At 39.3% G+C, this 138,087-nt stretch overlaps 3 protein-coding genes, 1 non-coding gene and 2 pseudogenes across 23 annotated transcripts; 3 read left to right on the top strand and 3 right to left on the bottom strand.

Moving 5' to 3' along the window:
* Positions 1-5,769: 5,769 nt before the first annotated feature.
* CCDC25 (coiled-coil domain containing 25) lies at positions 5,770-43,481 on the bottom strand. 4 transcript variants are annotated; one of them, XM_054497357.2, is made up of 9 exons: positions 43,325-43,481; positions 36,019-36,066; positions 33,229-33,268; positions 27,436-27,487; positions 23,234-23,309; positions 19,182-19,285; positions 18,765-18,967; positions 11,158-11,203; positions 5,770-6,970 (listed from the first exon to the last, which is right to left on the bottom strand). In XM_054497357.2, exons 1-9 carry the CDS (start codon positions 43,350-43,352, stop codon positions 6,941-6,943), a joined length of 627 nt encoding a protein of 208 aa, XP_054353332.1. In that variant the 5' UTR covers positions 43,353-43,481; the 3' UTR covers positions 5,770-6,940. The 4 variants fall into 4 exon arrangements, with proteins under 4 accessions (XP_054353332.1, XP_054353333.1, XP_054353334.1 ...); XM_054497358.2 differs by lacking the exon at positions 11,158-11,203 and having other exon boundaries at positions 43,325-43,450; XM_054497359.2 differs by lacking the exons at positions 27,436-27,487; positions 43,325-43,481 and having other exon boundaries at positions 36,019-36,067.
* LOC129043342 (small nucleolar RNA U13) lies at positions 25,751-25,841 on the bottom strand (annotated as a pseudogene).
* Positions 43,482-44,448: 967 nt separating the features above from the next.
* Positions 44,449-44,550, top strand: LOC129043257 (U6 spliceosomal RNA). The gene has a single exon (XR_008504362.1). It is a non-coding gene; the product is annotated as a U6 spliceosomal RNA (small nuclear RNA).
* A 581-nt stretch (positions 44,551-45,131) lies between these two features.
* ESCO2 (establishment of sister chromatid cohesion N-acetyltransferase 2) lies at positions 45,132-107,524 on the top strand. 16 transcript variants are annotated; one of them, XR_008504022.2, is made up of 13 exons: positions 45,295-45,415; positions 46,305-46,373; positions 47,176-47,983; positions 51,005-51,083; positions 54,821-54,878; positions 58,720-58,837; positions 59,690-59,821; positions 62,815-62,904; positions 63,520-63,663; positions 70,339-70,514; positions 74,138-74,224; positions 78,655-78,799; positions 107,226-107,524. XR_008504022.2 is itself a non-coding variant. In XM_054497354.2 (12 exons), the coding sequence occupies exons 2-12, from the start codon at positions 46,321-46,323 to the stop codon at positions 78,659-78,661; spliced, it is 1,752 nt and encodes a 583-aa protein (XP_054353329.2). In that variant the 5' UTR covers positions 45,295-45,415; positions 46,305-46,320; the 3' UTR covers positions 78,662-80,125. The 16 variants fall into 16 exon arrangements, 13 of the variants coding, with proteins under 13 accessions (XP_054353327.2, XP_054353329.2, XP_054353328.2 ...); XR_008504021.2 differs by lacking the exon at positions 107,226-107,524 and adding an exon at positions 79,921-80,125; XR_010127326.1 differs by lacking the exon at positions 107,226-107,524 and adding an exon at positions 78,083-78,151 and having other exon boundaries at positions 45,395-45,529; positions 51,005-51,098; positions 78,655-80,125.
* On the bottom strand, positions 80,111-108,263 carry PBK (PDZ binding kinase). Of its 2 annotated transcripts, none has more exons than XM_054497356.2 (8): positions 107,889-108,263; positions 103,272-103,349; positions 98,266-98,359; positions 93,531-93,673; positions 92,787-92,956; positions 91,037-91,166; positions 81,454-81,630; positions 80,111-80,997 (listed from the first exon to the last, which is right to left on the bottom strand). In XM_054497356.2, the coding sequence occupies exons 2-8, from the start codon at positions 103,327-103,329 to the stop codon at positions 80,801-80,803; spliced, it is 969 nt and encodes a 322-aa protein (XP_054353331.1). In that variant the 5' UTR covers positions 103,330-103,349; positions 107,889-108,263; the 3' UTR covers positions 80,111-80,800. The 2 variants fall into 2 exon arrangements, with proteins under 2 accessions (XP_054353331.1, XP_054353330.1); XM_054497355.2 differs by having other exon boundaries at positions 107,831-108,211.
* Positions 108,264-108,856: 593 nt separating this feature from the next.
* On the top strand, positions 108,857-110,754 carry LOC134740060 (transcription initiation factor TFIID subunit 9-like; annotated as a pseudogene).
* Positions 110,755-138,087: the final 27,333 nt, after the last annotated feature.

Below are 138,087 nucleotides of genomic sequence, written 5' to 3' on the forward strand. Positions count from 1 at the left end.
CTTTACTCATTGACTTCCCTTATAAAACTCCATTTCCCCGCAACTGAAGCAGCTGCCCTAAAGGAAGAGCTATGTGCTCTCTGGCTCATCGCAGCCCCCACAGCTTACAGGATGTGAGCCACTTTCCTCACCTTCCCACAGGTGTTACCTGCCCCTGCAGCACCAGAATGTACAGTCCTGCTCTAGCTCTATTCCTCATCTCCCAGTGGGCAAATGGAGGCCCAGGGAGGACAAGTCATGCATCTAAAGTCACGTAGAAAAGGAGCAGAGGCCAGGCACGGTGCACTTTGGGAGGCCGAGGCGGGCGGATTGCCTGAGCTCAGGAGTTCGAGACCAGCCTGGCCAACGTGGTGAAACCCCGTCTCTACTAAAAACACAAAAATTAGCCAGACGCGGTGGTGGGCGCCTGTAGTCCCAACTACTTGGGAGCCTGAGGCAGGAGAATCGTGTGAACCCGGGAGGCGGAGGTTACAGTGAGCTGAGATCATGCCACTGCTCTCCAGCCCATGACAGAGCAAGACTCCATCTCCAATTTAAAAAAATTTAAAAATTAAAAATATAAACAATAAATAAAAGGAGCAGAGCTGTATCCTAAATGCACACCGCGGAAGGTAAAGTCTAGGAGTGGAGATGGTGTGTGCTCCCTTTCCTTCAGTAGACAGTGCGTTAAATATCATCACCCACACAAGAGCTCTTCTCCCATCCTTTCTGATGGGGTAAGAAGAGATGCCAGGGCCCTGGGAAGCTCTGGCAGGCTGGGCGTGGGGAGAGGATCAAAGGGGCATTGGAGGTGCCTGGGGCCAGTCCTGTTCCCACCCCCTCGCACCTGCAGACACTCCCACTTCTGCCCCATCGTCAAGCAAGGGATGAAAGCAAACAGCTTTCTTCTTTGGGTCATTCTACATGGAGCTCAGATTTTAATTGGATCAGAGGAGCTTATTAAGAAACCATTCATCCTGTAACTCTGTGTCCAAATAGAGGCCCGCTCAAGGGTAGGGACACCAAGTGGCTCCTAATCTTCTTGTTCTTCTTCATTTCTGAACTCATTATCTTCCCCTCAGCTCCATGGTGTGGGAATGCAGTATTCTCTCTTGGATTACAAGCCTCAGGATGCAAAGGCAGAGAGAAGCCCCTTCCCCTTCCCTGTAGCTGAGCCACTGCTTCCGCCAGGCCTAGAAGCAGGCAGAATCCCCAAGCTCAGCTGAGTCCAGAACAAGAGCTTCTGCCTTTAATTTTTTTTTTTTAATCGGGTCTCACTCAGGCTCAGGCTGGAGTGCAGTGGTGAGATAACGGCTCACTGCAGCCTTGACCTCCCAGGCTCAAGCAATCCTCCCACCTCAGCCTCCTGCGTAGGTGGGACTATAAGGCGACTGCCAACAACCTGGCCTTTTTTTATTGTTGTATTTTTTGTAGAGATGGGGTTTTGCCAAGTTGCCCAGGCTGGTCTTGAATTCCTGGACTTAAGCAATCCGTCCCTCTTGGCCTCCCAAAGTGCTGGGATTACAGATGTGAGTCCACTGCCCCTGGCTGCCTTTGGTTTTTAAAAAGGTAACGCTGATTGGCCCCAAGCAGGGGAACTGGAAACGCTTTCACCCTATACCCGTTTATACCTTTTGATTCTGCACCTTGAGTACCTATGCCTGTAAATTTTTAAAAAATTAATTATTTTTCGGAAAAGAAAAATTCTTCCTGATCCCAAAGCCCAGGAGATCCTGGGGGGCCACTCCTCCAGGACCTCCTGGGCTTTGGGGGCATTAACAGAGGGCCTGCAGGGAGGAGGCAGCAGCTAAAATGAGGGGAGATTTGTGTGTTTTGTTTACCCACTTTTATCTTTTTTTTCTTTTTTTTTTTTAAATAGAGACAGGGTCTCCCTGTCCCCCAGGCTGGAGTGCAGTGGTGCTATCACAGCTCACTGCAGAATCAAACTCCTGGGCTCAAGCAATCCTCCCGACTTAGCCTCCTGAGTAGCTAGGACTATAGGAATGCCTAGCTAATTTTTATATTATTATTATTATTATTTTGTAGAGAGAGGGTCTCAGTATCTTGCCCAAGCTGGTCTTGAACTCCTGCGTTCAAGTAATCCTCCCGCCTCGGCCTCCCAGTGTTGGGATTACAGGATTGAGCCACTGCACTCTTCTGCCTCAGCTGTTGATGTAGGCAGGTGGATCACCTGAGGTCAGGAGTTCGAGACCAGCCTGGCCAACATGGCAAAACCCCATCTCTACTAAAAATTAAAAAATTAGCCAGGCGTGATGGTGCGTGCCTGTAGTCCCAGCTACTCGGGAGGCTGAGGCAGAATTGTCTTGGAGGCGGAGGTTGCAGTGAGCCAAGATCTTGCCATTGCACTCCAGCCTGGGCAACAGAACGAGACTGTCTCAAAAAAAAAAAAAAAATGCTGTTTGGTAACCAAATTTAAGCTTTGTCTATTTCAGACCTTCCAACTGATTCCAAAGACTCTCCTAAAAGCAATTCCAGTTTTGAAATGTTATGTAAGCCTCACTGATGCAGAGTACATAAAATACGAACTTCAGAGTTTGGAAGGGATATTACATGAAAACCTGGGCTTCACAGTGGAAGACGATTCTGGCAAGGCTAGGCTGGTTCCAGGGCACTGCACAGTGCTCCGAATATTTTCTCTTTTTCAGTCTGTGGTTTTCATCTGCTGACCCTGCATTGTGGCTTCACCAAGGGTCAAAAAGCTTCAAGTCTGACAGATCAGCCTTTAACACCTGAAAGATCCCGGTTCCCTTCTGAAATCATAAGCAAATGTTAGCCTTGTCTATGGAAAGCAAACTGCTGATGCAGAAACCAAAACACCAGCAGGAGCCCAGGCAGCTAAGGCCTCATCCAGGCAGGATGTGAAATGTCAGGCCATTTGTCTTCTATTTTCACTGCAGTGGTTACAAGATGGGATTGATGTTGGAGCAAAACACAACACCGACTTTGGAGAATTCCTTGTGTTTTTTTTTCAGCGTTAAACATTGACACCCACTCACCAGGCTTGAGAACTAGAAAAGCTACATGGATTTCTAGAGTGAGCAATAATTTCCTCTGGCCGCCATTCCTTGCCAGGTCGGTGCCACTCAGCACATGCCAAGGGCAGAGACCGGTTTCTTGTTTCATCTGGTTATGGTGTAGACCTATAGTCACACCGCTAAGGTAGAAAGCTCACAGCCCCTCCAAAAACTGACACAATAATGAAATCAGAAAGACAAAACTAAGCAATCAATTTAAGGCAGAAAAAGAGGTATATATAATCTAATGATAAACCCAGGTTAAAAGATGGCATTGGGTAGGTATTTGTATTTTCACTGCACTGCTAAGTCACCTAGTATATACACACATCTCTAAATTTTTCTGTATAAAAATTCTGGTTTCAAACTACATTCCCTATATAGACTAATTTACTTAAACATTTAAACCCCAGAACGCTAGCAGCTAAGGGAGTTAAAACCAATGGATGCAGGTATTGCCCTGACTAGAAATGCAAACCAAATGTGCTCTGGTAAACATTTAAGAATTCAAATATGCTTTTACAGCTGGGAGAAAAACTTATATGTTTGTGTGGCTCCTCTGAGCCTAAAACCTCCCTGCAAGCATTCTCACAATAGTGTAAACTCTATCATAAAAGAGGTGAAAATCTATCAACAGAACACAATCCATAGCCCTACAGTCATCCATGAAACCGCCCAGGAAGTCTTCACATTTGCAGGCTTGCCTTGGCCAAAATTTCAGGCAGACCCCCAGGAATTTTGGGAGAGCAGAGGGTCAAGCTGTAAACTCCAAGTGCTAGTGTTCAAATATTGTGGCCTTTCAGCACTGGGTTCTTCAGTCCTCTTCCTGGAATTCTTGGGCGACCTTCCCTTTACTAGGATTTGCTCCTCTCCTCCTGCTGTGACTGTGTGAAGGGCATCATCACATGGGGAACCATCTCCCCACTTGCCTAAAATAAACAGGCACATCCCATCAGTGAGACTGGAACTTGCAGGAGAAAATAAGAAGTGAAATCTCTCACACACACACAGTTCTACTCAAACTATAAGCTTTTATTATTGTATTTTACAGATCATTCATTCAGGACATGCTGCGTCTGGGGTTGGCATCATTTCCCTTTTGAATGACAGAATGTGCATAAAAGTCTCTTGCCCACGCTGAACTCACACGTGCCTGGCAGGAAGGAGCTCTCACGAAGTGCCAGCTGGATGTGAGCTTGCTCTGGCAGCAGCAGTGCCGTCCTTGTTTCTGAGCTGCCACCTATTCACTGGAGTTAGGTGGGTCAAAGCTGAGATTCAGCTTGGAATTTAAGTTTCTAATTTTATACTTTTCATTGTGGTCTGGTCAGATTTTAGTCTGCTTTAAAATCAAAAGGTCACTCAGTCACTCTAATATGATCATTTTGAATATGGAAATTTGTTATTTACATGCTGTACCTCAAATCAAAGAAAAAGCAGGCCTCAGTATCACGGGTAGGAAAAACTAGAAAATCGTTCCTTTTCCATTTTGCCACCCTGCTCAGTTTTCCTCATAACCGGTTCCAGCTTGGAAAACAAGAGCTTCCCCTCTCAGACAGATGCAGCAGTGGGAGGAAGGGCTTTGGTCTTAAACTAGAAGCTGCAGCTGAAACTCTCCCCATCTAATCCTGCTGTGTGTATGGCTCACACCATCTTTCCTGAGTGGGGAAAACCGCTGGCACTGAATAGCTGAAAGGCTCGCTGAAATCTATGCTTCAAGAACGAGTTAAAGACAATACAACAAAATACATAGACCCTGAAGGGATTCAACTAATGTCCATCACTTATTCTGCTAATGTCAGTGCCTTTCGATACACTTCTCAACATCTGTGTTGGTAAACTTCTCAATATTTGTTCTAGCCCAACCACGGTGACAAAGCTCCCTTGCCCAAAGATCGTGAGCCTAGACAAAGGTGGATAAGAAATATGAAGTCTAAAGCTATAGAATATAGCAGTTAGTGAAGTAAATTAAACATGCCCCTCACCTGCATGCTGATCACAGTGTTGAAACTGAAGACGGCGTTGGCAAAGTGACTCAGACCCACAGCAGATTTGATCAAGGGCACAGCTCATAAAAATAGCAACAATTTCGAATTCTCCTATCCAACGTTTAGGAAACAATCCAATGGCAAGAAATGAGAGGAGTTCAATGCCAACAGTTTGACCTGTGGGCGATCAACCTATAAGTCCTCAAAATAAAATTTCCTTGCTTTCCCTGGGACCAACAGACATGGGGAAAAAAATAAAACACAGAGGCTGCAGGGTAGGGGCGTAGGAATTAACACAGAGGAGGCTGGAGAGCTATGAATTCAACAAGAGAATTCAGCAGAGAGACCTGGACATTTTAAACCAGTGTAAGCTGAGAGTTAGGAAATGTTTAAAGTTTGAGCCCCAGGACCTCTCATACTATAGTAAAAATATATGTATTCTTCAAAAGCGCTATCTACATGTGTTGCAGTGTGAGGTACAGAGGAATTCTGTAGAAGCCAGACTCCTTGGAATTATGGAAGGAGCACAGCTACGAATTCACAGTCAATCAAGAATACATCTGAGAAAGGACATCCCTTTGACCCAGTGAGCAGCTGGAAGAAAGAGGCATTTAGCAGAGGAGGAGAAAGATGATAGCCCCCTACAGAACCTGTCAGACCGAGCCTATGATGAATGAGGTTTTTTAGAGCAAGATCACCCTCAAAACCAGCTTGTGGAATGGGGGCTACCCTTTTTATAGCAAATTCTAAGAATTCATATATCAATGTCCTTCCAGATAAAAAAATGATACTTTATTATAACTTTTAAAATTGCAGAACATCAGACTGAATATCATCAGACACATATACAAAACCACTCATCTCTAAAGTCATTTTCTATACCCTCTCAAAATTTGGCCAGTGAGTTTTGCCTCAGGGAATTTTCCAGTTCAACCCCATACACCAACGTGGAATAAATGGAAACACTAGCCTTTTGGTTTTGCCCACAGTTCCAAAGTGCTATTACAGGTGGAATATCTGCTGCAGGAGGTCATTCCTGCTGCTGTGGGTGTGAGTAAAACGCTTAGTTCCTTCTAAAATCATAATTGCAATATGGACTTCTGCTTCATGCTGCATCCCAAGGCACAAATCAGGTAACCTACATCTCCCAAATGATCAACAGAGCACTCCATCCTATTTTACCCTCAATGCTGAGAAATTACTCCTGGGCCCAGAAGTTGTCGCATAGGTGGCTTGGGTTACTTGGTGCTCAGGCAACAACTGCCACAGGCCCCAGCTTGATGAACACCATCAATTTCTTTAAATATGATGATACTAAGATGGAGGCCTCTGCTCAGAGGAAGCAAGGACGTAAACGCTGGGACAGACTGCACTGAGGGTCACTACACTAACAGACCCAGATGACACGATGGAACGTGAATACTGAAGCTGACAATCTTCTGAAAAATCTCTTTTTCAAAACCCATACGCCCTTTTTTCTAATCGAGAAATCATGGACAGGGAAACATTCACATAATTACCCACCAACATGTTCTTCTTAACAGAAGTGAAGATTATTTTAAGAATATGAAAAGTGTTTCAAGACATCTGTTTTCAGGGATAGACCAGAGCAACAGAAGTACTTTTCAGAGCTGGTTCATTTCAAATTCTATCTCAAGAACAAAGGCAGCCTGCTTTCACAAGGTACCAAGACATGTTCTGGCAAAAACATTTTCACTTTAAGTTATATGCTGTCAAGTTCAACTATTTTATACATATCTGATCCTTTTCTGTCAGCAAAAAAGGTACAATTTTTTTAAAACTTGAAAATCAATCATTTCTGGGTAAGATGAAGGTAGAATTTTGGTTGTATTTTATACTTCAGAACACAGATGAAACCAAAAGGTCTGCAATTGTCTATACATTCACATCTTTCAAAGGTCCTTTTCTCCTTTTCTCCTTTTACATGAATTCATCTGAATCATTGCCATCCTGTAGGAAACAAAAAAATGAGAACATAAAAGCCTTGAAAATAATTCAATATTTAAAATTTACAATTATCTTAATTAGCGAGCTGCCTTCTCATCTGTCACTGAGTTCAGAAAGTAAAATAACTAAATTCACTCATCACTTCTCCACCTTAAGTTGTCAGTTTCCTGAGATAGCTGAATTAACAGCTATATTTTGTGAGGTGTCACTACATGGCCTGATTACACAGCAATAAGTGACCACTGATCTCTAAATAATGAAGTAAGTCCCACCTGACCTAGTATAGTGCAAAACAAATGTGACTGTAAGAAAACATGACAGATCCTTCAACAAATGTACCAAGCAAACGCTGCCTCAATGTCCTCATGCCAACAATTCTGCCAATATGCAAACTGTTTCTGGCCTAAGTTCCAGTAATTTGAGCCTCAACATTGTCACAGATTTGTGACTTCACAACATGGCTTTGATCTCTTCTTCTTTTTTAATAGGAAAGGCCATTAGGAAGTCAAACATAGGCTAGCTTACCAACTTAGTTGGTTTGCCACATTTTTTAATTTAAAAAACCTGCATAATGGTATACAGCACAAAGGGACTGATTTTATTGTGTGGCTTACGAGCAAGTCCTGAAGGCCACACACAAAGGTAGAGCCCTGACTCCTTTTTGGACAACATTCACTAAGAGTGTGCATTCTGATTTGCTTGCCAATGTCACAACCTGAACACTGCACTTGTTTTATCTTCTTTCTCTTTCCCATTGCTTGACACCAGCATTGTTAGAGAAAGGGATCAGACTAAGGCTTATCTAAATGGCCCTTATTAAAGATGGTAGAGAAATATGATATGGGTAGAAAACACTGGTTCCTGTGAAGTCTGGTTTTAGATCCGACTTCACTTAGTGGTTTTCTCTGTGCTTCTCTTCCATTAGCACGATGAACTGAAGCCACGGTAAAAATGCCTTCGATAATTGTACAAAGAGCAGACTAATGATTGTGTTATATCCAGGCACCAAGACTATGATTGCCCCAGAGTCTTAATCTGAAATAAAAGCAGTAGCAATGTTTGAAAGAGTTATTTAGTGTCTTCAAATGCCAGCTTTAGATCCCAAACACTGAAGATGAACAACTCAGTAAGACAGTCTGGGTTGTCATCAACAAAAGTAAGCCATTCCTATAAAGGCTGTGAGTTACATGTGCAGAGTCCCCACTTGTCTGGGGCTATGTTTTGGAATTACAGTAATTATTCTTCTTGATGAACCTGTATGTGCTAAATTAAAACTAAAGTCCTATACTATATAAACACTTGCCTTTAACTGAAAAATCAACTGATCACGTTCTAAATTGGATCATAAAACATCTGTATTGCTTACACTTCTTCACTGCTGGTAGGAATGTAAACTAATACGGCCACTACGGAAAACAGCATGGAGATTTCTTAAAGAACTAAAGTAGAACTACCATTTGATCTAGCAATCCCACTACTGGGCATCTACCCAGAGGAAAAGAAGTCATTATTCAAAAAAGATACTTGCACACACATGTTTACAGGGGCACAATTCACAATTGCAAAATTGTGGAACAAACACAAATGCCCATCAGTCAACGAGTTGATAAAGAAACTGGTATATATATATACAAAGGAATACTATGCAGCCATAAAAAGGAATATATTAACAGCATTTGCAGTGACCTGGATGAGACTGGAGACTATTATTCTAAGTGAAGTAACTCAGGAATGGAAAACCAAACATTGTATGTTCTCACTGATATGTGGGAGCTAAGCTATGAGGATGCAAAGGCATAAGAATGATACAATGGACTTTAGGGACTTAGGGGGAAGAGTGGGAGGGGGGTGAGGGATAAAAGACTACAAATATGGTGCAGTGTTTACTGCTTGGGTGATGGATGCACCAAAATCTCACAAATCACCTCTAAAGAACTTACTCATGTAGCCAAATACCATCTGTACCCCAATAACTTATGGAAACAAAACAAAACAAAACACAAACATCTGTATCCCTTAACAGAAAATGGTTAAAAGGAGAATTAGTCTATTCTTTTAAAGTATGGAGAAAAACTATAAAAACATTTTCACTGAAAGAGGGAATAAAAACACCCAGTGCAAACTTCCTTGGAATCTTGAACTTGATTCATACTTGGAGCTCAGGAACAGGGGTTGCAAGCAACAGAGGGAGAGTAAGGGTAGAAAGGTTAGCAATCTTTTGGGCTACAAATTCAATTTCCTAGTCTTGGGACTTTTAACAGCCGTCACTGATCAGATGGTGTTTGTATATGTATGTATGTAGGTCGGTAGGTAGGTATGTATATGTGTGTGTATGTATTTGTTTATTTCTCAACTCTAGAATGATATACAAACTTTAAAAATCCAAAATGATGAGAATAAAATGACTAAGGTCATGGAACAATATGGGGGCTAGATTTCTGGTGGAAAGTGCCTCTAAAATACAGAAAACTTCAATAAGCAAAATAACCACAACAATGGCATATGAGTTGTGGTATGTTAAAAGACTACTGTTTAGTGTTAAACTGTTCCAATAGTTTCAAGAAATCTAAAATTAGCTTCCAGAAAGGATTAAACACATCTCATCTTTTCATAATGATATTCTAGAAAAACAGCAACCAAAGACTATATGGATAAGGTATAAAAATATGACTATTTACAGAGTAGGTCAAGGAAGACTTTCACATCGATGTGTCTTTGCTTCAATTCTGAAGCAGCCCTGTGAAATAATATGTCTCCATTTTACTGATGATGAATACTCATTCAGAGAGGTTAAATGACTTTATTAGGATCTAACCCAACCACTGTGACAAAGTTCCCTTGCCCAAGGGATTTTTAATCCCCCCCGCCCGATTAGCAGATGACAGTTAAGTCTCTAAACTTCAAATTCAAAGCTCTATTTAATTTAATAATGCTATTCTGGAAATTTTCAGGAATAAATTATAAAGAAACATCTCTGATTCATAAAGGAGCCTCATAAATTTAGTTCTTCAGAGATGGGAATAGGAATGTTGTTCTTACAAATTTTTAGAAGAATATGTAGATATAAACAAGATGTAAAATCCTATTACTTCTAATTCATGCACTAAATCTGAGGTTTGACTAGATGACTTGTAAGGGATCTTAAATTCTGTTACAGTTGGCCCTTGATTTCTTTATCTGTGAATTCAACCAACCTCAGCTCAAAAATATTTAGAGGAAAAAAACAATTAAAAAAATACAATAAAAATAATATAAATTTAAAAATACAGTATAACAACTATTTACATAGCATTTACACTAATTAGGTATATACTTAATCTAGAGATAAAGTATATGGAAGGATGTGCATATGTTATATGCAAATACTACTCCATTTTACACAAGGGACTGAAGCATCCTAGGATTTTGGTAGCTTCAAGGAGTCCTGGAACCAATCCCCCACGAATACTGAGGGATGACTATATTTTTAAACTATACTATAAAACATGCAAAATCCCAAATACATCCACCCAGTTTCCATTTTCTGCAGACTGCTCAATAGCAGCTAAATTGTGCTATCTCTAGACATTTCAAGATAAATTTTGGGAAAGACAGCCCTCAAGGACAATAATTCTCTGACAGTTCCAATCAAATAATTAGATGCGATGTTAAGAAGATCCTTTCAGTACTATGTCATAGGTCACCATCTGTTTCTATCCCAGGTCCTAAGGTACATGAAAACAAACAATTTTGTCACTTAGGCTTCACTTAGTCACATAAGATCTTAGAGTAAGTACTTTTATTTTAATTGAAGGTGATAATTTTGTTCTCACTCAATTATAATATGGGCTCTACAGTCACAGTGATAAAGAACACTAATAAATAAAGGCACTTTTGCGTGCCTGCAACCAGAAAAGAGGGGAAATAAAGAATAAAGTCCTGTAAATATAAAATGAATAGACCTGTACGCCACAGTAGACAAGCTCTGACAATCTCTTTCCCTGAGATGACCTACTTAACAACACACATGAGAAAGTCCACAGGGAAGGAGGCGCAGTGCCTAATAGAATCCAGCCTGAGTGGTGTCCTGGTTGCCAAATCATGGTTAGCTATTTGCAACATGTAAGGCAATAATGGCCAGTAACACAATTATTAAAAACCCTTAGTGAATTATTTCAAGGCAAACATTCACGCAAACCACTTGAACATACCTGATTTGAAGACATATTTTCAACTTTCATTAGTGATGAATAGCTCCTAGAAGGAAAAAAAACCACACACACATTTAAAATATGGTGATCCAGTCAACAAATATTTGATGAACATTTCCTGTGTATCCAGCACTGCTCAGGGGCTTTAGAAGAAACACAAGAGCTATTAGATATAATCTCTGCGCTCAAGGAGATTGCAACATTCAAAGGATGAATATTTATAAACAATAAAAAAGATGTGCACGGCACTTTATAGTTAACAAAGTGCTTTCTCCTACTTGTTTCATGTCACCACCTCCACAAGAACTTGGCGAGACAGGTGGCATTATTCCTACTTTTCAGATGGGGAAATTCACCTACAGCCAAGATCTGATATGATTCACAGCTGAGGTATACAGCTCAGACTGTAAACGCTACAGGAATTCAAAGGAGGAAACACATCAGTGTGGGCAGGAGCTGTCAGGGCACCCTTCACAGACAAGGCGGAACCCAAACCAAGCCAATCAAGTGGGCAGGATGAGTGAGGGGGCATTTCAGATCCAGAGAATGGGATGAACAAAGAGACAGAGATGGTATCTTTAATGACTTGCTGAATATCCAGCTAACTCAGGTAGGTTCTCAAATAAAGTAGTGGGAAATCAGGCTGGATGTGGGGCCCAATTATGTTGTCTTGATTGCACGACTGAACACAATGTGTTCAGCAAGAAGCCATAATACACAACTGAGTAAAGCCACAATGAGGTTCAATGGGCATTCATTAAATATCCATGATGCGTAAGACCTTGTGCTAAGCCTGGGTGGGGGATCGGATGAGAAGAAAACAGAAAATGATGACTAACACAAAGCCTGGACCCACAGAACTTACTGGGAGGGGAAATAAGACTTATTCATCAATAACTACGGTGAAAAGCACTATTAAAAAATACACTGCTGGGGGCAGTGGCTCACGCCTGTAATCCCAGCACTTTGGGAGGCCAACGCAGGCAGATCACAAAGTCAGGGGTTCGAGAGCAGCCTGACCAATGTGGTGAAACCCCATCTCTACTAAAAATGCAAAAATTAGCCAAGCGTGGTGGCATGCACCTGTAATCCCAGCTACTCAGGAGGCTGAGGCAGGAGAATCACTTGAACCCGGGAGGTGGAAGTTGCAGTGAGCTGAGATTGCACCACTGCACTCCAACATGGGCGACAGAGCGAGACTCCATCTCAAACAACAACAACAACAAATACACCAAGAGACAAAGGAAAGTGAGACTACATAATACCAATGTTATGAAAAGAATAATCTGTAGCAAACAAGAGTAGAGAGGTGGTTAAGACAAGAAGGTCCATTCACAATAACAGTATTTACCAGAGTATTTTAAGCCCATTGTACAAAATAAGAAAGCAGAGTCAGGGTGGTTAAGTAAGTTGTTCAAGGTCTTAGAGATAAGAAGATAGGCCAGGTTTTGAACCCAGGTCAGACTCCTAAGCTTATACTCTTATCAGGCCATAGCTTACTGCGATATTCCAATTTGAGGGCATGAATCCCTGGAGTTAACAGCTGTAATGGTAAGAAGGAATACAGAGAAGAAACAACAATGACATCAAGGTTTGTAGCTTGGGCGATTTGAAAAAAATAGGAGAAATGGGAAAATGTTGCAAAGAAGATGTGCCCAGTTTGAGACATGCTGCATTTGAAGTCATAGTGAGACACCCAAGTAAATATGAACTGTAGAAACTGAAAACTGAAGACCAGTGGGAAGGAGAAATGTCACAGTCAAAGATAATGAGTTGGGAGACACCCAGAGGGAGAGACCAGTAAGTCTTTCCCTCTGGAGAGACTTGTAAGCTTGTAAGAGTAAGTGGTATCCACAAGGAATTAAAACAAAACAAAAACAAACAAACAAAAAACAGACAAGATCAACAGGTTGCATGAGCAGGGGGAGAAAGACATGTTGATGAAACAAAAGTGGTGAGAACAGAGAATGTCAGTCCTGACTGCATCTGAAAATCACTTGTGAAGATTTAACTGGATCCATATGCCCAGTTGTGGGGATCTACCTAGGCTGAAGAATCACTGGGTCAAAATTCCCATCTATGTGATAATGATGCACAAATTTACCTTTCTTGGGCCGGGCACGGTGGCTCACGCCTGAATTCCCAGCACTTTGGGAGGCCAAGGCAGGCGGATCACTTGAGGTCAGGAGTTCAAGGCCAGCCTGGCCAACATGGTGAAACCCTGTCTTTACTAAAAATATAAAAATTAGCCAGGCGTGGTGGTGCATGCCTGTAATCTCAGCTACCCGGAAAACTGAGGCAGGAGAATCGCTTGAACCCGGGAGGTGGAGGTTGCAGTGAGCCGAGATCGTGCCACTGCACTCCAGCCTGGGCAACAGAGTGAGACTCAGTCTCAAAAACAAAACAAAACAAAAAACAAAAACAAATCTACCTTTCTTTAGTTTCCTCTGAGCTCCATTTCCATTAGTCCAACTACCTCCCTGACATCTTTTTGGAGATCTCAAGGGTATTTTCAGATTCTTATGTCCCTATCCAACTCACGGTCTTCCCCCTACCAAACCAGTTTAGTTCTTTCCCAGTGTTCTCCAGCTCAAAGAATGTCATCACTATCCATTCCATTTCCAACTGGAAACCTAGGAGTCATTCTTAGCCCCCTTTTCCCTGGCCTTTGCCTCAATCCAAACTATCACCAAATCCTAATGTTTTACCTAGAAAAACAATAATCCACTTCTCTCCACCCCAAGTCACCACCATATTCTAAGCTACCATCTGTGATGTGGAATGCTGTTAACCTAGTCACACTCTGGTTCCCTTTACAATCAGGTCAGCAAAGTGACCTTCTCAAAACACAGCTTCATGGTATTAACCCTTGCTTAAAGCCTTTTGATGGCTTCACAGTGCTCTTAGGATGAAGACAAACACGGCCAGCAAGGGCCTGTATGGACTGGCCCCTTGATCCAAGTGCCCATTCACCCCTGCTGCTTCAGACATTTGGGACTTTAGTCCTGCATTTTGCCTTGCTGCTCCCATACAAGGTCTTTGCATACATAGTTCCCTCTGCTTAGAGCACTCCTTCCAACTCTTTAGCTATCAGAGTTTTGATCTTGGCTTGAAGACCACCATATCAGGGGACAAGTCTGGTGGCTTATGCCTTTAATCCCAGCACTTTGGGAGGCCAAGGCAGGAGGATCACTTGAGCTCAGGAGTTTGAGATTAGCCTGGGCAACATAGGAAGACCCCATCTCTACAAAAAATAAAGATATTAGCTGGGCATGGTGGAGTGAGTCTGTAGTCCCAGCTACTAAGGAGGCTGAGGTGGGAGGATCGCTTGAGCCCAGGAATTGGAGGGTGCAGTGGGCTATGATGGCACCCCGGCACTTCAGCCTGGGATATGTTTGGCATGTGTTTAGCAGAAAGAGACATATCAATTGTTTTTGGTTTTCTGAATCCATGGAGATTATTAAAAAATACAAGTGATTAGCGACAGCTTAGAAAGTGGGACTAATTAAACTTTTGAAGCAAAAATTGTAGTCAATGAGATTGAGAATTATTTCCCCTCAGTTAATACAAATATTTTATATGTTGAGGACACTATGGAAGAAAGCCCAGAAGATATAAAAACTGTGTTTTGGTTTTTAAGTTTTGTTTAAATGCTTGTAATTTCTGAAACTCACAAAATGATACTAATGCCCTAAATTTTACTAGTATGCAGCTTAATATGAATTATGACATATATAAGTTACTTGGTTTATATTGAATAAAAACTACTTTAAAATTGAAGCAAAAAAGGAATCACCATACCAGGGAAGCTGATCTCAGTATATTCATGATGTATGACTAGTCACTCACTGCACAGACAAAGCACTCTGTCACCTCTAAGGGGAGGCAAGGATGCACGAGTGCTTCCCTGAAGGAGCTCACAGGTAACACGAGGAGGCACAGCACACAGAGCGTTATTTACAGTAGAAGGCAGTGGCAGTGTGTATAAGACAAAAAAAGGAACAAAGAAGTAGGTTCTTCATGAGACTGTCATCCATTTAATTAGTTAATAGTCTCACCATTTCCTCTCCTACATGTTACTTCATTCATCCTGTAAGTCTACCTTTTCCCAATATTCCACAAAACCTATAAAGGCTCTTTATCACTTACAACATGAAATTCTGGACTAAACCTTTTAAGTCACTCTACAATGTACCTAATTTTTCATTCTTTCACTTGCCTATGTGTGATCTTGACTCTGGCCTTGCCAGTTTGTTCATTCCTTGCCTCAAAGGAAGCACGATACAGACTATCGGCTTCAGGATTAGACTTGAAATTGGATTCCTGCTTTGTCAGTTACAGCCTAAAATCTTTCCACATTATCCTCCATGCTGAAGTAATCTTTGCCTGAAAATCAAGTTCATGTCAATGTTTGAACTGATGATACATTTACTGACTTAACATTTCACCTGGGTCTTGTACTTCTCTCATTCCAATTACCTGAGCTTTGGGTTCCAATTCTGATCTCTCAGTCTCTATCACAACTTTTTATTTTTATTTTTTGAGACAGAATCTAGCTCTGTCACCCAGGATGGAATGCAGTGAGCTCACTGCAGCCTCAGCCAACAGGGCTCAAGCAATCCTCCCACCTCAGACTCCAGAGTAGCTGCGACTATAGGCTTGTACCACCCATGCCTGGCTACTTATTTGATTTTTTGTAGAGACAGAGTCCTAATTTTGTTGCCCAGGCTGATCTCTAACTCCTGGGCTCAAGCAATCCTTCTGCCTCAGCCTCCCAAAGTGCTGGGATTACAGGCATGAACCACTTTGCCCGGCCACATCTCAACTTTTAAATATCCCTCTCTCAGGTAGCCATAGTCCTTACCCTTTGTTTTGACTGCCTCAACCTCTCATCTGTTATTCACCCATCCTCTATTTATGACGTTTCCCTGACTATTGCTTATTTCTTCTGGTTTTGACATCTACATGGGTTGACTTAATTTTGATGTAATAAATGTTTGGTACAGTAACACAAAAAGCCAAATAAAAGAATGCAAAATTAAAACAGGTAATAGACATAGATTTCTATATCTTGGGTGGAAAATTCAGAGACAGAAATTAAAGTGAATGCTAGCACTGCAAAATGTATAAAAACACATTACAAAACAAGTCAGAGGCTTAAAGTCTATTGCTGGAATTTCACAGATGCTGCAGAACACAGCAAACAGTAGCTCCGGATGTGCCAAGCAAAGCCTTGCAATGTCACCGCGTCCCATTCCTGGCACTGCAGCCCTGTGCCACGTTCTTCTATCTTCTGCAGCATGTGACAGAAAGTTGTCTGTGTGGCATATGGTTAATGGAAATAAACATAGCAATTGTTTCTGGTTTTCTGAGATCCATGGAGATTATTAAAAAATACAAATGACCAGTGACAACTTAGAAAGTGGGACTGATTAAACTTTTGAAGCAAAAATCTTATTCAATAAGACTGAGTTTTCCCTTCAGTTAATAGGATTATTTTATATGTTGATGACACTATGGTAAAAAGCCCAGAAGATACGAAACTGTGTTTTGGTGGACAAATTTTGTTTAAATGCTTGTAATTTTTGAAACTCATAAAAATCATACTAATGTCCTTAATTTTAGTAGCATACAGTTTAATTTGAATTATGACATCTATAAATTACTTGATTGATTTATATTGAATAAAAATTACTTTAAAATGGAATAAATTGAACAAAGGGCAGAAGAGTATAGTAAGTAATATGTGTAGGTTTGAGAATCAGACTGAGACTAACTAGCCAAATGAGCTTATAACAAGTTTCTTGATTGCTTCTCAGGCTCAGTTTCCTCTTCTATAAGATGCAGATAAAAATCTACTATCGCTATTGTTGGAATTAAATGACAGAATGCAGTAAAACACTTTGCAGTGCAGTGTTTGGCAGATGGAAAATGTTCAGAAGGGTTAGCTAGTCTTCCTTATTCAATGTCATAAATAAATTAGGTGATCTTATGTTCCTAATATATGTTCCATCATGTTCCTAAACAAAATTATGTTCAATCTGTAAAGGGCACTAAAAGGCATGTTTTCAATTTCCCCCCACTCCAAACCCAAAACAAAAAAGAATTAACTGCTCTAAATCCTGCATCACTCAGAATTCCACAAATTTTACCTCACTGATGGAGTTAATACCATTTCTTTCACTTCAAACACAAAGCAGACTCACAATTCTAGGCCATATCAAATATTTAAACATATATGTTAGTTGGCCTCATATTAGCAGATTGTAACTCAGGGTAACATTTCTGAAGCTCTCCATTTGAACACTGTATTTTAAATGAAGCTACTAAGCCCGTTTTAGCAGAACCCCAACCAGAAATATGTGCATGTGAATAATAAATAACAGTACATGTTCATTATACCTACATTCTGACCCAACAATCTTTCTAAGAATCCAGGGCATTCTAAGGAAACTGGGTTAGGACATGCCTAAGCAACATGTTTCTGATTCTACACCATTTCCAAAGGCAATATATGTTATCAGTAACCCTTTTTTCTTTTTGGTATATGTATTGCAAATAAAAAATCATGGAAAAATCTAGGAGTTCTGTGATGAGAATTCACAGGATTAATTTCCTTTAATTAGAACAACTAGGGGCTCTTCGGGTACAGCACTGTATGGCAGAACATCCACATTCTAGTCTTTAGAACCTACAAATATGTTATCTTCTACGGCAAAGTAGACTTTGCAGATGTCATTAGTTAGGACCTTAAAATGGAGAGATTATCGTGAATTATCTGGATTAACTCAATCTAATCACACTGTTCCTTAAAAGCAGAGAAGGCAGTGGTCAGACAGGGGGCTGTGACCACGCAAAGCTTGGAGAAGGAGCCACAAGCCAAGAAATGTGGGTGCCTCTCAAAGCTGAAAGGGAAGATTCTCCCCTAGTGCCTTCAGACACTTTGATTTTAGCCCAGTGAGAATCTTGCTGGACTTCTAATCTACAGACAATAAATTTGTGTTGTTTTAAACTACTACAGTTGTGGCAATTTGTTTCAATGGCAATAGAAAACTAACATAATCACTATTCTCATGGCCTTCTTCACTAGAATTTCAGGAGCCAAATTGTATTTGAACTATTTAGCTGTTTAAAAATGTAGTGCTTTGAAGCAGACCTCACTACATTACTTTAAACTTTCAAAATGTAAAAAAGAGCTTTAAAAACAGCTTTGAGAGTTACTAGCATTGGTTTTTAGAGCCAACACAACTTTATTTAAATAGCACAGCTAGTCAATAGTAAATACCTCCCACAGCACCTTTTCCTTTCCAGAAGAACTTTACAAACCAAAGCAAACTAGGGTTAACCTATGAAGGTTTCTCTATGAATAAAATTATTTATTTTATTTCATCCACTTTCATATCCTGCTGCCATAAACAAGCAATTCTTTCAACCAAAACATTAATATAAATGCCTTTTTCTAAAAAACTGATTTAAAGTTGAGCTTAAACTGAGCTTGTTACATGTCCCTCCTTCCACCAATATATCCTTCTTAATGGCTAACACATGATTAAAATCATCAGGGAATAATCTTTGAGGTCAGTTTCAATGCCACAGCTCTGACATACCTAAGTTCATCCATTTCCCTCTTCTTCTTCATTTCTTCTTTTTCTCTCCTTTTCATTTCCTGAATTTGGGCTTTTTTCTCATTCCTCTCTTCACGATCTCTGCATTCTTTCTCTGCTGCTAGGTCTGGGAACCGCTCGACTTTGGTCTTTTCTAATCGGTTCAGGATCTCATTTACTTTCTTCTCCACTGTCACAATTTTTACCTTTAAGGGAGATAGGAGAAAAGATATTGCATCTTTTTGTTTTTTTCTCCCAGAAGAGGGGTGAGGCTTTCCAGGGGTTTAGCAACCCAGTTTAATTCCCTTTAGAAAACATATATCATGCTCAGCCCTCAACAACAATGGTGTCAGACAGAAAAGATAGGATACTCCATTCAGTATCAGGGCTCCGCCTCCTTCAGTGGCATAAAACACTTACATCCTTCTGCCTGTGAAAGCCTATCTGCCCCACATCCATGTCAGCTGTTTTCTTCAGGTTAGACCACGGCGTATATACCACATTAACGTTGTTCATCTTGCAGCCTGCCAAGAGAGACTGTCTTCAACATGCAGGCAGGATGAGACTGAGCAATGTGTTCCCTTACCCACTGGCAAACTGCCATAAGCCAACAAGGGAAACGGCTTAGAATGAACAGGCCACCCATTGTTTTGAACCACCAATACTCTTTCAAAAACCACCCACGAAAGGCAAATAGTAAAGCTGACAAAATTCAAACGGAAGTATTACTATGGCAAGTAGGGGTCCATGGATTAGCTTCAGGGACTCTCTAAAATTGGATGCAAAATTTATCATTGTGGTTTTTTTTTTTCAAGAGAAAAGGACTGAATATGTTTCCTCAGATTCTCAAAGAAGTCCTTGACTCTGAAGGTTAAGCAGCAATGGAAAGCCATGGCCTGGAACTCACAAGCCCTGGACTCTATCTGGGACTACCACAAGCTAGCTGAGCCTCTCTGGAGAAGTCCCCAGGCCCAATGAATCTCATGAAATGTGAGGAAATTGGACTAGTTTAATAGAGTTTTTGCTTTTCTTTCAGCAGTGGAACGCTTTTACCAAAGAAAACACAGAAGTCATCAAAGCAGAGGCGCTCTGGATGGAAGGAGTGCCAGGTACCCTGTTCACTCCTCCTCCTGCCCCTTCACTGCCTCCTCCACCACTCATGCCCTCTACCCCCAGTACCCTCCCTGGCAGCTCTGGAAATCACAGTTTAATCACTGGTCTGACACTCTCTCTGGTCCTTCCAAATTAGATGGCAAGAGATTTCAATGCTTATTAAATCCCCATGTACACTGGAAAAAGCTGGAAGACTGCTTTACCCAAGGGGTCAAGATTAACACCACCAAAAATGGCACAAAATGACATCATGTGCTGCCTGACTATAATGTGCAAAACTTCACTTACGTAATATTCCTGCCCCAAAGTGCATGATGGGATTCTAATCCAGAGGAAGCATCAGACAAACCCCAACTGTGGGTTAGTAATCCCATTACTACAACTGGTCTGTACTTTTTGACAGACAAAGCAGTATCTCTGGATTAAAGGAGATTAAAGAGAAGTAAATACAGCACAAGTAAATATAGCACATGGCCCTGGATCCAAAAAAAAAAAGCTATAAAGAAACAGTAGTGGGACAAGTGGCAAAACTTAAATATGGACTGTATATCAGAACACAGTATTCTATCCATGTTAAAATTCCTGAATTTTACCACTGTAATACAGTTATTTAAGACAATGTCCGTGTTCTTCAGAGGAACGTGTTCAAGGGTCATGATATCTACAATTTCGCTTCAGATGGTTCAGCTTAAAAGGTTAATGAGTATGCAATATATAAAGCAAATAAATATGGAAAAATTTAAAAATTGATGAATCTAAGTGAATGGTATATGGTAGCTGTACTATTCTTGCAACTTTTCTGTATATCTGAAAGTTTTTTCAAAATAAAGTTTCTTTAGAAAATCTCCATGTGCAAGGCACCGTGGGGGACACAAACATGACCAGACAATGAATCTTGCTCTCCACGACTCTAACGGAGCAGGGTAAGCACATAAATAACTTGGATTAAAAGGAGAACTGATCAAATGCTGTTGGAAAGCTACAGGAAACTGCTAAGACAGCACAGAGAAAGTGGGGCCACTCAAAGCTGAAGAAGGAAAAGGCTTCATCGAGGAGGCTCACAGAGCTCAGGGGTTACGGCAGAACACTTGAGCCAAATGGGGTGACATCAAATCCAGTCTCTACTGCGCTTTAGACCTCTAAGACCTTGAACAAGTTCCTTAATTCTCTTTAAGATCAGTTTCCTCCTCTATAAAATGAAAATAATATCTAACTCAACAGGGTGGATAATTTGTGAAGTACTTAGCACAGGGCCAGGCATGTAATTAACACTCCATCAGTGTTAGCAATTACTACCATCACTACACCTACTATGTGGACCTTGAATCTTAGCTTGAATCTGGACTCTGATGACCGACAAGGACAAACCTGAGGGCAGAGGGAACAATATAAGCCAGGTGCAAGGTCGGAAAACAGCAAATATTGGCTTTGGCTGTAGTGTGAAATACGTGAAGGGAAAGAAGTCTGCAGTCAAATCAGAGACGCTTAAATGCTGGCTTCAGAAGTCCAGACTGAACAGTTTAGGCCGAGGAGAGTCAAGACAGTTTCTAAACTTCTAAAAGTTTAATCTGGAAAGATTCACTGGGTGAACACAGAACAGGCTGACCTAAGATTCTGGACCTATGACCCAGAACAGGCTGATTCTATAGCGATAAACAAATTTACCCCCAAAGCCCTTGGTTCTGAGCACTGCAGGTGGTAAACTGGGGGAAAACTTTGTCCCTACAAAGTGCCACAAGTGGAATGTCCTCTGGAAATCTCATAGCAATGACCATTTTCTCCACTCCTTGGCACATCATCTTCTACTGACTCACAAGAGCAAGACCCTTGGGCTTAGCTCCTTATTTGCTAGCTGAGCAATCATTGCAGAAGGCTGAAGAGGAGAGAAACAGTAATTCAGTGTCATGACTCTTTGCTCCTCTTTGTTTTCTCTAGAATTAGTAAACTATGAAGAGATTAAGAAGAAAGCAGCTGGGCCAAGAATAAGGCCTCCAAAGCTCTTTTAACAAAGACATGTCTGCTAGCCAGCAGCATGGGAAGGGATAAGGACATGTGAAGGAAGTTGGAACACAGAAGGAAAGAATATAATGATTGTTTCAATTCTTCTTGTTATTTCAGTAACTGAAGATCTTAGCTGAAGATCTTAGCTGAAAGTCTTAAAAAATTCTGTTCTCCTCATAAAATGGAATGTCCCAAAATGTATTACAATTTGTTAACTTATAGAGTTGAAAATCAGTGGCTCTGTAAAGCAACAGTTCTACCTTCTTTGGCTAGGTGCTGACTCATCATTCAGGCTGCCTAAGTGAAGGTGTGGGAAGCACAGTCGGGGAAAGGGGAATGCTGCGCTGCTCTTGTCCTGTAATTGCCAAATCCTTGTCCTCTAATTGCCAACTCCTGGTACCTGTTATCAGCTGTGGGTCCGCCCCATGTTTATCTTCTTCCCAAACCACGATTGCTTTCCAACCTTCTGGAGCATCCCTCCACTCCATCTCAAGCCATAATAACCTCTACCCGATCTAGACCTGTGTTCTACATCCTAAAATCGGATCTACTGGCTCATTCTTAGCAGAGCACCACCTCCTGGTTTCGCTTCTTAAACCCCACCCCTACCCTACTAATCATCCTTCTTGACACTTCATGACTATTAGATGAAATATTGCATAGCAGAAATAAATACCAGGTAATCATCAAGCACAGTATGCCAGGCCCCACCTAAAACAGGCTAATTGTTCTCAACCCACGCTGCACAGGAGACTCACCCAGAGAGATTTTAAAAGCTGTGATATTTGGGAATCACCCCAGACCAACTAAATAAGATTCTCTTTGGTAGGGAGGGGAAGTAACAAGATCAACTGACTTGACAACTTCGCAATTTAAGAGCGAAAAAGTACGTAAGAGGAGGAGGGAAAGAAAAAGTAGAAAAGCATGATTTGGGGACTTTAATTCTAGAATCTAATGACAAATAATAGAAATAAAGATATCAAACAACATTAAAAATAAAGCCATAAAACACATTGTTCTTGCTTAGCTATCAAGATTACCAAATTTCCCGAAGTCTTTTTATAATAACACTAAGTACAGACGGATCTAGACAACCTTCTATTCAAGGTAAGGAAACAGTAAAAAGAGCCGAGATTTAGATAGGACCATCAAAATGACAGGGGTGGGGAGATCAATTTTTAGTTCTTTGACAGGTAGCAAAATTGCCATCCATCTTAAAGAACAAAACATGGCAAAGGCACAGCACATGTTATTCTTTGATGGAGGCCAAAGTCAACAGCATGCTCACTAAAATGCAATCCATTTCAGACACAGAGAAAGTCAGTGCTAATTCTAAAAACACCTCTAGGAAAACTGACCTTGAATGCTATTGGCCTTCACAAGGTGGGCACAGTCCATCAGCACTTCCTTTGGGATGTCTTCTATATTCTCTCCCTGAAACACAAAAATAAACCAATTGGTCCACTACCTCATTATCCATTGACACTGGAGCACTCAAAGGGCATTTGCTGCCTTACCTACTAGGCATGATTTTACTAAAAGCAGAGGTTCTTCAACCGTTACAGAACACTGAAAAGTAAATTTACTGTGTGCATTATGGGAATGTTTGTTTAAAATAAGAGAAGGCTGTAATATGAAAATGATTGACACTTAAGAAGTAAAAAAAAAAAACCAGGAAATAAAAAAAACTGCCAGAATATTAATTATAATTATGTCTGAGTAATTTTTATTCTCTTTCTTCTCATTCTGACTTCTAGAAACCTTGTGGGAAAATGATGCCTATTTTTGACAACTGGGGTCTTCCTGGCCGAGGTCCCTATGACCTTCCTTTCAAAAGAAAATGTGTAGTTTTAGTTCTCAGACATCTGGTAGGTCATCTATCCTCAGCTTCAATCAGGAAAAAAGTTCTGTTGTATAATCTCAACCATTCACTGTAAAGAAGAAATAACAGAAATGACACTGATCCTTTTTCTCTACAGAAATTTGTATCAAAATCAAAGATGAATAAGTGAGGTGATGCCCATTTTACAGATGCAGAAACAGGCCAGTTAAGTAACTTGCTCAGAGTCACGTGGTGAGTAAGCAGCAGAACCAGAATTCAAAGCCAGCAGTCTGGCCCCAGGGTCTGAATGAATCCCTTAGTCTTACTGCATTTTCAACTTCCTTGGTACCTACTAATTACAACGGCTATGTCATTTACTGCAGGAAATTAATCAGGTAAAAGTTTCTCAAGGAGCACACACTTTCAAACTGGGCACATTAGGCTAGGTTTAGGGGCTCGCGCCTGTAATCCCAGCACTTTGGGAAGCCAAGGCAGGAGGACAGCTTGAGCCCAGGTGTTCGAGACCAGCATGGGCAACACAGTGAGACCTCACATCTACCAAAAAAATTAAACTGAGCTCATTATGTGTTTCCAAAAGACAGTGAAATTGAACTTCTATTCAAACAAGTAATAATTGGTGGTAATGTGAACTCGGGACTACCACCAGTATTTTCCATCTTCTGACACAGCAGATCCCCCAAAGAAGACATTAATCTGACCCAAAATTAAACTTGGTAACACCATAATTTATTTTCTCTAAATCTAATAGTTCCAAAATGGCAAGAAGTTGCCTAAAAGCATTCAGAATTTTGCTCCAGCATAGAGTTCATAATCCTCTTTTCCTTCACCATATAGTCCTCAAAAACATAAATAGTATGAGATGGGGCACACTGTTTAACCTTGCTAGTAAACTAAAAAGTGAATATTATTGCCATAATGAAGTAGCATCTTATATTCATCAAAATGGTCAAAAGGTTTTTATTTTTATTTTTTAAGTTATAAAACCCAAAAAGGTTTGGGAAAACCTACAAAGAGTAGAGAGCATTTTAAACAAGCACAATACTTTCAGAGGGCAATCTGGCAAAAAAGCAGTTACCAAACTATGTACATCTTTTCACCCAGGAAATCCATTCCTAAGAATTATTCTAAGAGAATAATGAAAAACAAAAAACAAAAAATAAAACCAGAAGGTAGATTATGAAAAGTTATTTCTTGGTGATTCATAATGCTGAAAAATTATAAACAATCTATATTCTGACAAGGGAGTTTCATATTAATTGCAGCATATTATTAACTCAATGCAGCCAGTCAAAATAACAAATATGAAAATTATATAGTAACATAAAAAAGTTCATAAAATGTCACGTTAAAAAGTAATCTAATCAACCAGGGGATGTCAAGATGGAATGTGGACAAGAGAATTTAACTCTTATTACAAACATAGGATATAATGTCACTGAAAGGGGTGGGGAAAAAAAGTAGCTTACAGCTAACTTTGGAAAACGACGTGTTTTTGTTGTTGTTGTTGTTGTTCTTGAGACAGGGTCTTGCTCTGCTGCCCAGGCTGGAGTGCAGTAGTGTGATCATGGCTCACTGAAGCCTCAGCCTCCTGGGCTCAAGTGAGCCTCCTACCTCAGCCTCCCAAGTAACTGGGACCACAGGTGGGTATCCCACAACCAGCTACATTTTCTTTATTTTTTGTAGTGACAGGGTCTCCCTATGATGCCCAGGCTGGTCTTGATCTCCTGGGCTCAAGTGAGCCTCCTGGCTCAGCCTCCCCAAGTGCTACCATGGAAAACAATGTTTTGATTGGCAATGGTTTAAGGCAAAAAGACAACCTGTAGCAAAGGATGACAATCAGAGCCATCCCCATGAGCTCATGTTTAGCTTAATATAAGTACAGACGGAGAGATACAGAAACAATTACAGATATGTGCATATACATGGGTTAGTACACATACATGTATATCTCCTTCTGTCAGCTCAGAGGGCCGAAAAGCAATGACACTCCAGTGGTAACAGGCGCACCCAGAGCCCAGATCTTTTTAAATTTTTTCACATCAGACATGACAAGGTTCAAGGGTGGCACATGTCATACATGCACATGAACAGCCAATCATCACACTCATAAACTACAGAAGGATCCATCTAGATCTTGATTTCGAAACACCATTACCACTGGAAAGAACCAGGTTTCCTTGGAGAAATGCCCGATTCTAGAGCTGGGACGGGGAAAATACAAGACGAGCCTGGAGCTCTCTGCAGTGCCAAAAAGCAAGGATGTGCTCAAAGAACAAAAGGATGGGAGCATGTCAGAGGACATGGGAGCACACGGGAGCCCGCTGAAAGAGCTCCAGCTGAAGCTGCAACAATATCAGAGTAAAATAACCTGGTTCCAGAACATATCTCAAAGGATAAAATAAACACAGGAGTCTAGGCTGATGCAAATAAATGACTGAATAAATAAATAGGGGAAAAGAGACAAATGTTCCTTCCAGAATTCCAAATAATGTATATAGACACTCCCCTCTCCAGGAAGTAGTGCTTAATTCCATCCTCCACCTCCTTGAGTGTGGGCTGGACTTAGTGACTTGCTTCCAAATAAGAATACAGAAACGGGAAGAAAAGCAACCTTATAGAAGAGCAACATCCAAACACTACCCTGGCCAGGCCATCAAGGCTCATGTCATCAATGATAAGTCACGGTAATACACGCACCTGATATACTGTGACGAGACAGGCACTTCACCTCTGTGATATTCTCCCCCTAAACCCATAACCCATCTAGTCACGAGAAAAAATATCAGATAAATGCAAACTGAGCAATAGTCTACAAAACACCTGATCAGTACTTCTCAAACTGTCAAGGTCATAAAAAACAGAGAAAGAATGAGAAATTGTCATAGACTAGAGAAGACTAGGCAGACACAACTAAATGTAATATGGTACTCTAGACTGGCTACTACAACAAAAAGAGGGCATTAATAGAAAATTGGTGAAATCCAAATAAAGTCCAGAGTTTAGGTGACAGCAATGTGCCAAGGTTAGTTTCTTTGTCTTGACAAATCTACCATAGCAATGTAAGATGTTAACGATGGGGGAAACTAGGTGAAGGGTAGATGGGAACTCTGTATGACTCCTGCCACTTTTCTGTAAATCTAACATTTTTCCAAAGTTGAAAGTTTATCAAAAAGAAAGCAGTACACTCACAAGCATATATACCCTATGATTCAACTATATATAAAATATATGAATAGAGACAGATTGGAAAAATAGTGGTATTGTATTACTAGGGGCCATTAAATATTTTTTTCCTTTATTACTAGCATGTTCTTTTAAACTTCCTAAAGAAGCCTATGATAACTGGGAACACGGGCCTTTCACTGAGGCAGGAGAATCACATGAGCCACACATGATATCCACTGGAGGAGACAGAAAGTCTGGGAGTGTCCACTGAATCGAAAGAAAAGGAAAGCAGAGATGACAGCACACTGGAAGTGACAGGATAAGCAGTGCATCTAGCTGGGAAATACGTACACTGCCTCCTTCTACATCTCAAAAATCATTTAGAATGTTAGAGTGATTTTCTGGGTCAGAGGGAAGACAAGTCTTCATTTGTTAACTTTTAGATTTGCATACCAACTTATTACTTTAAGCAATTTAATTGCAAAGGATAAAGAACAAGATATGATGCATCATCAGGAGAAAAGTCAAGAATCCATGTTTAAATTCAGTTACCTTATGTAATCGAAGGTATACATGAGCCGAAGAGAGTTTGTCCACATGAAACCTACAAAGAATGAAAACCACTTTTAGCAAGAGGTACAAGACAATCAACTCCTCAGGCCACGTGCCATTTAAAGCATTCTGTTCTAAAAAGTCTTCACTCCATGCCTGCCACATGTGAAGCATCATGAGGAGTATAAAGCACAGTCACCACCTCCAAAGGGCTCCCCATCACCATGAAGAGGTACGAGAAACACTGAGTTATGGAGCTGTGAGTAAGTGCCAAGATGAGTAGAAATACTAAATATTAACTGTGCTGGGAAGGGTGATTTTTCAAGATATAAAAAGAACTATCAGTGATCAAAGGCTTCATGATAAAAAGGAGGCAGTGAGATATGGTTGGCCCCTGACTGAAGCATAGGACTTAGAGCAAAACCAAGGAAAGGAATTTCAGGTGAAAAGAGTGGGGGATGAAAGAAGTCAGCAAGTCTCCAATGCTGCCAGCCTGGGAGATTAGCAGAACCACAGTTTGGCGGAAACAGATGACAGTTTTGTTTGTGACATCCCAAATTTCAAGTGATAGCAAAACAATCCAAAGAGAATGTTGAATAGAGAGCTGGAAGAGTTAGGCGGGGCCTAAAGACGCTAAGCAGAACACCTCATTAAATGGGTTACAATTCAATAATGTAACCCAATAATTCACAAGCCCAGCAGTTCATCCGGCCCTATATTCTGACAGTGATACTAATATATGTCTCTTGGGTGAGCACTGCCCTTTACTGACATTGTCCTAAAAACATTCAGAATGTCCCCCACCCCTTAAATTTACCTTTCATGATGGCGCTATCACCTATCAATTAAACCTTTTAAAATCTATGCAACATTCAGGATACGAGATTTTCATGTTTTCAATTCACTAAATGAACTTGACTTTCTCTTTCCAATACCCGGAAATGTCCCCTCAGAATCCCAGCATCACACAACAAACAAGGTAACATGATTGCCACTTCGTGACTCTGTTAACTTTAGTTGATACGATTTGGATTTGCGTCCCCACCAAATCTCATGTCGAATTGTAATCCCCAATGTTAGAAGTGGGGCCTGGTGGGAGGTGACTGGATCATGCGGGTGGATTCTTCATGAATGGTTTAGCACCATCCCTTTAGTGCTATTCTTGTGATAGAGTTCTCATGAGATCTGTTTAAAAGTGTGTAGCCCCGGCACCCTGCTCCTGCCATGTAAGACGCCTCGCTTCCCCTTAGTGCTATTCTTGTGATAGAGTTCTCATGAGATCTGTTTAAAAGTGTGTAGCCCCGGCACCCTGCTCCTGCCATGTAAGACGCCTCGCTTCCCCTTTGCCTTCCGCCATGATTAAAAGTTCCAAGAGGCCTCCCAGAAACAGACACTGCCATGCTTCCTGTATAGCCTGCCAAACCATGAGCCAAATTAAACCTCTTTTCTTTATAAATTACCCCGTCTCAGGTATTTCTCTATAGCAATGCAAGACGGACTAATACATTAGTCATACTGCTTCCTTGGTCCTTACCTTTCCAGACTGAAGAATGTTCAGAAAATCCTAAAGAGGCATCATTACATCCCATTATGTATCTCTAGCCATTTTCTTAAGCACTAATAAATGTTTTAGAGGTGAAAATGGTCACCTTCACACCTAGTACAAGATGTAGACTGTATGATTCTATATAAAAGTGCCCTCTTTAAAGAGGTTAATCTTGCTATTCACTATGCATACAGAAAAATATTAGGCACTTTTGGCACACAGTTTATAATGACTCTAGGTTTTACTCTTAATCATTAGTGATAGCCAGAAATGGACATAACATCTTATTTGACTTATATTTCTCCAAGTGGTTCACTTACTCATTTGCATTCCCATGTGAGAGATTCATATTAATTATCACCTTCAGCTGGACATTTTCCAGCCAGAAAAACCTGTGCTTTTTGCAAATCTAAAAATTACATATCTCATTATCCCTTTTCAGAATCTTAGGAAAATATCACACTAGTAACCAAGATAACTGAAAAGTAACTTCTCCCATTCCAACTTTTATTTGCCTTAAGCCAGTTCTCTATTTACAACATCTTCTTCCCTATGTACCTATAGTAGATTGAATTCTGATTTTTCTTAAAGGTCTATGATATAGAATTTTGTCAAAAGAAATACCCAAATAATTCAATATATATTTAATGATATTCATACATAAGTAGAGAAAGAACCAAAACACACACAGGAATATCACTGCCAAAATACAGCAACTTTACCGATATACATCAATTTCAGGTTTGTATATGATAGATACACCTAGACAAAGGGCAGGGGAAAATGGATGAAAGTATAAGAGAAAAAATCCAGCTCTATAAACAAACTATCTTGAGCAAGTTTCCTTAAAACAGAAGCAAACGACTTCTCAAATCTTTCTAAACGTTTACTCAAAGTTTAAATTATAGCCATAGTTCCCTCTTATCCTTGTTATCTTCCTCTCCCTGTTACCCTTTTCTGAATGCAGAGACAAGAAACTTCCCTAAATGAGCATCAACTGCCTGAGGATACAGATTCAGGGCCCTGGAGCTGGGCTGTCCAATTACTTAAAGCTGAGTCTGTGGAAACACTAATCATTAGGAAGTCTGGACACAGTAAATACACACTATTTCTATTTTCCTACATATAAAGATGAATTTAGGGCCGGGCACAGTGGCTCACGCCTGTAGTGCCAGCACTTTGGGACACCAAGGTGGGAGGATCACTTCAGGTCAGGGGTTGGAGACCAGCCTGGCCAACATGGTGAAATCCCATCTCTACTAAAAATACAAAAAAATTAGCTGGGCACGGTGGCAGGTGCCTGTAGTCCCAGCTACTCGGGAGGCTGAAGCAGGAGAATCGCTTGAACCCGGGAGGTGGAGGTTGCATTGAGCTGAGATGGCACCACTGCACTCCAGCCTGGGAGACAGAGCGAGACTCTGTCTCAAAAAAAAAAAAAAAAAAAAATTGCCTGGTGTGGTGGTACATGCCTGTAATCCCAGCTACTTGGGAGGCTGACACAGGAGAATAGCTTGAACCCGGGAGGTGGAGGTTACACTGAGTCAAGATTGCATCACTGCACTCCAGCCTGGGTGACAGAGCAAGACTCTGTCTCAAAAAAAAAAAAAAAAGATGAATTTAGTTCCATTCTCACGGATTCCTAGGAAAACCCTTTGCTTAAAAGCCTCAGGAGGTTTTCTGGGATAAATTCAGATGCTGACATTCACAGAGGTAATGAATGATTCAAAAGCTCCACAAAGTGAAGCAGGCGAACACCCCACCCTGGAATGGTGATCAACTCAGCATCATTCTTAGCACTCCCTGGAATATGTCCAAAATTGACATCTGGAATGGGTTTTGAGGTCTACACCTACTCACATCACACCTCAAATGTAGCTTCTGAAGGTAAAAGCCAATCATATCCAACAACAGTCATTCAACTCAAGACTACTAAAGGGGGTCAAAATGGGCCTCTCGGTATCTGTAGACCAATTTGGGAAGTACTAATCACAATGAAATGAAAAACTGAGGTCATAATTTATTGGACGTGGGTTGTAAACTGGAAATTTCTCTTCCATTTATTTAATTAAACAAATGAAAGTCAGGTAGAAGGCTGTGGTACACTGATTTTCAGGCTGCATCTGATTATGTAACCTTCTCTATGCAGGTATTTATGCCTCAAACCTGATAGGTTAAAAATTTCCATCAGCTAACTGCCTAACAGGTGCAGCCATTCTTATTCCAGCCACTCTTATTCCCATGAGAGTCTGGAGATCGCTGGTCTTTAAAAACACCTGAAAATCATCCAGCTGGGTGTGGCAGGAGCTCAAAATGGAGATAACCGTGATGTGGCCATTGTAGGGAAATGTCCATGGAAACTGCTTCTACACTGGCAGAGTCAATTAGGAAATCAACAAATATTTACTGAATACCTACTATGTGCCAGGACCTATGCTAGGTACTGGGAATATAGTAGTTAATGAAATAGGTGATCATTGTCCTCATACAGCTTACTGTCTCAGGCCCTAGGAAGGCGGGCAGCCCCAGTCTGGATGTTTTCAGCATTGCACCCTGCCCACTTGAGGCAAGAGAGCACCAAGCAGGGTTTAACGTGATGACATATTTGGATTTAGAAGACAGGCTATTGTGCTGGAATAGGGACCAGATTTAAAAAGCCTTTAAAATTCCTTTGTTCCGGCTGGGCGCAGTGGCTCACGCCTGTAATCCCAGCACTTTGGGAGGCCAACGCGGGTGGATCACCTGAGGTTAGGAGTTCGAGACCAGCCTGGCCAACGTGGTGATAGCCCCAGTCTCTACTAAAAATGCAAAAAATTAGCCAGTCATGATGGTGGGCGCCTGTAGTCCCAGCTACTCGGGAGGCTGAGGCAGAAGAATCTCTTGAACTCGGGAGGCAGAGGTTAAGTGAACCGAGATCGTGCCATTGCACTCCAGCCTGGGCAACAAGGGCGAAACTCTGTCTCAAAAAAAAAAAGAAAATTAAATCAACTCTTCTAAAAAGCAGTAGCCTCAACTCTATCACTAGAGGGAATTAAGTGAAGGGTCTGTGTCCACATTTGGAGAAAAGAGGTCCAGAGAGAGCTGCAGCAACAGCCTGGGAGAAGAAAGGAGTTGAAGCCAAAAGAGCAGCAGCCTGGAGGAGACAGAAGCAGTGACTTAGAACCAGAGCCAGAGCCAGTAGCAGACAGAGCAGACCCAGTCAGTTTCTCTTAACCTTAATTTCCTCATCTGAAAAAATGGGCATAATATTAATATCTATTTCACAGGGTTGTTGTGAAGTTAAATGTATTAATGGAGGTAAACACTTAGTAGTATTTGGCATATAGAAAGTGCTTGACAGATGTTCACTATCATAATAAAGCAAACGGGACCCAGGTGCCTTTATCTTCAGGGATAGCATTTGGTAGGAGGTATGAGGAGTCAGGAAGATGATATCCCACTCCATAGGCAGGACTGTGCTCCAGAAGAGAGACAATACTAGGGTCAGAGTCAGTGGTGGAAGCTGAAGATGAAGAAAAAGAAAGTAGACTGGGTGTGACAGTGTTATAGGACAGAAGCCCATGTATTCATAAAAGGTCCCAGGTCTGAATGGTAGAAGTCTATGTGGTGTTCTAAGACAGAGAAAAGAATTCCGCTTAAATGAAGTCTTTTTGTTTGTTTGGTATTCTTTTTTTTGGACTGGGTTTTGTGAGCAAAATAAATGATCTCAAAAGGAGACTAAGAAAGTATATGTTATTATTTAAAACAGTTCGCATAAATTGTTTTAGAAAGAAGGCGTCGGGGTTGGATCAAGACAGAGCTAAAATCATCAGGGAGTTTAGAAGACAAAGGGGAACAAGTGTGCTTCCTTTAAAGCTGGACGGGTAAGAACCTCCGTCTATTCCATCCGCATGGATGCTTGTATCTATTTTCTTCATTGCTTCATGTGAAGTCTTCATGAACACTCAAGAACAGTGGCCTGAATATTTAAGTGAGGTGTGGTCTCAGTAACTTACTATGGCGTGGAGACAAAAAGGAGGAAAAAGAAGGCCTGTGTCCTAGAGGCCTTTGCTCTCAAGCCTGAGATCAAACCCAAAAACATCATTTCCAACTTGCAAGGTAATTAGAAATGAAGGGAACTGGCAGTCAGCTGTTTACCCCTGAAGACCCATAGAACCACAGTACAAAGCAAGATTCTAGTTTGAATGCTTGGCCAAGTCTAAGAAAGGCAATGATGATCTACAGAGGGCAGAACCAAAATTGTTACTTACCAGATATCTTCAGGCCAGCCATGCTTGATCAGATCTTCATCTGCAATGAGATATGAGAAACAAAAGAAACAAAAACTGTCAAATGAAGATATGCCAGGGTTTATAAGTTAAGAATGGGAGAAATGTCAGCTCCTCCCACAAATTTCTCTCTCCCTCAATGAAGAAGAGTAATTCAGAGGCCTTGATGCTTGAAAATACAGAAAAAAAAATAATTTTCACAATTGAACAATATGAACTTTATAATTTTTATAAATTTATATAATACTTCTAATCTAAAGCTCAGATATTATTTCTATATGAAGATAATAAAACTAACACTGACAAAACAAAGCAACCAATACATTAGATGTTTCAGAAAATCAATTCACCTAATAATACTTAAACATTAAAAAGAACTGGCTGAAACTTTCAAGCAATATTTTACTTCTTTAAGAAAAAATAACTTGATTATAAAATTACAGAAAATTTAAAACAAAACAAACATTAGAAGTATAAAAAGAAAATAAAAATCACCTTAAATTCTATCACATATGGAAATAAAACACAAGAAGAAATAGCTAACAGAGTGAAAAGTAATTGTCTGGGGAGGTAGTGGGTGGGGTGGAACATGGGTATTAAGAAGGATTTTTTTTTTAATTCTAAGCATTCTATCACTACTTGACTTTTTAAACTATGTATTTGTTAGATACAAATAAAAATAAAGTTCTTTGGGAACAATGACTACCTAATTCTCTTATATGAATAAACTTTTCTATTGTTGGCCCTTGGTTTGTTTCTAATTAGAAATGCTTCGATAAATTTTTTAAATAAAGTTGTCCATATTTCTGATTATTTCCTTAAGGTATATTTCTAAAAGCTAAAGTATTCGCTCAAAGTGAATGCACATTTTTTAAGGCTAATATATATCACTACATAAAGGTTATATCAATAAATATTTCTTACAGCCATATTAATAATTAATAATAATTCTGTTTAATACAGAATTATTTAAGTATTAAATGCCAATTTAAAAATTATAAACGATATTGGGCACAGTGGCTCACGCCTGTAATCCCAGCACTTTGGGAGGCTGAGGCGAGCAGATCACCTGAGGTCAGGAGTTTGAGACCAGCTTGGCCAACATGGCGAAACCCCATCTCCACTAAAATTACAGAAATTAGCCAGGCATGGTAGCACATGCCTGTAGCCCCAGCCACTTGGGAGGCTGAGGTGGGAGAATTGCTTGAATCCAGGAGGTGAAGGTTGCAGTGAGCTGAAATCACGCCACTGCACTCCAGCCTGGGTGACAGAGTGAGAAACTGTCTCAAAAAAATAAATAAATAAATAAATTGTGAATGATTCATATGTGATGATTTAAAATGTACCCAAGAAAGTATGGTCTATATAATTTGAATGGGGTATTTACCGTCCAGAAAAGGAAAAGCAAAAGGAAGACACATCTTGGGTGAAGGCACTCATAACAGTCGTAGACACTATGAGTTTTCTGAAAGGCTTTCTAATGCTTTAAGTAGGACTGAGCAAATAGCCAAAAGGTAAGCAAAAAAAGGAAAGAGAAATTTAAAAAAATCTCTTTCCCTCAGTCAGGCAAAGTTTGGCTCCCTGATGACACCTGCTGGCTGATAAAAACAACAAACCTGAAAGCTTTTCAGTGAAAGTAAATCATTCCACTTAAATTGATCGTTCTATCGAGTTCTTGGCCTGAAGTCATAAACACTATTAGAAATACATGTAATGGGCTAGGAATGCCAGACAATGGGGTGATTTAGAGAAGTAATGTCCGTTCTTACAAGGCAACCTAGGAAAAGTTGATATCTCCAAATGACCCTAAGAGTTCCTAGGGAAAAAGTGTTCCATACATACATACATTCACTTATTTCAGACAACAGATTCTCGCTGTCTCTTAAGCTGGAATGCAGTGGCATGATCACGGCTCACTGCAGCCTACCTCCCAGGCTCAAGCGATCTTCCTGCCTCAGCCTCCAGAGTAGCAAGGACAACAGGTGTGCGTCACTATGCCCAGCTAATATTTTCTTTTATTGTTGTTTTTTGTAGAGACAGGGTCTCCCTATGTTGCCCAGGCAGGTCTCGAACTCCTGGGCTCAAGTGATCCTCTCGCCTGAGGCTGTCAAAGTGTTGGGATTACAGGCGTGAGCCACCATGTCTGGCCTCTTACGTTTTTTTCTACAAAGGTTTTAATGACAGCAAAATGCCACTCCAGAGGGCTCTAAAAATATCATCTAAATTTATATCTGTGACATGAATTATGCATCTAGATTTGTATCTATATATTCCCACAACAGACATTCAAAGGATTCCACAATCTAGTCCATCCTAACCCACTCCTCCACAAAGCCTTCTCAGCTTTCAATCACATTTACTATCTCTGATCTGTCTACTTCTACAGCATTTACTATTCATGTTACTTCATTTTGTCTATACTTTTTAAAAAACAGACCTTAGTACTTTTTTGTGATAATAAAGTTGTGACATTAACTTTGGGTGTGACTTAATGGTGAAGCAGTCTATAGCATATTAATACTTGAGTTTTATATTTCTCCTACTAACCCATAAATCATCACAAGTAACATTGATTGTTAAAGCATTTTTCTTACGTAGCTTAGGAGGTGCTGCTGTCTCCCTATGTGAGCTTGTTTTGTTTCTCCAAAGCTAGTTTATCAAAGTAGGTGAAAACTCAGAACCAGCAAACTGGGTGGGGGCATGGAAGCTGGTGAGTGAGAGATAACACTTACCTGCTGAAAATTTCAAAATCAAATGCTTTTGAAAACTTACTTTCATATTTATCTTTTCCCATGTAAATAGTGTAGGCAGATGAATTAACTAAGATAAAACAAAAATAAAAAACAATTAGTAACTTCATCACCAACAAAATTGTTTCATGTGAAAAACAAGTGACAATTCTTAGATTAGGGGTTGGCAAACCATGGCCCATAATCCAAATCCAGCCTACCACCTGTTTTTGGACAGCCCTTGAGCTAAGAATGGTTTTTACGTTTTCAAAGGGTTGGAAAAAAAGCAAAACAAAGAAGAATAAGCCACGGAGATTGTAGGTGACGCACAAAGCCTAAAATATTTACTACCTGGCCCCAAAAGAAAAAGTTTACCATCCTTACTAATAGCTACTTTCCTACTTTCTCAGGGTTACAGTTCAGTGGTATCGCCAGTCCAATCCTATACTTTTGCCTTCTTTAAGAGTAAAAAAAAAAAAAAAAAAAAAGAAAAGAAAAGAAAACTAAACACCACAACTAAGTTCCCATGTTTACCAAAGTTTTATTTTGCATAATTGTATTTAGCCAATATTACCCATATTCCAGGTGTGCTGCATATTCTAACAGGCTCTCTATCACATTCAGGGAGACCATGACTCTCCAACTTCTAAACCAGTGACTCTGACCCCTGATCTACATTAGAATCATGTAATTATGCCCCAGCTCCACCTCAGATCAACTAAATTCAAATCTCTGGTGGGCAAGAGTGAGCATCTGTGTTTTCTAAAACCCTTCCAAGTGATTCTAATGTAAGGTCAGGGTTAGAAACAACTGTCCTAACTCAAGTGGAATCTTCTGGGTATGGCTTATCCTAGAAATGACATTTGCTTTACCAAGGTGGTGTTTTATTGCAGACGTCCCTACCTTGGATTCCTACCGAAATTATAACTGAGTGCCAGGTTTCAAAGCTAGTCTACCAAAACTTGTTTGATCCAATTGGACTAAACTCCTGAATTCATAGACACTGGGCCCTCAGGCTACAAAGCCTGTGATGGAGAAGTACTGAAGCATAATACACACTGAAGCAAAGTACTGATAAGTGCAGGGTTGGGCTGGACAGTCTGTTGGCTATCACTCCACAGCACAGAACACACTCATGTACCTGGAGCCCTGAAGGACAAAGAGCAATACGCTCTCCTAAATTAAAAAGCCTTTTATCAGAGAGATTCCCTGTACTTTCAGTAATGAGAAGCTTCTTAAATGATCAATCCTAGTTGCCTTTCTTGGGGGAGAGAAAACTAATTCCTTTGTTTAACATTTATAATAACTAAAGTCCAGAAGTAGTTGAGAAAAGTACCTTGAAAGAATGTGTGCATCGCCAAGTTTATAGAAATGCTTGTCTATTACTGAGCATTGTAGTACCTTGATCAGGCCTTAGTGTAGCATGTAACAAATGCCAAAAGGGTGGGAATAAAACTAAAAAGCATTTCAGATTTTCTCTGCATGGCCTGGCAATAGTTCAAGTGTATACCCTTTCAATCCTATAACGTCACTACCTATAATGTTACCATAATAGAGTACCAAAATACTCCACCAAGCAATAATCTTTTTACAATCTAAACACCCCTTAATAGAGATTCTTTAAATATATTATAGATTTGAACATCCATAAACAAAATATCATGTATCCATTAAAAAGAAACGGCAGGTGAAGAAATTAAGTATCAGAACAGTATTTTTGTGTATCTATATATGATTCAATTTATAAAAAATAAATGATTATAATGGTGTGTGTGTATATACATACACATACATGTTTTATTTTTATATAAGCACATACTTTATATGTATGGAAGCATAAACATTTTTTAACAAGTTACTTTGGTTAGCCTGCTATAAAACATACAGATGGCTTTTGTAATTAGAACAGAATTTTCAAAATAACAATATAGGCCAGGTGCAGTGGCTCATGCCTGTAATCCCAGCACTTCAGGAGGCCGCGGTGGGCAGATCACTTGAGGCCAGAAGTTTGAGACCAGCCCGGCCAACATGTTGAAACCCCATCTCTACTAAAAATACAAAAATTAGCCAGGTGTGGTGGCACACGCCAGTGGTTGCAGCTACTGGAGAGGCTGAGGCATGAGGACTGCTTGAACCTGGGAGGCAGAGGTTGCAGTGAGCCAAGATCGTGCCACTGCACTCCAGCCTGAGTGACAGCAAGACTGTCTCAAAAAAGAAAAAAGAATAACTGATATAAAATATTAATAAAGTTGTCTCTGCAGGCCAAGCTATCTAAGCTAACAGAGCCAAAAGAATAACAGAGGAATGTTTTGATGGTTGACTTATTAAATAAGGTGATTGAGAAAATGGCCATAACAAACCTAAAGTGAGTGGCATTCTACAAAGTAATTCAACTAACAATGCCATGAAAGACAAAGACTGAGCAATTGCTTGCGATTAGAGGAGGCTACAGAATAATGACACCTGAAGAATGCAACAATGATTTGTAAGGTATTTTTTGTTACAAATACATCATTAGGACACTAATGGGAACTGAATAAAGCCTGTTGATTAGATAATAGCATTGCTGCAATGTTAATTTCCTAATTTTGATCATGAAAAATGTCTTTTGAGAAGAGAATGCCCTTGATTTTAGAAAATAAATCTGAAGCATTCAGGGGTTAACTGCAACTTACTAACAAACGTTTCAGGAAAAAGGTGTGTGCAAGAGAAAAAATAGAGAAAAAGAGAAACGGAAAAAGAAAGACAAGGCATGTGGTAAAATGTCAGAATTTGTAGTCACAGTGGCTCACGTCTGTAATCCCACCACTTTGGGAGGCTGAGGCAGGCGGATTACTTGGGCCCAGGAGCTCGGGACCATCCTGGGCAATATGAGGAAACCCTGTCTCTATAAAAAAATTTTTTTAAATTAGCTGGGTGTGGTGGCTAAAGTGGGAGGATCACTTGAGCCCAAGAAGTTGAGGCTGCAATAAGCTGTGACTGCACCACTACACTTGCCACTACACTTCAGCCTGGGTGACAGAGCGAGACTGTCTCAAAAAAAATTGGGGTACTCTGGGAGAATATACAGGAAATCTTTTACTATACTGGCAACTTCTCTGAAAGACTGAAATTATGTCATAATAGAAAATTAGTCTGGGCGCAGGGGCTCATGCATGTAATCCCAACACTTTGGGAGGTTGAAGCGGGAGGATGACTTGAGGTCAGGAGTTCAAGACCAGCCTGGCCAATATGGTGAAACCCTGTCTCCACTAAAAATTCAAACATTAGCCAGTCGTAGTAGCATATGCCTGTAATCCCAGCTACTCAGGAGGCTAAGGCAAGAGAATTGCTTGAACCTAGGAGGCAGAAGTCGCAGTGAGTCGAGATCATGCCACTGCACTCCAGCCTGGGCGACAGAGCAAGACTCCATCTCAAAAAAAAAAAGAAGATGAAAAATAAAAAGGAACATCACTGCTGCACAACAAGTCTGAATTGAGTTCCTTTCCATGTTAAGAAGGAAAAGTAAACTGAATTATTCTAGTTCATTTGTTATTCTCATCTAAATAATATGGTTGATTAGTACTGGAACCGGTTATTTGGAAGACACTTGACTTACGGGTAGCAACCAACCCAACTTCAGAGGTGATCTGATTATTTCACAATTTATAGAACAACCTACTTTTAGGTAGATGATATTAACAGGTATTAAAAGTACAAGTGGACTTTGAGCCAAGTATCTATAATCAGATGGTCTTAAATGTGACACTGGACATATTAGACTAATGTTCAATTATTCCCTTATGAGAGCATGAAAGAATGAAAATGGAACACATTTTAGTCAGATATTAATCATAAAATGCAAAAGAACAACTTCCTATGAAGATTTTCTTCCCATTTTAAAAAAGTTTTTATGCAGTAAAAACCATCAGTTAGTTAAAAACTTGGCAAGCCACACAAATTCATTTCCTGAAGATTCTATATATTTGTTTCTATACTGCCAATATGTAAAGTTTCATTACTATTTTACTGAGAAAGTTAGGATTTTTCCATTAACTTTGCAGTTTTAAAAGATCAGCTGCACAAGTGCACTTTTATTAGGCTTAGAGGCCAAATATTTTTCTAACAGGAAACAGTTCTGACATTATAATGGAAGTCAATGAAAAAAAACAGGACCCACAAATCTAATGAAGCATTTTGCTCTATTAAGGGTAGATGTGTATGTGTGACTAGCACTTAAAGAATTTAGAGTAACTTTAAGGGGAATAGAACAGCATAAAATACATTCAGTACCTATACACCCTGCCTGTATATTTGTTTTTCCATTGTTGGGTTTATATGGATATCTATGTTGTTGAAGATTCATGACTGGAGAAGTTATAAAGAGATGCCTGAGTTGCCAAGGATGAAAATGCTTAGAAGCCTATAAGGGTATATGATTTTTTAGGCTGGTTTTGAATTTTGTTTCTAGTAATTTTAATAATATGGGTAAAACAAACCACATGTACAGAGACAGAGAAATAGCTCATGGCACACACTGTGGAAGGCTAAACTACCGAGCAAAATAAGGAGATGTCAGTGTGATGAAGGTGGAAGAGTAGGGTCTGTGAGTTACAACTTCCCTGGGCCTCAATTTTACTTCTAAAGAGAAAGTATCGCCTTATTCAAACCCACACAAACAATGTGGAACTAGTTTCACTTAAATCCTACCTTTTGGCTGAGCGTGGTGATTCACGCCTTTAATCCTAGCACTTTGGAAGGCCGAGGCGGGTGGATCACTTGAGGTAAGGAGTTCGAGACTAGCCTGGCCAACATGGTGAAACCCCATTTCTACTAACAAAATACAAAAATTAGCCAGGCATGGTGGCGTGTGCCTGTAATCCCAGCTACTTGGGAGACTGAGGCAGTAGAATTGCTTGAACCCAGGAGGTAGAGGTTTCAGTGAACTGAGATCACGCCACCGTACTCTAGCCCAAGTGACAGAGGGAGACTCCATCTCAAAAAAACAAAAAACAAAACAAAACAAAAACTCACCTTTTGTAATTCCAGCAGTTTGGGAGGCTGAGGTGGGCAGATCACTTGAACTCAGGAGTTCAAGACCAGCCTGAGCAACATGATGAAACCCCATCTTTACTAAAAATGCAAAAATCAGCCAGGCATGTTGGCTGGTCCCTGTAATCCTAGCTGTACCAGAATCGCTTGAACCCAGGAGATGGAGGTTGCAGTAAGCCGAGATCGTGCCACTGCACTCTAGCTTGGGTAACAAAACAAGACTCCGTCTCAAAAATAAATAAATAAAATAAATCTCACCTTTAGACCGGGCGCAGTGGTTCATGCCGGTAATCCCAGCACTTTGGGAGGCCGAGGCGGGCAGATCACCTGAGGTCGGGAGTTCAAGACCAGCCTGACCAACATGGAGAAACCCCGTCTCTACTAAAAAAATACAAAATTAGCCAGGCTTGGTGGCACATTCCTGTAATCCCAGCTACACAGGAGGCTGAGGCAGCAGAATCGCTTGAACCTGGGAGGCAGAGGTTGTAGTGAGCCGAGATCGTGCCATTGTACTCCAGCCTGGGCAACAAGAGCAAAACTTCGTCTCCAGAAAAAAAAAACAAAAACAAAAACAAAAAACTCACCTTTAACAAGCGTATAGAGTAGCAATAGAATAGAAAGTGCTATAAGTAAGTAAAAAAATGGCATTCATTTATTCAACAAGCATTTATTGAGAACTACTAGCCAGTCGCTAAGTTAGGGAAACAAGTACAGTAGTCCCCCCTTATCTGTGGGGGATGTCTTCCAAGATCTCCAGTAGATGCCTGAAACCGAGGACAACACTGAATTCCATATATAAAGGGACTTGCCACATAATGATGCTTTGGTCAGCAACCAACCACACATACTATGGTGGTCCCATAACATTATAACGAAGCTGAAAAATTCTGATCACTATTGCCTGATGACCTGGTAGCCATCATAACAGTGTGGTGCAACTCACTTTTTCTACGTTAAGACCCGTTTAAATACACAAATACCATTGCGTTACCATTGCCTACAGCTATTCAGTACAGCAACGTGCTGTACAAGTTTATACCCTAGGAGCAACGGTATACTGTACAGCCTACATTTGTGGTAGGCTATACCACAGGTTTAAGTATATACCGTATTGCTACAACAATGAAACTGCCTAATGGAGCATTTCTCAGAATGTATTCTTGTCATTAAGGGACGCATGGCTACTGGTATTCCCTATACATATATACCTATGATAAAGTTAATGTATCAGTTCGGTGGAGTAAGAGATTATTGACAACAACTAATAATAAAATAGAACGATTATAACAACGTACCGTAATAAAAGTTATGTGACTGTGCTCTCTCTCTCCCTCTCAAAATCTTATTGTACTGTACTTACTCTTTTTCTTCTTGTGATGATGTGACCACGGAAAGCGAAACACAGGATAAGTAGGGACTACTGTAAAGAGATCCTGTCCACGCCCTCAAGGGACTTACACTCTAGCTCAAGCAGACACCATTTAATACCACGTGATAAGTGCAATGCCAAAGGCATACTTGGAACGTTAAGTGGGTCCCAGGAAAGGAATAGCTAAGCAATCTTGGGGTAAGAGCTAGCATCAGGAAAGGCATCTTGGAAAAGATGGGCCAAAACTGTCTTAAAGGAATTAGCTGGGGGTTGATTTTAGGAAAGGGGAATAACAGGAACAGAATGAAACCAAGTCGGGACACGGCATTTCCTGGGAACGAAGGGCACCCTTTCCTTATCTGTCAAAGATAAGTCAGAAGCATTATCATAGGTCACTTCTGAGATCTGGGACATCAACTGCCCGGGGAGTGGCTGGGTGGACATTCCAGGGTCTTTTTATTGTTTTCTGTTGCATCCCAGACCCTACAACCCCTTCCTGAAAGGGTAAGGCGCACTTCCCTTAAAAAAAAGTTGTTAGCAGGTGTCTCCTTTCTCACAGGGGATAATTACCAGGGTGCAGCCAGAATAAAGGCCGCAGATGGAAGGTCGGAAGAAGACTTGGGATAAGGTGTGTGGAGGGGCCCACAGGCTCTGCCCAATCTCAGGGAGTGACGGGACGTCTTTCCGATTGGGGGACGAGAACTCCCCGATACAAATATAGCAGTGGCATCGCCCCTCCGCGTCCCCCACGCCATGACGAGGGGAAGCCGGGGGGAAATCCTGCAGCCGTGGGAGGGACGGATGTGCTGGGGGACCGAGAGGCCGCGGGAAGAGGCACTCGCATCCAGGAGGCATTTTAGAGCGAGGGTCAGGCGCAGCGGGGGACTGGGGGTCCCGGCTTCGGAGCCCGCTGTCCAGCAGGGTCCCGGAGGACGTGGCACCCACTCACCGCTGCTGCTGGTGAAGTAGAACACCATGATCCCGGGAGCGGTGCGGTGACTCCCCCGCGGAGCAGCAGCGCTCAACTCAGGAAGCTCAGGATACCAGACTCGCGGCGGCCCCCTGGCCCCCGGAACTCCTCCGTGCACTTCCGGCGGACGTCGGGGCGCGTCGTAACGCCAGCCGTGGGCGCCATTTTTAATCCTGGCGAGGCGAAGGGTACCGGCAAGGAGTTTGGTTCAATGATTTGTGGGTTAAGGGAAAGAGGCTGGGCATCTTGGGCACATTAGTTAACCCGTCTGTGCTTCACTTTTCTCAGCAGCGAAATGAAGATGATACTAGAGCAGCTAACTCACAGGATATTTTTTAGGGTTAAATAAGTTAGTGGGTGCCAAGGGTTTAGAACATAGCACACAAGCGAGTTGTTTCTGATACTCACCAGGACAATATGCTTCTTGGGGATTGGGCTTTGTTCTGGCTTAAATCGAAGGCCTGCCATCCCAAACCTCCGAACCTCAGGTCCTCCTGCTATAAAGTAGGAATAATCATATTCATGTAAAGCTCCTACAGCACTTGGCTTTGCCCTGATTATTTCTCTTGAGAAAGCACTTTTATCTGAGGAATGTGAGTCCCTTTAAATTTATAGGTCTGGAGAGGCATGAAAATGAGACCCCATCATGTTCTACCACCCCCTTGAGCTATGTATTCATCTCCTGAAACTACCTGCTTCTGCCACAAGTAGCTACCTACTAACCTAACACTACCACACAAGACACTATGACCCACACCCTATAGCTTAACAATGTCTAGCCAATCACTGATGCATGTAGTTTCTGTACATCAATGAGAATGCTTGACAGTTGTGTATCAGCCCACTTCCTGCCCCCCTTTTTCGTCTTTAAAAACCTGCTTGTAGCAAAGGCCGGACAGAGCTCATATCCAAGGCTACTGGTGGAGGGCGGTGGGGGGAGGGGGGTTGGAATCTTCTGGGCAGCTGTCCCTGCTTTAGCTCAAGCAAACTCTACATTCTTATTTTTTTGCCTTAGCCTTTTCCTTTTAAACTGACACTCTTACATCACTGTCACTGACTTCATTCTATGAAATTGAGGGCGTCACTTAACGAAATTTATTTACGTGCTTGCTTTGACAGCATGTATACCAAAATTGGAATGATACAGAGAACTTTAACATGGCCCCTGCTCAAGGATGACATACAAATTTGTGAAAATTAAATTTGAAAAAATAAACATAAAACTCTAAACTTATTTGAAACTAAAAATGTGCCAGAAACACTGTACCAGGAGCTGGTGACACAAAGATAGTAACAATAGCTAACAATAACCGTTTTAGGAACTTTCTGGTTTTCCAAAGTAAGAATTTAGCTCTGTTCTGTAAATAGCAATTGTTTTAGTTTCTCCGTTGTATTATTTGTAAAATGGGAATGGCAATAGATATTAATACCTTACAGATTGTGGTGAGAAATAAATGAAACAAAACATGTAAAGCATCTAAGAATGCCTGGCACATAGCAGGTGTTAAGTTTTATATTTTAATTTAAAAAATAAAATAGTGAATAGAAACCTAAAGTTACTAATAAAAAAAGTGAAACTAACAATGAAGCTTCAAATGTGAAAAATAAGTGCATCGAGAATCTTGGAGAGGCCTTTATTTATTTATTTATTTATTTTTGAGACGGAGTCTTGCTCTGTCGCCAGGCTGGAGAGGCCATTTTACAAAAATTTCTTACCCCGTGACCCCAGAATGTACCTCAACTTCAACTGGGCCGAGAACTACAATTCCCAGAATGCACCTAAACAAAGCCCCGGGAACGGAGTCCGGCGTTGCTGCAGGGGATTGTGGGTGGCGTGGTTTCCCTCAGAGATTTTTCACTTCACCAGGGCGCGAGAATCTTGGAAACAGCCTCCAGGGTGGGCGGGGCAAGGGCTGGTGCTCCACCAGTCACCGAGCTAGCCCCTGGAAGCGCTGAGCCGTGGCCAATCGGAACGCAGCGGCTTCCTCCTAGCCTGGCGCGCGATAATTTGAAGACGCTCACGGAGCGGCTGGCTAGGCTGAGGAGAGCTCGCCGGGCTCTGAGGCGCAGGTAACCTCTGGAGTAGGCCGAGGCGGGGCTGTGGAAGGCTGAGGCGAGCAGGAGACCCTGTGGAACGTGCGGGCGAATGTCACGGAGAAAGAGCTTTTGCTCGGCGCTCGGCAGGTCCGCAGGCCCGAGACCGAAGAAGCCACTGACTCGTTCTCCGCGCTCACAGGCGCCGGGTTTCCCCTCTTCCCGACGCTGGCGTTTCCTTGTTTTGGGTTTAGGGTTGGTTTGTTTGTTTCCCTGACCGGGTTCAGGGTCGGGACGCTTTCCTCTCCTACCTTTCCTCGCTTAGCCCCAGAGGGGTCCCCCGTTAAGCCGCAGCTCGACCTGAATTCCCAGAGACCCTGGCCTTTCAGTTTGTTCATTTATTAATAGCTTTGAAATAACGCTTGTGTGCTGCTTTGGGGGGAATTTCCCTGATCCCAGGGAAGGGGAAGGAAATGAACTCTGACGAGCCACAAAGCCGTCTGCTCGTGCATTCTAGCATTTGTTTTCAGCAGGCTTACGACTTTAAGAGATTTTTATAAAAAGGGAAGCAAACGGCTTTCTCCGGGCTCATGAGCTAGGAAAATGGCAGAGGACTGTGCTTCACCCATTTTCTTACTGGGCTCTGATGAAAAGTTACAGACGGTCTCTGCCTTCATTGAAGGCTGTTGAGATGGGGAAACAAGAAGAAAATGTCTTAAATGGACTATTAGGGAAATACAGGGTACTATGGAAGCAGAACAAGCGCGTGTAATCCAGGGAGGGGTGGAAGGAGAGCAGTGTCGAGGAAGACCTCCCAGAAAATAGGGTTTTAACTTGGTGTGAAATACACTAATTAAAGGGGGTGTAATTTTGATAAAGCGATTTTTAATATTTTGATGAATGTGGTTATTGTCATTTCTTTTAGGAATTCAATAAAGAAAATGGCAGCTCTTACTCCAAGGAAGAGGAAGCAGGATTCTTTAAACTGTGACAGGTGAATCTCAGCCTATGAATAGAAACTCTTAGAAAAATTCTCCTTCTTGTCTGTCTTGTTCTCTCCTATTTTCTAAAATTTTCGTTCTTCCACTAGCCTACTCCTTGTGGCTACAGTGATAACCTGATAACCTATATTCTAATTCTAGCTTGGAAATACATTAAGTTTTCATGATGAATTATTTAGTCCTTTTCAAGGAAATCAAAGCTGTTTTTTAGTTTTTGTTTTTTTCTTTTGACATAGAAGCAGCACATTGAAGAAAGCTGTTTTCTATGGCTAGGTAATATACCAAATTGGCTATTACCTTTTTCCTTTCTATTCCCCTATAATATTTTACATAGTGTTTTGCATACAGTAGATGCTTGTCTGGAAACAATTCTAGAAAGACTGTGTACTCAGATATTAATTACTCTACCCAGGAAAAGCCCCAGGGAGTCAGTTCATTACAGACAGTTATTATAGGGGGCTTGTAGACAATAGAGCAAAATATATGAGCTATAATTTATATATGGCCAACACATAGAAATAGATTTTAAAACATACATGCATATATGTCTATCATAGCTTCTTTGTGTATAGTATTTGTTTTCATGAACTCTTTGGGAAGATATTTGAATGTTTTATTTGATAAAGATAGAATTTGAGAATCCTACTGTTAAATTAATAGAAAATTGTGTGTATGTTTGGGGGTACATGTATTGTTTTTAATATGACCTACAAGTAGAGCTTATTACTTAGCAGTAGATTTATGTAAATTTTGACGCAAAATAATCTTATCAATGGACTTTGTTTCTTTTTATAGCCTTTTACACTTCACTGAAAATCTGTTTCCATCACCTAATAAAAAGCACTGTTTGTATCAAAACAGTGATAAAAATGAAGAAAACCTGCATTGCTCTCAACAAGGGCATTTTGTTTTAAGTGCGCTCAAAACAACTGAAATAAATAGACTGCCATCAGCAAATCAAGGCTCACCATTTAAATCTGTGGTGTCCACTGTATCTTTTTACAACCAAAATAAGTGGTACCTCAATCCACTGGAGAGAAAGCTGATAAAAGAGAGTAGATCTACTTGTCTAAAAACTAATGATGAAGATAAATCTTTTCCCATTGTGACAGAAAAAATGCAAGGAAAACCAGTCTGCTCCAAGAAGAACAACAAAAAACCACAGAAGAGTTTAACTGCTAAGTATCAACCAAAGTATAGGCACATAAAGCCTGTATCAAGGAATTCTAGAAATTCCAAGCAAAATCGAGTTATCTATAAGCCAATTGTGGAGAAAGAAAATAATTGTCATTCAGCTGAAAGTAATCCCAATGCTCCTCGGGTTCTAAGCCAAAAAATAAAACCACAAGTTACACTCCAGGGTGGAGCAGCATTTTTTGTTAGAAAAAAATCTTCTCTTAGAAAATGGTCCCTGGAAAATGAGCCGTCACTGGGACGCACCCAAAAGAATAAATCAGAAGTGATTGAAGATTCTGATGTAGAGACTGTCAGTGAAAAAAAAACTTTTGCGACAAGGCAAGTGCCAAAGTGCTTGGTCCTAGAAGAGAAATTGAACATTGGACTACTGAGTGCAAGCAGTAAAAATAAAGAGAAATTAATAAAGGTAAAGCTAAATATATCACTTTAAAAATGGCTATATAACAAAACTTCAGTATAAATGACATAGTTTAATAAAATTTTATTTTCTGGACTGCTTTTATAAAGCCAGCTAGCATAGTGTTTAGTTACTGTAAGGAGTTTGTTTATTTTGAGACAGGGTCTTTCTTTATGACCCAGGCTGTAGTGCAGTGGCACACTGCTCACTACAGCCTCAACCTCCTAGGCTCAAGCAGTCCCACCTCAGCCTCCCGAGTAGCTGGTACTATAGGTGCACACCACCTCACCCGGCTAATTCTTGCATTTTTGTAGAGGCTGGGGTTTCACCATGTTGCCCAGGCTGGTCTCGCACTACTGGGCTATAGTGATCCACCTGCCTCACCCTCCCAAATTGCTGGGATTATGGATGTGAACCACTGCACCTGGCCCAGCCACATTTTAAGTTCTCAGTAGGTACATGTAGCTGGTGGCTGCCATATTAGACCACGCTGGTCTAGAACTTCTGTTGCTGATCTCCTGTTTATAACCTTCATCAGAAAAAAAGTTGAGTTTTGTGGGGCAGCTAGGGGCAGAAAGCCATTGAAGCAACCTTAAGAAAGGTTGTCTCCAGATCAGGGCTTCCATGTCTATGGTGGCTTGTTTATATTCATCATAACCCTTGTAGATGGAGAAATGATAGGCTTATATGATACCCAGTACACTCAGGCTTATAGTCATGCCTTTCCTAACCCACCTCTCATCATTGCCTTCCTCACTAGCTTCTCTCAAATTCAACCCCAGTCCATATCTCTCGTAATCACCTAAATTTCAAACCTCAGTGGCAAAGATTATAAATTGGTGGCCAGTAAACCAAATCTCACCCATAAATGTTTCGCTTGGCCTACATAATTTAAAAGTTGGAGCCAAAATTATTTTTAAATACAAGAAAAACATTTCTGGTGTCTCATGAAATATTGAAAGCTGAGCCTTCATTTCTACATGGCAATAATCAGAACTGAATATCAGGCTGAGTATCATACCATTTGACAAATATGAGTTCTTCATTTCTCTAAGTCAGTGTATATCTATTTAGATCAGTTTAGTTTTGATCATTTTACTTACTGCTGCCCTTGTAAGGCATTTAAGTTTTTAGTCCTCACTGTAAATGTGGTTTTTTTTGTTTTTTTTGTTTTTTTTTCCTGTTTATCAAGTATGGCCAAGTAGATTGTTAAATGAGATGTTCTTGCTGGCTAAGCCATGACAGTCTAATTTTACTAATTCATTTTCTGTTTATATCAACAAAACACTTCTGTGTCTTGATAGCGATTTTGATTACAAGAGTAAGCTTTATCAAAATGTATTAAACTGTGCTTTATACTTATACATTTGTATGAAAATTAAGTTTTTTGAAAGTTTGGGGCATAACTCAAGCTAAAATTGTCTCAATCCAGTAAAACAAAGGAAGAGTCTGCAGTTTCCCCATGCATCTCCTGATGATTATTCTTACCTGTTTGGTACAGCCTGGTGGTGTACCAAATGAATGGTGACCTGATGAATTCTCTGTAACCAGTGTAACAGAGAATTCTGTAATTCTCTTTTCTGTCTTATTTTCATTTTCTTAGCTTCACTTTACGGGTTTTGTATTGAGTTAGTTTTCAGTAGTTTGGGAAGCTGGGCTTCTGTGCATTTTAAATCTGTGGAACAGGGCTATGCTCTTTCAGGATTTTGCTAAATACCCATGTCTGGGATTCATCTCTGCTAGCTAAGGGCGAATCTGATTGTCTGTTTTTTTTATTTTGAGATGGAGTCTCGCTCCGTCGCCCAGGCTGGAGTGCAGTGGCACGATCTCGGCTTACTGCAACCTCTGCCTCCCAGGTTCAAGCAATTCTCTGCCTCAGCCTCCCAAGTAGCTGGGATTACAGGCACCCGCCACCACACCTGGCTAATTTTTGTATTTTTAGTAGAGACAGGGTTTCACCCTCTCGGCCAGGCTGGTCTTGAACTCCTGACTTCATGATCCACTTGCCTTGGCCACCCAAAGTGCTGGTATTACAGGTGTGAGCCACCGCGCCCGGCCGGTGAATCTGATTTTCGTGAGGATACCCTTTCCCCAGCTCATGGAGCCCTGAAAAGTGTTAAACTGATGGGTTATCCCACCTCTGCTGGGATATTATGGTTTAGAGTAGAAGTTCTACTTTAACCAAGAGTTTTTTTTCCTTTTTCCCCAAGCTGTATATTCCCTAGTGATTCCCAAATTAGTGTGAGGGAAATCTGTCGGGATTTTTTTTCTACTTTGCTTTTCCCACATTCCTGCTACTCTCCAGTGACTCTAGAATGTTGTTCTTTCCTTAGCTGCTGATTTTTAAAGTTTATGGCAAAAAGTTGTCCCTTTCCAGTTTGGTGGCTGCTGGGGAAATTTTTGCCATTTTTACTGACTTTTTTGTTCATTTCATTATGGAAGTGATGGTCTGTAATCATTCTGCCATCTCTATCAGGAAGTATAACACATTTTTGAGAGGATGACAGATTACAGCACGTGTACTCTGGCTTTTTTTTCTTTTGAGACGGAGTCTTGCTCTGTCGCCAGGCTGGAGTGTAGTGGCACGATCTCGGCTCACTGCAACCTCCGCCTGCAGGGTTCAAGCGATTCTCCTGCCTCAGCCTCCCGAGTAGCTGGGACTACAGGTGTGTGCCACCACGCCCAGCTAATTTTTGTATTTTTAGTAGAGAGAGGGTTTCACCATGTTAGCCAGGGTGGTCTCAATTCCTTGACCTTGCGATCCACCCACCTCGGCCTCCCAAAGTGCTGGCATTACAGGCATGAGCCACCAGGCCCTGCTGTACTTTGGCTTTAAAGGTAATGTACACTTAGTGAATACAGGGGAAGTTTTCCTAAAAAATAGTTTGACAATTGATTGAAAATCACATTATGAAATGTAATTCATAATAAACCAAATCTTTTATTTTAGAAATAGATCTGCTGGGATTCATTCACTAGAAAATAGTTAAAAATTACAGATTTGTTTATTTTTTTTAAACCTATTTTCAGGATTCATCAGATGACAGAGTTTCTTCAAAGGAACATAAAGTTGATAAAAATGAGGCTTTTCCTTCAGAGGATTCTCTTGGTAAGAATAAGACAAGTAAGAGAAAACTCACATGAATTTAGCTACTTAAAATAATGCTTTATTACATACATTGTATAATAATAATTCTTATGATTTCTGGGTCTTTCTTCAGTAGCGTGCCTGTGGTTAGTATATTTGTTTATCTCTGTGACACTGTTTTCTGTAGTAAAGCAGTGCATTGCATTTTGAAAAACAAGAAACAAGGAGATCCTAGGTTAAAATTTTAGACAAAATATTAGGCTTAATTGGTCTATGGCTGTGGCCAAGTTATTTAAGCTCTCTAGAGTTAAGTGTTCTCATTATAAAATCATACCTACTCTATCTTTCACCCAAAATAATAGAAGTTAAAACTATTATGTATATTTGTGATCAAAGCCCAATTGTGAGCAGAGCTTACTAAGTTTTATAAATGACACTGAAATTAAGCATCAAGAACCATGGATTTTTGTCTAGGTTTACTAATAATTAGCTGTATGATCTAGGAAGATATCTCTAAAGAGTTAAAGTTAATTTTTAAATTCCTGTCAGTTCTGAAATCCTATTCCTAATTTATGCTGTGTTCAATTAAATAGCTTACTAAACTATGAATACATAAAGCTTTTTTTTATGATTCTGAGATGTGATGTTAATAACTAGTGTTTACTGAGTGCTGAATATAAGGCAGTGCTAAGTATTTAGTATACGTTATGTTTTTCATAGATTGTGCTCAAAGCACTGATACAATAGAAGATATAACAAAAAGGCATCTACTTACAATAGTTATAAATTTTTCTTTTAAAATATATTTTAGTACATTGTCTAAGTCAATTTAAAGAAAAATAGTGAATAAAAATAATACAAATGGTATAAGGATATGGGAGAAATCATGAAAGTAATATAAAAAGACCAAAATTTTATTACTTAATAACTACAGTTTATCATTTAATTCTCCCAACTACTCTAGGTCCTGATATGCCGATTTATAGATGAGGAAATGGAATTGGGTTAAGTAACTTACCAATAGCAGCTCAGACTCTCACCTGCCTTGGCCTTGTTTCTAGAGGATGAGCTCTAATTATTTTTCAATGCAAAGTTAAAGTTTGTTTTTTTAGCCCACTCTCAACTTACTGTATTCCTCAAATCAATTGCTGTTTTAACTTTGCTCTTTTCTTTTCATAGACTATTTTGCCATAATTTTAGATTTACAGAAAAGTTAAAGTACAGAGAGTAGCAGTGTATCTCTTACCCTGTTTCCTCCATTCTTAACATCTTATAATACTTTTGTCAAAACTAAGAAACTTGTATTGGTATAGACTTTCTTTTTTTTTTGAGATGGAGTTTCGCTGTGTTGCTCAGGCTAGAGTGCAGTGGCACCATCTTGGCTCACTGCAGCCTCTGCCTCCAGGGTTCAAGCATTTCTCCCGCCTCAGCCTCCTAAGTAGCTGGGATTACAGGCATCCACCACCATGCCCGGCTAATTTTTGTTAAGATGGGGTTTCACCATGTTGGCCATGCTGGTCTCAAACTCCTGACCTCAAGTGATCCCCCCGCCTCAGCCTCCCAGAGTGCTGGGGTTACAGGCATGAGCCCCTGTGCCCGGCCATAAACACTAGACTTTATTTGGAGTTCACCAAATATTGGTAGTGGTATATTACTGTTAACTAAACTCTAAACTTTATTTGGAATCTTCTATAAATGTTTTCTTTCTGTCCCAGTATCCAATCCAAAGTACTATATTATGTTTAATTGTCATGTGTCTTTAGTCTTGTCTGTGACATTTTCTGTCTTATTTCTTCGATTGCATATTGCCAACTGGACGTGGATATCTCCAACTCTAATCCAGTACTCCAGGATTTATTCTGTCCTTTTTTCATCTGTAACTTCCTTCTTGGACAGTGAGAAACTTAGCTCTTAATATTCACTATCCACCTACTTATTTGTTCTGTCCCAGTAAACATGTAAAACAGTTTCATAATTGTTAATTCATACCCCTGTGAGAAATAACCAATTAGAGTGCAATTTTTTTCTCTTTGAGACAGAGGCTCATTCTGTCACCCAGGCTGGAGTGCAATGACACAATCTCAGCTCACTGCAACCTCTGCTCCCAGGGTTCTAGCGATTCTCCTACCTCAGCCTCCCAAGTAGCTGGCATTACAGGTGTCTGCCACCATGCCTGGCTAATTTTTTTGTATTTTTAGTAGAGACGGGGTTTCGCCACGTTGGGCAGAGTGGTCTCGAACTCCTGACCTCAGGTGATCCAGCCGCCTTGGCCTCCCTTACCTTTCATCTCATAGTTTATGTTGAGGTTGAGATGAATCTTATCTAATTCAGTCTCTTTTTCTGTATGTAATTATTGCTGAAGTAAGCTTTTGTGGAATCCTATATCAGCTCATGCCATTCTTCTCTAAATGTGATATATTTTCAATTTTTTCCCTTTGTAGAATTCCATATATAGTTAAATAATATATATATATAAAATAATATACATATTTTTTAGGATGACAGGCGTGAGCCACTGAACTCGGCCTAGAGTGCAATTTTACGTGCAGTCTTTCTGTCTTTATCCTTATAACTTCTAGTCAAAACACCATTTGCTAAAGTTACTTAGGACAGCTTCTCTTTTTCCCCCTACCTCCTTCAGTGTCGTTATGCTATACAGTTCTAATATAGTTAGATTCATTTCTCACAGTCTGCATTCCATCTTAGGCTACCTCAATAGCCTGGTTGATATTTATACGTATTTTTTTTCTCATTTGATGTACATTGAAGTTCATTCTTTTTGATTTTTACAGTTTTGTGGGTTTTATCAAATGTATAGAATTATGTATTAGCCATTACAGTACCATACAGAACAGTTCCTTCACCCTAAAATTTCCGTATGCCTACATTTTGTCGTTACTTTCCTTCCCCTCAGCCCCCTGGCAACCATTAATCTGCTTTTTATTTCTATAGTTTTACCTTTTCCAGGAAAAACATTACACATATATATCCTTTCGGGTCTGGCTTATTTCACTTAGTAATACATTTAAGGTTCATCCATGTTGTTGGGTGTATCAGTAGTAATTCTCATTTATCACTGAACTATCGACATACCTTAAGAATTCTTTATATATTCTGGATACAAGTTTTTGATCAGATATATGATTGCAAATATTTTCTCCCCTCAATCTGTGGCTTATCTTTTCATTCTCTTTATTTTTTGTAGAGCAAAATTTTTAAATTTGATGAAGTCCAAATTAATTTTTTATAAATATATTATGCTTTTGCTGTTGTATGTAAAAACTTATTACCAAATCCAAGTTCATGAAGATTTTTCCCTAATATTTTTTCTAGACGTTTTATAGTTTTATGTTTTTACTTTATTATTAATTTTTTTTTTATAGAGACACAGTCTCACTAAGTTGCCCAGACTGGTCTTGAACTCCTGGCCTTAGGCGATCCTCCCGCTTTTGGTCTCCTAAAGTGTTGGGATTACAGGCATGAGCCACCACGCCTGGTCATAGTTTTACATTTAGATCTGTGATCCATTTGAGTTAATTTTACGTACGGTTTGAATAGGTGTAATTTTTTTGCATGTGGACATTTAATTGGTCCAGCACCATTTGTTGAGGACTGTTTTTCCTCCATGGAATTACCTTTGCCTCTTTGTTAAATCTTGATCTTGAGTAGTATTTTGTCTTATTAACCTTTGAAATCTTACGAATTAAAGCTTTGATTTTATTTGGTAATACACATTATCATGATTTTTCCCCTACCAGTTTCTCCTAAGTCCACTGTCTATCCAATCTTCAGTGCATCTTCAGTCAATTCAAAAAGGTGAGAATTGTTATTGTTTTAAAGTCCAAGCCTTATAAATTACACAGGTCCTCTGGGTCTCTTTTTCAGTCTCATGCTACTTAATTTGGGGAGTTTTTTTTTCTTCCTCACTAAGGGGAATAGGAGAATAGTATTGAGAATAGGGTGATGAAATCAGTCCCTCATAGAAACATCATAAGAACTTAAGAGCTGAAAGATGGAAAAGATCTTTATATACTTGAGTAATAATAATTGCTAACATTATTATATCATACCTTACCCATAATAAGTAGTTTTATATCTATTATCTTAATTTTCACAACAACTTAGAAGGTAGATACTATTATTCTATTTTCAGCCTAAGAAACTGTTAGTAATTTAGCCACAGTTGCACAGCTATTAGGTGCTAGGACCAGGACTAGAATCTATATCTGAATCAAATGCCCATTAGGTTATATTGCCTTCCCTGGGTGATAATATAGTGGCTACAATTTAATAAGCATTTACAACTTCATGATGTAGGTACCATTATTACCCCATTTTGTAGATGAGAAAGCTGGCTGGAGGAGTAAGTAACTTGCAGCAGCTTAATGTTATCATAAAGTATAGCTGAAGCTACCAGTACCCTATTCAAAGCTAAAGACTGCGATGGGGGAGGCATGGATGGGTAGAGAGCATGATAGGCAGCAGAGCTCTGAAAAAGTAGTTTCTTATAGTCTAAACATCCTCTTCCTAAGCAGCTTTGATCCTTCTCTCCCCATTTGATTATAAATAACTCCAGATATTAAGGAACTTCCCGGCTACACTTTCCTTACTCTCAGAGCACCTCACCTTAAATTGCCTCAGTGATTAGGATGGGTGGGCAGCTTTCCCTCTTCAAAGGTTTGTTTCTAGTTTTTCTCACCTTTCCCATTTTTCACCTGTGTTGTCATCTTTCATGACCTTTTATTGAAGATGGGAGCTGTCTTAGTTCATTTTGTGTTGCTATCACAAAATACCATGGACTAGGTAATTTATAATGGACAGAAATTTATTTGGCTCACAGTTATGGAGGCTGAGAAGTTTGAGATCAAGCAGCCACATCTGGTGGGTGCCTTCTTGCTGCATGATCCCATGGCAGAAGGCAGAACAAGAGAGTGTGCATGAGAGAACAAGAGAACTTGGCTTGCAGCCTCACATCCTTCAATAATCAACATTAATCCATTCATGAAGGTGGAGCCACCATGAGCTAAACGCCTCTTATTAGGCCCCACCTCCCAAAACTGTTGCACTGGAGATTAAGTTTTCAGACATGAACTTTGGGGGACATGTTCAAACCATAGCAGAAGCCTACAACAATTAACTGAAAAAAGTGTATACTAATTTAGTCTAGCATAAAGAGACAGGCCAGGCGCAGTGGCTCATGCCTGTAATCCCAACACTTTGGGAGGCTGAGGTGGGTGGATCACCTGAGGTCAGGAGTTTGAGACTAGCCTGGCCAACATGGTGAAACCCCATCTTTCCAAAAAATACAGAAATTAGCTGGGCATGATGGGGCACGCCTGTAATCTCAGTTACTCAGAAAGCTGAGACAGGAGACTAGCTTGAACCCAGGAGGTGGAGGTCGCAGTGAGCCAAGATGGTGCCACTGCACTCCAGCCTGGGCAACAGAGCAAGATTCCATCTCAAAAAAAAAGATAGTGGGATACTATTTGTTAAATAATATGATATTGCTCTTTTTGTAGACTCCAAAATGTCAGTTATCAGCAATTTGAGATTTAATCTATTACTTCAGATAGATTACAGATTCTCAAGGTGCTTAGTCTCACATTTGTTTTTTGGTTTTTAAAATTCAATGAACATTTAAAGAGTATCACATGCTATTGAACTATACTGAGTTCTAGAGATGTGAAGATAATTAACATGGTCTTGCTATCAAGGAGGTTATGGTTAGAGGAGGGTAGACATTTAAACAAATATAGTGTTACAGTTGCTGAAATGGAAGCAAAGAGATGGCTGTCACGCATGCAGGGTCAGGGAGAGCTGAGTTACTTAGCAAAGGCTGCATAAGGTGAAAAGGGTCAGTGACTTGAACGAGTGTTTTTTCATACTGTAGGAAGCAGCCCATTAGTAGTTCATCAGACCTGTTTAGGGTGTCATATCTTGTAACAGTTACTATGGGACTGAACGAAGGTGGACGAATGCAGAAATGAAGACAAAGACAAAAGGATCTTTTTAAAGAAGGGGTCAGGAGCTCCTTCTAGTGAGCAAGGGCCCTGAGCTTTTACAGCCTTTCATATTTATTGGGTAGAAAGAGCAGGGAGGAGGAGGTAAAGGTCAGCTGCTTGATTTATCACAGGTTCACATGATTGCTAACAGGCTTCAAATGTGCCTATAGATAATCGCAAGAAACACTGTGCCTGGGCATGACTGCCCTCAGCATTCCTTCTGGGTGGCAGATGCAGTTTGTCAGTTTGCCAACCTGCATTCATGAGAACAGTTTGCTGTTTGCTCATATAGCCTCCAGTGGTATACTGAGTTGGTCACAACCCTCATTCTTTTGGCCTCCAACAATAGCATTTATTTTTAGTGGAATAGTGTATCTCTCACACAGCAAGTATATTTAGTGAAACTTTGGTTTTATGTCTGTACTAGTCATGTGAAATGTATTTCTTAGCATAGATTTGTCAAGTCAATTTGAAAACTACTTTTTAGACAAATGGTAAGAAGACAGCTTGACTTAGCTTAATGCAGTGGAGCCAATGCTCCACCTTTTTTTTTTTTTTTTTCCTACTTTGTCAGGTTTTTTTTTCCTGTTGTTTGAACTTCTTACTTTGGGTACTAGGGGTTTTTTTTTCTTTCTTATTTACTTGTACTCTTTAGGGATTTCTACTCCTTTGGTCCCTGGAAAACCAAGGTCCTTTCATTACAAGGCAAGGGTTACAAACTCAGTATCTACAGAACCAGCAGGCTGGGTGGAGACTAGGGCCAGCTGAAGGATTGCCCATTTAAAAGGGCATGTGCTATTCCAAGTTCGAGCTCATAGATTCTTTGATGGAATAGAGGTTTAGTGATCTTACAGTGTCTCTTTTAATATTGGAAATACACATTTTTAAGTGAAATCTCTAGATTTTAAAATATTGGTAGCTAATCCAAAGTTTTTAAATACCATATGGGCCAACCAAAACATATCTGCTAGCAAGATTTAGCCTGAGGGGCTCCAGTTTGCAACCTCTATAAAGTGAATCTCAACATTCTTTCATAATAGGTAAAGGTTGTCTCAACTACATCTATCCAGCCTAAATATGTTTCTGTTTTTTTTTTTTCCTTAAGAATTTCAGAGTAGTGAGATGCTGCTTTTGGTATGAGGAAAAGCAAATTTAGTAGCTTCATTGCCCAGGTAAAATATTGATGGGCCATAATATGATGGTGACTCTGATTTCCTGTCGATCTGTGAAGTTCAGCATTATACTTATTTTCTCCAGTACCCCAGGAATTTCTTTATAGCTGTATAGGGTAAATATTGTCCTAAGATTTGATAAAGCAAAAAAATCTTTTTTTAAAGGGTGAAGTCAATTTCCAAAGTGTCCATCTGTTTGCATCTGATATTGTAGAAGAAAGTCCCTAGGACTTGGAGTCAGAGGACCAGAATTTGAGTGTTAACACTGCCATTTACTAGTTACTTTACCTTGAGTAAATTACTGACCCTCTCTGAGTGGGCCTCAGGTTTCTCGTTGTTCCTGTCCCTATTACCTCATCAAGTTAATGTCAGATAGAAAGCACTAAAAATTGCGAGGTGCTCTGATAAATGGCTGCTTTCTTTCCCTTGTAATTCCTCAAAAATTGTAAATTTACATAATATTTATCAATTTTCTGTGTCAAGATCTTTAGGTGAAGAACAGTTTTCTGTGGGATCTGTCAACTTCATGAAACAGACCAATATCCAGAAAAATACTAATACCAGAGATACAAGTAAAAAAACAAAAGACCAGCTCATCATTGTGAGTAAATTCCAAACAAAGCTTGTCCTATCTAGCCCTTTACAGAAAAAGCTTGCCAACCCCTGTATTAGACAGTTCAGAACTTGGTATTTTCAATGGCATTAAGCAATGTTTTATGTGACAGAATGGGAGTTGTAGGTGGTGACACTGAATATCCTTGAATTTATCTGTGCTTTTCCTGCACTTTATTTTTTGTCAACTCTTGGGTCAAATAATTTTAATATTCTTTAAAATAATTTAATATTCTTAGCTGCTTAAGGAAAAATATTGTATAATTATATAGAAGTCCTTAAATTTTTGCCCTTCCTATTTGAAATAAGGCTTTTTCAGGTCTTTAAGAGTTTCGTTAAAAAGTTCCATTGTTTATTTTAGCTATAATTTCCACAATTTAATCTTATTCTTTCTTAGAACCACGGGTCTAGTAAATAATCTTGTAAAAATAAAAGAATCTTTGGTTTTTACACTGTCCATTCAAATAATTCCCTTTCATCAATTTATTGCATTTTTAGGTCTCTTCTCTTCCCACCCCCCGCCCCGCCCCCTCAAAGAGATGGAGTCTCACCATGTTGCCCAGACTGGTCTCTAACTCCTTGGCTCAAGTGATCCACCTACCTCAGCCTCCCAAAGTGCCAGGATTACAGGCGTGAGCCACTGCACCTGGCCTGATCTCATTTCATTTTGTCTTGGGGGAGGGAAGGAGGATATAGTAACCAGATTTTCATTTAGTTTTTCACTTGTGTCAGCAGAAAAAAAAAAAATTAGGTGAAATTTGAATGAATGGTTATAGGAACTTAATTTAGAGCTATTTGTGCTATATTTAAATGGGTTTCTTTTTTTGCCCCCCAATTATAGGACGCTGGTCAGAAACATTTTGGGGCTACTGTGTGCAAGTCTTGTGGTATGATATACACTGCTTCCAACCCTGAAGATGAAATGCAGCATGTACAGCATCACCACAGGTTTCTGGAAGGAATCAAATATGTGGTGAGCCAAAACATAGTCTTTCAGTTTGTTCTAGAAGTAGAACTACTTTAAAAGAGACATTCTTTTCCACCACCCAGCTGGAAAAGTTAACTTTTAATGATGGTGTTTCAAGCTTACTATCTCAATGTAGACAAATATTTTGTAAACACTGCATTCTGAGCAGAGCTGAACAGTCAAGATACACAAAATTCAGAGACTGCAGACATACTGTCTTCCCACTATAGTGTTGTCTTTATAGATAGCCTTAGAAAAAAATAGCCTTCCCATGACTTCTCCAGGTTTTTTCTTAGAGGAGAGGTCCCACCCGTTTATTGAACACCTTTCAAGTCCAAACACATCCTATCATTGGCCCTATCTTTATGATTGTACCTGCTACTCAGATACATTCCTTTTTCCCTATTTTTATTGCCACAGTTAATGCCTTCACAATATTTTTAGCCTGTTTATTGAAACAGCTTGCTTTCTGGGTTCCCATAGTGCTACCAGAAATAACGTTTTAAAACATAAGTCTAGGCCGGGTGCAGTGGCTCACGCCTGTAATCCCAGCATTTTGGGAGGCTGAGGTGAGTGGATCACCTGAGGTCAGGAGTTCAAGACCAGCCTGCACAACATGACGAAACCCTGCCTCTACTAAAAATACAAAAAATTAGCCAGGCGTGGTGGTGGGCGCCTGTAATCCCAGCTACTCGGGAGGCTGAGGCAGGAGAATCGCCTGAACCCGGGAGGCGGAGGTTGCAGTGAGCCAAGATTGTGCCACTGCACTCTAGCCTGGGTGACAAGAGCGAAACTCCATCTCAAAAAAAAAAAAAAAAAGCCATAAATGAAACATAAGTCTAGTATGATTCTACATACTTCTGGAAAGAAAAAGTTCCCACCAGAAGTTTGGTGCTCTTTAATCTGGACTCACCCTTTCCTATATATGTGCATATAAAATATATACAAAAGAGAAAGTGTGTATGTGTATAGTTTAAATTCTTGCCCTCTCTGATCTGATCTCTACATCAGCCAGAAAGTTCTTTCTAAAACATAGGTTCTGACATTGTCTGCTTCAAATTTGACAGCTTTCTGTTGCACTAGGAATAAAACCCAGACTCCTTACCTTGGCTGGCAGATCTCTTCATATTTGGCTCCTGCCCACCTTGTCACATGACACATTCCCTCTCCAGCTCTAAGCTCCTGCCGCTGGAATAAGCCACATTCTCTGATGAAGCCAGACTATACTATATTGGATTTCTTTCTTTAATTTGTGGAAACATACTGGGCATGTTATGCTTTATATATTTTGAATATCATTCCTAGGTTACAAATACGTTCTCCCTGTCCCTTTTTTTAAGGGTTTGAATTTATATTTTTGATATAGTAATACTTTCACATGATTCAAATTTCACAGACTGCAAAAGTATATCCAGTGAAAAGTTTCTCCATACCCCTTCCAGAAACCTCGTTCCCCTATCTATAGGCATCCAGCATTAACAGGTTCATCTATATATCTTTCAGAGATATTTTCTGCATATACAAGCAAATACCATTACTTGGATTTTTTTTTAACCTTTTTGTGGTGTATATTGCTACAAAGAAAACAAAGTTTTTATTTAGCTAATTTGTGACCTCTGGTTTCTTAAGTCAGGAACATCATCTCATCCCAAAATTAGTAAGTTTTTGTATATTTAAAAAGATTTATAGCTATAAAATTTATATTTAGACATTTAATCCACTGGAAGTTTTTCAAGACATAGTGTTAGAGATGGATCCTTATATTTTTCCTAAAGGACTGCAAAGTGTGCCAACATTACTGTTTGACTAGTTTATCTTCCACACTGATTAGCAATGCCACATTTAATGCATACCAGATTCCCACATATAAATGGGTTTGTTATTGGACACTTCTGCACCATCCATTTGTTCCTGTGCTAGTGCCATACTTTTATAAATGTAGTTTCATACTGTATTGGATGTATAGTTAGGTAAGTTCCCTTTCATCCTTCTCTGTAAAAAATGTCTTGACTTTCTGCACATTTACTCTTTCAATTAAAAAAAGAGCCTATCACATTCCCCCCAAATGAAAAACCTATTCGAATTTTTATTGAAACTAGTCAAACTAATGCCATTTTCTCTAGGGAAAAAAAATCTTAGTATAACTTAGGAACTTAGTATAGCACATACTATTATATAAACTTAGTATATACTATAGTATAAACCTAGTGTATACTTAGAAACTTAGTATACCTCTGATTGATTCATATCTTTGATGTCTTTCAGGAACATTTTATAGTTTTGTCATGGATCTTATTAAATGTATTTCTAATATTTCAACCTCATTTTTTCCAATCAGTCAGTTACACCAGATTTTTTGCCATTCTCTGCACCTTTGCTTATTCAGTTAGTTGCCTTAGCCTGAAGGCAAGTTAACCACCTTCCCCATTATGCTCACTGACATCTTACCAAGGTTTTTAAACCCTTTTCGGTACCATAATACTTCAGTATCATTCAAACACTAGGGCCACATGCCAAAGCACTATGCTGGGGGTTGAGATTAAAATAGTTGTAAGACTGCGCCCATCTGTGGTCTTGTCAAGCACAAGGGACAAACATATAAGGACTTTTACTTAGCCTTTTCTTGGAATTTGGCTTATTCTTCTACCCCTCCCCTACCTGCCCACTGGTCTCGAACTGCTGACCTCAAGTGATCCACCCACCCGGGCCTCCCAAAGTGCTAGGATTACAGGTGTGAGCCACCGCACCTTTACCTCTTTACCTTGTTTTATAGTCATATACATGTCTCCAGATAGGATATCAGCTTGTTGAGGCCAGATACCTGTTTTAGTCATCTTTTATTTCTCTTCCCACATTACTTTTAGTTGGATTTCATCTTTTTTTTTTTTTTAAATATCTGTTATTGTTTAGCCTTTTGTCTTCTCCACATCAAATTATTTAATCTTGGTTTTTTTTCTCTTCACAAATTAAACTCTGACCCTTTTGTTTTCCTTTGGCAGGGTTGGAAGAAAGAACGTGTGGTAGCAGAGTTTTGGGATGGGAAAATCGTGTTGGTTCTGCCACATGATCCAAGCTTTGCTATCAAAAAGGTATGGAAAATTATCTTTTTAACTCTTGCATTTCCCCACCCCCAAGGAATCAACCTATGTTGAAGTGCAAACTGCCTTTGCTGACAGATAATTCACTTGGGTACCTGCTTAATGATTACTTTCGTAGCAATTTATACAAAACTAAGAATTGTAGGACAAAGGAGTAAAGAAGGCAGATAAGGCTCCATAGCTTATCTTTTATGTTCATCTTTCCCTTGTGAAAGATAAACTAAGCTTTCAGTGTTGAGAAATTAATGGCCCCCAGGGTCTATTTCTTATATTGGTGTTGGCTGTGTTTCTGAGGTTGGATGTTTAGCCACTGTGAATAATGAATAAAGCTAAAACAAATCTGTTTTAATGCTTCCTATTCCTTATCCCTCCCAGGTGTCTGAATTTCTGCTGAAAATGATCTTTAAAATAGGTTCTTAAAACCTTGTTTCCACAGTAGCAGCTACATGCATCAATAGTGAAATAATTTTGGAGGTGTATAAATTTAAGAAATAGAAATTAAAGAGGCTAAAGTAACCGTAATCATACATTCTGTGTATATAAATATGTATAGTTTCTATTGTACTTTTTAAAACATTCACCTGTCTTGGTTTTTAAAATCATTAGGTAGAAGATGTCCAAGAACTTGTTGATAATGAATTGGGCTTCCAGCAAGTTGTTCCTAAATGTCCAAACAAAATAAAAACTTTTCTTTTTATATCTGATGAAAAGAGAGTAGTTGGATGTTTAATTGCAGAACCCATCAAACAGGTATGGTATATTTCTTTTAAATTATTGGCATAATTTGCAGGCAAAATAAAAGTTAGGAGAAGTCTCAGCATTTAAGATTGCTACCATTAATGACATTCTTCCTACTGAAATATCCTTGACCTAGTGGATAATTGAAGTTATTTATTTCCATTAATATTTGGAATTTTGCTTTATATAAACAGGATAGGTAAGCCAGTCTTTTATGTTCATGTAGTCATTTCCACAGCTGGATTATAAAGTCTAGTGATTTTAAGTAAGCAAATCTATAAACCAAAGTTTTTAAACATGTGGCTTAGTGAAGGTTAATATTTTTGGCAAAATAGTCATTACTTATCCCTTAATTAGAATCTAATTTAGGTACTAATTAGCAATGTTCTAGAAGACATATAGTTTCTTGTGTTATTAGAAGTTGGAGAGAAAAGCAGCTTGTTTGTATTTTTGCCAGTATAAGTGATCAGTTTGGACTTTTCCTTTCCCCTCAGCTTTATTAAGGTATAACTGACAAATAAAAATTGCAAATATTTACAGTGTACATGTGATATTTTGACATAGGTATACATTGTAAAATGACTAAATCAATATATCTATACTTCACATACTTACCAACTTATTGTGATGAGAACATTTAGATCTACGCTCCTTGCAATTTTCTTTTTCTTTCTTTTTTTGAGACCAAGTCTCACTCTGTTGCCCAGGCTGGAGTGCAGTGGTGCGATCTCACCTCACCACAACCTCCACCTCCTGGGTTCAGGCAATTCTTCTGCCTCAGCCTCCCAAGTAGCCGCGTGCCACCATGCCTGGCTAATTTTTGTATTTTTAGTAGAGACGGGGTTTCACTATGTTGTCTAGGCTGATCTTGAACTCCTGACCTCCTGATCCGCCTGCCTCGGCCTCCCAAATTGCTGGGATTACAGACATGAGCCACCGCACCCGGCCTCTAGCAATTTTCAAGTATACATTAGCTATAGTCATGCCATACAATAGATCTGCAGAACTTACTCATCCTAACTTAAACTTTGTACCCTTTACCAACGTTTCCCCATTTCTCCCATCTCTCACTCCCCCAGCCTCTGGCAACCACCATTCTACTCTGCTTCTATGAAGTCAGCTTCTTTAGATTCAGTATGTAAGTGAGATGTTGCACTATTTTTCTTTTTTGCTTGACTGATTTCACTTAGCATAATGTCCTCCAGGTTCATTCATGTTGTTGCAAACGTCAGGATTTCCTTTTTAAAGGCTGAATAGTATTCCACGTGTATATGTACCACATTTTCTTTATTCATTCATCCATTGATGGACACTTAACGTTGATTACATATCTTGGCTATGAATAATGTTGCCATGAACATGAGAGTACAGATTTCTCTTCAACATACTGATTTCAGTTCCTTTGGATATACACTTAGAAGTGGGATTGCTGCATATGGTAGTTGCATTTTTATAGTAATCATTCTAACAGGTGTGAGGTGATTGTGTTTTAATTTGCATTTCCTTGATGAATAGTAATGTTGAATAAGCATTTTTTCATATGCCTGTTTCTGATTTATATGTCTTCTTTTGAGAAATATCTATTCTGGTTCTTTGCCCATTTTTTAATCAGAGTATTTGTTTTCCTGCTATTGAGTTATTTATATATTTTGGATATTATCCGCTATTGTATATGCAAATTTTTTTTCCAGTCAATCAGTAGGTTGGTTGGTTTGTGTTTATCCACTCTGTGCTATGCAGAAACTTTTCAGTTTGATGTTACATTTCTTTCTTCTTTTATTGCCCACACTTTTGGGGTCATAGCCAAAAAATTATTGCCCAGACCGATGTCAAGCTTTTTTCTCAATTTTTCCTTATAGTTTTACAGTTTCAGGTCCCTCATTTTAAGTCTTTAATCCATTTTGAGTTGATTTTTGTATGTGGTTTGAGATAAGGCTCCAATTTTATTCTTCTGTTTGTGGATATTCATTTTTCCCGACACCATTTATTGAAGAGACTGTGTCCTTGCCCCATTGTTTATTCTTGGCATGTTTGTCAGACACCAGTTGACTCTAAATGCCTGGATTTATTTTATCTGTTTTGTTCCATTGGTTGCTGTGTTTTTTAATGCCAGTAGGAGTGCAATGCCCCTCAGCTTTACTCTTTGGTCTAGATTGCTTTGGCCGTTTGGAATCTCTTATGGTTCCATAGGATTTTAGAACTGTTTTTTGTATTTTTGTGGAAAATGCCATTAGAATTTTGATAGGGATTGCATTGCATTTGTAGATTGCTTTGGGCAGTATGGACATTTTAACAATATTCTTTCAAGCCACGAACACTGAATATCCTTCCATTTATGTGGATATTCTTCTTTCATCAGTGTTTTCTGGTCTTCAATGTATGGATTTTCACCTCCTTGGTTAAATGTATTCATAAATGGGGTTTTTTATGCTATTATAAATGGATTGTCTTCTTGGTTTCTTTTTAAGATAGATCATAGTTCGTTGTTCCTGTATAGAAATGCTACTGACTTTTGTATGTTGATTTTGTATCCTGCACCTTTTCTGCATTTGTTTATTCTAATAGTTTTTTTTGGTGGAGGCTTTAGGGTTTTCTGTACATAAGTTCATGTCATTTGCAAACAGATGATTTAACTTCTTCCTTTAAATTTGAACGCCTAATTGCTCTGGCGAGGAATTCCAGAACTATGTAGAATAGAAATGATGAGAGTTAGCATCCTTGTCTTGTTCCTGATCTAAGAGGAAAAGCTTTCAACTTTTCATTGCTGAGTATGATGTTAGTTGTGGGCCTGTGATATATGGCCTTTAGTATATTGAGATATATTCCTTCTGTACCTAATTTGTTGAGAGTTCTTATCATGAAAGGATGTTGGATGCCTTTTCTGTATTGAGATGATCATATAGTTTTGTTCTTCACTCTGTTAATATGGTGTAACACATTGATGTGCATGTATTGAGCCATCCTTGCATCCAGGGATAAAGTCCTCTGGATCGTGGTGTACTATGCTTTTAATGTGCTAGTTTGCATCTGTTTATCAGGGATATTGGCTGGTAACTTTTCTTGTAATGTCCTTTTCTGGCTTTGGTATCAGATTAATCTGGCCTTGTAAAATGACTTTGGGGGTATTCTTCTTCAGTTTTTTGGAAGAGTTTGAGGATTAGTATTAGTTCTTTAAATATCTGGTAGAATTTAGCAGTGACGTCATTACAGATGGGCTTTCCTATGATGCAAGTTTTTTTTTTTCCCTTAAGCTGGTTGAATCTCCTTTTTATTGGTGAGTTTAGATTTTCTGTTTCTTCATGATTCGGTATAGGTAGGTTGTATGCTTCTAGGAATTTATTTCTTATAGGTTACCTAATTTGTCGATATGTAATTATTCATAGTCTCTTATGATCCTTTGTACTTCTGTGATAATCAGTTGTAATGTCTTCTTTCATTTGTGATTCTGTTTAGTTGAGTCTTCTTTTTCCTTAGTCTAGCTAAAAGTTCGTCAATTATCTTTCAAAAAACCAACTCTTCATTTTGTGAATCTTTTCTATTTTTCGAGTCCATGTTTAATTTATCTCCACTGATCTTTATTTTCTTCCTTCTACTAACTTTGGGCTTTATTCTTCTTTTTCTAATTATTTGAGGTGTAACGTTAGGTTACTTGAGATCTTTCTTCTTTTTTTATGTAGAACTGCTTTTGCTGCATTCCATAGGTTTTGGTATGTTGTGTTTCCATTTTCATTTGTCTCAAGAAATTTGTCAATTTCCCTTTTAATTTCTTTGATCCATTAGTTGTTCAGGAGCATGTGGTTGGTTTAATTTTCACATATTTGTCAGTTTTCCTCCCATCATTGATCTCTAATTTTATACTGCTATGAATGTTCTGTGTGCACTTGAAAAGAATGTGCATTCATTCTGCTGCTATTGGATGGAATACTATATGTGTTTCTGTTAGGTCCATTAGGTCTGAAATGTAAGTTCAGTGTTTACTGGCTGAACTCACTGGCTCACACCTGTAATCCCAACACTTTGGGAGGCTGAGGCAGGAGGATAGCTTGAGGCTAGGAGTTCAAGAACAGCCTGGGCAACATAGTGAGACCCTGTCTTTACAAAAATTAGCAAGGCATGGTAGTGCATTCGTATAGTCACAGGTACCTGGGAGGCTGAGGCAAGAAGATCGCTTGAGCCCAGCAGTTCGAGGCTGCAGTGTACTATGATCGCACCAGTGCACTCCACTCAGGGCAATAGTGAGACCCTATCTCTTAAGAAAGAAAAAAAAAGTTCAACATTTCCTTATTGATTTTCTGTCTGGATGATGTATCCATTGTTGAAAGTGGGATCTTGAAGTTCCCTATGATTTTGTATTCCTATCTATTTCTCCTTTCAGAATCCTAAATATTTATGTATTTAGGTGCTCCAATGTTAGGTGCATATATATTTACAACAGTTTTATCTTAATGAATTGACCCTTTTATTATATAATTACCTTCTTTGTCTCTTTTGATGGTTTTTGACTTAAAATCTATTTTGTATGATGTAAGTGTAGGTACTTCCTGTTCTCTTTCGGTTTCCATTTGCATGGAGTATGTTTTTTTGACCCTTCACTTACAGTCTATGTGAGTCTTTTGTAGGCAATATTTAGTTGAGTCTTGTGTTTTTATCCATTTAGCTACTCTGTGTGTCTTGATTGGCTAGTGTACTCTATTTACATTTAAAGTAATTATTGATAAATAAGGATTTACTATTGCCCTTTTGTTTTCTGGTTTTTTTATATATATTCCTTTCTTCCTCTCTTGCTGTCTTGGGATTTGATGATTTTCTGTAGTGGTATGCTTTGATTTCTTTATCTTTTATGTATCTACTATAGGTTTTCGCTTTATGGTCATGAGGCTTACATAAAATATCCTATAATATAACAGCCTATTTTAAGCTGATAACAATTTATATCACCTACAAAAGCTCTGCACTTTTTCTCCCTTCAACATTACTAATTTTACAGTTTACATCTTTTTATGTTGTGTATTTATTTAAAAGGCCTTTTTCTTCTTTGATCTCAAAGAAGTAGACTGTTATGTCCTCATAATAGGCAAGATGTAGCCAACTAACTGTTCTCTTCCACTCTCAGGTCAGAAACAATGTTTTGTTGTTGGTAATTAAAAACTAAATACACACCTATCAGAAGGGTAACAGTACGTAAAAAATTGAGACAATACCAAATGCTAGTGAGGATATGGGGAAACTAGATCTCTCACACCTTGTCAGTAGGAATGTAAAATATTGCAGCCACTCTGGAAAAAGTTTTGAAGTTTCTTTAAAAACTAAACATAGGCCGGGCGCAGTGGCTCACACCTGTAATCCTAGCACTTTGGGAGGCCAAGGCAGGCGGATTACCTGAGGTCAGGGGTTTGAGATCAGCCTGACCATCATGGCGAAACCCCGCCTCTACTAAAAATACAAAAATTAGCTGGGTGTGGTGGTGCATGCCTGTAAGCCCAGCTACTCGGGAGGTTGAAGCAGGAGAATCACTTGAACCCAGGAGGTGGAGGTTGCAGTGAGCGAGATCGTGCCACTGCACTCCAACCTGGGCGACAGAGTGAGACTGCGTCTCTTTAAAAAAAAAAAAAAACTAAACATGTATTTACCGTATACATATACACTCCAGCCATCGTTCTCCTGGGCATTTAACTAAAACAAAGGAAAACTGATGTACACACAAAAACCTGTACAAGAATGTTAATAGCAGCTTTATTAGTAATAGCCAAAACCTGGTAACAACCAAAGCGTCCTTAAATGCTTTAGGTGAATGATAAGCTATGATACAGCCATATGATGGAATATTACTTAGTGATAAAAAGTAACAAAGAATTGATATACTTAACAACTTGGATGAGTCTCAGGGGCATTATGCTAAGTGGAAAAAAGCCAATCTTAAAAGGTCATATGGTATATGATTTCATTTATGTAATATATAACATTCTCATAGCCATGGGGAATAAATTGGTGGTTGTCAGGGACTGGGGATGGGAGAGGGGGTAGTGTGGATGTGACTATAATGAGGAAGAAGATCTTTGTGGTGACTCAATAGTTGTGTATTTTGATTGTGATGGTAGTTAAATGAATATACAGGTGTGAGTAAGTGTCATGAAACTATACACACCATTATACCAATGGTAATTTCATGGTTTTGGTATTATACCAGTTGTGGAAGATGTAATCATTGGGGAAAATTCAGGGAAGGATACATGGTCCTCTGTAGTGGTTTTTTTCAACTTCTTATGAATCTATTTCAAAATAAAAATGTTTAAGAAACTTGAAATGCCAACCAAATTTCATAGTTAATAGATATAAATCTTTAGTGTTACCGGTTTCTTTAGGTGGTCATATATACATTTTAGGATGGAGAGAAAGAGAGAGGTTTATATACTTTATTAAAAGGAAGAGTCTAATGTTTACAATCGTTTAAGAGGAAAGTTTCATAATGCTATGGGATACACTAGAATGTGTGAATGTCTCAACACCACTGGTTTTTTTAAAGCATTGTGTGACTAAAGGGATAAGAATTTAAGAAATAGAAAATATTTTTTAACATATTTAGAGATATAAGTTAAATTTTTGATACTTATTTAAGGAATATTTTTTTTAAAGCAGTGTGAACTCATCTGTGGTGTTAGCTATAGATGCTTCTGTATATCATTGCAGGCATTTCGTGTCCTGTCTGAACCAACTGGTCCGGAATCCCCAAGCTCTACAGAATGTCCTAGGGCTTGGCAATGTTCAGATGTACCAGAACCTGCAGTCTGTGGGATAAGTAGAATCTGGGTTTTCAGACTGAAGAGAAGAAAGCGCATTGCAAGACGACTGGTTGATACCCTCAGGTAAGAAATAAAATGGATCTAGATCCAGAACCTTAGGTTCATAGCTTTCCCAGAACCTCTCAGCTTCTGAGCTAAAGGGAAGGATATTGGTAAAATACTTCTGTATAAATACTATCAAAGTCAGGCTAAGGAAGGTGTTGGCACTAGAAAAACCATACTAGATGTACTCAGTCTAGGGCGCAACATTCCAGGTCTGAAACATACTAGCCCACTGCTTTTCAAACTACCTGTGCTAAAGGACTAGTTTAATTTGTCACAGACCAACACTAATAAAAATGGATTGCTAGAAAAAAATAGAAAAACAAAACAAAAATACAATCTCAAATTGTTATTAGACTTAACAGATGTGAAATTACGCTTCAATAAATATAATCTATACAAAGTAAAGGTTTGAAAAATTACAGAAGCTGTACATGTTCATCGATAGTAACTAGATAATGAAGACTTGCTATAACTCATAAGCCTAACTAAAAAACTGGATTTGTGAGACAATCCATAGAACAAGAGAAAATAGTTGCAAATCATTTGTCTAAGGAGGGTCTAATACCCATAAAATAATTCTTATAACACAATAAAAAGACAACCCAATTTAAAAATGGACAAAGAATTTCAGTAGACATTTCTCTAAAGATGAATTGCAAATGGTTAATTCAACATAAAAAGATGCTCAACATCTTTATCAGGGAAATCACAAAACAAAACCATAGTGAGATCCCACTTTATACCCAGTAGGATGACTGTAATCAAAAAACAGACAAGTGTTGGTGACGATGTAGAGGAAACTGAAACCCTTGTACATTGCTGGTAGGAATGTAAACTGGTGCAGTTGGTGTGGAATACAATCTGATGGTTTCTCAAAGTTAAACTGTTATGTAACCTAGCAGTTTCACTCCTAGGTATATATTCAAGAAAAGAAAACATGTCCACACAAAACCTTGCACATGAAGGTTCATAGTAGGATTATTTATAAAAGGCAAAAAAGTATAAATAATCCAATCTGTGATTAATGGATAAATGTAGTATATCGATACAATAATAACAATGGGATGTTATTCAGCCATAAAGGAAATTCTGGCACATGCTGCAACATGGAGGAACCTTGAAAACATTATGCTAATTGAAATAAGTCAGTTGCAGAAGATCGCACAGTGTATGATTACGTTTATATAAAATGTCCATAAGAGGCAGGCAAATCCAGAGTCAGAAAGTAGATGTGTAGTTTCCAGGGACTGAGGAAAGATGAATGGAGAGCAACTAATAATGAATACGGGGTTTGGGATGATAAAAATGTTCTAGAATTAGATAGTGGTGGTGACTGGACAATATTTGTTAATATACACAAAAACAGTTGTACACTTTTAAAGGGTGAGTCTTACAGTATATGAATTATATCTCAACCAAAAAAATGAGTCTCCAGTTTTAATTCCCATGTACACACTTTGAACTAACACTATGTATTGATGTTTAAAGTTTCCAATGTCACAAACAAGCTTGTTTGCTAATTTACCTAATCTAGGTTATATGGATGAGTTTCACAACACTTGCTCTCTCAATTTCTAGACATATTTCATTGTGTAGATAATAGGTTACAAACCAGTAAGCACACTTTGACCAAACCAAAGACTACACTTTGGAATAGTGTTATTCAAGCCTCTTGCATTCTGTGCCACTTTTAAAAAATAAATGCCAACACCATTATGGGGACTGGATCTTGGGCCGTAAATCCTAGTCAATCACACATACTTACAAAGGGGATCAGTAGGAAAAATTGGTATCTTAAAGATTTTTGTTTGATTAGTTATGAAATACTTTTCTATGTTTTATATTAAATATATCAATTTGGTATGAGGAATACCAGTATCTAACCTAGTTCTACCATATTATGTATTTAATTATAGTTAATATATTAGAAGCTTATATCTTCTAATTGAATCAAATTCTAATTTTTTACTCTGAAATAATTTCAAACTCACAAAACAACAAGAGTAGTAAGAAGCCTTTGTCAAGATCTATTAAGTTCAACATTTACCTCATTTGCTTTACCATTCTATGTTTAGATAACCTTCCTGAATTATTTTGTTACATATATTACGCCCCTTTACCCCTTCATGCATTGGTGTGTTTTTCTTAAAAACAAGAATATTCTCTTATATAACCATGATACAATTATCAAATTTGGGAAATTTAATATTGATATAATGCTTTTATCTGATAGTCCATATTTCACTTTTGTCTGTTGTTTCAAATGTCCTTCATGGCATTTTTTTTTTTTTTTTTTTTTTTTTTTTTTTTGCCCAGTATCACATACTGCATTTAGTTTTCATGTCTCTTTAATCTTCATCTTCCCTAATCTGGAACACTTTCTCAGTCTTTTGACATGGAAGAATTTGAAGAGTGCAAGTCAGTTATTTTATAGAATATCCCTCAATTTTGATTAATTTTTTTTTCTTTTACAAACAAGCTGTAGGAGATGTTGAATTCTTTTAACCATTTCCTTATTACTTTTAATCCTAAAGTAAGCAAGATCAAGGAGAGTTGTAGTCAAAATGCAGATTAGTTTTTCCCTTCTTAAAGCTCTCAGTGGATGTTTTCATTGAAAAAAAATATATAGGCTGGACGGTCGCTCTTGCCTGTAATCCCTGCACTTTGGGAGGCCAAGGAGGGTGGATTACCTGAGGTTGGAAGTTCAAGACCATCCTGGCCAACATGGAGAAACCCCGTCTCTACTAAAAAATAAATAAATAAATACAAAATTAGCCGGGTGTGGTGGCGCATGCCTGCAATCCCAGCTACTTGGGAGGCTGAGGCAGGAGAATCGCTTGAACCCGGGAGGCAGAGGTCGTAGTGAGCAGAGATCGTGCCATTGCACTCCAGCCTGGGCGACAAAGTGAGACTGTCTCAAAAAAAAAAAACACATATATATACACACTACATAAATATATATATATACACTACATAAATATATATATATAAACTATATAAATATATATAGTTACTGGCTAAAATTGGTGATTTTTTTTGTTCTAATTATCTTTGGCTTTTAATTAGCAATATGATCTCTTTTTTTTTGTTGGTTGAGTTGAAGTCTCACTCTGTTACCCAGGCTGGAGTGCAGTGGCGAGATCTCGCCTCACTGCAACCTCCGCCTCCTGGGTTCAAGTGATTCTCCTGCCTCAGCTTCCCAAGTAGCTGGGACTACAGGCGTGCACCACCACGCCCGGCTAATTTTTGTATTTTTAGTAGAGATGGGGTTTCACTGTGTTAGGATAGTCTCGATCTCCTGACCTCGTGACCCGCCCACCTTGGCCTCCCAAAGTGCTGGGGTTACAGGCGTGTGTCACTGCACCTGGCCTAGCAATATGATCTTATATTAGTTGCTCTTTACCATGGATATCCTAGAGTTAAGTGGATGGTTCCCTTTGCCTCTCGTCAGAATTTTTTCTGGACCTTAGTTTTCTCATCTGTGAAATGATATCATTAGACTTCTGTCCCTAAAATATAAGGCATTTTTTCACTTACTAAAAATAAGGTTGATTTAAGTCGAGTATTTACTGAAATTGTGCTCATGTTAATTAGAATGTTAAGTTGCTTCCATCATTAAATCATCTTTTCTTCTCTTCTAGGAATTGCTTCATGTTTGGCTGTTTTCTCAGCGCTGATGAAATAGCATTTTCTGACCCAACACCAGATGGCAAGTTATTTGCAACCAAGTACTGCAACACTCCTAATTTCCTCGTATATAATTTTAATAGTTAAAGCTGATTTCAATTATAAAAGAGTTACTATCTGGATAAGTTCAGAGAACTCCTTATTATAAAATACAAACTATTTAATAAATATCAAAATAAAAAATACCAAGACTCACACTCATACACACACACACACACACACATATCACAGTTTTGTTCCTTATGAGTTGAAAAGTCAGGAATAAATTTGTTGAAAATTATCTGGGGATTCAAAGGAAAAATCTTTGGGTGATTCACTGATTAGCACTCTGAATGTTTAATTATGAAACTTTGTAGCTATAACTGGAAAATTACCTGACTCTTATATAAGAGTATTAAATACAAAGTGATTTTTCTCTAGAAATGTGACCTGGTCTTTTATAAAGCACACTCTTAGACCAGGATTATCTAATGCCACATCAGAAGCAAACAGGCAAATTTAAACTTGGGCAAGTAAAATTTCTGTGCCCAATTTGTAAAGGGAATTCCTGAAATTTTTTTTTTTTTTTAATAGAAGCATGGGTCTCACTCTGTTGCTCAGGCTGGTCTGGAACTTTTGGGCTCAAGCGATCCTCCCAAAACGCTGGGATTACAGTCATGAGCCACCGTTCCCAGCCTAATTCCTGACTTCTCTATACAGTCTTCACTTGATAGGCACTCATCTGTAGTAACTCAGTTTGAGTATCTTTAGAAAATGTTTAGAATTTATTTGTAACAAGATGGTAAGGAATAAGATTATCCCATATGCATTTCTGTAGAACAGAATTTTATAGCTTAATGTTTAATCTTTTTGAAAATAAATGTTTACCTGTCATCAGATTTAATTAAAATTATACTTAGTAATTGCACTATTAGTTAATTTTTGTTGTATGGAAATGTTGGTAGTACTACTTTGGGAACCTGTTACTGACAATTGATGTCATTAACAAAATGCCTAGTTGGATTAGATGTTTCATTTTCTAATTTTTTGCTTGTTTAAAATGCACCTTACTTGTTCTGAGATACCTGGCAAAAGTCTTTACAAGATGTATGGTAAAAGAACCAAGGTTAGTAAATATACATAGGCTGGTGGATCAGAGACCATGGAACTGTGTAAATACACTTAAATGTTCACACATTGTTCTAGTATAATTCTTGGATACTTTAAAAAGCAAAACATTGTTCAAATTGTTTTGATTCTGAAAAATCATTCAACTGCTAACTGGCAATAAGACTGTAGGCAAGTCGTTTTCCAGATGGTAATTGTATGTAGAAACTATTCATCTGCATTCATTTTATTTGCCTGTAAATTAACATGTTTCCAAAATTTAAAAGCCTGGGTTCCCAAAAGAATGTGGAAGTATTAAAATGTGTGTAATTATGCAAACATTTTAATGCTATTTTCTGCACTTATTTCTTTTAAATATTTTATTTAAAATTTTTAATTAACATTTTGTTTGCTTAATGCTTTTGTAATGAATCAATTAAAATTCTTTATTTTATACAACTAAATCTGATTTTAATTATATTTTATTATGAAAATAGTATATGTTAAATAAAATTCAGATAATACAGAAATAGAGATTGCCAAAAGAAGAGGCTTCCCTTAATCCTGCTTTGAGTTTAGTGCTTATTACTTTAGATTGATTAAATACATATGCAGTTATTTTGCATCTTGCCTCATTTCAGTATGTCTTAGATATGTTGTATTTCAAGAACTATTTCTATTTTAAATATTTAGCATGTTTTGCTATTGATACTGTGGCTTGGTTGGGTGTTTTTTGTTTGTTTGTTTTGTTTTTAATTTAAGTATAACACATACAAGAAGCAAGTGCACTGAGAAGGTCTCAAAGCAACGATACCCCAATGGCAATGAGCACACCTACCACCCAGATCTTGGTTGGTTTCTTTCTTTTTTTCCCCCGCCCTGGGCTGAAGTGCAGTGGTACAAACACTGCTCACTGCAGCCTCGACCTCCCAGGTTCAAGTGATCTTCCCGCCTGAGCTCCCTAAGTAGCTGGGACTACAGGTGTGGGTAATTTTTGTATTTTTTTTTTAGTAGAGACAGAGTGTCACCATGGTGCCCAGCCGGTCCTTAAGCTCCTGAGCTCAAGTGATCCTCCCACTTCAGCCTCCCAAAGTGCTGGATTTATAGGTGTGAGCCACAGCACCCAGCCAGATCTTGCTTACTAATACCTTCTTCCACAAAAGGACCTGGGGCTCTTTGGAGAAATGGCTCATTATAGGGATAGGGCAATGAATGTACAAGATGAGCCTAGATCACCTTGTACAGCAATCCCCCCCTTATCTGCAATTTCACTTCCCACAGTTGGTTACCAAAAATATTACATGGAAATTTCTAGAAGTAAGGAATTCATAAGTTTTAAATTGCCCACCATTCATAGTAGCCACAGTGGGTGATAAGTGCTCAGTTAAGATGGAAAAGGCATTAAATTTGTGGGCAGAAGACATGCACAGAAACATATTCCTATTGAGGGCAATCAGGTTCAATACTATCCATGGTATCAGGCATTCTACTGGGGGTCTTTGCCATAAATTGTGCCCATATATGTATATGTCTATTTCTGCCTATGTATTCGTACTAATCTTATATAGGTTCTATTTATGCTAATACCAGACTGTTAATTATAATATTAATGTTTGCTATAGTATTAGTACATGGTCCCACTTTTTTTCTTCAGTCTATTCTTGGACTTTGCATTTCCATATACATTTTAGAATCAATTTATTCCACAAAAAGCTACCAACAACAAAAAAGCCTGTTGGGATTTTATTGGAATTGTGTCAGATCTATAGATGAATTTGGGAGGACTGATTTTTAGACTTGCTCAAGTATTGGATACTTTTTTTTTTTTTTTTTTTTAGACGGAGTTTTGCTCTTGTTGCCCAGGCTGGAGTGCAGTGGCACTATCTTGGCTCACTGCAACCTCTGCCTCCCGGGTTCAAGTGATTGTCCTGCCTCAGCCTCGAGTAGCTGGGATTGCAGGTGCATGCCACCACGCCCAGCTAATTTTGTATTTTTAGTAGAGACGGGATTTCACCGTGTTGGCCAGGCTGGTCTTGAACTCTTGACCTGCAGTAATCCAGCTGCTTCAGCCTCCCGAAGTCCTGGGATTATAGGCATGAGCCAGTGTGCCCAGCTGTTACTTTTTTTTAAGCCATTGGGAAAAGTGTTTTCAGTTACATCTTGTTTGCTGATATATAAACTACAAGTTTTGACTTTGTATTCACAATCTTTCTAAACTTATTTAATTCTAATTTATCTATTTCTATCTACATAATATCTGTGAATGAGTTTTATTTCTTTTAGAATCTTACAGCTTTTATTTTTTGTTCTTACAATATTGCATTTCTAATATCGCCGGTCTAGTACAGTGTTGAATAAAAGCAATGGTAGGGGGCATATTTGTTTCATTGCTGATAATAGGTAAAGTTTTCAACATTTTACTATTAAATATAAGGTTTATAGTTTCTTTGTAGATAAATTTCTAATATTAAGGAAGTTCTCTGTCTGTTCCTAGGTTTCTAGGAAGCTCTCAAACATCTTGAACAGATACTCAGATTTTATAAAAAGTCTTCTATCTTTGGAGATGATTTTGATTTTTCTTCATTGTTAATATGGCAGTTACATTGTTCTTTGAATGTTAAAGCAATCTAGCCCTCCTGAACTAAATAAACCAAACCCAATTTGGTCTTGATGTTTTTCTTTTTTATGTTATTGGCTTCAGTGAACTAATTTTTTTCTTTTGGACTTTTCATGTGTTCATGAATAAGATTGGGTATCTGTAGGATCTGTAGTAAAGGTTTTTTCACTCATGACATGTCTTTTTTTCTCTATAGGTGAGTTTTGCCTAGGGGTTTATCAATTTTGTTAGTATTTTTGAAGATTGGCATTGTTAATCCTATAAGGTTTGTTTTCTATTTCCTATAAGTTTTAATTTTTCCCCCCCACTGGAAGGGAGGTACTATGGTCTGAATGTGTTCCACCAAAAATCGTATGTTGAAACCCTGTCCCCCAAGATGATGCAATACCATCGTAAGTAGTGTCTTAGGAGGTGAATGGGCCATGTTGGTGGAAGGAACCTTAGGGATGAATGTCCTTATAAAAATAGAGGGTTGGGGAGCTCCCTTGCTCCATCCACCATGTAAAGACACAGCCAGAAGGTGCCTTCTATGAGGATGCCCTCACCAGATACCATCTTGATCTTGGACTTCCTAGTCTCCAGAACTATGAGAAATTTCTGTGGTTTGAGGCACCTCGTTTATGGTATTTTTGTTATAGTAGCCTAAGACGGGAGGCTTGTTTTGTTTTTCCTAAATTCTTAGCTGATATATATAGCATTTTTATATAGTTTTTATATGTAGCATTTGTTTAGTTTAAAATCCTTTCTAATTTTTATTCTAATCAACAGATTGTAGAAGATTAAATAGGTACCAGGAAACATGAAAGAATCATCTTCAACATTTCTCAAGCAGCTGCTGATTATCTCCTTTTATGGAGGCATAACAAGCTTCTGGAGGCTTCTACAGATTCTAAAGGGAAAGATTTTCTGGGAGGTGAGAAAGCCACTTGAGAGAAGGCTATTTTGATTTACTAATTAACTCAGTGTAAAGGTAGTCCTGGGCACGGTGGCTCACGCCTGTAATCCCAGCAGTTTGAGAGGCCTAGACAGAGGTTGCTCAGGAGTTCCAGACCAGCCTGAGCAACTTGGTGAAACCCTGTCTCTACAAAAAATACAAAAAAAAAATTAGCCAGGTGTGGTGGCACACACCTGTGGTCCCAGCTACTCGGAGTGGGAGGCAGAGGTGGAAGGATCACTTGAGCCTGGGAGGTCGAGACTACAGTGAGCCATGATTGCCCCACTGTACTCCAGCTTGAGTGACAGAGCAAGACCCTGTCTCAAAAAAAAAAAAGCCCTCAGCCAAGTCACATGTTGCTCTTTTGAGAATGAGGCAAATGTCCAAAAAGATAACATCTGAGACTTAGAGCAAGTTCTAGAACAAGAATAAAAAAACATTTTCTTCCAGTTGGTAGCAGATTGTCTGCAATCTTGTGTTGAGGATTTCTAGGACCTCACCAGGCTCAAGGGGCAGTGCATACTGGGATTATTTTGTAATGTCTACCATAGACAAGGGCTGTGAAGTTGCTGGTCTTGTCCTTGGTATTAGTTTATTCCTATTAGATATCACAACTGTAGGAACTAGAAATAAATTTCTCAATGAAAAGCAATGGCTTATGTATTAAAGAGCCAATTCAAGAAAGATCCAGTTCCTGCTTTAAGTCTTAAAGCAGGAACTGCTATTCCTGCTTTAAGTCTTAAAGCAGGAACTGCTATTCCTGCTAGGAAAAGAATGACCTGGAGAAGCTGCTCTGTTGGTTTGGCAAAGAAGAGTGACACATGTCAGAGCGAGGATAAGAGACCCTATTGAGTATCACGATGCAAAATTATACATACGTTTTTCTACAGATTAAGACAACTTCCAATTTACTTGTCACATTATTTTGATGGAATATATGCAAATTCATGTTCTGTGTCCTATTGCTTGGTACAATCTTATACCAAAAGGCCTTCAGTGATTTCTAGGCATTTTTAAAGTTCAGAGTGCAGTTGTTCCTAATGTTTCTAAGAACGCCCTGTGTCGGTAATTTTTAAAATTCTGTCTACACCCAAATCTAGGTATACCACCTACATTGGCAATTCAGTAAGTTGGAAAATTCCCAGGGGACTGTGGCTCACAGAAACTACTGATCCAAAACACTACAGATTAGCAAAATAAGGCCAAGAGAGGGAAAGAAACCTCACATTTACTCAACAAGTTTAATGACAACACTCAAATCAATGAAGTATAAAATAATGCTGAGACACCTTCTGGTACCCAAAGTGTCCTTTATTCTTTATCAATCATCCTATTGGAGTTTTATTGTTTTTACACAGCTGGGAAATGCTTAAGGTACAAATTAATAAATTTTAAACTCAGTATGGAAAATACATTTAATAAATTAAAGCAGAAACCAAAGATCTGAGGAGATCCAAGAGATCAAGACAAGCTGTAACCAGAGTCTGAAGTATCCAAGGAGCTACTCTTTTTGAGGCATATTCTCCTCAGCTTCCAGTTATCATTTGATAAACACATCAGCAAAAGGTTCAGTGTTTTAAACAAATGTAGACTTTATTTTGTACTGTACAAAGTGCTAATTTCAGTAGATCCATTAAAATAGAGAATATTTAAGAAAGATCATTAATAAAAGTAATGGTCATTCAATTTAATGTTACACAATTTACAGCATTTTACTGCTAGTGTTTTAAGTCAGCATGAGCAGTATCAAAGTACTTATGTAGCTAGTTTCTAAAACTTTACAGAAAACCCAGTACAATTCCAAGTGCTTATAGCCAATATAAGCATATTTCATGTTAGAAATAGTTATCCATATGTTAACAAGAAACTATGGTCCTCAAATATGCCAATTTTAGAGAGTCTAATAACTACTGATAGTAACTATTTAAATGTTTTGGAATAAAGTTATTTACGCAAGCCATACTTCAGCTGAGGTGATCACTAGACATCTGTTTCCAGAGCTTCAACAATGTGTGCAGCAGAAGGACGATCTTTAGGGTCTTCATTAGTGCATACAGAGAAGAGTTCAATTACTTTCTGGTATGATTCATCCAGTTCTTCCATATTAATAGGTGGCCTAGTTCCCAAGGCTGCATAGTATGCTTCATCATCAAAATCACTTTCATCAAAAGTTTTATCTTGAAGGAGTTAGAGATTGAAACAATAAACAAAATCACTTTATGTCATGGAAAAGTTTAATAGCTCACCCTTCTCCTGAAACAAGAATTTATGGTCCAGTATGCTTTCCATTCTGCCACAGACAGAATGGAAATGTCTTCAACTGTCCTGCCATCAAGTAGATTTGCTTTAGTCTTGGATTTACAGGTTATCGACCCCTACTCTTACCCTTCCTATGATAGTTTTCCAATCATTTTCTCAGGAAAAGGGAGTTTTTAAGATAATTTTTTGCTTCTCTGGATAGCCTCAATTTTTCTCCCTATTTCAATCTGTGTCTCATTTGTGTGAGATTAAACCTTGGTGGTACCAAATCAGTCATCAGTACTAATACATATCTTAGCAAGATAAAATTATGTAAACTAATCTTTAGTGTGAAATGAAGAGATTGGGATTTATGTTAGAAATTGTATTCATACCTTCATCATCATCATCATTTGAAAGATTAATGTGTGGAATCGATAAAGTCATCATTTCCCACAAAGTAAGGCCAAAGGCAAATATGTCTGCCTTGTCAGTAATAACACCATTCTCCTCCACAGCTTCTTTGGGTTTCCATGGCTCTGTGCCAATGTAACAAGCCTCAGGGTCAGTCACTGAAACAAGCAAGATGGTTATGAAAGCAGGAGCTACAAATCACGAAAAGGCAAGCAACCCAAAGGGAAACGGGTGAATGATTTGAACAAGTAGTTCACAGGTTAATCAGTGTAGCCAGAAAATGTAAAAATACACTCAACCTCAATAAGGATTACTCTCTACCTTTCAGGTTGGTAAATATTCAAGAAGCTGGTCAGTTGGCAGTATGTAGAGAAACAGCAATTCTCTTACAAATTAGTAGGAATATAGAATGTGGATGTTGAGATTACAGAATCTGGAGCCAGACTGCCTTGCTTGGGTTGGTTCAAAGACATGTGCAAGCTGTGTGACCTTAAGCAGATCACTTCTAGACCTGAATTTCTTCATTTTGTGAACAATATTAGGCTGAGAGAGGTACCATTTCTATGCTTCCATGATTGCTATGTCAAGGAAAAGGGAAAGGGACCAATCACACATAGGCTCTTTTTTAAAGCCCAAGAAAGAAATAGGTCCACTCACATTTCCATTTAAACTTGAGTCAACTTGTCAATTTCAATGAAAAAGCCAGCTAAAATTCTCATTAGGATTGGACTAAATCTCTGGATCAATTTGGTAAGCATTAACATCTTAATAGTATTGAGTCTTCCAAATCAGTCATATATTTCTCCACTTAGTTATATCTTACTGAATTTTCTCAGTGATGCTTTATATAGTATTCATTACAGAGGATTTAGACTTTTTTGGTTAGATTTATTCTGAAATATTTTGGGTTTTGGTACTTGTAAATAGATTTTAAACAATTCCATTTTCAATTATGTACTGCTAATACACAGAAATGTAATCACTAACTTCACTATAGCTGTTTTATAGATTCCTTGGGATTTTCTACCTAAACAACGTTATCAACTGCAAACAGGGACAGTTTCGTCTCCTTTACAATTTTGCCTTCTCCATTTTCTTGCCTTATTTTAGTGGCTAAGGCTATAGGACTGCTAAATAAAACTGGCAAGAGCAGGCATCCTGGCCTTGTTCCCTACTTCAGTATGATACCTCCAGGTTTTTCTTGTAGACAGCCTTTCTCAAGCTAAGATCCCTTCTATTTCTAGTTAGCTGGGAGGTTAATCTTTTTTCAAATCAAAAATGGATGTTGGATTTTGTCAAACACTTTTTCTGCATCTATTGAGATGATATGTAGTTTTCAAATTTGATTAAAGATTTAAATGTTGGACCTAAAACCATAAAAACCCTAGAAGAAAACCTAGGCAATACCATTCAGGACATAGGCATGGGCAAGGACTTCATGATTAAAACACCAAAAGCAATGGCAGCAAAAGCCAAAACAGACAAATGGGATCTAATTAAAGAGCTTCTGCACAGCAAAAGAAACTACCATCAAAGTGAACAGGCAACCTACAGAATGGGAGAACATTTTTGCAATCTACCTATCTGACAAAGGGCTAATATCCAGAATCTACAAAGAACTCAAACAAATTTACAAGAAAAAAAAAAAACATCAAAAAGTGGGCAAAGGATATGAACAGACAATTCTCAAAAGAAGACATTTATGCAGCCAACAGACACATGAAAAAATGCTCATCACTGGTCATCAGAGAAATGCAGATCAAAACCACAATGAGATACCTCATGCCAGTTAGAATGGCAATCATTAAGTCAGGAAACAGATGCTGGAGAGGATGTGGAGAAATAGGAATGCTTTTACACTGTTGGTGGGACTGTAAACTAGTTCAACCATTGTGGAAGACAGTGTGGCGATCCCTCAAGGATTTAGAACTAGAAATACCATTTGACCCAGCAATCCCATTACTGGGTATACACCCAAAGGATTATAAATCATGCTACTATAAAGACACGTGTACACGTTTATGTTTATTGTGGCACTATTCACAATAGCAAAGACTTGGAACCAACCCAAATGTCCATCAATGACTGGATTAAGAAAATGTGGCACATATACACCATGGAATACTATGCACCCATAAAAAAGGATGAGTTCATATCCTTTGCAGGGACATGGATGCAGCTGGAAACCATCATTCTCAGCAAACTATCACAAGGACAGAAAACCAAACACCACATGTCCTCACTCATAGGTGGGAACTGAACAATGAGAACACTTGGACACGGTGGGGAACATCACACCCTGGGGCCTGTCATGGGGTGGGGGCAGGGATAGCATTAAGAGAAATACCTAATGTAAATGACTAGTTAATGGGTGCAGCAAACCAACATGGCACATGTATACCTATGTAACAAACCTGCACATTGTGCACATGCACCCTAGAACTTAAAAAATTTTGTTAATATGGTGAATTTTATTGACTCCTCCCCCCAGCTTTGAGGTATACTTAAAAATTATATATGTTTAAGGTATACAACTTGATGTTTGATATACGTAAACACTGTGACCTCACAGGCACAATCAAGCTAATTAACATATCTATCACCTCATATAGTTACCATTTTTTTGGGTGTGTGAGAATACTCAAGATCTACTCTCAGCAAATCTCAAGTGTACAGTATTGTTAACAAAGGGCATGAAGCTTCCATTATGCAGGATGAGTAAGTTCTGGTGACCTAACGTATAGCATAGTGAGGACGTTGATTCTTGAATGTTACAACTTTTCCTTCCTGGAATAAGTCCTAGTTGGTCAAGATGTAGTGTTCTCATGTAGTATTAGACTGAATTGGCTAATATTTTGTTAAGGATTTTGATATCTGTGTTTGTGAAGGATATTGGACTATGATTTTTTTTCTTAATATCAGTTTATTTTTCTGGGTACATAGCAGGTGTACATGTTTATGTGTTAATGTGATATTTTGATGCAGGCATGCAGTGCATAATAATCACATCAGGACTGATGGGACGTCCTACAATGTGTCAGGTTTTGATATTAGAGTTATGCTGACTTCAAAAACAGACTGGGCAGAGGTCCCTATTCCTCTATTTTCTGAAAAAGTTTGTGTAAAATCCGTATCATTTCTTCCTTGGATATTTGATAGAAATCAACAGTAAAACATCTGGGTCTTGAGTTTTCTTTGTGGGAATGTTTCTTAGTAGTAGACATAGGGCTATGTGGATTTCCTATTTCTTCCTATATTAATTTTGGTAAATTGTATTTTTCAAAGAAATTGTCCTTTTCATCTAAGTTGTCAAATTCGTTGCCATAAAGCCATTTGTAATAGCCTAATTATTCTTTAAATGTGTGTAGAATTTACAATAACCCTTTTCTCATTCCTGTTATTGGGGACTTGTGTTCTCTTTTTTCTTGATCAGTCTAGATAAAGCTTTATATATTTCATTATCTTTTCAAATAACCAGCTTTTGGCTTTGTTAATATTTTATAGTGTTTGTTTTTTATTTCATTGATTTCTGCTCATAGCTTTATTCCCTTCCTTTGGATTTGCTCTGCTTTTCTTTTTCTAGATTAAATCAATGAACATAGGTCATTGAATTAGAACTTTCCTTTTTTCCAATATAATTTACAACTATAGATTTCCCTCTGAGCCCTGCTTTAGCTATTGCTTGCACATTTTGATATGCTGTATTTTCCTTAATTATTCAAAACATTTTCCAGTTTCCCTTGTCATTTTCTTTGACCCATAGGTTATTTAAATTTGTGTTACTGAATTTCCAGATACTTGGGGTTTCCTTAGATATCCTGTTAGTGATTTCTAACTAACTTAATTCCATTGTGGCCAACAAATATACTCTATGATTCCTCCCATAGTGTTATACAAACCTTTACTTCTGTAACTAGGATAAACTCAAACTCTTATAAACAGAATATTCACTAGGCAGTGTTAGAGTGTATTATACTAAAAAATGAAAATTTTCAGTATTTGATTACTATAATCTGCATTTCCTCACAAATAAGGTTAGAGTGAAAACAATATAATTCATTCTGAAACAACAGAAAGAAGACACAGTGGGGCTGTTTACTGAAAGAAATTTCTCCAGAACTGAAGGAAAGTTCTGCCTTGAGAGGCTCAAGAAATTTACAAGGAAAAGAGGAGGAAACTAACATTTAAAGAACAAAAGGGAGGGCTAAAAGAAGGAAAAGTGAGAATCCATAAGCCAGGAAATTGAAGATTCCAGTTAACAAGCATTCATTTATTCCGTTAACATTTTGGGAGGTATGCCTGATAAATGAGTGGGCTCTGTTAAGTGAGAACAAAAATACCAGACTAGGAGGGTACCCAGTACCAGCAGGCAAGAAGGAAAGATGAGTGGTGTCTCTGTGGTAGCCTTTGTACTTAGTTCTGCTTTGGGCATTACAGTTTAGAAGGTAGCCATGGACATTATAAGCTCCTTAAAGGTTTTCCCCTGTACTGTACCTTATATCTTAGAGGCACTTCATGGAATTCATGACAAGAGAAAAGCCTATAGACATGGCCCACATGGGCAGTGACTCTGTGGCAATAAGGAAGGATACTTACACCATTCAGTATATACACGTATATGTGTGTGTACACATACATTCTAAGTAGGTCAGATTCCTACAAGGATCCATCAGGCTAAAAAGTAGTTTTCTAGAACTCTAGGTCTAAAATAACGGCTCCAATTTGAGACTTGAACCACAAGTGCATTTCCTGTATGTATGTTTACATTTCTCCAAGTCTGTAAACATAATAGCGTGTGACATAGTGAATTTAACATAGTATTTAAACATAATGGATTGGGACCCCCCCGACCTATGTTACTGATTGGGTTTGCTCCCTGTGAAGATGGATTGTTCTGACAACAAAAGTCTGATGAGATCATAAACTAATAGTTCAGTCATTCCTTTTGGTTGATACAGAAACAGTTTATACTTTATTTCCCTTTACTACATTCAAAGAGTTTAAGCAGACATGCTTTAGTTACTATCCCAAACTGAAAAATGATGAAACTGGAGCTCCTACTTATCCTTCAATTCTCAGCTTATTAAATATCATTTAGCGAGGCCTTTCTCAACATCTAGACTAGGTTAAGGGCCACTGCTGTGTTTATAATTCCTTGTATTATAACTGTCATCTTGCCTCATTATTATTCAAGAGCTGCTTTCCATCCTAGATTAGGAGCTGCAACAGTGTAAGGACTGTGTCTATCTCATGTACTCTATATTCATGGTGCCTGACATGTACATAGTATTAATATTTGCAAATTTATCTTGAGAGAAACTTAAGATTTTGGCTTTTCATCGAATACTACATATATATATATTTTTTTTTTTTTTAATTTTTTTTTTTTGAGACAGAGTCTCGCTGTCGCCCAAGCTGGAGTACAGTGGCTTGATCTCAGCTCACTGCAAGCTCCACCTCCTAGGTTCACGCCATTCCCCTGCCTCAGCCTCCTGAGTAGCTGGGACTACAGGTGCCCACCACCACGCCTGGCTAATTTTTTGTATTTTTAGTAGAGACAGGGTTTCACTGTGTTAGCCAGGATGGTCTCGATCTCCTGACCTTGTGATTCGCCCTCCTCAGCCTCCCAAAGTGCTGGGATTACAGGCGTGAGCCACCACGCCCGGCCAGAATACTACATTTTAGTTGTGAAATGTTCATATATTACCTGTTTAAAAAAACATTTTACGATTTGGGTATTCTTTTTTTAAACTTTTCTTCATACATGTAAATACATATAAGTGCTATTTTATATTCTGTTTATCTCACTGGATATATTTATGCCTATAAATATAAACCTGTATAATTTATGGATATATGGTATTCTATTGTGTGGTAGTATAAATTAAACCACCTCTTATTGGTGGACATTCTCACACAGTTGCATAGTCTGTTCTGCTACAATGTGTATTTTTGAAACAGTAAAAAGATTGATATTTTTCCCAGTACATAAATGTTATTTTTGAAGTGATCAGAAGCAAATCTCCTCACAAATAGAAAGCCTTTGCCTACAGAAATGCCTTCCCTGAGCATATGCCTGGTGTAGTAGCTTTAAGAATTGCTATGCTAACTACAAAAGCTGTGAGTGAGTCCAGGTAAAGGAGCTGCCAACATATTTCCCACATGCTTAAAAATATATATATTTTTAGTGAGAAAGCCAGATCAAATTTTCCATCTTGATGAAAAGTATCTGTTGAAGATATTCTCATATGTAACCTTCAGCACAAACCCAGGGCTTATGGCTACAAAGGAACATTTTATCATCATAGAAAGTTTCACTGAACAGCACTGCTCTAGAAAGTCTTGCTCCGGCTCAGAAATGACACAAGTCATTTCTTCTGGTAGAACCTTTCAGATGACAGTTTGGAAATCTGCATTTAAAATAAGAAAAACCTTTAAAAATGTTTATGCCCTTGCAGATTTAATGTGTTAGTATCTTTTATTAGGATTATTGACTGTTTTTGTTATTGCTTTAGTTTTCAAAGTTGCATAGGTTTTAACCCTGTTTTTTTTCTGTAAACCTAGTTACGTCTTGAAACTTTTGCGCAATGAAGTTTTGCAGGAAATAATATATCAGGTTATTATAAAAAAAATGCCTGTACTGCCCAATTACTCAATTACTTCTTTGGATTGTGTTCTTAAGAATGAAACTATAGGGTCAAAGGGCATAAACATTTTTAAAGGTTTTTCTTATTTTAAATACAGATTTCCAAACTGTCATCTGAAAGGTTCTACCACAAGAAATGACTTGTGTCATTTCTAAGCTTGAGCATTTAACTATCACTGCAAGACTTTCTAGAGCAGTATTGTTCAATGAAACTTTATATGATAATTAAATCTCCTAAATCTGCATTGTCCAATGTGGTAACCATTAACCACATGTAGCTTCTGAGCACTTGAATTGTGGCTAGGGTGGCTGAGAAAATAATTTCAATGTTTTAAATATTAATGTAAATAGCCACATGCAGCTCATAACTACTGTATTGGACAGTGCCACGCTAACGCTTTTTCACTCTCCCCATAATGGTGGCCATGTTCATATAGTGGCTGTTCCATCAGTATAGGTCCTAAAGGGAGAATGACACAGAACACGGTGCTAATGGCCATGCAGCTTGAGTAATAAGCCTTGGTTGTTGTATGTCACTGAAGTTTCTGAGGTCTGTGTTACCACAGCAAAACCTATTCTAACCTCAGTAAAACAGCAGTTACAAGTTCTACTTAGTGTATGAGAGGACATGTTAACCTACATTGTTGCTCATACTAGCAATCTTTTTATTTACTAGCAATCTTGTTACTCCTTCAATAATATATTTACAAGTCAGGCACTATTCTAGGAGTTGAGGATATTTCAGTGGACAAGATATACAAGGTTCCCTTCTTAGAGCTTACAAGCCTAATGGAGGAATGGAGAAATATTTAACAGATAATTTAAACAAAGTGTGATAAGTGTTGATAGCAGATTATCTCATTGTTATTTAGCTTTTAAAACATTACTAAGAACATTACATATATATTTTCCTAATTGCCATTTTTTCCATTTCTCGTCTCTTCATAATAGAGCTTTTATCTTCTTCTCATTGATTACTAATAACTCTTAATGCATTAGAAATATTAAACCTTTATCTTATACGTTTATCTCAGTTTGTAATGTCTTAAGCTCCCTGCCCCTCTCCAACCCACTGTGATATAGAATTCTTTTTTTTTAAATGGAGGTACTCATGGCTTTTTAATGATGGTTTCTAGCTTTGGTGTCCTCTTTAAAGTCCTCTCCACAGCCAACATTAAAGAAATATTTATCTACAATTTTTTCTACTGTTACTTTTTCCCCCAATCTTCAATATATGGGGATTCAAGTGTAAGGATAGAAAACAGCTGTGTTTTTTTCTAAAATGTCCAGATAACATCATTTACTGACTAAACTACCTCTTTTCTCACTAATATAAAAATGTCACCTTTATCACACAACAAATTCCTCTATTTGGGAACTATTTCCTGACTCTTATGTTCTATTTTTCTGCCTATTTTGGCATGAGTATCATCGCTTAATTACTGTAGCTTTATAAAACTTTTTATCTGCTCAGGAAGATTCCTTCTCCTTTCATCGAGTTTTCCCAGCCATGTTTGAACATGTATCCTCAAGGAGGAACTTCAGATTAATTCTGACATGTTCTAAAATAGATTACATTAAGATTATGTAGAATTTATAGGCTTTCAAATTCATTCATTTCTGCTTTCTGTTCTTCTTAGGGCGTCTTTTTTTTCAATTTCAGTTGAATATTCAACTTAACTTCATAAAAGTTAAATAATGAAATGTTTCCTTTGAGTAGTTTTGACCATATCAAATAGGGTTTGACTTGTTATATTCTCATTATCTTCTAAATATTTTATAAATGAATTTGATTTCTCTTTTTAGCCAAAAATTATTCAGAAGTGTTTTAAATTCCTAAACAGTTTGGAGTTTTTGTTTCCTATTTTATTACAAATTTCTAGATTTACAGCATTGATGTTAAGGAATATCACCTATTAGACTATTCATACTTTTTATAATTTGAAGTTTTTTTGTGTGACCTAAGAATATGGTCAATTTTAATAAATATTATGGTGCAGAAGGACTTGCCTTACTATTTACTCAGATCTTTAATATCCTTTGTCTGTTTGATCTATTAAGCATTGAGAAAAGTACTTTAAAAACCCTCATTTTTATTATGTTTGACAATTTATCCTTTTACTTTCTAAAGTTCCCACTTTGTAAGTTATTTAGCATAAGGTTTCACAACAGTGCTATTTTTATTAATGATTACAAACATCATTTATTTATAAAGTCTGTCCATTCATTCTGCCTCTTGCCTTCAACTCAACTTGTAAACTTTTACTTCAGCTACAAATTCAGGCATTTATATGTTCTAAACAGCATTTATTAACCATTTGTTTAACTTATGTTCATATAAAGAGACAAATTTAAGTATTATTTACTAAATAATATGTTGCAAGCAGAGGCTTTCTCTTGAGGCTGGCTCTTGTTTCTCACCAAGAACATATCTTAAATTCCCTGAGAAGCCAATGATCAGTATATACAATAGAGAAGAAAGGGCAAAGAGCCAAAGACCAGCCTTCATTAGCACCCCTCTTTTCTGCTTCATTCCAGTTTCTTCTACCAGTTTCCTAAATCTTGTCACCTTACTGATGCTAAATAAACCGCTTTACACAACCTTACTAAATTTTACTTTCTATTCCCAGATGCTTTACTGCTTAAAGATCCCAATCCAGTTAGAAATCTTTCCCAAAGGTAACTCCAGTTAAAATATATACTACTACTACTACTAATAATAATACAGTAATTTATACTATACATGTGGCAAGGGAGAAGACTGCAGGCTGACTGGGAGAGAGAGAGATAAAAAGGAGACTTTTTACCATATACTTTTTAAAAATAGTTTTTGATTTTTGATTCATGTGGACTTACGTATTTAAAAATGTAAACACTGTATTAAAAACAAAATTTTAAAACTTAAGAGTACAACTTACCAGTCATATTTTCATCCAGTGGTAGAGAGACTCCTACATCACAGATTTTAATTGTTTCAAAATCGCCTTTAATTACAACATTTGAAGACTTTATGTCTCCATGAAGCAGTTTCTTTTCTTGGTGCAGATACTAAAATAGTAAAAAATTTAACACATATGTGCAGAAACACAAACTAATAAAAAAATGTGATAACCTCCAAATATAACAACTTGAAACTCCCTTCCTAAACTCTAGGTTTACATTTGTCCAGTATTTCAATTTTTTTTTTTTTTTTTTGAGACAGTCTCACTCTGTTGCTCAGGCTGGAGTACAGTGGCATGATCTCGGCTCACTGCAACCTCCACCTCCTGGGTTCAAGTGATTTTCCTGCCTCAGCCTCCCAAGTAGCTGGGACTACAGGCGGGTGCCACCACACCCGGCTAATTTTTGTATTTTTAGTCAAGACGAGGTTTCACCACGTTGACCAGCCTGGTCTGTCTCGAACTCCTGGCTTCAAGTGATCTGCCTGCCGCAGTCTCCCAAAGTGCTGGGATTACAGGTGTGAGCTACTGTGCCCAGCATTTCAAAGTATTTGAAACAAGAGAAGGGAACATCCCATGTTAGTCTGCCATACTGACCAGAAGTCTAAAAGTTTCTTTAGAAATAGATACTTCTGCTAACCTTTTATACTTATAAAATAAATAATTATAAGTTAACTATTTTTTTCCAAGACGGAGTCTTGCTCTTGTTGCCCAGGCTGGAGTGCAGTGGCACGATCTCGGCTCACTGCAACATCTACCTCCCAAGTTCAAGCAATTCTCTTGCCTCAGCCTCCCGAGTAGCTGGGATTACAGGTGCCCGCCACCATGCCCAGCTCATTTTTGTATTTTTAGTAGAGATGGGGTTTCACTATGTTGGCCAGGCTGGTCTCAAATTCCTGCCCTCGTGATCTGCCCGCCTTGGCCTCCCAAAGTGCTGGGATTACAGGCGTGAGCCACCACGCCCAGCCAAGTTAACTATTTTTATATATAAGTATTTATTTATACTTATAGCTTATAAGTTAACTATACTTATAAATTAGTTAATGTGGTAAGTTAACTAATCCTACATACTTTATATCAGAAGATACAACTGCAGATTTCAAAAGATACCACAATTTTGAGGGTAGTCTAGTAATTTTTAGAAATAATTTTGGAATCTTCAGTGAAGCATACATAAATTGTTGTGGCCATGTGGGACAATGAATGACTAGGGCCACATGTATGTATAAGGATGTTTTTTGGTCAATGATGGACAACATATACAATGGTGGTCCCATAAGATTATAATATCATATTTTGATTTTACCTTTTCTATGTTTTGATATGTTTAGCCACACAGTACTTACCACCGTGTTGCAACTGCCTATAGTATTCAGTACAGTAACATTCTGTACAGGTTTGCAGCCTAGGAGAACTGGGCTATATATACCACATAGCCCAGGTGTGTAGTTGGCTCTACCATCTAGGTGTGTGTAAGTACACTCTATGATATCCGCACGCACAGTGATGAAACTGCCAAATGACACATTTCTCAGAACGTATTAAGCTACACATGAATGTAATTTGGAAGCAGAAATGTAAGCCTCTATTTTGTTTTCCACTAACCCCTTTTTGGAACTGACAAGTAACAATATCCATCCACATTCAAAGATGTCCTGCAAAGTGATTATTTGTTCATTTAAAATATGAACAAAAACAGAAGTCATTTAAAATATAATGGCATAGTTACCTTTAACCCTCTTGCCATATTCAAAGCAACTTTTAAAATTATGGCTGCTGGAAAAGGATCTCGGCTGGCTTTATATCGTTCTTCTATTAAGTCATTTAGAGACTTTTCACCTCCATATTCCATAGCAAGACACAGACTGCCATCACTGGCTTCAGTAAAAGCACGATAACCTTAAAGAAAACATGACATTTCTTCACTAATATAGAGAAGAGCAATAATATTTAAGTCCTTTATAGTAATGTGATTGAAAACATGGATCTGGACTAACACTGACAAATATACAATTAAACAACTACTATTTACAAGACTAATTCAGTAGATCTCATTTAAAATGCCTTCAGTGTTTGCCAGTAGTACCACAAATTAAAATACTTTTACTTTCCTTTGCTTCCCTAAATATAATGGTTTCGCCAGCCTTACTTGTATTAAAAATGAAAAATGAAATCCAGGAAATTACCTAAATGGATTTAAATTATCTAAATGAAGATCATTTTATATTCCTAAAATCTTCATAGAACTAGCAACATAATTATTATATCTATTCCCATGAAGTTTATATACTTAGGCATCAAAAAATACTATATGCAAATTTTTATTTTAGACCAATCACATTAATTTGATACCCGTTAAATATCCAGCCCCATCCTCTTCATTTCTATTAGTGAAACCAGTTAAGAGAGCATATAAGCTGTTTCTGAATAAACAAAATAATATACCAGATACTGCCACCAAATTTAAACTTACCAACAATGTTTGGATGATGAAGGCTTTTCAAAATCTTAGCTTCATCCATTAGTCTCTTTTGATACACACTTCGATAATGATCATTACATATAGGATTAATCTTTTTTACAGCCCAAGGAGAATGAGACAAACCTCTTGGAGATCTAAGAAAAAAATTCATTTAAAAAGGATATAAGACAATAAAACCACAATACTTTTTAAAATGACTTCCAAATTTTTGGGAAAAAGCTTGAAAGAAATTTGCTTTTAAAAACAGTATTTAAAATAGTTTGGACTATGAACACCTCTGCTACATTTCCATTTCAATTGGGAGATAAGATCTAATATACTGAAACAAGTCTTACTATCTATACAGTGGAAGGGAGAGAATAAAAAGAATTTGAAGGGTAAAGATGGAATGTTACAAACTTTAAACCTGAAAATTGTTACTTTCCATATTTCCATTTGATCATGTCGGACTACAACTTATTAAATATTTAATTATATGTATCAGAGATGAGTTACAGGATCCTGAAGAAAAAAACATTAGGAAATTTAAAGAGATAATCAAGAACATTTTGCCCATATATCATCATCCAAAGAACAGCATGCTCCCCTACACTGACCAATTCACCTTATACCTTTTACCACATGCTCAAAGATATGTGCTTAAGGAGATAATGATGAACATACAAATGAGAAAATTTTAAACTTTCTATTTTCTAGGAAGATTCAGCCATTTTAGGAATATTTAAGGTATACATGTTTTAAGGCCTAAATAGGTAAAATAAAGTCAGGGAAAGGTTTACCTGAGGTGGTAGATATTTATGAGTAGAGCAAATCACAAAATACTTAAGTATATACAGCATAACAGCACAAAACCTAGTGAAAGAGCCTCAGAAGTTTAAGAAAAAGTTTAATGGTAAGAACACAAAACAAGAGATTGAACCAAAGATCTGTTTAGCTTTGGACTCCCTCACAGGCATAGCTCTATGACTGCAGAACGTTTTTTGTTTAATCAAAAAGCCTATACTAAAAGGATCACAAGATTTCTTAATTCATGTACATCTATCATCTGTAAGTTGATCTAAACTATTCTTAAACCTCCAGTTTTAGATAACAGCAGCATTTGAGGATAATGATGAGCATCTGCATATCATTTTATTATGAAAAATATATTTTTCAAGTTTCAAGGGTTGAAAGTTTAGCTCTTGAAAGTTTAGAATTTAGTAAACAAGTCAATCTTCACCTTTTCCGTAACATATTCTAATCTATAGAATAAGAATAGATTTATGAAATCTGAATACTCAACCATGCAAAAAGCTGACTCATTAAAAAGACTAATAAAAAAAAGGCAAATTTCTGATGAGATTACACAAGAAAAAATAGACAGTATCACAAATAAAAATGGAAACAAAACTACAGATACAAGAGAAAAAATATGTAAGTAAATAATAAAATCTTTATGCAATCATTTAAGACAAAATGGACAAAGACTTAGAAAAATCTAAGAAAACTGATGAAGAAATTTAATCACCAGTTTAAAATGTTCCTACTAGAAATACAAAGTATAGATGATTTTACAGGTGAGTTTACTAAGCTTTCAAAGAATTTACCATTCAATCTTATACAAACTGTTTCCCCAGGGAACAGAAAAGGGACTATGAGTCTCATTTAACTTTAATTTTAAAAAATCAAAAGGGACAGTAGAAAAAGGAAAACCACAAGCCAACTTCACTTATATCAGATACAAAAATTGAAATTACTATTAGCAAACTGAATCCATCAGTTTATTTAAAAATACTACATCAAAACTATGTTGGATTTAACCAAGGAATGCAAACTTGATTTAACAAAAAAATATGGACTTCTGGGTTAAAATTGTAGCTTAAACATACACATTGTTTTTATCCTTTCCAAGCCCACTAACATAATAGCAAATGGATATTTTAAGACATACCAGCCAGAAAGAATGGAAATAACAGCAGAGGAGACAACAGCAACAAAATTTCAGAAGCTGGAAAGCAGAAGAAAGTAACTGACTTAGCCCCAATGAACTGCTTACAAGTTACTTAAAAAGCAGGTAGGTTTGGAAGGGGTAGCACACAACTGTAATCACAACACTTTGGGAGGCCAAGTCAGGAGGATGACTTGAGACCAGGAGTTTGAGATCAGCCTGGGCAATACAGTGAGACCCCCTTCTCTACAAAAAACTTTTAAAAGCCACATGTGGTGGCCCACGCCTGTAGTCCCGGTTACTTGGGAGGCTGAGGCAGGAGGATTGCTCAAACCAAGGAGTTTGAGGCTGGAGTGAGCTATGATGGCACCATTGCACTCCAGCCTGGGCAACAAAATGAGACCCTGTCTCTAAATAATAATGGTAAAAAACAGGTGGGCTTCTAGATACCCTCCTTAATTCTGTACCAACTGGCAGCTGCCCATCCCCCACCCCCAGCTTCTAAAGATGGTAGACTAGCTTTGGAAGGTATAAAACAAGTCTTTAGCCTGAGGTTTACTGTCAGTTGAGAACCTGTAATACAGAAGCAGGTTAGTAATTAATCACCATATGCATACTAAATGCTCAATGAGTTTTTACATGTGCATATACTTGTGTTATCAACACCTAGATACTGAACATTTCTAGCACGCCAAAAGACTAAAGATGCTATTTTTAAAAAGGATAATTAATTAAAAACAAGATAAAAACTCAATAGAAGTGTTGAAAGATAAAGCTGGGGAAATCTCAGAAAAAGGAAGATAGCAAATAAGAAAACCAAGCAAAAAAGAGGTAGATGAGAAATCAGTAAGTTCAACATTCAAATAATTGGATTCCAGATGGAGAACAGAGAAAACGGGTGAAAATCATCAACAAAGTAATTTTTAAAATAATGTCTCAAAAATTTAAGAACAGGAACTATTCAGATTCCAAGAGCCCCACATCCACTCATGTCATTGTGAAATTTCAGAATGCTACCGACATACAGAAGATCATACCAGGATCCAGGACAGTGAGAGGGACAGATAACATAAAACGGATTACATATGAAGAATTAGCAGTCAAAAAGGCTTCATAATTCTCAACAGCAGCAGTGTAAGCTAGAAAAAAAACAATGTCAGTGACTGATATTCTCAAAATTCTGGAGGGAAATTGTTTCCAAATGAGAATTGTAACCCAGAAAACCAAAAAGGGCCATTCAAGTATGAGTAAAATGAAAACATTTTTGGAAATGCAAATTCTCAAAAAAATACATCTTCTGTGCACCGATTCATGGGGAGCTACCAGATGTCCTAAATGAAAACGGGATGTAAATCGAGAAATAATAAGACACAAGATACATAAAAACACAGGATCTAATTCAGCAGAGAAGCACAGGAAATTTGCAGGTTATGGATAAAAGAAATCCCAGGTTGACAGGGCTGAATCATGAGGAGTGGTAGGGGTCAGGCAGGCACTGCTGTTCTTCAAGATCAGCTATTTGAAGCTTTTTGACTAAACCACATACAGCGTAACTTTGTTAAAAACACTTCACATTTAAAAACTTTTTAAAAAGGGGAAAAAAATGAAACTAGCCATAAACCTGTGAGAATTTTTTTCTTTCAAAATAGGAGTTAACACTAAAAAACAAATTAGAAAACAAATTAATACTATACAAACATACAAAAAAAGTGTTTAAACTGCAAAAATGCTTCAGGAATACCCATTGTATATGATTACTAAATTATTCTTAATTAGCCTCTTATTAAAGAAAGCATTTCTATCTGGAAACAATGTAAACCTAGATGAAGCTAAGATACGGAGGGTTGGACTAGTCAGACTGATTCCAAGAATGCATTAAGGAATATATATTGACGTAGTTGTTTGCCACTTAATAAACATGAAACTAGGTACAGAATAATGATTAAAAGAAGTAATTTTGGCCTGGGCATGGTGGCTTATGCCTGTAATCCCAGCATTTTGGGAGGCGAAGGCGGGCAGATCGCTTGAAGCCAGGAGTTTGAGACCAGCCTGGCCAACATGGCAAAACCCCGTCTCTACTAAAAATACAAAAATTAGCTGGGTGTGATGGTGCACGCCTGTAATCCCAGCTATTCAGGAGGCTGAGGCAGGAGAATCACTTGAACCTGGGAGGTCGTGCCACTGCACTCCAGCCTGGGCAACAGAGTGAGACTCTGTTTCAAAAAAATATATGAATAATAAAAAAGTAATTTAAAAAAACACTTTGTTGACAGCTATATTGGCACCATACTTGTTCGATTATTTCATTTTTCTAACACAGTATTCCTACTTTAAAATCATGTATTTACCCTTCTTAATAACAATGCCATAAGAAATGAAAATCTTTTACTTCTTTTAGAAGAGCATATCTTAGGAGGGCAAGGCTGCAGAAGAGACAGCAGTCACTGACATCACCCAATACTGGCTTCCTCTTTGAGGTTTTCTCATGAAGAATCTGGTTTAATTACCACAAAGGAACCCTTTCCCCTGCCACTTCCCCTTCTTATGGAAGCCAAGGAAAAATTAAAAAGTAAATGTCTTCCCCTTTAATAACCCATCAGGAGGAAGCTAGGAGAAAAGCAGAGGCAGAGCTACCGGCAAAGTGACAAAAGGGTCTAGGGACTGGAATAAAGCAGTCAGCCAGGATCAGGAGCAGACAACTGAATCTAAATACTGGAATTTTCATACTACTTCTTCATCTCCAAGTACAGTAGAATTATAGTTGCATGAAAAAAGGTTAATCTGAAATCTTATACTTACCTTTTCATTAGGTAAACATTTACCCCAGTACCAAAGCCAAGCTTTTGCATAAACGGAGAGGCCGGGATATTTATAGTTGGAGTTGAACATAATACTAAATGTCAGAGAAATAAAAAATAAAATTAATAAAAAATAGAAATAAAAAACAAAAGCATCTTAACATTCTCAATAATACTACTGCCAAGAGTATTAATTGGCACAGTCTTTTTGGAGAGCAATTTAACAACATATATCCTAATTTTAAATGGGTACCTTTTGACCAAGCCTACTTTTGGAGTTTTATCCTACAGTAACTCTGAAGCAGAGATTGGGAAATGGCCTGTTTTTGTATGGCCTACAAGCTAAGAACTGTTTTCACATTTTTAAAACATTGTTAAAAGATAAAAGGGGTTGGATGTGGTGGCTCATGCCTATAATCTTGACGCTTTTGGAGTCCGGGGCAGGAGGGTCACTTGAGCCCAGTAGTTTGAGACCAGCTTGGGCAAAATAAAAAGACTCCATCTCTACACACAAAAAAAATTTTTTTAATTAGCCAGGAGTGATGGCACACACCTGTGGTCTCAGCTACTTGGGAGAAACACTTGAGCCCCGGAGGTTAAGGGTGCAGGTGCAGTGAGCTGTGTTCATGCCACTGTATTCCAGCCCGGATGACAGAGCAAGACACAGTCTCAAAAAAAAAAAAAAAAAAAAGATGAAAAGATGGAGTTCTGCTTCTGCTCATGAAAAATAATTAACTACTCCTGGACAATTAACTGCTCCTAGAGTTACCATCTCGCCATGAACTAGAAAACTAGACAAAATATAATTGTTTTCAGACACTTGACAACAGGCAGAGCAGTGTTGTGATGCCTGAGAGAAGAGAAACAAATGAGGTGGGCCCTATCACTGCCCTAACTTACTGCTTGAAGGCAGTTTCCAGACTGCAGGACAGAGGTCACACAATCCAGAAGTCCTGTCACATTGAGGAGTCAGAGATCAGAGGTCAAGAAGGACTAGGCGGCTAGAATTTGTGGAGCAGAGAACAAAAGAGAGCTCCAAAGAGAGCACTCCAAAGATCTGAACAGTCTCTCTTTGAGTGTTTGGCCAAGTACTTATCCACACATAACAACGTGTAGATGCCCCAAAGCTGGGAAAGCACCAGAGGAAAGCAATTGGCTCAACAATTACCAGAGATCATACAAGTCTAGGAACACTTCATGTCACCATGAGCTGGAGGATGGTAACCCTGTAACACATAGTAAAGTCCTCTAAAGGGTCACAACTAGATAGTACAGCTAAAGTTTAGCCCCAGATAAACATTCATAACAAAGCTTAAAAGCCAGTCTCAAAAGGAACAGGCTAATGTGCAGGTAACTTATCCTCAGACCGTAACTAAATCAAACACTCTATAAAGGAATAACAAAATCCAGTACTAGACAATGCAAAATATCTACCGCCCAATCAAAAAGTACCAGGCATGAAAGCAGCAAGAAAATATGACCAATATAGGAGAAAAATAAATAAATAGAGGCCCGGCGCGGTGGCTCACGCCTGTAATCCCAGCACTTTGGGAGGCCGAGGCAGGCAGATCACTAGGTCAGGAGTTCGAGACCAGCCTGGCCAACATGGTGAAACCCCATCTCTACTAGAGAGGCAAAAAATTAGCCGGGTGGCATGTGCCTGTAATCCCAGCTACTCGGGAGGCTGAGGCAGGAGAATGGCATGAACCCGGGAGGCGGAGGTTACAGTGAGCTGAGATAGCACCATTGCACTCCAGCCTGGGGGACAGGGCAAGACTCCATCTCAAAAAATTAAAAAATAAATCAATCAATAGAAACATACCATAAGATGACAGGAGGCCAAGAGTGGTGGCTCACGCCTGTAATCCCAGCACTTTGGGAGGCCAAGGCAGGCGGATCACTTGAGGCCAGGAGTTCAAGACCAGCCTGGCCAACATGGCAAAACCCTGTCTCTACTAAAAATACAAAAATTAGCTGGGCGTGGTAGCACGTGCCTGTAATCCCAGCTACTCGGGAGGCTGAGGCAGGAAAATTGCTTGAACCCAGGAGGTGGAGGTTGCAGTGAGCTGAGATCGCACCATTGCACTCCAGCCTGGGTGACAGAGCAAGATTCTGTCTCAAGAAAAAAAAAAAAAAATTACAAGGATGGCAAAATTAGCAGATAAGAACCTTAAGACAAATCTTAAAAATGTGCTCAATGATATAAAGGAAAATCTGAGCATAACAAGGAAAAAAAAAGACAAAATAGAACCTTAGGAATGAAAAATACAATGGATAAGAATAACATCATCTTAGAGCAGAAGGATAACTAAATCTTAAGACAGAGCAACAAAAACTATCAAAAATGAAGCAAAGAGAGAAAAAGATTAGAAAAAAATCATCAATGAGCTATGGGACAATAGCAAAACAGCCGATTTACATCCAACAATAGACAATTACATTGAGTATAAATGGTCTAAACAGAGCTGTCCAATACATCATGCTGCCATGTGGAAATGTCTGTATCTGTGCTGTCTGAGCACTGAGCACTTAAAATGTGACTAATACAACTGGGGAACTCAATTTGTAATTTTATTTAATTCTAATTAATTTTTATCCAAATTTAACCACACTTAATAATCCAAATTTAAATAACCAAATTTAAATAGCCACATGTAGCTAATGGCAAAACAGTCCAATTAAAGGAAATTAAAGTTGTCAGAATGGATAAAAACAAGACAAGACATGCCATTTATAATAAACTCAATTTAAATATAAAGACGCAAATAGGGCAAGAGTAAAGGATTGAAAAACATCATTAAAACACAAATCAAAATAAATCTGGAGTGGCTCCATTACTATCATATAAAGTGGACTTCAGAACAAAGAGTACCACTAAGGATTAAGAAGGGTATTTCATAACAGTTAAGGTATAAATTCATCAAAAGAAATAACCATCCTAGGCCAGGCACAGTAATCGCAACACTTTGGGATCTGACTTGTGGTTTACGTGTCTTGGTGAATGTTGCATGCACTTGAAAGGGAGGCCAAGGCGGGTGGATCACTTGAGGCCAGGAGTTTGAGACCAGCCTGCCCAACATGGTGAAAACCTGTCTCTACTGAAAATACAAAAATTAGCCGGCCATGGTGGTGCACGCCTGTAATCCCAGCTACTCCAGAGGCCAAGGCACCAGAATCGCTTGAGCCCAGAAGGTAGAGGTTGCAGCGAGCTGAGATCACACTGTTGTACTCCATTATGGGTGACAACAGGAAACTCAAAAAAACAGGAAAAAGAAAAGAAATAACCATCCTAAATGTGTATGAACCTAATAACAAAGCTTCAAAATACATGAAGCAACAACTGATAGAAACTGGGGGTGGGGGGAAGCAGACAAATCCACATTGTAGTTGGAAACTTCAACTCTCTTCTCTCATAATTAATATAAAAAGTATACGGAATATCAGTAGGGATATAGAAGACCTGAAGAAAATAACACAAACAGGTCAATCAACCTGACCTATTGACATTTGTAGAACACCGTACCCAACAAGAGTAGAAAAAAATGCCCTTTTCAATTGCATGCAACATTCACCAACATACACAAACCTCAAGTCAGACTGAATAAGGAAAAAAATTAAGAAAATATAAAATACTAGTACCAGATATGAAAAAGGACACTAGAAGGTTAATAAGGGTGTATCAAGAATAACTTTACACCAGTACATTTGAAAATTTAGAAGTGATGGACAAATTCCTTGAAAAACACTAACAAAATTCACAAAGAAAATAAGAGATCACTTGAATAGCCCTGTATCTATTAACTGTGAAATCACAGTTAAACTCTCCCTACTAAGAAAACTCCAGGCCCAGATAGCTTTACTAGTGAATTCCACCAATTTAAGGAGGAATAATACCAATTCTACATAAAGTTAAAGAAAAAGATATTTCTATTAAAAAAAGAGAAACATTTCTCATCTTACTTTATGAATACAGAATAACCTAATACTAAAACTAGACAGATATCCCAAAAAGACAACTGCAGTCCAATATCCCTCATGAATATAGACAATATCAGCAAATCAAGCAATATATAAAATATATCATGACCAAACTGGCTTTACACAAGGAAGTTCAGTTTAACACTTGAAAATTAACGTAATTTACCACATAAAGATTTTAAAAGAAAATTTAATAGATTCAGAAAAAGCGCTTTACAAAGTTAAATACCCACTCATGATAATAACTAGAAATAGAAGAAAAATTCCTCAAACTAATAAAGGGCATTTGTGAAAAACCTACATCTAACATAATACATTGGGAACAAGGCAAGTATATCCACTAACATTTCTATTCAAAAACATACTGGAGCCAGTGCAATTAAAAAAAGTAAAAGAAACAAAGCCATACAGACTGGGGAACAAAGTAAAACTGTCTTTCTTCATCCACAAATGACCAACCATATACAATATCCTAAGCAATCTATTAAAAAGCTAATAGAACAAGTGAGTTTAGGATGGCTGCAGGATACAAGGTCAATATGAAAACTCTTTCACTAGAAATGGACAACAGAATATTTTCCCATGTTATTTTCTAGAAATTTAATATTAGCTATTTTTTATATAATGGGAGTTAAGGGTCAAGGCTTGTTTTTTGCACGTGGATATCCAGGTGTTTGTTGATTTTCCTTTGTCCATTGAGTTGCCTTGGAAAATATCTTTCCCTCACAACAGCAATGTATGGATGAGAGGGAGAAAGGTAAAGCAGTTCCATAATGGGTCAAGCTAAGTTGATTCTTGGGCAGGAAGAGCATCCAAACCTATTAGATTGTCAATAAAATTAGTCCAGAGATGATCAAACCGTGGCCTATAAAATAAGTCTTATTTGTTAAGATTAACATCATAAAGGGGAGTTACATTAAAGTTTCTAAGTGACCGATAATAAAGGATCAAACTAAATAATACTAGGACATTTCTAAGAGAAACAACAATAGTAATAGTAAAAAAAAAGTCTTACATCTGCTATCTTACCAGATTTCTTTTTTTCTGATAATTTGCTTGGTGTCTTGAAATTACTGATCCCTTCCATTGTGAAAGCCACTCTCAGTCCTACGATGAAAACAAATTGCAAGTTACACAGCAGATATAAAGAATACAACTCTCATTCATGAAGAAAAATGCCAGTAGCCAGGCACAGTGGATCATGCCTGTAATCCCAGCACTTTGGGAGGTTGAGGTGGGTGGATCACCTGAGGTCGGGAGTTCGAGACCAGCCCGACCAATATGGAGAAACCCCGTCTCTACTAAAAATACAAAATCAGCCAGGCGTGGTGGTGCATGCCTGTAATCCCAGCTGCTCGGGAGGCTGAGGCAGGAGAATCGCTTGAACCCGGGAGGCAGAGGTTGCGGTGAGCTGAGATCGTGCCACTGCACTCCAGCCTGGGCAACAAGAGCAAAACTCCGTCTCAAAAAAAAAAAAAAGCCTGTAACATTATCGTTCATGTTATCACAAACAAAATTTGAGAACTAAAAAGGACCTCAACATATATTTAGCCCAATTTTACTTAAAATGAGGAAACTAAAACCAAAAAGTACAATTACTTACCCCCATCATAATATTAGTGATTGGGTATTTTTGTTTTAATTATAAAGTAATATATGCACTTAGCTAAAAAAAAAAAAATCGCCTAGTACAAAAAGGTAAACAGTATGTCTCCCTCTTATACTTCCCAGGAGCAGTTGTTAACAGGTCTCTTATATCCTTTAAGGAAACTGTTCAAGCAGCATTATTCATAACAGCCAAAAGGCAGAAACAACAGAACTCTCCATCAGATGATGAATGGATAAACAAAATGTGGCATATCTATACAATGGAATATTATTCAGTCATAAAAAGGAATAAAGTGCTGATATATACAAGAATGAACCTTGAAAACATTATACTAAATGAAAGAAGCCAGACACATAAAGGCTACATATATTATGATCTTTTTTTTTTTTTTTTTTTTTTTTTTTTAGATGGAGTCTCACTCTGTCGCCCAGGCTGGAGTGCAATGGCATGATCTCGGCTCACTGCAACCTCTGCCTCCCGGGTTCAAGCGATTCTCCTGCCTCAGCCTCCTGAGTAGCTGGGACTACCAGCGCCCACCACCACGCCTGGCTAATTTTTATATTTTTGGTAGAGACGGGGTTTCACCATATTGGCCAGGCTGGTCTCGAACTCCCGACCTTGTGATCCGCCCGCCTGGGCCTCCCAAAGTGCTGGGATTACAGGCATAAGCCACCGTGCCCGTCCAATGATCCCATTTTTAGGAAATGTCCAGAATAGGCAAATCATGGAGACAAAAATAGCTGAATAGTTGCTAGGGACTGGGAGACAAAGAATGCGGAATGACTGCCAGTGAGTATGGGATTTCTTTCTGGGGTGATGAAAAGGTTCTAAAACCAGATAATAGTTTAATATATTCATCTCTGAGTAGACTAGAAACTACTGAATTTTACACTTTCAAAAGGTGGATGTTTATGATACATTAATTATCTCAATAAATGGTTATAAAAATTGTCTATGAAAATAAAATGAGGCCAGGTATGGTGGCTCATGCCTGTAATCTCAGCACTTTGGGAGGCCAAGGCAGGCGGATCAGTTGAGGTCAGGAGTTCAAGACCAGCCTGGCCAACATGGCAAAACCTCGTCTCTACTAAAAATACAAAAAAATTAGCCAGGCGTGGTGGCGTGTACCTGTCATCCCAGCTACTCAGGAGGCTGAGGCAGAAGAATCACTTGAACTTGGGAGGCGGAGGTTGCAGTGAGCAGAGATCATGCCACTGCACTCCAGCCTGGGCAAAAGAGCAAGATTCCATCTCAAAAAAAAAAAAAGAACGGAAGAAAATGTACATACCACATATATAAACAAAGCAACTCAATGTGTTTACTTCTTCATAACATATTTAAGAATTTTTTTATTTTAAAAATTATATTTCTTTTTAAAAAATTAGGTTTCCTATTATATTTATTTATTATAAAGCAAAACTGTTCCTACATGTCTATAAGCTCATTTGTCTATAAAAAGTTGGGAGGCAGAGAGATTTGCTTAAATTTTTTATAGAGCCCTTAATAATAGCATCTTTAAAAACTGTGTACTAAGGGGAAGAAGATCATCTCAAAGGCCCAGCTTTAACTGTCTATTAATGACAAGTTTTTTCATCTTGTTTAAAATGTAGCTACAATCACTATTGTCTTCAGATTTACCTGTCCTGAGAACACTGAAGAGCCCCTTTACATGTATTTGTCAAGAGTATAATAATTTTATGAAGTGACCCATTTAACTTGAAGGTAGGAACAGCAGAATTTCTGAAACCAGTTTCAGAACTTTGGGGAAGGATAAACTATTTAGCAGAGTGGGTTGCAGGAGGTATTTCTACTTCGGGAATAATTTCCGCATGTCATTCTGACTCCCCTTCTTCCATCTGTGTTATCTTTCCCCATGGGATGCTGTGTGGCGGCACCTCAGAGATCTTCTAAGATTTTTTTTTTTTTTTTTGAGACAGAGTTTCGCTCTTGTTGCCCAGGCTGGGGTGCAATGGTGCAATCTCGGCTCACTGCAACCTCCGCCTCCAAGATTCAAGCAATTCTCCTGCTTCAGCCTCCCAAGTAGCTGGGATTACAGGCATGTGCCACCATGCCTGGCTAATTTTTTGTATTTAGTAGAGATGGGGTTTCACCATATTGGTCAGGCTGGTCTTAAACGCCTGAACTTAGGTGATCCACCCGCCTTGGCCTCCCAGAGTGCTGGGATTACAGGCATGAGCCACCACACCCAGCTTCTTCTAAGATTTCTATCTACCTGTGTGAAGCTACTCTTCATTCACTCAATCAATTTGCACACACTGAGCACATACCATGTGCTCTAACAGTGCACTGTTCTACACTCTGGAAATAGAGCAGCAAACAAGACCCAAACAAGTATGAAGATAAACATATACTATTTCAGGGGAACTATATATCAGCGAAGGGAGCAGAAGGCCTTGGGAAGGGGCTTAATATTTGAGTTTAAAGTGGTCAAGAAAGGTCTCCTTGAGAAACTCATTTGAAGGAAGTGAGGGAGCAGGCCCAAGCAAATATCTAGTGGAAGTCTTCCAGAGAGAGGACAAGAAATACAAAGACCTGAGGCAGAAATCTTCACGAAGAGGCGAGCTAGCAAGGGGGAGAAGGAGACAAAGTCAGGGAGGCTGAGGGTAGGGACTGGCAAGTCAAGTAGAGCATTGTAGGCACAGGACTGTGACTTCTACTCAACTGTAGTCACAGTCAAGATTTCAGCTTGTACTGAGAAACAGAAAGCTGTTGGAGAGTTTTGTGGAGGAGTCAAATAGGTGGGTGGATACAGGTCTAGAATGCAAGCTGAAGATTTAAGTTTGTGGGATGGCAGCACGCAGACGTTATTAAAGCCAAGAGACTAGGTAAGATCATCTAGGGAGTAACTGTAGAGAGAAGAGGGGTGAGCCCTAGGGCATCCAAGCATGAGAAATGAAAAACAAAGCAACCAAGGAGGTGCCAACAAAGTAGGATACAGAAAACCCTGGCGCGTAGTGTCCTGGAAATCTTATGATGAGCCTTGTAAGTCTCACTGCCTTTTCCCGCTCAGTCTACGGAGGATTTGATATTCAGAAGCAGCACGTTTTAAAAAAGAAAACCTACCTCTAAAAACAACTAGGTTTAAACAGAAGTATTAACATTTCATTATGTTCTCTTACGACTGAGTCCCACCTTCTACTCTAAGCTATTTGCACCTCAATGTACCATGTCCTATCCATTTCACAGTTGTCTGAGGGCCACTTTTTACCAGACTGCACACTCAGGTTTAGGCATTAACTACTGACAGATGGCTTTTGGCCAGTAGCCCAGACTCTGCCTCAGATTATGTTATGTATTGTATATGCATTCTTAACATTAATTATTAAATAACCATACTATTTCTAAATCACAAGGTTCTCATGAAGATGACAGCAAAAAAAAACAGTGAATATTTAGATGAAGATACATTAGAAATGGCAGTAGGATGACCGTGAGCAGAATTTCATACTCTGTGGAATACGTAAGATATTTTTAACAATCAAGTACTGTTTAAGAGGCAGCATTAAAGTGAGCAGCGCTCAAGCAAGCTAATCTACAGATCTACCGGGTCAAACGTCAGTGACCTTTGGGCCCTAAGCCTGGGACCCTGGGACTCAACAAATACCTGGACACTACTGACAAAGCTACGACGGGGACGGGCAGCAGAAAACGGAAAATTAAAAGAATGAGAGAAAAAGTAAAGGAGAAAAGAGAAACAAAGTAGATGTAGAAAGTCCAAGGGGAAGCAAAGAGAAAGTGTGGGTCGCATGACTCTCAGGTCCTCTGCATATCACACGCTCAGCAGGGTTCGGGGGTGGAGGTCAGACTGTTTACCCCAATACGGGGGCTCACAAGGGGCTGGCTGCCAAAATCCTTCTTCGGCTGTAACCAGATCCTCCCCTGTCACAAAAGCCCCCGCAGAGGCCTCGGCTCCGGGCTCGGCCCCCGCCGTGGCTCGCAAAAAAAAAGCTCCTCTTACCAGAGTCTCACCCCCTGGAAGGAAAGGTCGGAGGTGAAAATAAGTCGTGGCCAAGTACCTCTTCAAAATTGGTGACGAGCGGCCCCCAGCGAGACGCTGCAGCTGCCTCTAGCACCGACACGTACGCCCAGCAGCTGCCGTTGCAATTCGAACTCTCCCGGCTTTCAAAAAGTCGCGCGCTGCGCCAGCGTCGGCTCGGAGCTACGGGGCGGCGTGAAGGACACGCCCCGCCGATTCGCCATTCCTCCTCCTTTGCCCAGGACTCCCGGTGCCCGCAGGCGTCAAAGACGAGGGAAGGAAGGAAAGGCGCGGGGAGCACAAACTTTTACAGGAGCCATCAGCCCTTCCGAGGAGCACAGCCCGGTGAATAGAACACAGTTGCCTGTGCTGAAGGCTGAAGCGCTCTCCAAGCTTTCACATCTGTGTTGAATGTGTCGTGATTATGATGTCAATTTTATTATAGGTTTATGAGGCCTTGAAACACTGTAAAGAAAAATGCGTAGCTTAAGGAACAATCATCTTTAGCCGAGGGAAAAAAAAGATATTTAGAAATGTTGCTAACTTATGTAATTGCCACATTCAATTCAACATTCTTTAATTTATTCAACGATTAGGAACATCTGCTCCCCAGGAGGGGATGGGCCGTGGGGCAGACCAGGGGCCCAGAGCTCAGGGCAGGGGGTACCCCTTGTGGGGCCGCTCATTTCTGTTTCGAGGTGCCACTCATTTTTACACCAAATATGGGTGTTCCCAGAACTGTCATTGCGCTGGTGGGTGTGATTTAGTGTGTTAATGAGCATATAATGAGGTCCTAGGTGAAACCTAGGTCAAATCCAGCGCCACTTTGGGTCTAGTTGGTCTTAGCCAGCTTGGTCCACACTAAGGGTTAGAAAAACCACACTAAGCAAAGAACTTGCATCAAGATCGGGACTGGAATCCATTAATGTAGGTGACAAAGCCCCGCAAGTCTGATCACCGCTTCTCCCCAGGACGCGGGGAAGATGTGCCCTGAGGCATCCCCCGAGGATGGCGCAGGTCCTGAGGGTCGTGGGGATCAAAGAATACGAGCCAAGATGTATAAATCACATGTTGGAGTTTGCCTTCCCCTATGTGACCACAGTTCTAGGTGATGCAAAAATTTACTCAAGCCATGCTAAGAAAGCTACTGATGTGCAATTGCAATCCAGTGTGCGCCCTCCAGTTTTTTTACCTCTCCGCCCCAAGAGATTTTTATTAGATATTGCAAGGCAAAGAAATCAAACCCCTTCGCCTTTGATCAAGCCGTATTCAAGTCCTAGATTGCCATCCAATAGATATTGCTTAACAGCTCCAAACTATATGTTGCAGGGAAAACCCCAAAACTAGGGTACAGCCACAGAGGCCGCCTGGCTTGAAGCAGGAAGGAATTCGAGAGCAGGCCCATAGAGTAAAATGAGAGCAAGTTTATTAAGAAAGTAAAGGAATAAGAGTGGCTACTCCACAGGCAGAGCAGCCTGGAGGGCTGCAGGTTGGCTATTTTTACGGTTATTTCTTGATCATATGCTAAATAGAGGATGGATTATTCATGAGTTTTACGAGAAGGCCCTGGAGATTTTCTGGAACTGAGGGTTCCTGCTCCTTTTAGACCATGTAGGGTAATAACTTCCCCGGGTTGCCATAGCATTTGTAAACCGTCATGGCACTCAGGGGAGTGTCTTTCGGCAGCTAAATCATTATAATTAGCCTATAATGAGCAGTGAGGATGACCAGAGGTCATCCACTAGTGGATTTCAGTCTCAATCTTAATCCGGGTTCTTTGCCTGGAGTGGTTTTTCCAACCCTGGTGTACCAGGAAAGGGAACGCTGAGTGGCCCCTTATGGGGTGCCCTCTTGGTTTTGGTGGGTTTGGGCCACCCTCTTTACTGCATCTGTTTTATCAGTGGGGGTCTTTGTGACCTCTGTCTTGTGAAATCAGTCCTGCCAAACTCCTGTCTCATACATACAGGCTTAAGTCTTTACAAAAAAAGGCATCTACGTCTGAGGGAAGAATAACAGTCCCCATGATATCAGTGGGCCAGGGGAGGTCCTCAAATGCCGGTGGGTGCTGGACCCCAGCAGGTGTCCAGACTCTTGACACCGTCTTGAGAATGGATTCAAGGATGAGTTGGAAAATAGTGAAAGTATGGAGATTTGTTGCAAAGGGAAAAAGTACACACTTAAGAAAGGGGATTGTGGGTGTACTCAAGAGAGTCACACAGTGGGGTGTGCGGTTTCTCTCTGTATGGGTTTCTTTAACCAAGGGGTGGAATATTTATGACAATTCTTGGAAAAAGATGGAGATTTCTTGGAACTGTGGTGCCACTCATTTTTACACCAAATATGGGTGTTCCCAGAACTGTCATTGCGCTGGTGGGCGTGATTTAGTGTGTTAATGAGCATATAATGAGGTCCTAGGTGAAACCTAGGGCAAATCCAGCGCCACTTTGGGTCTAGTTGGTCTTAGCCAGCTTGGTCCACACCCTGTTTTTCAGGGGTTCATCAGCCCATAACCCCTACTTATGGGAAACTGCTGTCTGGAGTTTTTATTCTCCTGTGAACACCCTGCATTATTTCTGTCTCACCCAGATTAAATGTTGGTTCAGTTACTAGCTGACCAGGTATTCACACACTAGGCACACCACCCCCACAAACCATGTTTGTGGCAACTAAAGTAAGGACTCAAATGTCCCTCACAAAGGCAAAGGTTTACAGTGTAGATGTCTGCTTCACATTGCCCTGTGAAGGGTGAATTCCTGTAACGTCAGCAATTCAGAATGTTCTGGGTAATCCATCACAAATGGTCCAGAGACATTCTTATTACACTAATATGGTGTCATCACAGACTACTGCCAATGAAAAAAAAACATGAAGAAGATGATGATGATGATGATGACGATAATTTGTAATCTAGCTTTGATGTATGTAACATGTATACTTGATCTTGAATTCATTGTACTGAAATTAATCATGCATGCTGGATGCTTTCAAGTTGTGTTTTAGAAAACTTAAATAATATTTCATGAGTATACTCTATTTTCAATTGAAATATTAGATTTTCTTTAATAGGATAAGTAATGGTTTTTCATCAGCCTTTAAGTGTAAAATAATAAAGTTGTCCTTCATCAATTAAAAAAAAAAACACATGTATAGAGCACCTACTTCTATCCTTCAAAGTCCAATCTTTCAGCATCCCTAAGCTTCCTTAGCCCATCTCAGGAGGAGGCAGGGGATGGGGGCTAAGAAAACTTAACCAAATCACTCCTCCTCTCCTAAGTCTTTACCTTCACCCCCTTTAATAGTCATTTTTCTTCCAAATCAAACAATAACAATAATAGCAAACACTTATTTAGTATTTATTGTATGTCAGGTCTTGTTTCATGTATTAGCTCATTTAATCTTCGTAACTCTATGATGTAGGTTACTATGATTATAAACTCCATTTTTCAAATGAGGAAACTGAGGCACAGAAATGTTAAGTAATTTGCCTAAAGTCACAGGATTTAACAATTGGTAGAGCCGCAATTCGAAACCATGTTACCCTTAGACTTCCTCTTTAACAAATGTGCTTCAAATCTCTTCCACATTACACATGTGTGCATACACACATACACCCCTCCACCTCTGGGGCCTTTCCATTTTTGGTCACCCTCTTTCAAGCATAGAAGCACAGTGTCTCACCTCTCTCTCTCAACTCTCATTCTGAGGCATTATATTATAGACCTCACCACCTTTTCTTTAAATATCTATAGTGTTCTATACTTTTTATGAAGTCCTACATTTTTAGAAGCCTATTTTCTACTCTTACTGGCTAATAAAATCCTGCCCAAAGCCAAAGCCTGAAAGCTTCATAATTAACCATTGCTAGTGAAAAGAAACTCCAGGGAGATGAGGTTATCGACGCAGGTGTAAGATGAGGCCAAAAGCATGCATGAGAGAGAAGGCACTGGTGTAAAGCCTTACTCATAACCATCCTGTTCCCCATCTTGTAATCATAAAACTACCTCCAGAGATTAGCCACAGAAACATCTGAACTTCACAAGTGCAGTGTTATCATTTGCGAAATGCAACCATGAACTCAAAATCTTGCATACTAGTCAGTTGTCACGGAAAATAGTTTGCAACCTAGATCATTATTTATTTTGGTGTATAAATGGCCTGGTTTCCTTGGTTTAGCAAAAGAGCCCACAACTCTGACTCTTGGCTGCCTGAGCCCAAAGAAACGTCGGCACTGTCATCTTTTTACAGCATAAACTCTAACTTCTGGTCCATGCAGGACCTCACCTTTTGATTTTCAAGGGCCTAGTTTGAAAATGAAAAAGAAAATTAACTTTTTTCTCTCTCTTTTTTACTGCTATTGCATTCTAATTCTCTTTGAAGCTAAGTAAATGCTGCCGATTGTGATATAGGAGTTAAGAAGAAATTAGGCAGATAGTGAGGGTAAGGAAGTCCTCAGTCCTCAGTAAGGTTTTCCTTTTCATGAAAAGCAGCCCCCAAATCATCTTCTTTTCTAACAAAGAGCAGCCTGTAAAATCAAGCTGTGGACATAGACAAGCAAGCTGGAAGCTTGCCTGGATGAATGCTGGCAGCTGTGCCAGTAGGAAAAGGCTGCCTGGGGCTAGGCATGTCCAACATGGTGGTTCCATCTATCCCTTTCCCTGTCAACCGTGAGCACAGTAAGGAGCAGGCAACATGCACTGGCCAAGTAGAAACCCCATTTGCATAATAAAAGATTAGGGTGGGTGGCCAGCTATGTAAACGTCCCACCTGGTCCAACCAATCTTGGGCCCTATGTAAATCAGACACTGCCTCCTCAAGCCTGTCTATAAAATCCTGTGCACTCCACCACGGGACAGAAGTCCCACTAGGGCGCCCCTCTCTCTTGCAGGAGAGAGAGCAGTTCTCCTTTCTCTTTCTCTTGCCTATTAAATCTCTGCCCCTAAAGCCACTTCTTGTGTGTCCACATATTCGATTTCCTTGTGTGAAATGAGGAACCTCGGGTATTTACCCCAGACAACAACACCACTTCAATTGGTTAGGTGGGAACTTTTAGGAAAGAAGAGGAAAAATATCAAAATGTTAAGGTTTTATTTTGTTACATCTGTATATCCAACCAATCAACTTGACACATCCCTAGGGTGCTTCTCAGGTGTCCCAAAGCCATTAGGTCTTCAGATGAGGCCATCAAGCAACAGACTTCGATCAACCTCAAAATGTTCAGCAAAGAAGCTACATGCAAAAGAATATACTATTGCATAATGCTATTCATATAAAGCTCAAAACAGGCAAAACAAAGCCATAGTATTTAGGAGTTCATGCTTAACTGACAAAAACATTACAAGGTAACACCACCAAAGCGACTACCATCAAAATCAGGTTCATGATCACTTTGGAGGAAGAAAGTAGGAAGGATCAGAAGAAGAATGAGAGGGGCTCCTGGGGTGCTGACATTCTAGCTCCCCACCTGAGTGATGCTACACAAGGGTTTGCTTTGATAAATCATTGTGCTGGACATTCTGTTTTGGGTACTTTTCTGTAGTGTTAAGTCCACAGGGGAAGAGCTTTTAAAAAGCAAAGGGGACATGTACTCCATAAATATATACACCTACTGTGTACCCCTAAAAAGTTAAAAATTTTAAAAAAGCAAAGGGGGAAGAAAAAAAAATGTGATGGAAAGTGAGCCCAGGAAGGTCTGTCACCCACATAGGGACACAGCGAAAGGGTTCCGTTATGATCTTCTCAATGAGATGCACTTGGTGCAACCTGGAAGGCAGAAATGAGATAGAATCCTTTTTCTGCCCCTTTGCCTGCTTCCCCTGGCAAGCACAGCTCGGTGGGGGGCGGGAGGGCAGGGGGGTTTGGGGTTTTTTTTTAGGGTTTCAGCAACCACATTCCAGTGTCTAGTCATTTACTTTGTGGGTCTTGAAAGACACCTGCAGTGGCAGTGGTGGTCTCCCAATCCATAGATCACAGCTACGATGGGTGTCCTTGAATCTAACATGAACCCAACACCCCCAGTCCCAGTCTCCTGCTTGGCAATGGGCAAGTGTATAGTGGAAAAACAGTTTTTCTCTATACTCACACTCAACACTTCTGTGACCAGATGTGCACACTTTTTCCCATGCCAGCCACTTCTCCCACACCAGCTGGGTGTCATACAATTCAATTCAGTTCTGACACAGACCAGAGTTAGCACAGACCTCACAGGTTAAGGGCTCAGTCTCACAACACCAGCCCCCAATTCAGATGCCAATCACAAGTAGTAAGTCCCCAGGTCACCCACAACTTCTGTCTGATTTGGCTACAAATTGGAGCTTCCCATGAACCCCTCCTTGGATTCAATACTTTGCTAGAGCAGCTCCCAGAACCCAGGAAGACAGTTTACTTACTATTGTCAATTTATTACTGAGGATATTTCAGCCAGATGAAGAGGTACAGCATAGGGCAAGGTCTAGAAGGGTCCCCAGCACAGGTCCCCATAGAGTTAGAGTGCACTACCCTCCTGGCACGTGGATGCATTCACCAACCTGGAATCTCCCTGAACTCCATCTTTTAGGGATATTAATGGAGGCTTCATCACAAAGGCATGATTGATTATTAACTCAATCGCTAGACCCTCTCTCCTCCCTGGAGAATGAGGGGTAGGGGTGAAAGTTCTGGGCTTCTGATCATGGCTTGGTCGTTCTGGTGACAAGCTCCCATTCAGCAGCCCAGCAAAAGTCACCTACAGATAGTATAACAGATGCTTCTATCACCCAGGTCATTCCAAGGGATGAGGAGCTCTGAGTCCAGACCCTGGCATCTGGGAGAGGTACAGCTGCAGCTGTGGAGCAAGGTGGGTGGGGGTTTGCGGGGAGGAACCCTTTGCACAGCCACCTTGGGAGGGCTGGTCTCCACCAGCTTTGTTCATCCTCAATGGCTAAAGCTTTCCATTTGCAGTTTTCTGACTTTTCCTACCTCCCAATAAGAAGTGAAATTAGCTGGTTCTGGGAATACGGGGCTTGAAAAACAAGAAGTGCTTTGGAAAATGTGCTGGGATCTGAGTCGCCTGTAATTGATGAGTTCCTGCCTCCATTGTGGTCCAGTGAACTGGGAAGATGTGGCAGGGAACTCAAACCCTCCCTAAGGGAAGACGCCTACTTAATGCCTAAGGAAGATGAGTTTTCCATCCTCTGTGATTGTGTAAGATTTCCGGGCCAGCCCTGACATCTGGCCACAATCTCAGCACCCAGTCATTGTTTTTGTTCCACAATATTCTTTGCTTTTTAACGCCATCAGAAAAAAAAATTGTCTTGATTCTCAACATGTTAGGGTGAATCAATACAGTGATTAATAGGAAATAATTTTTGGTGGTTTATATTTTAAGTACTAAGTACCCATCTAGAATGTATGGGGTGGCCAGGAACTTAGAGGGAATGGAAATCCTCCTGCACACTGGATGCTGTTTGAAATTATCCTGCCACTAAGGCAACAGCAGCATAAACATACTGGGTGAAGAAAAATAAGCCAGATGTTCTCAGGACATCTGAAAATCATTGGTTCAGACCCTTTCCTCAAGGAAGATAGTTAAATGGAGAAGTTGGTCACTTTAGAACCCATGAAGCTGAGGCATGAGAACAAGCCCAGAGCTTTTTCAGCAATGTGACACACTCAGTTTGTTTGTTTTTTAATTAAAAAAAATAATTGGCCAGGCAGAATGGCTCATGACTGTAATCCCAGCAGTTTGGGAGGGTGACGTGGGAGGATTGCTTGAGGCCAGGAATTAGAGATGAGCCTGGGCAACATAGATAGACCCTGTCTCTCCAAAAAAATAAAAATCAGAAAAAAAATTAGCTGAGCATGGTGACTCATGCCTGCAGTCCCATAGCCTTGGGAGGCCAAGGCAGGAGGATCACTTGAGGCCAGGAGTTCAAGATCAGCCTGGGCAACATGGTGAGACCCTATCTCTACAAAAAAAAAATAGCCAGGCATGATGGCATATGCCTGTAGCGCTGGCTGCTTGGGAGGCTGAGGTGGGAGGACTGTTTGAGCCAGGGAGTTTGAGGCTACTGTGAGCTGTGATTGTACCATTGCACTCCAGCTTGGGTAATAGAACGAGACCCTGTGAAAAACGAAAAAGCAAACCAAAAGAAACCTGTTCCTCAGGCACAACAAAGGGGTAGGTGGATATCAGAAGGGAAGGGCCTCCTAAGGCCCTAATACCTATGCCCCTTCATGCACCTGTTAATATTCTCAGCATAAATTTAGCATCCCTCAATCAAAGAACAGTCCCAAGCTAGGCATTAGCTCATTAGATGGCTGCTATGGTGAATGAGACTTATATGTTTGTATTTTTAAATTGTAAGCCTGAACTAGGAAGACTTTGATGAGTCTCTTCCCTGTGTGTGGGAGGAGAGATTGCATTTTATGGATTGCTCAAGAAAACTCCAAAAGTGGGAAAACTCATTCAATTCCCTCCCTCATTCTCTTATTTATCTCTTGAAAAAATGAACCTGAGCCAAGTGCTGGATGTTAAAAAAAAAATGAAAAGATTAAAAAAAACCCTGCTTTCAGGGAGCATTCAGACTACTTAGCAAATAGATGCAATACAACGTGTCAAAGAGATAATGGATGATAGTGAGCCTGATGCTGGGGGTGTCCTGCAAGATTTCATTGACTTGGGTCTTGAAGTATGACAAGTTTGCATGATGATCCTGATTCATGGGCACAAGGGCAGGGCACGGCTCACCAGGCAAGAGGATAGGATGGGTAGAGGCATGACAAAAGATGCATAATCTTTGAACAGTAAAGAGCAAGGAAGGCTGGGTGCGGTGGCTCACTGCTGTAATCTCAGCCCTTTGAGAGGCTGAAATGGGAGGATCACTTGAGCTCAGAAGTTCAAGATCAGCCTGGGCAACATGGGGAGACCCCATCTCTATAAAAAAATATTTAAAAAATTAGGTGGGTATGGGGGCACACACCTGTAGTCTCAGCTACTCCTCAGGAAGCTGAGGTAGGAGGATCACTTGGGCTGAGGAGGTTGAGGCTGCAGTGAGCCATGACGATGCCTCTGCACTCCAGCCTGGGTTGCAGAGCAAGATCCTGTCTCAAGGAAAACAATAATAAGGCAAGGAAAAGTAACTGGGGAAATAGGAAGAGGCCAGACCACGGCCTTTTCTGGTGTAGAAATTTGAACTTTGTTTTGTAGGTCTTAGGGGAGTCACGGAAGGATTTAAAGCAGGACAGTGACGTGATCAGAATCATGTGTTAGATGGAGAAATCTCTCTGTGATTATTGGAGGGAGCAGGTAATGGGAAATTGTGGTAATCCCGGTGATAGATCAAGAAGGATGACACCAGCCAGTCGCAGTGGACTGTAAAGAACAAAACCAATTCTACCCCAGCATTTATGGGGTAGAATCAACAGCAGAGTTTGTGAAGTCATTAGAAGCCTCTTGCAAAAACAAAAGTTTGGTCCCTCAAGAAGAGTACTGCAACATGGTCAAAAGAGAAAGGCCAAAAGGGCTTTCCTAGATATTGCTCCTCTGTGGCAAGAACAGGCAGAGAACCAAAAAGAAAGGAAGCTAGGAAGAATATTTACCAAGTTAGACCATGCCTCTGAGTTCACATTGTGGTTAAACTAAAACTCCAAGACAATAATAGACTATAGTTGAAAATTCTAGGTTGGATCAAGACTCAAGGCATATCCTTTTGCACCTGCCATAAGTTTCTTTAAAAAAATACTATTTGGGGCCAGGTGCGGTGGCTCACATCTGTAATCCCAGCACTTTGGAAGGCTGAGGCGAGCGGATCATGAGGTCAGGAGATCGAGATCATCCTGGCTAACATGGTGAAACCCTGTCTCTACTAAAAATACAAAAAATTAGTGTGTGTGCATAGTGGCACACACCTGTAGTCCCAGCTACTCAGGAGGCTGACGCAGGAGAATCGCTAGAACTGGGAGGCGGTAGGCTGGAGTCTGGAGTGCAGTGGCATGATCTCAGCTCACTCCATACTCCGCCTCCAGGGTTCATGCAATTCTTTTGCCTCAGCCTCCTGAGTAGCCAAGATTACAGGCATGCGCCACCATCCCTGGCTAATTTTTATATTTTTAGTAGAGATGGGGTTTTGCCATGTTGGCTAGGCTGGTCTTGAACTCCTGACCTCAGTTGATCTGCCTGCCTTGCCCTCCCAAAGTGCTGGGCCACTGCACTAAAAGATTTAATTTTAATGAAATCCAGTTTAACATTTTTAATGGTTAGTTTCTAACACTTTATTTTCTTAGAGCAGTTTAACCTTACAGCAAGATTGAGCAGAAAAGATGGTATTTCTATATACTTTCTGCCCTCCACATGCACAGCCTTCCCCATTATCAACATCCCCCACCAGAGTGGTGCATTTGTTATAACTGATAAACCTACACTGATATATTAGTATTACCCAAAGTCTATAGTTTACCTTAGGGTTCACTCTTGGTGTTGCACATTCTGTGCATTTGGATAAATGTATAATAGCATGTATTCAACATTATGATATCACGCAGAGTAGTTTCACTGCCCTAAAAATCCTCTGTGCTCTACCTATTCATCTCTTTCTCCCCAGTAACCCCTGGTAACTACTGACCTTTTTACGGTCTCCATAGTTTTCCCTTTTCCAGAGTGTCATATAGTTGCAGTCATATAGTATGTACCCTTTTTTAGCCTTTTTCACTTAGTGCTATACATTTAAGTTTCTTCCATGTCTTTTCAAGGCTCAATAACTAATTTCTTTTTAGCACTGGATAATATTCCATTGTCTGGATGTAACATTCACCTACTGAAGGACATCTTAGCTGCTTTCAAGTTTTGGTAGTTATGAATGAATACAGCTGGTATAAACATTCATGTGTAGGTTTGTGTGTTGTCATAAGTTTTCAACTCTTTCGGGTAAGTATCAAGGACCTAAAAGGTTAATGTTATACCCAAGGTCATCTAAGTTTTCTCCTGTGTTATCTTCTATGAGTTTTAGTTTTACATCTTACATTTAGGTTTGTGATCCATTTTGAGATAATTTTTGTGAAGGGTGTAAGGCCTGTGTCTAGATTCATATTTTTTTGCATATGAGTGTCCAGTTATTCCAGCACCACTTACTGAAAAGACTGTCCTTGCTCCATTGTATCACCTTTGCTCCTTTGGAAAAAATCAGTTGACTATATCTGTGTGGTTCTACATCTGGGCTCTCTACTTTGTTCCGTTGATCAATTTGTCTATTATTTCACCAATATCACACTGTCTTGATTATTGTAGCTTTATAGTAAGTATCGAAGTTAGGTGGTGTTGGCCAGGCATGCTGGCTCACTCCTGTAATCCCAGCACTTTGGGAGGCCAAGGCAGGCAGATCTTCTGAGGTCAGGAGTTCGAGACCAGCCTAGCCAACATGGCGAAACCCCGTCTCTACTAAAAATTTAAAAATTAGCTGGGTGTGGTGGCACGTGCCTGTAGTTCCAGCCACTCAGGAGGCTGAGGCAGGAGAATTGCTTGAACCCGGGAGATGGTGGTTGCAGTGAGCTGAAATTGTACCACTGCACTCCAGCCTGGGTGACAGAGTGAGACTCTGTCTCAAAAAAAAAAGTTAGGTATTGTCAGTCTTCCAACTTTGTTCTTTTCAGCCTATTTCGTTAACTCTTCTGGTCTTTTGCCTCTCCATGTAAATTTTAGAATAAGTTTATTGAGATCTACAACACAACTTGCTAAAATTGTGATTGAGATTGTACTGAATTTATAAAGTTGGGAAGAACTGACATCTTGACAATATTGAGTCTTCCTTTCCATGAACATGGAATATCTCTCCATTTATTTAGTTCTTTATTTCATGTGTGTTGTAGTTTTCCCCATATAGATCTTGCATATATTTTTTAGACTTATACAGAATTTATTTCATTCGAGAGAGTGCTAATGTAAATGATACTGTGTTTTTAACTTCAAATCCACTTGTTCATTGCTGGTATATAGGAAAGCAATTGATTTTTGTATATTAACCTTGTATCTTGCAATCTTGCTATAATTACTTCTTGGTTCCAGGAGTTTGGTTGTTTTTTGTTTTTTTTTTTTTTTGAGACGGAGTTTCACTCTTTCTGCCCAGGCTGGAGTGCAGTGGCACTATCTTGGCTCACCACAACCACCACCTTCCGGGTTCAAGCAATTCTCCTGCTTCAGCCTCCCGAGTAGCTGGGATTACAGACACCTACCACCATGCCCAGCTAATTTTGTATTTTTAGTAGAGACAGAGTTTCTCCGTGTTGGTCAGGTTGGTCTTGAACTCCCGGCCTCAGGTGATCCACCCGCCTCGGCCTCCCAAAGTGCTGGGATTACAGGCATGAGCTACCGCACCCAGCCTTTTTTTTTTTTTTTTTTAAGATTTTTACAGATTTTCTATGTAGACACCTATGTCATCTGTGACGAAAGATAGTTTTATCCTTGTTATTTTCTTCCTTCTATTTGTTTTGGATTTAATTTGCTTCCCCTCCCTCTGTCACCAGCTTCTTACAGTGGAGATTTGGATAATTGATTTAAACCTCTTTTCTTTTATAATATGAGCTTTTAAAGCTATAGATTCCTTTGAAGTATTGCTTTAGTGGCTTTACAAATTTTGGCGTATTACATTTTCATTATATTTTTGTTCAAATTATTTTCTAATTTCTCTTGTGATTTTTTGACGCAGAGTTACTTATAAATATAATTTTAAAATTAATAGGTTTAATTGTCATAATTGTATACATTTATGGGATACAAAGTGATATTTTGATATATGTATTATACAACATGGAATAAATTAATAAACATATGCAGCACCTCATTTACTTATCATTTTTTGTGGCAAAACATCTGACGTTTACTCTTTTAGAGGGTACAATACATTAATATTGACTACAGTCACCCTGCTGTGCAATAGATCTCAGAATGTATTTCTCTTGTCTAACTGAAACTTTATACCTTTTGGCCAACTACTTCGCTTTCCTTCTCTCCCAACCCCTACCCTCTCAGCCTCTCATAACCATCATTCTACTCTCTACTTCTAGGAGTTCAACTTTTTTAGCTTCAACATATAAGTGACATCATGCAGTATTTGTCTTTTTTCACCTGGCTCATTTCACTTAGCATAACATCTTCCACATTCATCTATCTTGTTGCAAATGACAGGATTTCCTTCTTTTCTACGGCTGAATAGTATTCAATTGTGTATATATTACCACTTTTTCTTTATCCATTCATTCATCGGTGGACCCTTAGGTTGATTCCATATCTTGGCTATTATGAATAATGCTGCAATCAACATCAGAGTGCAGCTATCGCTTCACTGACTTTAATTCCTTTGGATACATACTCAGAGCAGGTTTGCTAAAACATAAATATAATTTTTAATTTCCAAATATTTGAGGGCATTTTTTCAGTATCTTAGAATTAGTGATTTATAATTTAATCTCATTTGGCCAGAGATCATACTATTAGGCTTGGAGTCATGCTTTGTTAGGGCAGGCCTGTTTGGTTCTGGGCATTGCCCCTACTCTTGGTCATTGCTATTTTCCTAACTAAAAATATTTGGAAAATGGAGTTCTGGAAGGGTGCATATGTATATTAGGGTGATGGAGGAAAGTAATAACTCCTTCTCTTCCTTAGTGGGAAGTTTCAATAGATAATACCTAAAACTAAAAAATCAGTATATAACCATAGGAGATGAAATAGATAAGGTACTTGATGTATCTGAATGCTTGAATGAAGATTTAGATAATGGTAAAGCGTTTCGGGTTGAATTAAGTAAGCGTGCAGAAAACGAAACAAAAAATTGACAACTATTAACTCAATAGTGAGTAAATGTGCAAGAAATGAAAAGTAATTATATTCACTACATAGTTCACTTGTGAATAGTATTGACATAATAAAGAGTAAATTAAACATTTTTTAATTTAAAAAATTAGAAAAGTTGAAAGAATATACAGTGCACACTTTAGATATATATATATATTCCACCTGGATTCATGAATTAAACAATAGATGATAGCACACTTTTTATCATCAAGGTGTACAGAATGTCTGGTTGTCCATCTTTTTAAATTAGTAGTTATTGATGCTTAAATTTACTAGATCCATTAATGTATTGAAGGCTACAAAATGATATTTTAATTCTGTCAGTTCTTTTTTGATTCATTTCCTTTCCACGACTATTTTGTGACACAGTTATGCCATTTATATACTTTTTTTGTTGTTGTTGAGACAGGGTCTCACTGTCCCTCAGGCTAGAGTGCAGTGGCATGATCCTGGCTCACTGAAGCCTCCATCTCCTGGGTTCAAGCGATTCTCGTGCCTCAGCCTCTGGAGTAGCTGGAATTACAGGCACTTGTCACCACACTTAACTAATGCTTCAATTTTTTTCCTTGTATTTACTAGTTTTCAAAATAATGAATTAGTTCCAAATCATCCTCCAAAGGAGATCACTTAGGTTTTAAAAATGACATCGTTTTGAATACATGGATTTCAGTAGATTTGATGGATTTTAATTTATTGCAACTCTCATCCTCACTGACATTCACTGTAATATCTTTGGCCATGGGAACCTTTCCAAGCTGGCCCCTGATCTTGTTCACATGGCCTTCATAGTCTTTCATAGATTCCTTTTTAACTCATATGACAACATGTTCCAGGCTCATCATGTGCATTTTTCACTGCAGACTTGGTATCAGCCATTTCTTCAAGAAGCCCTCATGTCTTTCTTTTGAAAGCAGAAAACGGTATTTCAAGAACATAATCTGAGTGCTAGGGATAATCATTGTTTGAGGTGTGGTCACTGTTTCTAGGCCTGTTTTTTAAATTGATTTTTAACCAATTGCCTGGTTTTAACCACACGTTCGCCTCCACTTCCAAAAGTAGCTCCTGCCACTGAGTTCTAAGCTTTTTGGGAATCCTGTGGCCTTCCTGCTTCCTGCTTAACGCTCGGCCTTCTCTTGTCTGCTACGTCGTTGACTGCTGTGCGTCAGCTTTCCAGTTTCAAAAAGGCTGTTGGGCCGGGCACAGTGGCTCACGCCTGTAATCCCAGCCCTTTGGGAGGCTGAGGCGAGAAACTCAGTTGAGCCCAGAATTTTGAGACCAGCCTGGGTAACATAACAAGGCTCCTTCTCTACAAAAAATATAAAAATTAGCCAGGACTGGTGGTACATGCCTGTAGTCCCAGCTACTCAGGAGGCTGAGGTGGGAGGATTGCTTGAGTCTGGGAGGTTGAGTTGGCAGTGAGCTATGATCGCACCACTGCACTCCAGCCTGGGCAACAGAACTAGACCTGGTCTCTAAAAAGAAAAAAAGTTTACTTTTGTCTCTGCTTCTGATAGCCCATTGTTGTAAGTTTATGTCCATAAGAGACAAAATTGTTTTATTCTTGTTTTACTAAGGTCTTAGGAGGGAGTGAAAGAAGGTATTTATGTCCAATCTACCATTTTTAGCTTTGAAAGTCTCTCATTAATCTTTGTATTCCTGGTATACTTATAGGTTTTGTTAGTCCATAGTAAATATTTTTGAAATATAAAGAGAGAGTGTATCAAGAGAGTTACCCTCTCTTGGCCTTGCTTGTGACAAGATGGGTCAGACCAGGAGATGCTGGGATAAGCTGTTCCAAGACACGTTTCTTTTCACTTCTGACTTCACCTTGCATATTCTCTGGCAATCACCTTGTCACTTAGGTCTGAGATCCCAAGGCTATGCTCCCATGAAGATCTGTAGATTCAGCAGGTGTCTGGCTGATCTGGGCTTTCTGACTCTGTTCTTGGTTATTAACCTTGCTATGGACTGACTGGTTGCCAAAACTACACCCAGAGCTCTGGTTTCCAGGTGAAGTTACCAGTCAGGTGTCAGCTGCAACAGAAACCCTCACAGCTGATCCAGCCCTGAACGTGCTGACTGCTGAGGCCAGTGGGCCTTCTCAAACGGAAGAAAACCTTAGGAAATGACCGTTCCCATCCGTCTGTGAATATCAGACACGGAATAGCAGCAACCCAGATCTCCTTTTGGCTTGATGGAATCTGACCTCTACTCCCCACTCTAAAGTCCAGAGGAGAAGACTTTGCCAGAATTATAATTTATCAAAACATGTTCTATTCTAAAGGGAAACAGGACATTGACAGTATTTGTATGGAAAACATTTTGCTTTGCATCGCTGATTCTTCATATTCCAAATAATTTGTGGGGTGAGTGAGTTACTTGATTTTTCTTGTAAAGGGAGAAAAATAAAAACTCTTATAGTTCTCTAGAGGAGCAGCATAAATTAAAAATGGAAAACGAGGCAGCATGATACATTCCATTTACCTTCAGCAAACACTGCACAGGGGACGCCTTGGCTGCCGAATCCGCAATGCCAGAAATCAGCGCCGACTCTTTTTTCAGATGTGACATATTTTCCACAGAACTTGATTCTCATCTTTGCTATGACTGCCTGTGGCCACTCAGTTACTGGAAACCTACCATGCCAGTTCTTTGCTAAGTGGCTCTGGCAAGGTCTTTGCTAGCATTTAATCACGGTGAGAAAACTCCAGAGACTTTATTAGCTGTATAAAGAATTATAGAGATATTAGCTTAAGTTGGATGAAGTCCAGAGCAGCTGTACTGCTCTTCAAGTACTGGAGAATTTCTAAGAGATATATTATGCTAACAGAAAAGTATCCTGGGATTTTAATCCTAAATTATGTTAATACTGAACATAGGTATTCCTTATTTTACAAAGTAGCTGTATTCCTGAAAACTATTGTGTAAATCTGACTTCTAATACCCAATCCTACTTCCCCATTCATATATTTTGAAAGTGCTTAATCTTCATTTATGGCTAAATGTCAATGTATATATATACTTTTTTGTTTTTTAATTTTTTTTTCAGAGATAAATTCTCGCTCTGTCACCCAGTCTGAAGTGCAGTGGTACGATTGTAGCTCACTGCAGCCTTCAACTCCTGGGCTCAAGCAGTCCTCCCACCTCAGCTTCTCAAGTAGCTAGGATCACAAGTGTGCACCACCATGCCCAGCTTTCCCAGTTAATTTTAAAAATATTTTTGTAGAGACGGGGTCTCACTATGTTGCCCAGGCTGGTCTCAAATTCTCAGGCTCAAGTGATCCTCCCACCTTGGCCTCCCAAAGTGGTGGGATTATAGGTGTGAGCCATTGCACCCAACCTCAATGTATGTACCTTTTTTTTTTTTTTTGAGACAGGGTGTCACTTTCTTACCTAGGCTGGAGTGCAGTGGCATGATTATGGCTCACTGCAGCCTTGACCAGCCAGGCTCAAACAATTCTTCCTCCTCAGCCTCCAAAGTAGCTGGGGCTACAGGCACACACCACCATGCCTGGCTAATTTATATATGTATATTTTTTGTAGAGACAGGGTTTTGCCATGTTGCCCAGACTGATCTTAAACTCCTGGGCTCAAGTTATCTGCCCTTGTCAGCCTCCCAAAGTGTTGAGATTACAGGCATGAGCCACCACACCTGGCTGACTCAATGTACATACTTTTACTTTCAATTCTACTTCTCCAAGTTTCTTTGACAAGTACTTAAATATAAAAAGAGTAAATATACTAGTATAGCTATCTATTTAAAGGAATGTTTATTAAATATTTTGGTAATGAGTATTTGATTATTTTGATTTTTATATATTACTAGGAATTAAGTCTCAGCTTCATCCAAAATGTGCAGTCTGGCTCTCTTAACCTGGCTTAACCTTCCAAAATATATTTGCTTGTAATTAATACATGCTGCCACTAGGTGGTGGTGGTGCTTTGGCCACTGAATGAGATTAGTACGCTCTTGCAAAATAATACATAGGGCCGGGTGTGGTGGCTCATGCATGTAATCCCAGCACTTAGGGAGGCCGAGGTGGGTGGATCACCTGAGGTCAGGAGTTCAAGACCAGCCTGGCCAACATGGTGAAACCCCGTCTCTATTAAAAATACAAAATTAGCCGGGTGTGGTGGGTGCGTGCCTGTAATCCCAGTTACTGGGGAGGCTGAGGCAGGAGAATTGCTTGAACCTGGGAGGTGGAGGTTGCAGTAGGCCAACATAGTGCCACTGCACTCCAGCCTGGGCGACAAGAGCGAAAACTCCGTCTAAAAAAAACAAAAACAAAATCATATCTAAAAATACTTCACTGTTGAAATAAGTACAATCAGTATATTTTCCATTAATCATTCAATATGATCATTTCAAATTAATTTAATTCTCAACTTATTCCAATGCTTAATTAGCTTATATCAGTGTTTCTTAAAGTAAATTTTGTAGAGCACTAGTTCCCCACACAGTATTTTTCTATGCCACGTAAGAAATTACCACAATCTTAGCAACTTAAAAACAACAAACATTTAGATTTCCACTTCCAGAATGGCCGCACGAGGTGCTCCACAGTCTCCAGCAAAGCCAGCATAACTGGTGAAAAATATATTTCAAGCCTCAGTATTTAAAGTCTCTGGAAATTGTCCTAAGAGTATATGCAAATAAATAAACATTTATTCAAGAAAATGGAGTAAAATTTGGTAAGAACATTGAGAGTCCATGGCATTTGAACCACAACTCCTTCCTTACCCAGGTTTGACTGTGGCAGAAACTCCAGTCTAGGCAGGTGAAGCCAAGAACACAAGGCTCCCTCTCCCCTCGGCTCCCACTTTCGGGTATGGGAGGGGCAGGCCACAGAATTTTTCATCAGCTGTGTGTTGTAAATTCCAGGGCTAAATTCCAGGTGAGTCCAGCCAAGAGGTCTGATGTTCTCTTCTTCCACCCAGCCCCCACTGGCAGGTGAAGGTTCTCCACCAGGCGCATCACACTGAGAACACAGAGGCTGTGCTCATCCTTGTTTGCAGCGTGGAGGCTCCACGCTCAGAGGGATGGATGATGCCGTCCTTTACTATCACTAAGTGTGGAGTGGGGGATAACAAAACGGGTTGATGTGGGAGGTGAAAAGGTTTTACATTTCTGCTAAAAGGAGGTCAGTTCTAAATTACTTTTATTGCACACTGGTATAAGATCCATGAAGCTGACTTCTACAGTAATGATTGCTTACACATGTTGAAAGCTTGGTGCAACAGATAGGGTGCTAGACTAGAAGTTGGGTATCTTTTACCTTAATTTTGTCATTTACCAGCTGTGTGACTTGAGACAATTTACCTAACCTCCGGTGGGTCATTTTTTTCATTACATAATGGGGATAATAATGACTGCCTTAATGATCTCACCGAACAAATATGCAAACCAAATCAGGTAACTTGTAAAGCTGTCTTAAATTGATTACCTTATATGAATGTAAGGGTTTATTTTTATTGTTGATGATGACAATGTAGATGGTTAATCACTAATTGAAAACAATTGGCTTAAAGAAGCATAGTTATTCCATTAACTTATCCTTGAGTGATTAAACAGGTTTAAACCCAGTTCTTGTGGTTGTTCATTACCAAAGACATAGAACAATCAGTTATATACTAGGATGGTTGCTCTTCACCTTCAGCGTGTTTTAGAATCACCTAAAGAGCTTGTTGAAATGCAGACTTCAGGAACCCCTCCCCAGAGTTTCTGATTCAGAAAGTCTGGATCGGGGTCTGAAATTGTGTGTTTCTAACAAGTTCCCAGGAGACACTGATGCTGTTAGTCTAGAGACCACAATTTGAGAACTACTGTCTTAGGTGGACAGGACATTTTCAGTCTTATTACAAATTGCCATAAGGGCCCTGAAAAAAAATTCCAGGTAATATGAAAACATTTTTTTAAAAAAGGCACCTGCCCTAGCCTGGGAACTGCTAGAAAAAAATCTGCAAGAAGGAAGGAACATTGGAGCTGAAATCTGGCAGAAAAGTGGTAGTTAATCAACATAGCAGGGTGGCAGAAGAGAACTGCTAGACCAAAAGAAGAACGGGTCAAAGGCTCTGGGGCTGGATGGAGTGCGATGCTCAATGCTTCTGAGGAAATGGAAGGCCAGCATGCTAGGGTGAAGGTGAACACAGCGGAGGCACCGGTGAGGCCAGAGTGAGAAGGAGGAGACAGGCCCTAAAGACTCTGATTTCATCCTGAGAGCAATGGGAATTTGCTGAAAAGTTTTCAGCAAAAGAATGTAATGACCTAATTTGTGTTTTTAAAAGTCATTTCTGGCTGCTACATGGAACATTGGCTGAAAGTAGGCAAGAGTAGAAATGATGAGACTAGCTAGGAAGGTACAGAAGTCCAAGAGAGCTGGTATCAAGGGCTGGCTGGGAAAGTCTAAGTGAGGTGGGGAGCTGCAAATGGGAAGAGTGAGGCACTCCCTGGAGTGGCGAGAGAGGGAGCTGCCACCTCCCAGCTGGGCGAGGTGCAACGTTCACTGAGCTGGAGGGTGGGGGACCACAGTGTGATGGTAGGGATGGGTGGAGGGACATCCTGATTTCATTGGGGACTTACTGTATTTTAATTTTTTAACTCACAGTAGAATTCAGAATTTTTTTTTTTTTTTTTTTTGAGACAGACTCTTGCTCTGTCGCCCAGGCTGGAGTACAGTGGCATGATCTTGGCTCACTGAAACCTCTGCCTCCCAGGTACAAAGAATTCTTTTGCCTCAGTGATCCAAATAGCTAGGAGCACAGGCATGAGCCTGCCCAGCTAATTTTTGTATTTTTAGTAGAGACGAGGTTTTTCCATGCTAGCCAGGCTGGTCTCGAACTCCTGACCTCAGGTGATCCACCCGCCTCGGCCTCCCAAAGTGCTGGGATTACAGGCATGAGCCACTGCGCCTGGCCAGAACTCAGAATTTTTTTTTTTTAATTTGGAGAATATACATTTCTAAGAATTTTGAACAATTGTGCATACATAATCACTACTACTATTAGGACACATGATAATTTCATCTTCCAAAAACTTCCCCAGGTCGTCCTTGGTAGTCAGATCTTCTCCTTACTCCTAAAACCAACACTGGTATCATCTTGGCCTCTATACTCTTACCTTTTCAAGAACATCCCAATGTGGAATCATACAGTGGGTAATCCTTGGGGCCTGGCTTCTTTCACTTAGCACAGCGTATTTGAGATTCATCTGTGCTCTTGCATGTGTCAATAGTTCATTTCTTTTCATTCCTAAGCAGTAGTGTGTCATTTGGGTGTACCCCTTTGTTTTGGCATTTATGAATAACACTGCTATAAAGTTTCATGGACAGGCTTTTATGTGAACAGAGATTTTCATTCCTCTAGGGTAAATGCCTAGAATTGGGGTGCTGGCTCATATAAGCTTATGTTTAACTATATTTCATATTTTATCTTATTTATTTATTACTTATTTATTTTGTATATTTTTTAATCTTTTAATTTTTTTTTGAGACAGCGTCTCACTCTGTCACTCAGGCTGGAGTACAGTGGCTCGATCTCAGCTCACTGCAACCTCTGCCTCCTGGGTTAAAGCAATTCTCATGTCTCAGCCTCCTGAGTAGCTGGGAATACAGGTGCATGCCACCATGCTTGGCTAATTTTGGTATTTTCAGTAGAGATGGGTTTTGCCATGTTGATCAGGCTGGTCTCGAACTCCTGGCCTCAAGTAATTCACCTGCCTCGGCCTCCCAAAGTGCTGGAATTACAGGTGTGATACCACGCCAGGCCTATCTTATTTTTTTTAGAGACAGGGTCTCGGTCATCTCACCCAGGTTAGAATGCGGTGGCGTAGTCATAGCTCACTGCAGCCTTGAACTCCTAGGCTCAAAGGATCCACCCAACTCAGCCTCCCAAGTAGCTGGAGTTCTGGGCGCATGCCACCATGCATGGCTAATTTTTATTCTTATTTTTCTGTAGAGGTAGGGTTTCACTCTCTTGCCCAGGCTGGTCTCAAACTCCTGGCTTCAAGTGATCCTTCTGCCTTGGCCTCCTATAGTGCTGGGATTGCAGGTGTGAGCCACCTCACCTGGCCTTTTTATAAAAAACAGCTCAACTATTTTCCAAAATGGCTAAGCCATTTTACACTCCCCCCAGCAGAGTATGAGAGTTCCAGTTGCTGTGTACCTGCATCATAATTGGTATTGCCAGGTTTGGGTTTTGTGTGTGTGTGTGTGGAAATTTTGACCCTCCTAATGGGTGTGTAGTGGTGTGGTTTGACAGTGTGGAGTATCTTTTCATGCACTTATTTGATATATGTATATCTTCTTTGCTGAATTGTCTTCTCAAATGTTTTGCCTAGTTTTTCTTTGGGTTGTTTGTTTCCTTATGAGTGAGCTGGCCAGATTGCATTTGAGAGGTCTTTGTGATATCTGGGTGATAATGGAGGCCCTTGGAGACACATGCTTGGTGTTCAGAGATGTCTCATCTGGAGATGCTCACTTGCAAGTCAGTGGCACATAGATGCATGAAATAGTCCAAGGACTGCTTGTAGAACGGTGCTTTGAGGCATTCCAGCACTCCGTGGCCAGAGAGGAAGGTGAGCCTGCAAAGGATGCTGAGGACGGGCAGCAGCAGAGGTCGGAGGGAAACCTTAAACATGTGGTTTCAGCAAAGCCACAGATGAGGCTTTGCTTCTTTTTTTTTTTTTTTTGAGACAGAGTTTTGCTCTTGTCTCCCAGGCTGGAGTGCAATGGTGTAATCCCTGCTCACTGCAACCGCTGCCTCCTGGGTTCAAGTGATCCTTCTGCCTCAGCCTCCTGAGTAGCTGGGATTAGAGGCGCCCACCACCACGCCTGGCTATTTTTTTTTATTTTTAGTAGAGATGGGGTTTCACCATGTTGGCCAGGCTGGTCTCAAACTCCTGACCTCAGGTGATCCACCCGCCTCGGCCTCCCAAAGTGCTGGGATTACAGACGTGAGCTGCTGCACTCAGCCGAGGCTTTGCTTCTTCTACAAACAGAAGAAGGTAGACAACAGAGTTGAATGCTGATCAGATATGATAAAGGTTACAAAAGACGTGTTTGATGTACCAAGGAAGATGCCATTGGTAAGCCTAGGACTGTTTCAGTGGCCCTAAAAGGGGGGATGGATTGGACCATGCTGAGGAGGGAGTGGAAGTGAGGAAATGGAGTCAGCAGGTCAACTCTTTTTATTTTCTAATTTTAAAAATTAATTTATTTTTTAGAGACAGGGTATTGCTCTATGGCCCATGCTGGAGGGCAGTGGTGTGATCATAGTTCACTGCAGCCTCGAACTCCTGGGCTCAAGTGATCCTCCCATCTCAGCCTCCTGAGTAGCTGGGACTGCAGGTGCGCTCCACCATGCCCAGCTAATTTTTAAAATATTTTTTGTAGAGATGGGGTTGCGCTATGTTGCCCAGGCTCAAGTGATGCTCCTGCCTTGGCCTCCCAAAGTGCTGGGATTACAGGCCTTAGCCACAGTGCCCGATCCAGATAATCTCTTTTGAGATGTGGCTTTAAAGAGGAGACAGATAGATTAGTAAATGGAAGTAGGATCAAGGAAATCGCATTCTTAGGCTTTGCTGAAATTTGAGAATTTCTACATTAAGACATACTCTTCATTTACCCATGAACTCAACATTTGAGGCCTGCTATGTACCAAGTACTATGCTCCTTGCTGAGGAAAGAAAGCTGAATACAATGGAGGCCCCAGATGACAGGCCACTAACTGTGTAGACGGCAGCCCCGTCTATCAACTTGAGCAGAACAGACAGTTCTGTTTATGGCATTAAGATACAAGAACGTTCTTACTGGTAACATCTTTCTGTAGAAATTGTGAATTTTGTCTTAGGCTACATAGGTTCTGAGGTTATAAAATACCAAATCTGGGAGGGAACTGAGAGATCATCTAATTCAAAGGTAGGAATTTGAGTCCCAGAGAGGCTTAGCAGCTTGCCCAAGGACGCATATCTCCTAAGTGGCAGATTCAGGGACAGAGCCCTTATCTTCTGCTTCCCAGTTCAGGGAATTTTCCACTGCTCCACGCCAAATGATACACGTGTCACTTTCTGTATTTCTAAATTCATATAGCTTAACCATTCCTTTAAGTGGTAATGTTAATGAATTCCATGAGTTAGTGCTTATTTTCCATATTCTGCCAATTAGTTGTGGGTTGGGGGTGATCCATTCCAAGGCTCTGGATTATTAAGTGCAGTGTCAGCTGTTTTTTGAAGGTAATTCATTCCAAAGCTTGGACTAATTACACCTAACAGAATTGAGAATTGGTGGAATTTGCCTCTAAATGTCTTTGAATTGAAAATCAATAGTCCTGTCTGCTCCCCCCATAGCATGGCTACAGGGAGCAACTGGAGCATGGGGGAGGTGGTGTCTCCACACACTGGGGAGGTGGGTATCCTGAGGGGGCACAGGGGTCAGGCTCAAAGCAGCCCCCCTCTTACCTGGTGGATAACAGGCTGGAGTGGTCTGTTTTGGGAGTTGGCCTTTTTGTGCTATTCCATCTAGAAACAATAGTAAGAAGAATTTATGATTATTTCTAATCTTCCCTCCCTCCATCATTCTCCCAGCCCTGAGCAATCTGGATTGGACTCCTACCATCTGGGAAATATCAATTTCACTTGGAAACCAGGAGCATCTCCTACCTCATCTAGAACTAGTTACCTCCCCAGCCAGCAGCATGTCAAGGAGAAACAGAAAAAGTATATATTATCTACCGTACAAAACAGCCATTTTCATGCCCACGGCTTCTGGTGATCAGATTAATCTTTGGTGGCCTCTGCCATCCAACCTAATCATTTGAGGAGGCAAAGGCTTGTCCTGCACCAATCTGTCCAGCAGTGTGGCTCTGGGCAAGTGATGGCATCATTAAATATTACAGCTGGAAACTGTAGGGGAGGAAAAAATAATTTCCCCTCTCTACTCTTCTAAGTTCTTGGCTGGAACCCCTGTAACAAAACAGAGATTAGTAAGAGAAAAATGAAGAGAAGTTTATTAACATACATATCTCATATATGCATGGGAGAAAACTCAGGGAAACAGTAACTCTCAAAGAGGTAGCTTACAACTCCTGTTTATATGGCATCTTTAACAAAGAACAATACATTTTTAGAAAAGTGACAAGGGCCAGGTGTGGTGGCTCACGCCCGTAATCCCAGCATTTTGGGAGGCTGAGGCAGGCAGATCATCTGAGTCAGGAGTTCGAGACCAGCCTGGCCAACATGGTGAAACCCCATCTCTACTAAAAATGCAAAAATTAGCTGGGTGTGGTGGTGTGCACCTGTAATCCCAGCTACTTGGGAGGCTGAGGCAGGAGGATCACCTGAACCTGGGATATGGAGGTTGCAGTGAGCCAAGATCCCACCATTCCACTCCAGCCTGGGTGACAGAGCGAAACTTCATCTAAAAAAAAAGAAGTGACAAGACAAAGGAGAAGGATCCTGAGTCTCTAGGAGTGGCAAATTGTGGCAAGTCAAATATAGATGCAGGCTAGTTAATAAAGTTTGTTATGTGGATTCCCCTCGTGTGGTCTTCAGGCTGTTAAGAGTCAAAAGTCATCTCCAGGGATCAACTTAGTCCTTCCTGGTGGAGCAGGGCGGAGGGGCACCTTTGCAAATTTATGCCCTGCTTTTAGGCATAGCGGGGAGGGCAGAGAGCTTTCCTTGTATTTGCTTCCTCTCAATTGCCTTCAGCTCAAAATAATTCTTATGTCAAGGTGGTATATTTTGGAGTGCTATATTCTGCTACCCTTTGAGAGGCTTTCCAAGCTCACATATTTAGATATTACCAACAAGGAAACCAGGCTTAGGGAAATGAAATATCTCATGTTCTATACATTTGTGGTGGTGCCTGCCTGCTCCCTCTGCTTTCAGTTTCTTCACCCGCAAAAAGGGAGATTGAGCACTTCTAACATCCTTTCCACCTCTGGCATTCAATGCCCTGAAAGTCCCTTTGAGCCTTGCTACTCAACACGTGGGTGTGGGCAGCAGCCTTGCAGCATCGCTGAGAGCTTATTAGGAATGCAGAATCTTGTGCCCCACCCCAGACCTGCTGAATGAGGATCTGCATTTCAACAATGTGCATATAAGATTTAGAGGACTCATATAAGCACAACTCATACAAGTCGGCTTTAGAAATCCGGTTGCTCTTGGCCTTAAACATCCTGTATTTTTTTCCCTAAAGCTTACAGTTGTCTTTCTCTCTTCAGCCTGCAGAGGTCAGGAGAGAGCCAATGGCGGTCTTAATGAAGAGGAAGGAGGGAAGGACACAGCATTTTTTCCCCCCCCGGCTTAATTTACATCCGTATTCGGTTGAACTTACTCTCTATTCTACCCTCCGGTCTTCAAGTTCCCTTAAGCTCCTTGGCTTGTTACCCAGTAAAACTACAAGGAAATGCTCTATGTGGTGGATTTTGAAGCTGTCCACAGTACAGATACTCTAGTGTCTGCCCTTCCGGAAAAGAGCTGGACTTAAGGGGTCCTCCTGTCTCACGTGCAGACTCCCAGGGCGGGATTAAAAATGCAAAAATCCCATGTTTCCTTGCAAATCCATGTAAATCTGTGGCTGATATTATTATACCACTCTATGTGATGTAATGAAGCGTAATTTATCTTGGTTCTGTAATGTATTTATTTATCAACATTTGTATTCTATTTTATTGTTGATCAATTTCCTATAATTTAAAATTCTAATGTCCACCTCTCCAATAAACCAAAGGCCAATGTCTTCCATGTTGTTATACAAATGATATTCTTTGTATAATGCTTTAGAGTTTATAAAACACTATTTCACTTTTTAAAAAATCTTCATAACACAAGATACATTGAATACCTCCATTTATGATGATGATGCTGCAGCCCAAGGTTTATCCAGTAGGTTGTGGAACTAAGACTTGAATCCAGGCCTTCTAATTCTATATTCCATAAATCTTTCTATTTTACTAAATGGCCTCCACTAATTATAATAAAGTTTCCGCTCAATGAATGACATCAAGGTGTCATTACCCACCGCTGAGATGTTTTATTTGGGGATTTAACATTTTTATCTGATAATATTTTTTCCAGCAGTGCAATTTACCAGCAATAACCGATTAGATATTATAATTTCCAAAGAAGATTTCCCTCTGTCTGTGATTAGAAAGAGGCTACTGGGAAAAAATGAACTTTAAAAGTAATAATCCAAAATACCACAGGATAGGGACATTTCCCTAGAATACAAAGTCAACACCCCCTTCCCTCTGTCCATCCCTGTAATGCCTAGCCCCCATCCCACCATATAAATTCTCTTTTCTGTCTCTCTAGTACAGAAAAGAGAGGATGTTTCTTTCTCCTTTTGGATCTTCCTTCTTTTCTCAAACATTAAATACCTAGTGTCTCAGTCGTTTTGGGCTGCCATAACAAGCTACCAGAGACTGGGTGGTTTATCAACAATGGAAATTTATTTCTCACAGGTCTGGGGGCTGGGAAGTCCAAGATCAAGGTGCTGGCAGATTCATTGTCTGGTGAGGGCCACTTCCTGGCTCATAAGTGGTGCCTGCTTACTGTGTCCTCACATGACAGAAGAGGGGAGTGCAGTCTCCCAGATCTCAAGATTTAGATGTTCTATTTATTGAATGTATCCTAGAGCTTACCTTTTAAAGCATCTGATCCTAGTGTTTTCTTTGTGGGAAGATTTTTAATTACAGAGTCTATTTCCTTATGTGTTATTTCCCTATTCAAGTTTTTTTTACTTGATTCTGTCTTGATATTTAAAATATATTTGTATTTAAATTTTCCCAACAAATACATTGGCATAAAGTTATATATATATAATATATAATATAAATATAAAATATATATATAATATATATATAATATAATATATAATATAAAATGTCCCACAGGATAGGGACATTTCCCTATATATATATATATACACATATATATGTATATATATATATATATGTGTATATATATATATAGGGAAATGTCCCTATCCTGTGGTATTTTGGATTATTACTTTTAAAGTTCATTTTTTCCCAGTAGCCTCTTTCTAATCACGGACAGAGGGAAATCTTCTTTGGAAATTATAATATTTTATATATATATATATATATATATATATATATATATATTTTTTTTTTTTTTAAGACAGATTTTCACTCTTATCCCCCAAGCTGGAATGCAGTGGCGTGATCTCGGCTCACTGCAACCTCTGCCTCCTGGGTTCAAGCAATTCTCCTGCCTCAACCTCCTGAGCAGCTGGGATTACAGGCACGCACCACCACGCCCAGCTAATTTTTATATTTTTAGTAGAGACAGGGTTTCACCATGTTGGCCAGGCTGGTCTTGAACTACTGACCTCAAGTGATCTGCCCACCTTGGCCTCCCAAAAAGTTATTTACAATACTATCTTAATTTTCTTTTTCTTCTCTGCAATGCCTCTACTTTGTCCTCATTTATATTCCTACTGCTTTTGTGTCTTCTGTTTTTCTTTTTTGATCAGTTTTGCTTTATGTCTGTCAATATCATTTGTCTTTTTAAAGTTCCAACTTTTGGCTTTGTTCATCCATGATTCTGCCTGTTGTATGGATATGGCACCATTAGTCTGTTCATTCACCTGCTGGTGGATGTTTACGTTGTCCCATTCTTGTTTATTACAGCTTTATCTGAACATTTGTATGCAAGTCTTTGTGTGAACACCCGCTTTCATTTCTCTTGGGTAAATACCTAGTATTGCAATGGCCGAGCTGTATGGTAGGTATATGTTTAACTCTTTAAGAAAATTGCCAAATTGTTTTCCAAAGTAGTTGTATCATTTTACATTCCCACCAGGCATGTATGAAAGTTCCAGTTGTTCCACATCCTTTCCAACACAAGACATAGTTATTACTTTGGCTTGGGCCGATTTATTATTTTTCAAAGAGATTTAAATGCCAAAAAAATATTGGTTCTATTTACCCATGTAGTGACCATTTCCAGTGCTGTTGATCTTGTTGTAGTTCCATATTCCCATCTAGTATCATTATGCTTCTGCATGAAGGATTTCCTTTAATATTTTTTGTAGTGCATCTGAGCTTTGTCAGTGACAAGTTAAACAAACAACATGTTTCTTGTAGTGCCTGCAGGGCTGCTGGTAATGAGTTCTTTCAGCTCTTACATGTCTGAAAAAACTATATTTCACCTTTGTGTTAGAAAGGTATATTTACTAGGTCAAGAATTCTAGGTTGACAGTTTTTTTATTTCTCTCAGTGCTTTAAAGATGTCACAACTGTCCTTTAGCTTGCATTTTTTTCCCAAAGAGACATCTGTTGTTATTGTTATCTTTGCACCCCTCTATGTAATGTTTTCCCCATCTCTGGTTGTTTTTAAGACTTTTATTTTTTTTTATCAGTGGTTTTAAGCAATTTAGTTACAATGTAACTTAGTGTAGAATTTCATCATTTTTCTTGGGCTCAGGGTTTGTTGAGTTCTGTGGATCTATGGGTCTCTGGATTTCACCAAATTTAAGAAAAGTTCAGCCATTACTTAAAATATTTTTTTCTGACCTCCTCTCTTTCATGGGCTCCAATTATACATATACTTGCCACTTGAGGTTTTTCCACAATTCACTGATGTTCTACTAAGTTTTTTCCAGTTTTTTTCCATGTGTTTCATTTTGAACTGTTGTTTCTTCAAGCTCACTAATCCTTTTCTTTTGTGGCCTGGAATCTGCTGTTAATACCAACCAGTATATTTTTCAACCCAGACATAATAGTTTCACATTGAGATGTTTGATATAGGTCTTTCTACACCTTTCAAACACTTTTAACATTGTTTTTATCTGATGGAAAACAAGACTTCTGTTTTCCCAAATGAAAAGACCAACAGAAGAGATATCATGCGATATCACACCTTTCATATGTCTATTTAACATCTTTTCTCTAGTGTCCTTGGATACATTTCACATACCTGTTTCCATGTCCAGGCCATTCCCTTATGATTCTCTTCAACCAGGAAATACCCACAGGGAAGACTTCAGCTTTTGGCCATGAAAGGGTACTCATTACCAGAATTGCCCTCCTTCTGTCATAACCGGAAAACAACATGAAATACTTGCAACTGATCAATTCAGACATGGGATAATGGGTGGCACAGGGAGGGGAGCCCAGAGCCAGGCAATCTTGCTAAGGTGAGGGGGCAAGACTGGTGACATGAGGCCATGGCAGCCAGAATTTTCAGGGCACACTCCCTGAGAGAAGGAAACTACACAGAGAAAGTTCCAGAAAAGCGCACACATTTCTCTTGAGTCTTTGGCTGAAACCATTCCGAACATGTGGAAACCCCAGGGGCACGTGGACAACTTCTGAGGGAAGAACCATGACCAGAGCTCACACAACCCCTCTCCAGGGAGCCACTCAAGTTCCCTCAGCCAGAGCGGAAAAATTACCCAGG

Source organism: Pongo pygmaeus, chromosome 7 (assembly GCF_028885625.2).
Source record: "Pongo pygmaeus isolate AG05252 chromosome 7, NHGRI_mPonPyg2-v2.0_pri, whole genome shotgun sequence".
Classification (NCBI taxonomy): Eukaryota; Metazoa; Chordata; class Mammalia; order Primates; family Hominidae; genus Pongo; species Pongo pygmaeus.

Excerpts from the sequence above, each read along its gene's own strand:
- PBK (XM_054497356.2), bottom strand. The coding sequence starts at position 103,329 with ATGGAAGGGATCAGTAATTTCAAGACACCAAGCAAATTATCAGAAAAA. Across the intron at positions 98,360-103,271 it reads ATCAGAAAAAAAGAAATCTG|TATTATGTTCAACTCCAACT; the intron begins GTAAGATAGCAG and ends TCTGACATTTAG. Across the intron at positions 92,957-93,530 it reads TCATCATCCAAACATTGTTG|GTTATCGTGCTTTTACTGAA; the intron begins GTAAGTTTAAAT and ends GTTTTCTTTAAG.
- ESCO2 (XM_063669383.1), top strand. The coding sequence starts at position 45,492 with ATGTCACGGAGAAAGAGCTTTTGCTCGGCGCTCGGCAG. Across the intron at positions 58,838-59,689 it reads CAAAAGACCAGCTCATCATT|GACGCTGGTCAGAAACATTT; the intron begins GTGAGTAAATTC and ends CCCCAATTATAG. Across the intron at positions 59,822-62,814 it reads TGGAAGGAATCAAATATGTG|GGTTGGAAGAAAGAACGTGT; the intron begins GTGAGCCAAAAC and ends TTCCTTTGGCAG.
- CCDC25 (XM_054497357.2), bottom strand. The coding sequence starts at position 43,352 with ATGGTGTTCTACTTCACCAGCAGCAGCG. Across the intron at positions 36,067-43,324 it reads CTACTTCACCAGCAGCAGCG|TTAATTCATCTGCCTACACT; the intron begins GTGAGTGGGTGC and ends GTTTTATCTTAG. Across the intron at positions 19,286-23,233 it reads GAAGGCCAATAGCATTCAAG|GCTGCAAGATGAACAACGTT; the intron begins GTCAGTTTTCCT and ends CTCTCTTGGCAG.